This window comes from Panicum hallii, chromosome 9, assembly GCF_002211085.1.
Source record: "Panicum hallii strain FIL2 chromosome 9, PHallii_v3.1, whole genome shotgun sequence".
NCBI lineage: Eukaryota > Viridiplantae > Streptophyta > Magnoliopsida > Poales > Poaceae > Panicum > Panicum hallii.
In genome coordinates this window covers 67,026,378-67,147,693 of record NC_038050.1, presented here as the reverse complement: position 1 = coordinate 67,147,693, position 121,316 = coordinate 67,026,378, and the positions used below count along the sequence as shown (strand labels likewise).

Here is a 121,316-nt window from a genome sequence, read left to right as displayed (position 1 = left end):
TCGCTGATGGTATTGCACAGTTTGAAGGAGCTGAATGCTACAGGTCCAGAATTGGGCCCTCCCGATAAGCACCAGCGTGATGTTGCAGCTGCAGACTTGCAATGCAACCCTGGCGGAGCTCATGCCTTTCGCGTCGGAGCCTCAAAACCCACATAATCCAAGCTCCCTGTCGATCATGGATGTCCCCTTGTCCGGAGGTGGCGAGTGCATGCCTACACGGTGACGCAGCGCGGGGCCGGGCGGACGGACGGCATGAACCTGCCCGGTCTCTCTCGCGCGTCACAACACAACAAAGCCGCAGGATGGCATGACCTGGGCCTCTCCCTCTACCTTTGGTGGCGGCCATCGCTGTTTTGTTGTTCCCTCCATCGGAACTGACACCAATCAAGCAGGTCAGGTAAACCCCGCAGCCTCAAGCGTAAAACCCGCACGTTACAGCCCCCGTAAACGTGAAGGAATCCAAGCGAAAAACGAAACAAGCCACGTCACTGAAGGTCACTGAAGTACTCCACCCTCCAGCGCTCCTCACGTTCTCCGCCGACATGGACGCCTTCTGCACCGAGACTGCCAGGTCAGGTCCACAAGAACACACCTTAAACGTAAAAAAAGGGTGACTTTCTGAACTTTTTAAGGACTGCTTCTTCTGTGCCAACTACGCTGCACCGAATATTTCCTCTTTTTTTACCGATCGGGCACGCACGCATTTCATGAGGGAGGCCGAGCGAGGCGCCAGCTCCAACGAGGCGTAGACGTGTATATATACGCCGTGCCCGGTATGTACTGGGACACCAACAGAGCCAAGAGGTGTCGACACTCAGACACGCACGCGGCACGCCTACCGCGCGGCGAGGATTGAGTTGTGCGTTGGGGAAGGGGGCCATGAGCGCCGGCGCCGAGCGAGCCCCGTGCGGCCTGCCGCGGGTCGGCCTGGGCACGGCGGTGCAGGGGCCCCGGCCGGACCCCGTCCGCCGCGCGGTGCTCCGCGCCATGCAGCTCGGGTACCGCCACTTCGACACGGCGGCGCACTACGCCACCGAGGGGCCCATCGGGGAGGCCGCCGCCGAGGCCGTGCGCACGGGGGTCGTCGCCTCCCGCGGCGAGCTCTTCGTCACCTCCAAGGTCTGGTGCGCCGACGCCCACCCCGACAGGGTGCTCCCGGCCCTCCGCCGGACGCTCAGGTGCGCTGACTTGACTGTTGCCTCTCCTTCCTGGCCTGGCTGGGCCTTCAACAACTGGCGTTTGAGTTTGACTGCCACGCTTGGCACTATTTTTTTTTTCCTTTTTTGTGGGCGAGAATTATTTTGCTGCTATGAAGCGTACCTGTGCCGTGATTAGTAGCTAGTACCTGTGAGATTTACAAGCTCTTTGATGCGCACACAGACGAACAGGGATGGTATGCTTGGTTTCATTTGGATTTTGGCTCCGTTATTGGGCTTGGTGTTGAGCGCCGCCATTGCTGTTGCAAACAAGAATGGCATGACACAAACGCAAAGCAAAACAACCGTTGATCGATAGCCATCATGGCATGGAAACGATATTGCTCCATTGTTTCTGTTCTTGTGGTATTAGAGAATTTTGCTGCTTGGTGCGAAATTGGGATCCAAGCCAAGGCATGAGAGGTCAGATTTTTTTTGTTTTGTTTTGGACATTTACGCCGTGGCCATGGAACAAACACGAGAGCTGGAATGCGCCGCCGAGGGAACAACGGAGTTTGGGTGGCGGGCGGATCGAACCCACGACGGCCTTCCCCACTGCCGTGATCCATCTCGCGGAGCGGAGGGCACACGGTTGCTCATCGTCGCCGGAGCCAGCGGGGGCGGGGGCAGCGGCCCGGCGCGTGCGCTCGACAGAGGAGAGCGCGGGCCGCAGCGGCGGCGGCGCGACCTCGCTGGAAGCAGAGAATTTTCAAAATAGCCCCCGATAATTTATACATAGCCCCCTAATTTGGATCGCGACTATTAATCGCGATCCGATTGTTTGGAAACAGCCCCCTGGTATTTACGTATAGACCCCTGATTTGGATCGCGACTATTAATCGCGATCCGTATTTTTTGCATAATACCCCGGGTATTTACATACAGGCCCCGTGCGCACCCGTGCATAATACTGATTAATCACGGTTTGGTGCGCACCCGTGCAGCAACCTCCAGATGGAGTACGTGGACCTGTACATGGTCCACTGGCCGGTGACCATGAAGGCCGGGCGGTTCACGGCCCCCTTCACGCCCGAGGACTTCGAGCCGTTCGACATGCGCGGCGTGTGGGAGGCCATGGAGGAGTGCCACCGCCTGGGCCTCGCCAGGGCCATCGGCGTCTGCAACTTCTCCTGCAAGAAGCTCGAGGCCCTGCTCTCCTTCGCCACCATCCCGCCCGCAGTCAACCAGGTCCTCCATCAATCTGCAGCTAACTCGCCATGACGCTGGATTGATAGAGGCTTTCCTTTCCTTTCCTGTTCTGTTCTTTTATTCTGACATGGAGAGCGTTGGTTGCCTTTTTGGATAATGCAGGTGGAGATCAACCCGGTGTGGCAGCAGAGGAAGCTGAGGGAGTTCTGCAGGGGGAAGGGCATCCAGCTGTGCGCCTACTCGCCGCTGGGCGCCAAGGGCACCCACTGGGGCAGCGACTCGGTGTTGGACTCCGGCGTCCTGCACGAGATCGCCCGGTCCAAGGGCAAGACCGTCGCCCAGGCACGTTCCACCGACGCCATGATCGATCTCGCCTCCAGCTACCGATGAAGGGTTTGATGATCGTTCTTGTTTGTTGCTGGATGCCAATTGCCCAGGTGTGCCTGCGGTGGGTGTACGAGCAGGGCGACTGCCTGATCGTGAAGAGCTTCGACGAGGCGCGGATGAGGGAGAACCTGGACATCGTGGGGTGGGAGCTGACCGAGGAGGAGAGGCAGCGGATCAGCAAGATCCCCCAGCGGAAGATCAACCAGGGCCGCCGCTACATCACCGAGCACGGGCAGTACAAGTCCCTCGAGGAGCTCTGGGACGGCGAGATATAGCCGCCGCCCCGCACATGCCTGCCTGCCTGCCTGCCTGATCGGCCAGCTGCCAAAGAGATGTTGCGTCAAATTAAATAAGGAGGATTTTCCGGTGAGTAACCAAATGCAATAAACGAGTAGATGCTGAATTGCTGGATGATGTGCGATACATGCTTGCGGCGGCGCGGCAGAAGCACCGGGCGGAGAGCGCCGCGAGACCGACCGAACTGGCAAGCAGATCACACGGAAACGGCGAGTGCGCGCGCGGGCACGCGGCCGCCCTCCCCGTCGCCGGCCAGTCTCTCCGGCGTAGCCACATGCGACCTCCCATGGTTGTTTCGGGCCCACTTGTCGCACTCCTCCGTTCTCGCTTCTCAGAAAGCGTTGTGGTGACTTGGGCCGACACAGTCGTGGCCCCGGCCAAAATGCCGCTTCTTTGGTTGCCTAGCCATGCAAATAGCAGAAGCCCAGCATCCGGTCCTCACGCACGGCCGGCCGGCCGGGCAGAGGCGGCAGCCGTCTTGCCAGCCTGCCGCCGAGAGAACCAGCCGGCGTGCTGGGCACAGGTCTAGCTAGCTTTGGCTCGGCAGGCAACAAACCGGCCGGATGCTTGCAGGACCATGTGTCTGTACGTGCTGCAGACTTGCAATGCTTGCTTACGTTGTTGGCACTACGACCGAAGCAACAGCATCGAAATCTGAGAAAAACAAAAGCAAGTTCGCGAGGGCATCATTGCGTTTGCGCCATCACAGCTTTATGAAACTGGTGCCATATCGCCGAGCCCGAGCATCGCCAGGCTTGTAGGGAATATTTGCTTTTGTAGCTTGGTCAAACAGCATCGTCAATCTCATCCGAGCAACATCATTCTTCCTGGTTTATTAGTACTAGCAAGAAAAAGAGCTGTACTACTGCTGACGTTTTATTTTCAAGAAAAAAAAAGATTTACTATATAGGCAAGTTTTTGAACTGACCGTGCTGGGAAAAGCCTGGGCGCACGTCCCCAGGCGAGAGAGCATACTCTCTGCAGTGAAAAGGGTCACGGCTAGTGTTTTTTTACAGCAGCTCCGGGTGAAACGGATTGCTCTGGCACTGAATGGCGTGCCCGTGCGGTAAAAAGCTGTGCACGTGAAGAACGCAGGCCAGGGGTAAAGGCGTTTTTTGGTTCCTTTTGCTAAAGACCGGCCATCCTGATGCGTTCCTGCTGTTGCAATGCCCACCACTTTTGTTCGCAGGGACGCACGCACTGATGCCAAGCCGACGAGTAGTAGCAAGCAACCCGGTCCAGTAGCGCATCGGAGGCCCACGTATTCATCCAGGCCTTTTTTATTTCTCGTGTTTTTTTTCCAACTTATATTTTCCTTAACATAGTATGCCACAAAGTTTAGATTATTCTCTGAGATAATCTGACCAATACGCCAGATCAACGCAGTAACGGAGTGGTGCGGTGGAAGCTTGAGGCAAGATCCTCTAACCAAACTCTTTTCGCGTGGAATCTCATACCCCCTCACAAGAAAGTAGGAACAACTCATATATGGGAGCGAGATTGACGTGCATGCATCCCGTAACTTTTACCCAGGCCAAAGTAACAAGTTGTAGAACCCTAAAAAGTAATAAAAACCAACGGGTTGCTCGGCTGCATGCAGTTCAAATCTGAGCATCATCATCGCTGCCTTCATCGCCAGACGGCACGATCGACACGGCCTACCAATTAAGCTACGTACACAAACTCGACCCGTGCTGGTGCATGCCATGCATGGCGCTCTAGATGCCTGCCCCTACGCCTCCTCCCCTCACGGGGTCGCAGGCCACCGCGGGACCGCCGTGGCCGTGGCCCTCGCCGACGGCGGCGGCCACGGACATGGCGAGGAGCGACCGCTGCCGGCACGCGTGGCAGGTGACCTGCGCGAGCAGGCGCGCGGCGTGGTCCCGCAGCGCGCACGCCTTCTCGAGGTCGGCCCGCGCCCGCTGCCGCGCGCGGCGGGCCTCCTCCAGCGCGCGCTCCGCCGCCGCGGCCTCCGCGCGCGCCCGCTCCCGCGCCGCGTCCGCCTCGGCCTTCTCCTCCACCGCGCGACTCAGCTCCTCGGCGTCCTCCTCGCCGCCGCCGACGGCAGCGGCGGCGGCGCCGTCGGAGGCCGCGGTGGTGACGGTTGGGCCGATGGAGAGCTGCAGCTTCGTCGCCGCCGCCGCGTGGGGTTCAGCTTGGGACGCGGTAGTTGTGGCGGCGGTGATGGTGGACAGAGCGGTCGCTGTGGTAACCGGCGCCGCCGTGGACGACGCCGGGAGGAGCTGGAGCTCCGGCCGCGCCGCCACCGCCGGCGGATGCGGCCGCGGGACGGCGGGGCGGATGACCGGGAGCGTGGACGTCACCGCCACCTCGCCGCGCATCCGGCTGGAGTTGCACGCGTCCTGGTGCTCGATGAAGCTCTCCACCCTGCAGCAAAGCACACGCATTCACCATCATCACTAACCACCACGCTAACCACTTACACAATCCGCAGCGCAGACGCTAATCGATAGCCCCGTATACGTCGCCGTCGCGAGCAGGGATCGCCGCCACATTTGCGCGAGACGGCAAAGCCCCTTCGCCCCCTCGATGGGTAGGTGCCATCTTCCTGGGCGCTGGCGGGCGGGCGAGGAAAAAAGAGACCGCGCTGGGCCGGCGTGCGTACGTGCACGATTGGCCGGCCGGCATCCGCGCTGGCCGAGAGCAACGCGTCGGCCACGGCTACTAGCGACACGGCGCGTCCCGATCCGGATCGATCGACGACAATCTTAGTAGCAAGCTTCGCGGCAGCATAATTGGGTCCGGCTCGACGCGTCACCTTCGGTTCAGGGGACCGACAGCTGCAACACATGCCTAGGCGCTCCGTGCATTATTATTATATTCATCGGCTGACACGTGCCATGCACACCAGGTGATCGAGCAAGAAACAAGTGATCAGCATAATCCAAGTACCACTACTAAGACACATGCTTAAGTGGATAATGTCCTAGCCATCAGCTCATTGGGAACACGCACGGAACGATACAGCAAGGAGACCGATCGATGGAGACACGGGCACCATCTATCCTAGATCGAAAAGGAAGCGTTGTGCATGCCCGGGCCGGGCGGCATACCTGTGCGGTGGTGAGTGACAAAGGAGTGTGGCTGCCGTGCCAATTATTAAAGGGGCTAGGCGGCCATGCCGGGGCGCTGTTGTTCTGGGGGGAAAGGCGGTGGGAGCACATGGGCGCAGGCGCATCGGCCGTGGTGGTGGTGGTGGTGGTGGTGCGTGTGTGGCTGCGGCTGGAGTGGCGCCTGTACTTTGGTGGATCAGGCCAGGGGGTCCGAGGAATGGAGCACCTTGTCTCTACCCAGAGAGATCAGACCCCTGTGGCGACCACTAGCTAGCTGCTCCATCCGGTGATCTGGTCAGCCACCCAACACGATCACAAGCTCACATGCATGTGTATTCACCTGATCGTGGTCACAGTTTCTGATCCTAGGCTAGCTAGTACTACATGCATACACATGCCAAGTTTGCCGCTGCAAGAAAATATATTGGGGTTTTTTTGGTTTGTTTGCACAAGTAGCAACAGTGATTACTTATTAGTCAGTTAAGGAAAACTGTGCGATTAGCATATGTGAATGGACATATAAATGTCAGATTCTGTGAAGGAATTTCCATGAGCAGCTTTATTTAAAAAAAAATCCATGAGCAGCACAGCAGTGGGGGGAGCCAACAGCCAAGACAGTTTGTGGTCGATGCGCCGTCGCTGTCGCCCCGTCGCGTTGGAACTTTCGGTCCTACCGCAACCCGCCACCGGAACGATCATATCCCGGTGCGCCCTGCCACCCTCGATCGGCTTCTGCTTTTTTTTTCTTTCTTTTTTCCTTGTTCGCAAAAAGATGGAGTGTTTTTTTCAGAGGATATTTGGATACTATGGAACCCACTCCGTCGTCATCAAGCTACTCCTACTCGCTAAGCTAGCAGCTCTCCGCCGATAGATATCATCATCAGATCACCACCATGCTGCGCCAAATGCAAGCAAAGCGAAGGGCCAAGGCATAGCTAGCCCCACCGATCGACCAATGTCCGTACGAAACGATTACTAATACTTATACGCCCGGTGGTCAGCTTGCTAAGCACCGGATCAAACCCTAATTAATTGGTGTCGGCTGCCCAGGCAAGCAAGCACTCACAGGTCCTACTTGAGAGGCGGCCAGCACCATAGCTTTTGTCTCATCTCCATGCAAGCCTGTCCATCTCGCTCGCTCCCACCGGAGACAAATCGGGCTGGGCCACCGGCCACCGGCTGGCCGGGCCTCGCTCATCAGCTCGCCCGATCGAACGCCGGGCGCGTGCGCATGCACACGTACGCGCGCGAGTGCGTACGTCGAAGGATGCAAGGATCGGAGCGGAGCATCAGCGAGATCGAGCACGTACCGCGAGAAGACGCGGCCGCAGTCGCAGGAGTGGCCGCGGGTGCCGCAGGTCTTGAGGTGGGCCTTGTAGTCGGACTGCACGGCGTAGCCCTTGGCGCAGCGGGCGCACACCCACTGCCGCCGCCCGCCGTGCTTGCGCCGGAAGTGCTTCTTGATGCCCACCAGGTCGCCCAGCGCGTGGGCGGGGTCGTGATGGAGGCAGCTCGGCTCGGGGCACACGAACACGCGCTTCCGCGGCGCGCCGCCGCCGGTAGTAGCGCTGCCGTTTGCGCCGCCGTCCTCGCCGCCTCCGGGCGGCGCCCGCTTCACGAGCCGCCACGGCACCTTGTGCCGCCGCCGGTGCATCTGCAGGTTCTGCTCCCGCTGGAAGCCCTGCCCGCAGATCTCGCACACGTACCGGTCCGACTCCAGCAGCGTCCGCGGCGACAGCGCCACCACCTCCGCATCGGGGTCTGCATCATCATGCACACCCGATCGATCTCATCACCCATGCATCTTTTTATAAAGTTTGTAAACTGCGTAACGTGCATATATATAGTCCAAGCACACGGTGCACACATTAAGCAGCAAAAATGCTCAGTATACTATGATACATGCAGGGTCAATGAACTCGATCGATCGTACCCGGTGTGCCGGGCGGGCGCCTCTTGCGCTTGGCCGGGGACGGCTGCTGGTCGGTGAGGCAGGAGGAGGAGGGAGGTTGAGGAGGCGCCGCCGCCGCCGGCGGCGGCGGCTGCCGTGACGCTGACGGGGAGGACGAGGAGGTGGACGAGGAGGCCAACATTTGGTGGTGGCTCTTGACCAGTAGTGCCATAAGCGTTAGGGATCGAGTTGCTTCTTTTTAAGGACCAGGCTAGCTAGCTGAATGCCCTCGCCAAGCAAGCTAAGGCAGCCACACTACTAGCACTTGGGGCTTGGCTCCTTTCCCTCTTCTCTTTTTGCTCCTTAGTGGGATAGAGGTGCCAAGGGAGGCTTTATGGGGTGGAAAGCTCAAGGTGCGTATATCGTTGTGTTTGTGTGGAAAGGCTTTGGGGGCATGGGGTGATCATATATAGCTCTATCTTAGGGAGAGGGGGGGGGGGGGGAGAGAGAGAGAGGGTGGTGAAAGAGAGAGGGAAAGAAAGGGCTTTGTCTATATCTCTTTGCTTTTGTGCCTGCATCGGTGTGTGGGTGTGCCCCCCTTTTCTGAAGGGGGAATGTGTCTCATATACTCATTGGATGGGCAGCTTTTATCAAGCCTTTGTTTGCTTGTTTTAAATTATATTAGGGCTTCTTTGCTAAGATCATATCGACGATGGGATCATGCATGAGACGACTATTCTCCCCAATCTCGATTGTCACCCCTGTTGATTATATATGGTGGTTAGCTTAATCTGTACATATCCTTTGCATCCATGCATGTGTCCGTGATAACTGCTCCCGCCTGCTACTAGAAGAGAACATTTTCTTCTCCCCTTTCCAATATCCTCCTCTTTTTTTTCTTGGCCAGACATGAGTTAGGCAGTGAGATGGAAACTTCAGTTCGTACCGGCATGCATGTACGTAGTCTTCATTTCGTGCTACTTATCATTGCATACAAATACTAAAAGGTTTTGACTGAAATCTGGACGCAAAATACTAATAGCTAGGAAAAAAACGGTTACACATACACACACCCTTTGGTTGCCTTGACCAAATGATCGAAAGGTACTTTTGCCTGTCTCACATATATATAAACTATGCACACGAACAGCTCACCCTTATGACTTGTAGTGATTGCTTTGCTGAAGAACCATGACATTCTATATATTACCGGTAGTGGTGAGCAATGGGAGGGAGGGTGATGGGAGGAAGATTCTTCACACATGCATGCGATCATTTCGCCCCAAGTGCCGGACCTTTGGCTTGATCCCAATTCCCAACCCTTTTTCTCTCCACGACTAAACTAAGGCACAATGAGATGGCATTGACATCTTTCTCCTCCATCGCACAACCCAACAAGGTATTGTTTGCCGATCTCTTGGCTTTTGCCTCCCTCCCTCCCCCTTTCGACTTTCTGCTAAGATGGCCGCATGTGTAGCTCATTAATCAAACAGTTTTGGGTAAGTTGCTCACACATGTCTTTTCTAACCGATCCGGCTAGCTAGCTGGGTCTTTACAATACTCGTAATAAGCAGATGCCCTTTTGGCGAAGCTGTGTATAGTGCACATAGATTCGAAGGGGGAGAAAAGCGAGAGCTTCTTTTCCCGGGGGAACTAAACCAAGGGGCGCCGGCGAACAGTCCATCTTCTTTTGAGCAGAATTTTACTTGCTTTTGGACTTTGAACTGATCCCAGCCTCCCATCACAAAAAAGATCGACATTTTGGACATCATTGAGACGATTCCTCAAAACACGAGTTTGACTACTAACTTTGTCAACAGTATTTGGCAAACCCATACATTTATCCGTAAATGTTCGATCTCGATCAATGTGTGCAAAGTATATGATGGTCAGAGTTTTAATATGTTGCAAAAAACAACGTTCCTTTCTGAAAAGTATAGTGTCAGCGCTGCATGCCGTAGCTCATAGCAGTTGTTGAATTCCATCATGAACACTTACTAATTGTTGGTACTGTATCGTCAAATCTACTCGCCAAGAGAGATTTTTTAAGGTCAATTGTAAGACGCGATATAGGATGAAATTTTTCTTCTTCTAAAAGTAGATATGATCTTTTTAAGTGTTGCCCAGGGCATCTACACTATTATTTCTCTTGCATGCAAAACAGGATTATTATTGGAAGAACGAAACGAAGACAAATTTCATGAATAGGCAGCTGCCTTTACATTTTGTTTCCCTTTTTTCATCTCATGAACACATGACTAGAAAAGAAATCAACTAGTATAGGTGACGATGGCATCTTGTTCTTGTCAATGTCTAATCATCACTACATATGAAGCGATTAAGCATCATATCATCATCTTAGTACTTAATAAAGGTACCCTATATTTAACAGCTACTTCCTCATGCCGTACACCGGAAGAAGGTGCAGCGCACTTCACCGTTTGCCAGCCAAAAAAAAAGGGAAAGCTACTTGACATATATGCAAATATATATATGTGTGTGCCCGTGCGTTGCTACGGATAAAGTTGTTATAAGTATCGGATACGTATAATTTGTAGGGATCTATGTGATCAAGTTGTGGACGGAGAGCTGGTCCTGTTAGTTATGATCTCGATCGGTCAGGGAGACCGATTCCTCCGCCTATCATGTGCCCTGATCGAGGGGGGGGGGGGCTAGCCGTTCATTGGCTGTGGGCCTCCTCTCGTGCAGCGCTATACAAAGAGAAGGGGAGCCGCCGGGGCACGTTGTCCAGATATTGCCGTGCCACTGGCCTCCCACAAACCCTAGCTCTACCGATCTGGAGAGGCGCTGAAGCGAGGCATCGCCGACCACGTCACCGTAGCAACTGTGACCTCTTCCCTGACTTGTCATTCACCTTGTCACTGACTCGCACCCTCGTCATCGTCAACCTCACCTCACCGACACGACGGTTGTCTACCCTACCTCTCTCTTCCTATCTCTCTGTTCATGTATACTCTCAATGTAAAACCCTGTTGTTTATTCAAAAGCAAGTGATTCACCCTCTGATTTGCTCCTAGAAGATTCAAGAAGTCTATCAGTTCTCACTTGCATACGGGATGGACTAAGATCCACCTATCAAGGACCAATCAAAAATTTAGATCAAAATCTTACGTGCTTTTAAAAAGAGTATAGATATAGATTTCGGATGGAGCAGCCCCTTCAATTTCTCCCTCCTCGTCCGCCTGTTTCATCATTTGGGTCTTTGGCGGACGCAGCACGCACGCCAAACCAAAGTATGCAAAGGTAGGAGGGCTACTTTTATCTCTGGGTACGTTGCTCCCAGCAGTTCTCTCTTCTCGCGCCATCATCATGCCATGTATCCGAAGCGAGATGCATGGGTGTATGTACATGCAAGCATGCCCTCGTGCTCTCGAATCCCAACCAGCTCAGGCTGCCATATCCAACATGAACTAGTGCCTACGCCCATGTGTGTCGACCTATTATTACTCTTCTTGCTTGCTCGTGTGCTTTACGGCGTCCATTTGCAGTTGTCAAGCAGCTAGCAGATATGCAGGGAGGAATGATTTGCAAAAAGATGAGTGGATTTCACTGTATTTGCTGGAGGAGCGGCCTGCAAATAAAGCACAGTACTGGCATGTGTGTAGAGATGTGATGTTACATATAGTGCACAAATAAAGAACACTTGACTGTACAAATATTTTCTTAGCTAGATGATCAAGGAGTTTCTATTATTTTCCGTTGAGCTATCATTTCAGTGTATCTTTCGGCCAGGCACCTTGTGATGACGATGCTTACGTGGAAAGCCGGAAGACAAGCTTACTAATTGAGGAATGCGCTAGCTAGGACGTTTCATAGGCCGCTCGCGTGAGAACACTCATATAAAACGGAGCGATTGCCTGTTGTCTGAATAACAACACCATGGCCAGCTTAACAACCGACGCTCCTGGCGACGGTCTATCCTCTTGGAAAGGGATCTTTCTCGAGCCTGAAAAGGATTATTTTTTATTTCCATCTGGCTACACACTGCTACTGGTTGTAGGAACGTTCAGGTTACGAGTTCAGGAGCTGTTTACCGTGGTCAGCGGCAAGATCATTCGTTGAAATCAAATCAGGAGCCGGCCATCAAGCACAGTTTTGAACCTCTGCTACGTACTCCATGCCATGGCCATGGCATGCCAGTAGCAGGGAGTAGTATCTTTCCATCATCTGCTGCCGCTGTAACTTTTTTCTGCTGCGCGTATTCAGACCAGAGAATTAGAGACCCTCTCTCCATCTTTCATTCTTTCTCCCGGCGACTTCCAGCCACGCACGCACATTTCACCCGGTCTGTCACTCGCCTGCTTTCACTCTGGCCGATGCAATCATGCAGCCCTCCCTGAAGGCCTGAATGAAGTGACCCATCAGCAAGCCCGGCGCGGCGCGCGACGCTCCACAGGGAAAAACATCAGGCCTGCTCCCCCTCTGAAAAACATTCTCCACTCTGCTGCCGCTGCCGCCGCGCTCGGAATCCTTTCCCTGCACATTTCTCGGGCGCCGGAGCCAATTGAGACCTCTAGCTTAATTGGCCATGGTCATGGAGATCGACGCCGAAAGGGAGCCCGTGGACAAGAAAGAAAAGCCGGCTGGATTACTGAAACAGCACCGCGATGCAATGCGGTTGCAATCAGGCTTACACCGCCTCTGCGCCGAGCAAGGCTGCCTGCATTTGCAGTCTGCTTGCGTGCCTGCGGCCTGCGGGCGGGAGGAGGAAGAAGAAAGACGACGCCTGCCTGCGTGTCCAGTCCAAGGTAACCGCCGCTGGCGATGCCGAGACGAATCCCAGCTTTTGGTCAGAGGACGGAAATGCGGGAGGAAAGGAGGGCGAGGTCGCCACGCTCGTGATCATTAGACCTGCAGCTCGCCCTGGCGCAGCGGAGCAAAAAGAGAGAGACGGGCTGCTGCTGCTGCTCATTTCATCAGAATCGGTGCCGGCCGGGGCCAGCGATCGAGCTCGACACTACACGCTACATTACGATCCAGCGGCTCTGGTACTCCATGATTCTGCCTTTCGGATCTTTTCCATTGTAGTTGCTCTATCCGTGCTGTTCTCCTGCTTTTTTCAGGTGTGGAGTTGAGCACGGTCAAATGCACCCTTTGAGCGATGGTGGCTACTATTGGCAGGTAAAAGCCGGTAGAGGATAAAGAGGAGGGCAAATGGTATCTTTGTAGCTGGAAGCTGCAGGTCTATGGCGACGGACAGTCCCTGGTCACTGCAGCTCAGCAGCTGCATGGTTGCGTTGCGGCCGCTGTTGCCGCTGTCTTTTCCAAGGAGAAATGACGCCGCTCCACAGTGTCGCCGTCGCCACGCGACGGTCACCGCGCGTCAGTCGCCGCCGCATCACCTGACTGAACCCCATCATGCCACATCGACTATTCCAAAGCCACTCGTGTTCTCCGCCACCCCGCCCCCCCCCCCCCCCTCCTCTTTCTTCAGATTGGAGTAGCTCTTTCCTTTTCTTTTTCTTTTTTACTCGCCCTCGATGACAGGACTCCCCGCACTTCACATCTCCTGTCACGCATCCAGCATCAGCAGTAACTTTCCATGCCGCTGCTCTCACTAATCTTTGTTTGATTACGCTGAAACACAGTAGGTCAGTGGTTACTTCCCTGCAGTACCAGGAGTCCTATCAGGCAGGCATCAGCTGGGAGTGTGAGCAGTGGGATGGTGGCAGCATCAAGTATGCAGGCACTATTGGGCCTGGCCTACAGGGGCTGTCCTTTCGGCCCGTTTGAACTTGGAGAGAGGGGGCCCACGAATCCGATAGTTGAGATCTGGGGACAGTTGGACGGGCCCGCGCTGGCCGCGCTTCCGCTCCGTGGACACGTACATGGGCCCTCCCTTGCCGCGCTGCGTAATCCTCCTCCATGATGGCTACGCGGCAGGAATACGTGGCCCGCCAGGACATCATCGTGCTCCGCGGCTAATCATAGCGGTTCTCTTTCACCGCCTCTGCACACTCCATACTACTGGTACTAGTGCACTAAACAGGTCCGACCGTTTCCTATCAATTTTGTATCTGTACTTGCGTCTCTAACTTACCCGAACCTAGTAAGTAGTTGAGGTTTACATTCTTAATACAAAGGCTTGCTCTCCTGCATATTCTCGTAGAAAAAAAAATCAATAATTCAAGAAAAAATTTGAAAAAAATCCGACTTGTTCCCTGACCGTGGGATCGAGAACAAAGTGACGTGTGATGTCCGAGCGTAGGGGTGTGTATGCATACGTGGCACTTTTATAACCGTTAAAAGAACATCGCTTTACCCGTTTTATCGTGGAGCCCACAGGTGGCTGTGGCGTGTTAAACCCATCGCCACCCACAGTGGCAAACTACATCGTCCAGTGACAAGCACTTAAGCTAGTTTTCCAGCGAGCCCACGTCCCTGTCTGTCGGGCGGCCACTTTGCTTAGGGTCGATAATGCACCCAGCTTTGCTGCTGATCCGTATATATAGTTACACTCATATGCATGCATGACTGGTTGCACAAGAGCTGCGGCTAGCGATCGACCGCGCGTGTAGTTGTCACCTGCCGGTACAACTGACCAGAAGAATGTTGTAGATGTTCACCTGTCAAGACAAACAGCCGGGACGATAGCTACGTATCCACAGTCCCCTCCAGTCGCCGCACGCCGCGATCAGCTGGTGGTGGCCTGGTGGATTCGATAAGGAAATTATTATGAGCTCCGATCAGATCTTGGAGCTAGCTTTATTTTCCATCTTTCAGTCCTGTGGTCTCAGTATGTATTACCTGAAGAACTCGATCTGCTTCATCGATCGCACAGACCGGAATTAATCAATCTTGGGTTGAACTGCTGGCTAATTATAGTGACAATTTTTTTAAAAAAAATATGATTGCTGCAAGATCATTAGCTACTAGAGAAGCTGGTAGTGGACTAGTGTTGAAGAAGAAGAAGCAAGCGTCGCCATCGATCGAATCTTAGGTTGCTGGCATGGCATGCGTGGTCGGGTGTCGGTCCAGCTCCAAATGCGTACGTGTCTCCGGCGAGACGGGTAAAAGCGGAGCAGGCGAACGCAAGGACGGGGAGAGATGCCCGAGGCCCTGAACGTTGAAGAGAGTCCGCCAAACCAGAACACTAGACATGCATGCCCGAGAAGAACTAGTGTTCGTTATGTAGTCGGCAGGTCTATTTAGATGCATGCACGCTGTGATCGACTCACTCGCAACTTGCTTTACCGTTCGTTGCACCGCTTTAATCTGGCAGCGTGGAAGCCTTTGATTCATGGACGCGCCTTTGATTGAATTCCTATCAAGTTGTATGTACCAGCACTGTCGGGCCGGGACGCCTCCCAATCGGCGAACCCGTCACTTCATGGAGGCGCACACGAACGACGACGATCCAGTCGGATCGGAAAGGCCAGCTAGATAGCTAGCTCCCGTGGAGAGATCGGAGGCGGCGGCACGCAGCATTCGTCGTCGGGTAGCACCGCATGTGAGCCCGATCCGGCCGCGGCCCGGCAGGCCGGGGGAATAAGGCGGTGGCCGGTGGCGTACAAACGCAACGGAACGCGGCGCTCGACCCCTCCGCTGCCGGCGACAAGGGGATGCGCCCCCGCCGACGACGATCCCCCCCTGTGGAAAGCAACCCAGGGCTGTAGCCTGTAGCCGTCGCCGCACCCACATGGCCGCGTACGTGGTCGCCGGCGCGTCGCGCAGCCGGTTTTGATCGGTCGACGCGTTGCTGTTTGTTTGGATTTTGGATGCATAAAAACTGGCGTAGAGAAGGACAGATGGACAGACGGATCGCGACGGTACGGAGGACTTGGCGTCGTCGTACTGTGCTTTCCGCGGATAGGAACGGCCGTTGGAGTCGATCGATCGACGACGCGCATGCACCTGCCTGTTCCATCCCATCCGTGCGACGAGCACTGCCGACTCCGATCGACGACGACTCCACAGCCAGACAGACAGGGGATCGAGACGTGTGTGTACACACGAAAACGACGACGCGATAGCTACGACGACACCTGGCCCGCAGCATCGACCACGCACGCCGAGGCGCCGTGATACTTCCACGAGGGCATGGCATGGCCTTGTGGCCAAGGCGTAGGAAGAATGCATGCCACCTCGCCGATGGAACTTAGAAGGATTGATGATGCATGGATGGATCGTTGTCACGGTGTCACGGCACAGGGGCGCGCGCGCATCATTGCGCACGAGAGAGAGACCAAAGGTGCGCGGACAAAAAGGCGGGGATGGAGGCCAACAGCACGAGTCACACCCAGCCGGACGGAGGGTTTGGATGAGAGGCCTTGTCAGGTAGCCAGAGTGCCAGAGCCGGGAGCCGCGAGGCGTGCAGCTCCGGGGGGTGGATGACAGGGACAAACTGAGTTCGCACCCGCCAGCGCGCGCCTTCCAGCACGGGCCGGGCGCCATCGCCCTTATCCTTGCCCTCCGATATCCGGACATGGCCGGCCCGAATCATTGAGGCGCCCTGGCGCTCAATAGAGGAGTAAGAACAGTGAACACCCCCAGTTTGCGCTGAAGCTATGCGTGAATACTGCGCGCGAACATGCCATGTGGAAGGAATTGGCATTTGTGTATGGTCGTGTAACGTAGCTTGTTAATAGGAGTATCTCGTGCAACTTAGGAGCTGAGGATAGCCAGTAGCTATGGCATAGGCTATTTTTAAAAATAAAAACAAAATGGACCGATGGGTTTGAAACTTTGGCCAGCACAAGATGGGCTCTGATTTACTTCCTCTATTCTAAATTATCATTTTAATTTTTCTAAATACTAAACGACTAATAATTTGGATCGGAGGAGTACCACCAGTTAGGCTTCATCAATTAAGTTCCCTGCGAGAGATCGATCGATCGTTGTGCTTCGTCTACCCTCGATTATTGCAAAAAAAATCATGCATTAAATTCCATCGCCGTTTCACCATCGCTGGTGGTCGTCCCTCTCCCTGGATGCTCAACTCAAACATCGGTTCCCCCTGAGGCCCTGACAGACGGAGATGGCCCTCGAAACCTTTCGAGAGGAAACGAGGAGAAAAGGGGGAGTCCGGATACGGGAGACGTGGTCATGACAAGGATGCCCCCTTATTACGAGGTTCCCTGTTCCTCGGCTCCTCGCTCATCACACACTGCGTGCTTCCTCTCCTCTCCTTTCCCCCGATTTCCTCGCGCTTCGGTCGCTGATCAGGCGAGGGCTTGATGGGCTGCAGGGGATGAAATGAAGCGAGGTCCAATCTTGAGGTCTGGCCATCCACCAACTCTAAACTCGCCGGGGGACACAAACGGATTCCTGGCGGTGCAGATGTGAATCCCATCCCCCGCTGACAGCTGCAGGTTTCCCAGCGAGGAGCGCGTGGTGTGGCCTTTGACGAACAAACGTGGCCGGAGGCCGGGGGGCTTTTCCTTGGGCACCGCCGGCCACCGCGCCGTGCCAAGTCCAATTCCGCTGCTGACTCGCAGAGGCCGCGGTTTTCTGCTCAAACAAGCGCCCGACCGAGCCGGCGGCAGATTCGTCGTCCACAGAAAACCCGGTCCATACACGATCTGCTCGTGTAGCGGCTAGCGCAACTTGTTGGTAGACTTGGGACTTCCGCCTCGCCGCCCCCGGGATCGACCGGGCAGGCAGGAAGGCTACCGACTTCTAACACGGCCTCACTCAGGTTCGGTTACACGTTGATTTATTTCCGAGTCAGAGATATTGGGTACAACTAGAAATTTATGATATTTACGATAAGTACAATAAAAGATCGAGATTTATTTCGGACCGAAAATTAAGTGTAATAAAATAGACTCATAATTAGTACAACAAAATACCAGAATTAATTCCACACCTCTCGACTCATGGATTAATTCCCGATATCTTATTATACCTATCATGGTTTATTTTGTTGCAGCTAGTTTCCAGCGTAACCGAACAAAGCCTCAGTTGGAACGGATCCTGTCTCTCCCGTGGGTGGGTGGTGATTAGTAGTGTTTTTTTTTCAGGGAAAATAGTGTTTGGTGGGCATGACAGGAGCAATGCTGGGCCGAGAGCTGAACGGGCCCAGGAGCACTAATGATCAGCCACTCGTGTCACACTAATGATCAGCCACAGGCAGGAACCAGAATTGCCAACTCGGCATTGCTGGAAAAATGCAGTACATATTCAACACACACAAGAGAAAACACAGCAAACAGCCAAACAGTCGGAACGCATGTCTTTCCGAACATAGATGCCGTCCAGAATCAAGATAAATCGCGAGCGAATCGGAGGGACCTTCTCTGAACAATGGGTCAAATCCATATCAGGCAGAAATCATAGTCAGGACTCACGAGTGAATGCTCAGACTAAAACATGGCAGGTGCCACAGGCCAGCACAAGATGGACTCGGCACATCGCACATGCCAGATTCAGTACACATGACTGAATTCTACCAGCTCTAGGTTGGTGATTCAGTCCTCAGCTGGCCAAAAGCAGAATTGCCATACACACAATATACATCCCAGATGAAAATAAGTGCCTAGTAGTAGTAAGTCAAACACATGTATTGTGCACAGCAGACAGCCAATAGTATAGCAAGTATCAATTATTCAATTCAACAATTAGTTTGGGAAGACTGCTTTGCCTGGATACTCAACGCATGTCTTTCCGAAGCTAAATACCGTTCAGAAAATTGCTTATCTGAATAATGGGCCCAAACCAGATCGGGCAGCAATCAAAATCAAGTCTCAACAATGAATGCCAAGGCAAGCAATTGCCCAGAATAGAAGATGACAAGTGCCTAATGGAAAAAACACAGGCTAGCACGAGATGTACTCGATACATGCCAGATTCAGTACAAATGACAGGAAAAGGCAACTGGATTCAATTAACTCTAGGTTGGTGCTTCAGTCCTAGGCCAAAAGCAAAATTGGCATATACCCAATCTACATCCAGCTGAAGACAGGTCCCTTGCTTGTAAGTCATAAACATTATATTGTGCCTAGCTCCACATTATTACGACCATACACATTCAGAGGAAAACAGTGGTCCACTCACTATACAAAGAAGCATAACACTTTATACTACAGAATGTGCAGTTGCCCAACAACCGCATATCAGAGGCCCCATAACTTTGACTAGAATAGAAAGTTTCCTCAGTAAAGACCACTGGGTTTGGCAATCAATAATATGAAATGCTAAAAATACAGCATTCTGAGGAAGCAATTAATTTGAGATCACCAGTGTTGCCCATAAGTTAATCACCCTCCGCAAACCAAATAATCAGATGTTACTTAGTTTTGCTACACCCCCACATATATATGCAAAGAAATTGGCATAAAAAATGAAAATGTTGAATTAAACTAGCCCTGTTTGTTAGCTACAGATAGTGTCTCCGCACACTAGCTCAATAGTTCAAGTGCAGCACCTAGACCAAAATTCTACTTTGACATGCTGCTGCAGACCTGCTACCTAATTAAATTTTCTTTTATGCTTTCAAGAACAAATTTAAATACCTTAATGCCGTTACCTAAAGTTTCTAAAAGCAAACTTCCACTTCAACATATGTTAATGGTGACAATATCATGACCATCAATCATGACATACTACAATTATATTCTACAAACTTCAGGATTTGGTACTCAATCTCTGCGACATGAAAGTCAGAGGGCCGATGCAAGACACAATCAGTAGCAAGTCCTGAGAAGACAATTGGAGTGGTAAAAATCCTAAAATTTCCCCGCAATGAAATGGTCCAGATTTTGATGATCACCCTCTTTATTTTAATCAGTCACTAGGGCACCGGAACACAATAAATGAAGTTACGAGCAAACTTTAATTCACACTACATTATCACATGCTCTCCTTTGGCACAGAAGGAAAAAAAAATACTAGTCAACTTGATAGCATATGTTGAGTGCATGGTGTTAAAATAGTTTCAAGATGGCAAGCAAGGCTGCACAAACAATAAGACTCAATTCAGGGTACATCTTAAAACCGGACATTAACAAGGATTTGCACTATCAAGGATTCTACTTTCTGAACACCATGGAGAGCGTCTGGTGAACAAGGCAAATATGGTAAACATTACATATACTATGGACATTTTGTAAACAACCTTAAGCATGTAAACATGTAGCAAACAGAACAACCTTGAAGCATGTAAACATGTAGCAAACAAAGTATCTCCTAGCCCGCGATTTGCTGCAATATTCTTTCCCCCCAGAGAAAAACTACAAATAATGCCATTAACATTTGGGAACAACAGCACTGGAAGCACCAAATTTCATGACATCTAAATTAGAGACTGTTGTCGTTATGCTACAATTTGTGAACTGATACAAACCGGCTTCCATAAAGTCGGTGTCTAAAGCTCTGAGATGGGCATGTAAATTAAGTCCACGAAACTGAACATAGCTACAAAGCTACACCTAAAAACTTCTGCAGATTGGCACATAGAGTACATACAGACAATAAATCAGGGCAAGCTGCAGCACTGGAACCTACAAGGCGACAAACATAGCATGCCATTTACCTGATTACTACAAACTTGTTTGTCCCATGCTTGGCCCAAAAGGTCTTCAAGTCAATTGGATTAGAAAGGTTGTACCCCTCACCAGCTAGCTTCTCGAGCACCTTTTTGAATGCACCCTGGCTCATCTTCCTTCCAGCAATTCGTGCACCTCGGCGCTTCGTGCTCATTGGCAGCGGATATGTTGAAATAGAAGTTGTGCAGCATGCAGACTGCCAGCCACCTGCACCCCACCGGTAGCATTGCTGGGGTGCTCCAGTGCATGAGCATACAGGTGTCGGTATCCTTGAAAGGTCCAAATCAATGCCGTTAATCACCATTCCCACGGTCTTCCTTGGCCCCCTCGGTCGGGGCGCAGGCTTATTGGGTGCCCCATTCTCCTGTGGAGCAGCGACTTTCTTTGGCTTCTTTGGTTTTGGTGACTTAGGTTGCCGACCCTGCTGCCTCTTCTTCACAGGTGGCTCGTTCTTTAGAACCGGGTGGTCCTCAATTGGTGGCTGCGGCATGCTCTCCTCCTTGGTTGGAGGAGGATCCTGTGGCTGTTGAGGCGGCTGTGGCTGTGGCTGTGGTTGCATCATGTGCAGAGTGTGCACACCATGTGCATCCGCCATCATACCATAGCCCGAAGGGTGGTGATGCACAGCATGTCCACCATGTCCAGGATGACCAACATGTCCAACTGGTCCGACAGGAAGGTGATGGAGGACCTTCTGTTGACGAGAATGCTGGTGCTGATGGTGGTGCTGTGAGGGGTGCAGCCAAGCTTCATTGCGCACGAAGTCCATGTGAACAGCAGGCGGCTCAGTGGGCATGCCGCCAGGGGCACCGCTGCTACCACCACCGCCACCACCACCACCACGGGGATGGTGCGAGTGTTGTGGATGCTGCTGATGCTGGTGCTGGTGCTGGGCATTGTGATGCCCATGGTGCTGCAAGAAGTTGCCGCCGTTGGGAAGCAGCGGCTTAGTGTCCCGGTCAGGGGGCACGGACGACATGAGCTGCAGGCCGAGGTTGCCTTTCACCGTCTCGTAGAAGCCCCAATTCCGGATGCCGAGGCTGCCGTCGTCGTCCATATCGGCGGCACCAGCGATCCAATCCAATTCCAGGAACCGAAATTGGCCGGAAAAAATTGAATCTTTCTGCAGCCCCGGTCAGCCCATCTCCACCATTGTCCTCCAATCGCCAAATCCCTAAATATCCGCTGGGGCACACAAACACAAAATCAAGAATCCATAAGAGACAAGCTTAAAAATTCAAAATTCCACCGCATTCCGACCAAACCCTAGACATCCAGACCCGTCCGAGCCAGCGCCCAATCCGGACCGGACTCGCCCGAGCCCGCGCTCGACAGATCGAGCGAGATCTCCATTGCAAGACGGGCGCGTCGCCACCCGAATCTCGCGACGGGTGATCTACGGAAACGCGCGGCGGATTCGGGCCGGCATGGCCGAGAACGAAAATGGCAACAACAAACAGGCGGAGCAAAAACGATGCAACCCACCCACATGGCAAGAAATAAAAATCCATCCGTGGCCTCCCCTTGGAACATGGAGCGGTCGCTACCAACAAGCTTCCGGGCAATTAAAAACGGGGAGCTTTGGGGGCGGGCGGGCTTACCTTGAAGAGGACTGCTGCCTCTAGGGTTCTTTCACTTCCCTTGTGGGTGTGATGGGGAGAGAGAAAGCGCCGATGAGAGAGAGAGAGAGAGGAGGGAGGAAAGAGAAAGAGAGAGGTGGAGAAAGAGGGGGGCAGGAAAAGATAGGCTCACGACGCCTATTGTGCTTGCCTTTTTTTTCTATTCTCATCAAAACAAGGTTTCAGAGGAGGACCCCTATCCTATACAAGGGGTAGGAGGGGAAATAAGGAAATGTCCGGGGGTCGATCTAAAAGTTACATCGCTGGTGAAGAAGAGGACGGATTTGACAGCACCACAGTTTCAGACTTTCGGTGCGATGGCATCGGTGTTAACAGTAATTCGTTTTTACAGTTTCGGTTTCAGTGCTAGTTTATTCCGCTCAAGCGTTTTAACCCTCTGTGTCACAGTGTGTGCACTGCACTGCATATGCTGCATATGTCCTATTTAGTTTTAAAAGGCTAAACTTTACCTCCGTGACATCATATTTAAGAGAATCTTATTATTTATAAATATTAAATAAATCAAGCACCTTTAAAGTAGAGTAGATGTGATTGATCAAGTAGGCAGAAGATCCGTAGAGAAAGTGACGACTCATGCTGCGCCTCTGCTCACCTTGTTTAAATTAGCTGTGCTTTATCTCCTCTTCAGCCTGAAGACGCCGGCCGTCCTCTGCTCCTCCGGCCTATCTTTCTACCTTTACAGTCTTACAGAGGTGATGTATAATAGTACTCGTTTCCTTTTTTTCTTTTTGACTTGTTGCATGGCTTCCTTTTGCCTTGGTTAAGTCATACTCCAAAGACAGTAGACAGCTTCAGATTCATCGCTGTTAAAGTGTGACAGAAATACAAGACTCCTACGTTGTAAATCATATTGTCCGTGAACCTGAACTATTACTACGTCAAGCGCTTTCGATCCCAACTGTTCAGCGCTCATGTTGTTTGCAATCCATCACCATCCGTTTCCCTGTTTCGGAAGCCGTTCTGGTTTTGGAGGTGGAACTGCTTTTTGGTCTGCAGCCATGCGAAGAACCAGGGAAGGAAGAAGAGACAAAGCTCGCAAGCCGAGCAACAGCAGCATCAAAAGACGGAAGGAAGGGTCCAACTTGGGTACGCGCATGCCAGCCCGGCCGGCGCCACCGCCGTTCACAGCAATTGCGGCCCGGGCGTTCCCATGAGAACACCTTTAGAAACTCCTTTTGCTTTCAAAAGGTAGAATGTGTATGAGGACTGAATTGCAAAAAAAACAGAGATGTCCTCGTGTCCCGCACGAGAACGGGAAAGGAGAGGGTTGAGGGTTGACGTTCAAGCCACGGAGCGTGAGAACGAAGGGAAAGAAAGGGACGCCCAAACTCATTGGGACTGAACACCTAAGTAGCCTCCTGAGAAGAAACATGAAATTGAGTTCAACTACAAAGTTTTATTTTTGTTCTGTAGGCAAAAAGAACACGAGGTAGATTAAAATTACTCCAAACCAAATGACGGGCGGGACCGGTAAGAGGACCCACACCTCTGCATAGTCGTTGAGCTTGGTTAGGAAAAAAGTTGAGCAGCTATCCTTCGTTACAATAAGAATGTACAAAAGCTGAAGCAAAACTCAAATGCAGATTTTGAATTAGATTTTGTATCTTAATCATCATATTCGGGCCTGAGCTTACTTAGGCTTGCGAGCATGGGTCCAAGCTCGAGTAGCTTGCAAGCATTAAGCTCTTTTAACAACGAATACTATCGTACGGGCTCTCTAGCGCGGATCATGGCCACGAGCATTGGAGATGAGCACAGAGAAGGGTTGCCCTACATGGAGGAGGGTTGCTGGTATCAGGAAAGTCGCTGGTGGAGGAGGAATTGCTAGTGTTGGAGCGCGTATACATGATATGGTGATGATGTACTTAGCGTATGCGCATCTATACTATGTTTCACAAATTTTTTTCCTGAATAAGAGGTGCTGCGGAGAATGAAAAGAAAAGGAAGAAAGTGAGCTAGTTCTCTACGTTCATCAAAAGTTTCTTATTTCTCTTAACCATAACTACCTATTATTAGTCCTATGCAATGTAAAAGGAAAGAAAAGGTAAAAGCGAGCTTTCTTCTATACCAGCAAAACCATGAAAACAAACAAGTTCTAAACATGTGTACAGTTCCAAATGACAAAAAAGAAAGAGCTCATGTCCTATGTGTTCATCGGTCACCCATGCGAATTACTGATGCTACATATTGAATCGCTAAAGTTGTGGTCAATCTCTTCATTATAGCCGGCATAAAACATATGTCACCCTTTTTTTTTGGCTATTGAGGCTATATAGATTTTCGTGGTTAGTCATGTATAGACATTTTCACTCGTTTGAAAGTTGGATCATCTATAAGGACATTATTATTCCTTTTGTATCTATTGGTTTACATATTTTCCTTCTTCATTTGTCTTCCTCCACCATATGCTCTCCTGCATGGCTTTGCTGGCACATCGAGTTACCTGCGCGGGGATTTCTATTCATCGCACACGCGAACCCGCGCGGACGCAAAGGCTTGCCGGGTTGGTAGAGATCACATGCCTCGACTTGCGTGCACACACATCTTCAAACAAAAAACGCTCTATCTCACAAAGTGGTTATCCAAATTGATTTTTAATTCCACCGTTATATTTCTTATGACAAGATCTTCAAAACTAGACCATACTTGATTATATTTAAATAATACTTTTTTAAAAATATTTTTATTTGTTCTGGAACAATTTCTATCTTTGGAATATTTTTTATCTTATATCATAATATTTTATTTTATTCTAGAATAATTTCTATCTTTGAAATAATTTTTATCTCCAACGGACTTGTGCGATGATACAGCTGCTAGTCGCACGTGATATGAATATAGGTGCGGTTCTCACTTGTGTGCATTACCGCTAGTGCAGTTCACATTCCCTTTCATGCCACATCCACTTACCATCGGTATTTAACTCAAGCTTCGATGTGCTTGCCAAAATGAGAAAACAAAAATAAAAATAGAACCTTAACGTATGACTACCATAAAGTTAGATTTATTCCTTTTTCCAATTTACTCAGCAACCCGAAGTTTTTTTAATATACAAATGCCCGGGAAAGGCATCTAGGTTAATGCCTCAATAAAATAGATAAACTCTATCGGTCTCTATGTTTAATCAAGAGTTGAGGAATATAAGAATAATTTACTGGCACCATAAGTGAATAGCTCTTACAAGTAGGGATGCAAGATTATAATAGTATATCATTTTAGTTTATTTCTCCTCCTAAATTAATTATGCTTCTAGTTCATTTTATTAAATTTTTAGATCAATCCACTAAACCAAAATAAATATAACTTGCACCACTACCTACAGTAGACCAGCTGGAACTTGGGTTATTCGCCAAAAGAAACTAAGGCTAAGTTTTAGCAGATTCAGGCCACAATTTCCGTGTAATGGAAATGTGTCCTCGATTAAAAAAAGCCACAATTTCATATGTATGACGAGCGGGACCCAACTGTTGACATGTCAAATCCCAATCGACCTTGCAAACATCAGCAACCTTCTAGAAGTCTCTATTCTTCCCCAGAACCCAACCGAAGGTACCCCTCCCCTTCCATGCCCGATGCCCCGCATCGCCGGACAAAGAGCTCCCCGGTGCCACGCCGCCGCCCCACGGCACTAGCGCGAGCACCTTAGCGGCATCCAAGAATCTGCAAGCCCACCCGTCGCCTGCCGCCATGTTCGGCGTCGTCTTCCCGGACCACACCTTCCCCCTCGACGCCACCGCCTTCGCGCAGGTGGCGCCCAACTCCTGGCTCCTCGACCTCTCCACGCTCGCGCTCGCCGCCGTGCCGCGTTCCGCGGTCGTATTCCTGCTCCCGGCCGCCGCGGCCGCGCTGCCGCCCGGCAAGGCCGTCGCCGTCTACTTCCAGGCCGCCGCCAATCGCCCCTTCGCGTTCCTGGGGGCGCTCGGCGCAACGCGTCCCTCGGCTAGCTTCTCGCTCCCGGAGGCCGGCGACGAGCCGGAGCCTGCTGTAGGCCCCGCTAAGCTGGGCGTCGCAGTAGAGGATGCGGCAGCGCTGCCGCCGCCCCCCGACGAGCAGCGCGCCGAGCGCGTCGCGCTCCGCGTCGGCGAGAACTTGTTCAACTTCATGCAGTCGTTCTGCGGCGCCGACGGCGGCAAGCTGGTGGTGCCCACGGACATCCTGGACCGGTGGTTCCGCAAGTTCCAGGAGCGGGCCAAGAAGGATCCCACGTACCTCAAAAGCTTCGACTTTTGAGAGCAAAGGTATTGCATCCCTGTAATTCATTGTGATCCACGGTCTTGGGTTCCGGTTGGTGCGAATTGCTTCCCTTAGAAGGTGAATCATGTTATGTGATCTCGATAGATTGTGCCTGTTCGGCTGTTCCATTGCAGTAGGATATTGAATGGTGTCACCTAGTAGTTTCAGATAGTGATCTAACAGGTTTTGAAAAAGGGAATATGTATACTTTTATGTCATTGGTTTTATATCATTGGGAACATGGTTTTCCTGTATCAGCAACAAGTTCAACCTGGTCTATTATTATTAAATGGCCTTCTATATTGGTAGCCTGCTGGCGTGTGCAGTCATCTTAATGTTAGAATCAATGTGACTTCTTGATATTGTTTCGATGTAGCAATACCTGTTGTATTGACAGCAAGCTCACACGCCCTAAATAATCATTTAATGAGGATATGTATTTAAGTTAGATCTACCATTGCTTAGAGCCCTGAGTAATCATTGTGAAGTTACTTGGAGTAATATCTATTGGAAGAAAATGTGTAATGAGTCCATGCATTTGCAGATTTCTGGAACTATGCGGTTTCAGGAACTATGCACTTTCTACGATTCTACTTGGTTATGTAATAGTAGTGATTTGGTGTTCAGATATGACTCCCTTCATCACCTTAGCCTTACCAGTCGGTTTTGCTCACCTATCCATTGCCGCTTGCTTGTTAGTAAGGCGTTATTTGTTGGATTCTTGTTAGAATTTGGCCTAAGAATCAACAACAACTGCACCATTTCAGTTCAACTTCTGTGAAGTGGACTAGTAGTGGTGATCAAGCATCTCCATTTATCTAAATAAAATTAAAGGTATCTAGTTTTAATAAAAAGCAACTGGTTGCCGAGCTTTCGCCTATTGACAAGCTGGATTGTACAATTCCAGTTTGGTGGATTATCATGGCACATACCGCATAGCATATATCCCCCTTTTCTCCTTCATTGATTATGAAACTATTTGTTTTAGTATTGCTTACTGAATGATTAACTTCTTTATCATTTTGTTGCATGCTATTTTGCAGGTACCATGCGCATGTGGGAAGAACGTATTCAATAGCAGAGTTTTATTCCTTATCTAGGCCCTCCTATATGTTTGTACACAAGGTTAGGCTGTGTTTTAGGGGCTACACTGAATCAAGGTGCATATGCAGCTTCTCTCTTGTAGTCGAGAAGGGCAACGACACCAAAAGCAACTAATAGGTTGGATGGTGGTGCTATAAGTGCTTCCACCTGAACGAGAAGTCTTGCCGGCAACTTGTACAAAAACACTTCTGATGATTCTGCTTGGAATATCAGTAATTTGGATAATTTTTGGGAAACCCAAGGCCAAGGCGGATGTGATAAACCATCTTTCCCTCGTTTCTCTTTGCGTTTCCATGTTTTTTTACTCGGTTTCATTTGCCGTGAGCTATTAATTTCTTTTGCCTTTGCCGTGAGCTATTAATTTCTTTTGCCGTCGGTACTAGCCGATGTTGATCATGACAAAATTTGGATGTCAAAAAGTCTAGGGATAGTAATCACCTTTGAACTATCAACCCATCCTGCTACTGAAGATCTGGGTACCTTAGAATCAAATGAAGGGTAACATGGAGATCCATGTGCTCGATTTGCTGCCTATGTGAACTGAGATCCAACAGGCAAGACACTTCTTTCTCTGACAAAAAGATGGGCGTTGGATTCCCTCATTCCCATAAAGCACACCAGCTGTGATCCAATAGATAAGAGCACACATGCTGCAGTCTGTCAGGCTGAAATGCAACATTCTTTTCGACAAAAAATCAAGCCTTTCTTCACATGCAAAACAAAATATCTGAGCTGTAGTACAGAACTCCAAGAGGGGGATGAGGGGGAGGGGAAAGAGAACACACAGCACGAAACAATTACATTGCACAGCTTATCCCATTCACACGTTTCCTAACCAAACGACTTGCCTAAATTTGGAGATAGAGCAAAACCATGAACGTTAGAAATTATATCTACAATCAATTTCACCTAAATTTTGTCACAACCTGTCGTCACTCATCAGCAATGTTAACAGCTACCACACACTGGTCCAATCTTGAGGCTACCCATCCTTGTCACCAAGAAATCTCTTCCCTAACCAACCTGAAACCAATTGAAAACCAGGATCAGCATTCAGCAAAGCTTCTAGCCATGAAACATCATGGAGACCACTGCAAAAAAACTCTCAGAGGTCTCACACTTAATGCAAATACAATGGCGAATCAGGCTCCGAGCCGCTAATGGAGGCGAAGGATGACATGCTATCCTCCTTGGAAACCGCTGAGAAGTTCAGTGGTGCTGCTGTCAGACGCCTATTCTCCTTGAAGTAGTTGTTGTACCGCCCAGAATATGAGCGTGGGGTTAGAAGCTCCGGTGTCGCACTGCCAGCTGAAACTCGGCGGGGCACTGGGGTCATGAATCCAGTGCCATTTCCATTTGAATGGTGGTTGCTCATCCTTCTATTGAAGCTGTTTGTCTTTCTTGGACTAGGTTTAGACCCGAAAATCAACTCCTTCTCCCTAAGCAATAAACTCTGCAGCTTCTTCTGGTCCTGTAATAAAGATTTAGTCAGTAATTATATATGCAAGAGTTCTTGGGGTTGCAGTGGCAAAAGGAGGGATATTAATTTTTACCCGACAGCGTCTCTTGTCTTCCTCCCTTTGTGCCCTTCTGAGTTTTTGCTCTTCCAAAATGGCAACCAAACGAACCTTCACACACAAATTCAATATCCCCTTACTATATAGAACAGAACTACCCAACCGGATTCATCATAGTGGTTAATTAGATCTGCAACTTACTCCGTCATATAAAAATGGCACATTTCTTTCATCCTCCCATGCGAAAGTTTTGGCTATCAAGTTGTCAATCATAGCTGCAGAAAAAAGAGCAGTTTATGATCATTCTACATACCAAGTAAGCAGATTTATATAGGAAAAGTCAAGTAGTTTGAGTTAGCAGTACATCAGCAGAGTTACACCGACAATTTTGTATCTCAAATTCCTAGATTAGATCCCACTGATACTTCCAGGATGCACCAGCATGTCCAACTGAAGTTAATAGTATTAGTAGCTGGGGAAAAGAAGACTCACTTGGAATTTTTTGGACAAGTATCCTTGCCTTTTCTGCACGCTTGAGATTCAAGTGGGCACCCCTGCCAGCACTATACCTATTATCATCCTGCAGAAGGACACAGGTAAACATGGAAAATGTCATTAAGAAAGTAAATTATACTGAGATGCAAATTATATTTTGTTAAGCCAATCTGAATGTCCAATATTAACATGTCAACAGAGGGAAAAGGCTGAAACCGAATTCAATGGATGCACCCTAATCTTTTAACGAAGAAAAGAATCTTACTTGGTTATATTCCTCAAGCCAAGTCTCTTCATCACAAGCCGATAGCCATTTATCCACTCTCTCCATGATATCTTTCCTTGTTAAGGACTCTTCATTTGCTTTTGCTATTTGTACTTCAATGCTGGAAAGGAGTTCGCAAGGATCTACTAAACCTGAATGTGGAATGTTCTTAGATTATTCAAAAATTGACCATCAGCAAGTTCCAGTTTTGTGTCAGCACACATACCAGAATCTATCAATGCAATGATCTTCTCTGGTGCTGTGTTCATATCAGGCTCCATATGTGCATTTCTGCAGACGTCTTCTAGTTCTAACCTCTTCTTGAGAACAAGCTCCTTCATTCTACTAGCTTTTTGTTTAGTTAGCCTTTCGACTTCCTCTTCTGTCTAAAGAATCCAATAATAGTAATATTGAGAATTGAATCATCTTGTAAATAAATAATTATCTCACAGATGGTTACCTCCTGAATTGTCTCCAATGACAGAATGCCAGGAGAAGTTATCTCTTCCTCAGAAGATCCAAGAACAGCAGTTACTTTGGCAAATTGTCTCCTCTCTTGTTCAGCTGACTCCATGAGATTCCATAATTTGTGAAGTTTTTCCACAATCTCTTGCAACTGAACAATTGACCAAATAGTTAGAGAAGCTAACAAAACAAAAAAGAGCAACCAACCCCAGTTCTACGCCAAGGAATCACCTTCAAAACTCTAGTCTTCTTTTCTGCTTTGAGCTTCAGGATAGTCTGAGTAAGACCTTCAAGGGTGCTATCACTGATATTTGTTGAATTTTCTGAGTTGGTCCCATGCAAACTTGGATGCACCTCTTTTACAGTCTCTGAAAAATCCATCCCAAGCACCGCACATAGGCCGTGTACTTCATCCACATATACGAAGACTTTCTGAAGGCGATCAGACTGAACAAAAAAAAAGGAAAGGAGAGAATTAATTTTCTTTGACTTATATAGCATAACCAAGAAAGAGATTAGTTACTGTTAAAGAATTTCGATGGGTCAACCTATATATATATAAAATATTGAACCAAAGAAAGTTCCACAAATAAACATTTCAAGCTAAGATCACTCCTACCTTTTCCTTCTGTAGATTTCGCAATTGCATTTGAAGATCAGAAATTCTTCTGGTCGATAAGTCATGATCATCACTAAGTTGTTTGACACAAGCATCATAGTTCTGATAACCGTGATCAGAAATTTGTGCTTTTATCTTCTCAATTTGAGATTGCACATTTGAGATCTGTTTGATTCTTTCTTCTTTCTTTGCCCTAAGCTCTTCCAACAGAGGTGTCACTGCAGCAAGTTGATCTTTCAATGATGTGCGCTTTTCATCCACCTACAAATGAATATCTCACATGACCAAAAAAAAGAGAAAAATACATGCTGGTTTACTTTGGATTATACAATGATGTCAGCCACAAGTTTTGTTTCCTATGGAAAGTAAACATGAATGTTCATGATTCTCAAACATATGTCATTTAGTATCTAGGATACATAAAAACACAACACTATAGCTTTGTTGGGAATTGGGATGCTTTTATTTTATCCTAACATTCAACAAGTACTTCTTTTGGCTGTGTCTGATGCATGTAGAAGCTGTGGGTCAGAAGATCCCAAGGCATTGGCACTAAACAAGTATGTTCCATACTACACCTTATGTAGCCAAAAGAAAAATCCTACATGTACCATCCCAGTAGGATTAAATTATAAGAAAGAACCATATTCAATAATTCTTCAACTGACTACATGGTTCACAGTTACAAATATTCTATTAAAAAAATGGGTTCCACAATCTAACTGTACCCATCTGACATGACTATGCAACAACCGAATGACTCAGCTGCCCATGTCACTATGCTATGTTTTCATCATTAACTGAAAAAAGACAGCCGACCCGTATAATACCATCTATTCCACACAAGGTGCTGCATGACGTCGACAATGATTTCATTACTTGTTCTAAACAATGGACCTTTTGCAGCTTGATAGGCAAACCAAAACTGAGAATTACATGAAAAGCGACAGCATATGAAGGTCAATAGGCTAAACACTTGAGAAAGAGGCGAAAATATAAACTATGACAAAATATACCTTAAATCGTGTGGTGTTTTCCCCTATAGAAGCAACTAGAGCTTTAAGCTCTGCTTCTTTGGCCATCAATGACTGACGGAGCTGAGCTCTCTCGGCACTGGCACTATCTACCTTTCGACGGTACACATGCATGCACTCTGTTTCAAGTTCAAGGAACATTCGATCTTTATCTTGTTCACGCTCCCCAATCTCTGTCCATATTTGCTAAAACAAATTTCATCTGTCAGATGATCAAACAAGATGGAAAAATATATAAAAAATAAACATCATTTATTGAATGTGGAAAAATGTATAAAAACAAACATCATTTATTGAATATATTCGAACTCTATTAATAAGAATAAGAAAATATCTGCAAGCCCCCGAACACCATTTAAGATCACTACATGCAACTTAAAACAAAAAAATATGATGAATGCCTCTAAGCTCATTTGAATGTATTTATTTGATAAGTAAAGGAATGTTTTCTTAAGCAGGATGAATGGAGTTATTTTTCATAGACATCATGGCATATCTCTATTAACAATGTTGCCACGGAACGGAACTTATGAAATGGGACATAGGAACCAACAAAAGATGTGCCCGGTGGTGACTCAATGAACAAACAGCCTGGTTACATGCACCCAAAATAAAATAAAAGACATGTTTAGAACTATGGAGCATACAAATAAACTTCCATGAGATAACATGGAAATGCGATTTGGCATTCTCTAACAGGTCCCTCTTCTCTGGATAGCATTGCTGTCATAAAACTAGTTTTGTTATAGAAAAAGTTAATTCAGTTACGCAGAACTTCTGAAAAAGTGGGAACATCACATTAGTTTTCCCTAGTTGCACGACATCAGAGAGTTCTATAATAAGAAGTACTGACCCATGAATTACAAATCCAATTTTGAGCGCAGCTGTTGCTATTATATTAGTAATAAAATGAATGATTTAAGAATCCGAATGAATACCAGCGTAACAGTATATTCCTCTTTCTCATTATATGTCAGCCAGTGGCATACTACGAACGCTCCTAATTACCATCGAAAATTACAGCATTGATGCCATATTGCTATTTCAAGCATTCTTTGTTCTCCAAATCCATACGTCCTTCGAACAATTATAATCAGCGGAAAGAAGTACATATATGTATTCCCTTTGCTTCTTAATAAGAAACACAGAAAGCGAGACGAAGACTTGACAATCAATCGAAGGTTGCGCCTTCAAAGCTCAAATGAAGAAAGCTGCAAGCAGCTGAAGCAACAAATTTCCAACTGTTTCTCTCAAAATCGTGGCATCTCTTCAAAGGAAAGCCACCTTTTTGGGGAGGGGAAGAGAGGGGAAGAGGACAGAGGGTGACAGAAGCAGTAGGGCTGACGAAAGAATTCAACCTCTGCGCAAAATTTGCACTTGTTTTGAAGAACGGTGGCAATATCAGAATCTCAAAATGGCTAAAAATCTGCAACTTTTGTTCCTTCAAAAGAAAAATAAAATCGGTAACTTTCTCTGAAACAAGGAAGCATTTCATTCGGTCGTTCCCGAATCATCATACATACGATTGCCAAATGATTCGAAGGACCAAAACAAACTAAAGCACACCTCCTTCTCGGGGAGAAACGCACCTCGAGCTCGCGCAGAAGCGCGCCGCACGGCGTGTCGAAGCTGCCGCTGGCCCGCACCGCCTTGTCCAGGCCATAACCGGCCATGACCATCTCGCCCATCTCCTCTCCCGCTTCCCTCTCCCCCGCGCAAGGAGAGAGAAGAAGCAACTGGAAGCAAAGGAGGCACCTTTCTAGTGCCCCTCACTCTCCCTCCTCTTCCCTCCTTGTCCTTGCTTCTTGCTCTTGTACCAATGGCAAGGACTCCCAACTCCAATGCCGCTTGACAACCACCCTGGTTCCAGGGAGAGAAGGGAAGAGAGAGGCGGAGAGATGGGCAGCGGTGGTTGCCTGGTTATATATGGATCTCACTCGAAAGTTGGCAACGGAAAGGGAAGAAAACGGGGGGTGAAAAGGGCGAGAGGTAGGAGAAGGGGAGGGGAGTTCCTTGTGAATAGCCAAAAGTTACTGGCTTGTTTTTTGGCTGTAATAGGAGCTGGCCAACAAAAACTGCTGCTTTTCTTGATGCGGTTTGGGAACTGGTTGCCGCAAGGTTTGCTCTTTTCTGCTTGGTTTTTCAGAAGTCTTATGTCAGCAGGATGTGGTGACAAGATCTGAATTTTTGTGAAGTAAATAGCCAGGGTTATCTCTACTACTACTTACCGCTCATTGTTCTATTGTCCACCTAATTAAAGATTTACAAATCTTAAATTAATTTGAGTTACAGATAAAAGACTTATGCTTCATCAATTACTCGTCCAGAACAAAAAACCCTATTGGAATGAGGGAGTTTCTCCCGGTTCCTGCTAGCATTGAATTGCTTCTGTAAAATTACCACGTTTTAAATGGACAAAAATAAATTCCAAAATTTATGTACAAATGAATTTATGCTTTCGGAAGAAAATTTGTAGGTAGCTAAGTAAATACTAACATTATTGTTCAGTTTTAAATGAGACTATGACTTGCGTATGGATTTGGTGAGACAAAAATGCGCACATAATTGGTGTAGGGGGGAAAGAGAATCTACAGACAGGTTACATACCAGCAATTCCATGGAGCCATGGAGGCAAGACATCATCTACCTCTGGCTGAGATCAGTGAAATTTTCGTGTGCCTTCAAATTTTGCCAAGTAGTCCAACCAAACACAGCATTATGTGAGATGGACCACTTTGCTGCATCTTACACTTCAAGCTACGCTAAGAGTGATACCAGTGGTCCAGCATTTTGCATCTCGTGTGTGCGATCTGAACCGTCCAGCATCACGCTTGATCGTAAACTAGATCTGCAATGTGCATAGGAACAACCCCAATGAGTACTAAATGATGGCCACGCTTGTTTTTTTCCAGTCGGTTTGACAGTTTCTGCCGACCGTTAGGCAATAATCACAATACAAGGAGTATAACATATACTACGTAGATAAGAGTTGACCCAAATATTCTCTGATCTTGAAAGTTTACTAGTCCCTGTAACTTCTGAGAATGATTCTGAACCTACAAATTCCACATGCACAGTATGAAGATTAAGGAGCCATGCCCTGATGCCCATGTGATGCTGAGGTCAACCTCTCAATAGATTAGGAAAGGCCACTGAGCTCAGAAAGTTTAAAGGTAGCTAGCTTAAATAATGCAGTACTGGATCTAGATTCCAGGAGCATTGGTGTTCTTTTCAGGCTCCTCACAGCGAGGTGCACACAAACTGCCAAGTGTTACTTGCAATATTCTCCAATATGTGCAGTTTCTGCACTACACACATTCAACCATGCAATGAAGTTTGAAGCATCTGTGATTTTTTTTCCCTCTCTTGCAAGTTTCTCAAAAAAAAATTCGCATGCCTGTTTTCTTCATCAGATAGCATCAAAACAAGCACTGGTCATGTGTAGCTACAGCGGAAAGGTGAGGTGTCTGTGTTTCTGCCAAAAGGACAATCTCATGAGTGCGATGCCAAGATTGCTATTAACTGCGTCATAGTGACATCTCTGGGGCAGTGCTACATTGCTACGCCATGGCCTCCTTGTTTGGTCAAACGCACGCAACCTGATGTATGCTAGTACTGAACACTGAAGTAGGAGCACATGTTTATTTCATGCATATCATGTCCTATCTTTTCTTCTTCTTTTTTTCTTTATTAGGAGTTTTAGTGTTTTTTTAACATTGTTGTCTTTACATGCAACCAGTCACTACAAATTTTAAGTCAGTAGTTGGTACTGCAATTTGTGGTGTATGTGTTCACGGAATCTTGAGTCTTTTGGCGAACTAAAATCTGATATGCACTGATGACTGTTATGATTTGTGTAATCTTCACGGTAGTTGCACTGGGGAACAAGGAATGAAAGGACAAACGTATGTGCTGATGTGCACGCTTCCATGCTTTGGTTGCCTGGACAGTACTTTCAGGAAAGAAAACTAATTGTACTCCAATGATGAATTAATAGATCTATGGGTTGTTAGAACAATTCTTGTTGATCACAATGTTCCCACATATCTTTTTATATATATATATATATATATTATTGAGTTATGTTGCGTACGTACCTCTTTCTGTTCACATCTAAGTTATTAGAACTGATCTACTACTAGTAGTACAAAAGAAGCGACTTTCAGGTACTATCATGTCAGTGCATGTATAACGATTTCAAATTTATGTCATGATTCAAATAATATTTTCTACATATCAGCTCCACCTAATCTCAAATTTGCGAGGTTAGCAGTTTAGGTTTCAGCAACTTAATTTGTGTGCATATTGCCAAATTGATCATTGTGCATGCCCACCACCTGCATATATAAGATAATTTATAAAATCTGATAAAGTCGTAAGATTGTGCCTGAAGACAAATCTACACGGCGACTTCTCCATTTCCAAACTAAGCAATCTAAAATTTATTATCGATTAAATTTTTAAAAAAATCGCAAAAAAATAATAAACATGTTTTCCCTTCTACCAAATGCCTGTGGGTTTACAAATACACATCCACTGCCAGTCTCCCTACCTTTTCTTCCATGTCGGGCCAAGACTGCCAACACCTAAATCGGTTGCTGCAAAAGGAAGAAGAAACAAATGGCGTGTATGTTCCCTATCCGAAGTATGGCTCCGTGCTGCAGATGAAGTGTAGGGCAAGGCAACGTCGACCTCGAAAGGATCCTGCACCAAATCCCCATCATTGGGAGGTTGGCCTGGCTAAAAATTTGGGCTCAACTACTCGCCTTTGTATTCTGCCCAAATTCTCCCCCTGTTCCATCCATGATAAGCTCAAGGAAAGCCATCATTATTGGTGTCATTGGGACCCCTCCAAAGCAATCAACCGCAATTCAGAGGCCCCAACCATTTGATTTGCTTGCTTAACAAATGATCCTTCCGTTGTCTTTTCAAAGGGGCCCTGTGTCTTGTCCGTAATTCAAACCTAATTTGCTCAAAAGCCTTTTCCTCTCGATTGGGGAAAACTTTCTTGCAGATTTCAAATCGAATATCTTTAGACTGTACCTGTCATTTTTGGGCTACTGGTACCTCACTAGCAGAAGCAGATCTTGTGTCACTGTCAGCCACTTGCCACACTGCTACTATCACACTACTGGTAGCTAGGTCTGTAGTTGTATATACATACATGTATATGCATGGAATTTGCACTTGGGATACAGGGAGAATGAAAGTACAGGTCAAAAGAGAAAATGAAAGAAATGTGACTGCCTAACTGCTTCGATAAACCTTTAAAAAAAATTCAGATAAACCTCCATGTCGCCAGCTGTAGGTGGTTCGTGTAATTATCAGCCTGACAACGAGAAAGCTCTGAAAAAAAAAACCATGCATATGTATCTATCTGCTCCCTTTTGCAATGATTAGTACATAATTCAGACAGTTCAGAGCTTGAGATCAATTCGTTGGATATTGTAGTTATTACATTTCTTCTGCAGCGATCAATCATTAGACGATCATCCATTCGTGGATGGGAGGTGAGTTTTTTTTTTAGTTTGCTTGTTTGCAGTAGGTTCAAAGTATGAGCCTGCAGCCAGCTAACACATGCAGAGGCAGTTCAGATAAACCAGTAGAGGCCTTTTCTTTTATCACACACAACACAAGCATGCAATGGGAGGTTAGTTACAGGCTACACCTGTCAGCTAAGTTTCTTGCATTGTAATACATGCAGGAAGTGAAGCATCTCAACACCTTACTTCTACCACAATATACTTGCAGGCTTTAAGTTGCAATCACTTTGCTTAACAATTAAAATTGCGTTTCCTTGTAAGAAATTCTTTTATTAAAAAAGCTCATAAATTCTAAATTATATACACTTATTAGATCTCCTAATTGAAGATAACAGAAGACTGCAATACCACCAATAAGAAATCAGCGCTCACAGTCCAAGGAATTCTACAGTACCATACCGAATCGTTTCTATCGACATTCAGAGAATGGGAAGGATATAAACATGAAAAGGAGCTAGCAAGCAAGCCGGGCAAATGGGCAATCATATGTCTCTGCTCAAAGGCAAACCATACAGAAACTATAGTACTCTTAACAGAATCCATCAAAGTCATGGCCTCAACACACTGCTAACCTAATAATATTGGTTATTATTTTTTTAAAAAAAAGGCACACTCGTCAACGCTTCCGAGGTTAAACAACCCATCAACATAAGGATGGGATTATCCTGGGTTTTACTTTACTTCACTGCTACCTTCCAAGCTAACATGAACACATTTCGGATGTCATTGAGCCTACAAAAGACCAAATCCTAAGGTTGGATTAGGGAGCATTAGGCATTAGGCACTAGGCCATGATGGTTTATTCCTTCTGTAAACACAAAGCATATGCTACAGATCAGAGAATCTAGGGCATGGACTGGGCCAGGCAAAGATTACACAAGACGAAATCGTTTTATTTGACTGAAAACCTAAGATTAGGCCCAGGCCAGTAAGTTATGATGGTTTATTTGACTAAAACCGAGCTCGTTTAGCATGAAAATCTCATGCCCGAAGCTGCTCGGCTCAAGCTCTTCACCCTGTAAAATAAGAAGGAAAAAAAGCAGAAAGCATGAGATCGACGCACGAGCTGCAGAGGCGTACACGTGTGGCCCTTGCTGCCGGTCTGCCGGCTTCAGCTTCAGGTGCTCCGTCCCGATCGCGCAACGAGAATGATCGCTTTGGAAGCTGCTTTTGCGCTTTCCCTTTCTCCTCTGCGAACCAAGTGCTCTGGTTGGTGGCTCCGATTTAAGGATGGTGATGCGGAGGCCAATCGCGGGAGCTCCTGCGCAGCGATCGGACTGCGCGAATGTGAAATTCTGAAGAAAACCCAGGGGATATTGGTTGGTTCAAGATTTTTAAATCACTTCAGTTTGATAGCTATTTTTAAGTTCTTTCTTAGGTTCAGACTGCACTTGGAATTCTGGATCAAAAGCTACAAGCATGGCATCAGCGTAAACAAACTGCAAGTTGCATGCGTGGACAGCGACTTGGCACCAGAAGTTCATCAGCTCAAGGATAGCCGTCAGCCTGTCGCCCGTCACGACCTATAGTTGGTTAGGGAACTTGAGGTTCGGGTTGCACTGGTCAATAAACTCGAAGACATGTTTGCTTGTGGTGTTCATTTGCTTGAACGTATTTGACGCTTCATTCAGTGCCCCGTTGTACACTGTGGCGATACTCTGAACCACACTCATCAACCAATCCCCGGACTCCCCATGTATGGTCTTTGTTGGATGATTCAGCAGGCCTTGACTCTTGTGCACCAGTCTTTCCATTCGATTAGGAAAACAGACAGATATTTTGAGTGTCACAGCCGATCTCAGTGAGAGCTGATGGACCATCTGTATATTGATATGCGATCTACTTTAGAAACTTGCATCAATACATTCCATCAGCATATTCCATTACTTTGACGTGTCATCACTGTATCCAATACAGAGTTCCATTGCGAAATGCTTGTGTGTGTATTCCTTTAATCATCATATAGTTCAGTTCACACACTTCACAGGGCTATTAAGGACATCTTAATCTTTTTTTTTAGCGGCAGGACATCTTGAACCGCTGGACAAAATGAGGCTGAAGTGTCTTCTACAGGAATGTATCTTCTGTGCTCAGTCTGAGGGTGTTACTACTTCACAACTCAAAGGCAAAACTGGGGCACATTCTGCACATATTCACAATAAACATCTGACATCGAAATCTCCCTCGTACTTCTCTCTGATCCCATCAGGTTTGAGCACATGCAGGAGAATTGTCAGAACAATCTTCATGATTTCCTCCTCATCATACGATGTAGCAAACCTGACTGCAAAATGCAGTTGTTTTAATGGGTCACCTCATACGCCTATCCATTAAATACGCCTTGTTAAAATTACTACTACATGAACAGCTGGTCTTGATTGAGGTAGCAATAAATTAATACTCTTTAACGCACTAGAAACAAAAATAATCTAAACCTAAGCTACTATTAATGTTATTCATTTTCTTCCAAATGGATAGAAAATATTAAATCATATTAAATAAACTGGAGTTGCTTACCCCAAGGAAGGATTGGAAACTCCCATGTCTGCTTAGGAACTGATATAGCATATGCAGCAACCTGAAAAGGAATGAAACAATTTTGTGTCAGGCATTAATTTGGTGGCAGCTCTTTCCAAAATATGTGTAATAGGAATGCAGCATACATACAAGAGTTGAAGCAGCAAGTGAGCAAGGAGAGTTAAAAAGTAAAGAGGTATCTTCATTCTCATACAGAACATCCAATATTTCCATGCACACATCCAGATCCAAAAGATCACCTAATTTTGATATTTCCCTGGCAGTGAAAGAAAAAATAATCAATGAATTAATTGCAAGTATAAATTTATGTTTATTTAAACCAAGTCAACAACAAGCAAATAGTAGCAGTATTATATTTTATCCTATAACACAGCTGTCCAAGTCCAGTTATGGTCCTATAAAAAAAAGTCCAGTTATGGTGATATACTACTACTATAATTAGTAGTAGTAATACAGATTATATGATCACTTCTTACTGATAATTCCTGTGACATTTAGTTTGTAGGATTAGTAAAACTGTAAAGATATGGCGAAGATAAGTCATCCAATACAGGGGTTTAGGGGAATTTTCTGATTATCCAACAAAACCCTTCTTTAGTTTTCATATTGTCATTTTCACTTGTGAAAACAAGTCAAAGGATATTTTCCAGATAAGATATATGACATGAGATTATTTCCGCTACTGTGTCCCATTTCAGCACAACACAGGCGCACTAAGAACTGCTATAAAGAGCTACACAGGCTGCTCCCTGGGGGTGAGAAGACTAAATCTGACATGTCTTCACCTGTCTGATGTGTAATGTTACATGCATGAATATTGACAGTACAAAACGGTGGATTTAGACACGAGACATTTCATCACTGTAATGGTGATGCACAACCAAAAAAAGTTTTCGCATACACTTCAATTATTCACATTTTGAGGTTTCATGGCTTTGCCTTTAACAAAGTCAACAATTGGATATGGATGAGAAACAATCCAAATAACCTGAAATGGATGAGAAGCTCCTCCAGGTATATGAAAGCTATTCTTGTAGATCCAATATTATGCTCCACTACCTGAAAACCGCACAACAAATATAAAGAATATAGCATTGTTGGTCAAATCAATTTAATTAACTACTCTCCATTAATAATCTTAGCCAGGCTTTACCTCCATGAACACCAATTCCTGTGGCATTACAGCAAACACCTTCAGTCACGACACGTAAGCAGTCATAAGAAGGAAGAAATAGTTTATCATGAACTCACAGCATTTGCGAAGTCTCGGCACGTGAAATGCTGGTCGGCGATGATGCGATCGCCCAACGCTTTGAGGCTCTTCACTGACAGCGGCCTCAGATCGTGGATCTTAACGAAGAATTGTACGGATCGGAGAAAAGCAAGGTGATACTACCGCCCACGACAAGCAAGCATTCGATCAAGGAAAGACTCGCAATGTCTCACCTTGCTGGCGATCCAAACTGCGACGAGCGCGAAGAGCTCGAGGTTGCTATCCCTCAAAGGCTCGAGAAGCCAGGACCTCACGGCTCGTCCGCTTCGCGCGCCGCAGAAGCCCATCTTCCTGACGTAGCCAGGCCTAGAAATAAGAACAACCGTCCCCCAGACCCAGAGAAAAAAAATCGGAGAATGATGGGTCACCTCGAGAGCGCGGGGAGGAAGCGGCCGGCGAAGAACGCGAGCGCGGAGTACTTGACGATGGGCTGGAGGTCGAGCCGCTGCGTGGAAATCACGGGAGGTAGCAGCTAGCTGAGGTCTAGCTCCGTCGGGGAGTCCAGTTGTTGGGTTGGGGGGCGGAGGGCATGGAACAGTGCGCACCTTGGAGGCGTGGAGGAGGAACTGAAGGAGGTGGAAGCGCCTGGTTGAACCCGGCCACGCGCTCGCCGCCGCCGCCACTGCGTCGTCGTCCTCGACTTCCATTCTGACGCGCGAGACAGGCAAGGTGAGTAACTGCCAGCAGAGCGGCTTGAGAAAGAGAGAGAGAGAGAGAGAGAGAGAGAGAGAGAGAGGCGACGAGGCCGATCAGGCCGTGGCGTGAAGCGGCCCAGGTGGAAGATGGTGCGGCCCACTCGTCCATCGGGGCGGATTTTTCATGCCGCACTACAGCGCAGTGAACGTTTCCTAAAGAAACGAGGTGAAAACTATTTTTTTATTTCTTTCATGAATTTATAAGTAAATAAATAAACATATATCAAATGATTTTCTTTTGGGCTGGGACTTCGGAATTTCTCATGCTATGGGGTGAAATAATTGAAGTTCCAGATTGGCTTGGATTTTTTTCCTCTTTCTGCTGAATGATTTTCTATACGCCTGTGATAACCTTTTTCATTCAAACGGAGCTCGAAATCCATCTATCAAGTTGCTACATCCCGGAAACATATGGGGATCCGCCATGACATGCACCACGGTCTCGCCCTTGACAATCTCGACGCACCAGAGTCTAGAGTTGTGTAGCAAGTAAACGATTAAGCGATGCTAGTATTTGCAAACATATTGTTTTTTTGGAGAATTTGCGAATGCATCGTGCATTTTCTCGCAAATTCCACTTCGGAACAAAGAAACAAACGCAGAAGCAGAGCCGTGTCCGATGACTCGATCAACCGTCAGATCCCACCGCGAACGAGCGCTCGAACTCGGCGTCCATGAGGACGCCCGCCACGACGTGCACCACGGTCTCGCCCCTCACCATGTCGGCGCACTCGCAAGTAGGTAAACGGATTATAATTCTAATATTTTCTTTAGAATTCAATTTGCCATCTAGTATTTAAATTATTTAGTCTAAAATTTAAATTTTTTTACCACCCCCCATCGCATGTTGTTGACGATAAGCATCCCGCACGGCTGTCTCTGGAGGCGTGGATCCTAAGCCCCGACACGGAGTCCAGGAGGCGCGCCGCAGCAGTAAGAGAATAACAGAATAAGTTTATACTCCGGCCATGGACTCTATTATTTAAAAAAGATAAAATTTTCTATTTGACACTGAGCCTTTCCTTTCTCGGCTTTAAAAAATTGTTCATTTCCTATTTGACATCGAGCTCAACTTTCATTCCTTATTTGACATTCTGTTGGATTTTCCATCTAAAAATTTGTGAAAAAACGGTTTTACCTATGTGGATCCTACCACCTTCTCCCTCCTCTGCTCCACACCGTCGGGGCCTGGGTGCGCCTCCTCTGGCCACACCTCCCCCGGCCGACCGTCTTATCGGACCTTGCACTCCGGCCTCAGTTCATGCTGGTAGGCCGCCGCTGCCGCCCATGCTCTACGCCTCGCCGCCTCCCTAGGCCGCGCTGCCGCTGGGCGCCGGTGCCACGCCGCGCTGCGCCGTACTGTCGCATCACGTACCCAGCCCGAGCGCGCCACCCCGCCGCCAACCCGACGCGCCGCCCGGCTGCCGACCCGACGCGGCCGAAATCCCAGCTGCCGCGCCGTAGGGGTCCGACACCTACAGAGGCTGCGTGCCCGCCCGACGGGGCCACGAGCCCTGCTGTCACCCCGCCCCACTAACGGACCGCGAGCTTGCCCAACTGTTGTGCCGCCGAGCCGCTGGGGCTAACGTGGACCGCAGCGCCGCGGCGGCGGAGGTGGAAGCTAGCTGGTGAAGTGCGCAGGCGGCGACAGGCATGACGAGGGTGCGCCGGCGGGGATGGCAATGGCGGCGTGCTTGGGCATGGGAGAGTGGGAGGAGAGAAAGAGAGAGGAAGGAGAAAGGAAGAAGCGGTGAGGCCCACGTTTAGGAAGGGCAAAACCGTCTTTTCACAAAGCGTTTAAAATAGAAAATTAAATGGAGTGTCAATTTGAAAATAAAAGTTGAGCTCGGTATCAAATAGGAAGAAGATTTTTTCAGATCCAAGGAAGGAACTACTCATTTGACACTTCTCCGTGTCAAGTAGGAAATTTTGTCTTAAAAAATCCAGGTGCTAAGTATTACACAAACTCATCCGGTTCCACCGTCAGTCTCTGCATCCGCTGGGTTCCCTGGTGTCAGTCGCTTTAGAACCTGTTTGGGATAGCTGGAACTTGTTCAGAAGCCAGCTGGTAGCCAGCTGGCCAGAGAAGCAGCTGGTTGAAGAAGCAGCTGGTCACAGAAGTTAGATGTTTGGCAGATTGCTTAACAAATGGGCTGAAACCCTGTCAGAAGTGGGAAATGACTGAAATACTCTCCCTGTTGTCTGAATACATGTATTTAGTATGTATAGATGTATATTTATATATTTATAATAACAAACTAATAATAAAATAATTAACAACACAAAGTAAATAATTATATATTAGATAATTCATGATTGTTACATAAGTTATTTTGGCAAATATTACATATCTAGTAACCTCCCATCAATGCTTGCGCAATGGCATCACGTACACCTTCCATATCTTCTTCATCCACAAATTGACTTGTACTAGCTCCCATGTCCCCATCCTCATCGATATACGTCTCATCTGCTGCCATTCTATCAAAATCCACATCACTCAAATTACTATCTCTAATAAAGTTATGTAACGCCATACAAGCAATTATGATCATTGTTTGCTTCTCCATTGGGTAGCTTGGCACATTTCGAAGAATGCGCCATTTCATTTTCAAGACTTCAAATGAACGTTCAATAACATTTCTAAGTGATGAGTAAGCATGGTTGAACACCTCTTTCAATCCAATCGGTTGCCCTGCATTTTGAAATTCTGGAATGTGGTACCTTTGACCTTTGTACGGTGCTAGATAACCCTTTCGATTTGGATAACCTGAATCAACAAGATAGAACTTTCCTTGAGGAGGATGTGGAAATTTATCCTTGTACTTGCCATACAAAGTGTCCCTCCATATACGTGTATCATGAGCAGATCCAGGCCATCCCGCCACCACAAATGTGAATCTCATGTCAAAATCACAAACAGCCATAATATTTTGACTACAATATCCATGTCTATTCATATGTACTGCCTGCTCTGATGCTGGTACAGTGACTTCAATATGGGTTCCATCTATCGCGCCAATGCAATTTTTGAAATGAGGCCAAGATCTATGCTCTCTAATTTTTGGATGTACCACAGCAAAAGAAGGATCTTTAGGTTTAATGTTATCAGCAGCCAAAATGTTAACACTTTCCAAAACATCATTGAACCTCCTACTAATAGTTTCTAAGGAATGCGTAAAAATATGCTTTGCTTGGCGAACTGACTGAGGGGCACCAAACATCCATAGAAACATGCCAAGAGCTTCTATTGCGCACATCTCATCCGAAGATGTTAAGCCATAATTATTCACCAAGACCTCATGCAAGCTGAAGAACACTGACCTTCTCATTCTAAACATGTCATAGCAACTTTCTGGATCACTTAGCTGCCTTTGAACCCACTGAAAACCTGTCTCCTTCGGCACTTTCCTTGGCTTCTTTGCAGATGAAGGTGTCCCACAATCAACCATTGCATAAGCTGCAATTGCAGCAGCTTCATACATCCAATCACTTGATTCACTTGAATTACTTGCTATCCCAGTTTCATTAGACTCACTTGAAGTGAATGCCATCTGTATAAATGAGCACAACTCAGCCATAGAAAATATTTAATAACAACACACAGATTTCAGAACTGATTACAACCATACAAGATATTTCGTATCAGCCATAAAATATTGATATCAGGTTCAACATTCAAAACCAAGTTCATCATACAACAAGATAAAATCAAAGTACGATACTAATGGTACAATGCAAAGCTAGCCATGTCTAGCGTGTCTTCCTCTCCTCCCAAGTTCTCTTCAGCCATGCAAGCTTCCCAGCTGGGGTCTTAAGAGCGGTAAACACATCACGGTACTCCTTCTTGACGAGGAGTTGTGTGGCATAGAAATGTTCATCACTTCCTTCACATGCTCCAGCCTCAATAACTGATTCCAACATTTCTGCTATCTCTTGTCTAACATAATCATTAGGAGATGAAGTTGCGGAAGACTTGCTTGAACTAGCTTTTTCCACAAATGAATCCACAAACCGTTTAAACTGCAAGTCTCTAAAATTCTTCTTTGTTTTCTTCATTGGGGATTTGTGAGCAGCACCTCTTTTCTTAGCATTTGCTCCTGGCGGGGAAAATGGAAGCACCTCCTCAACCTCATCGTCAGTACCATCTGATCTCTCATTTGCTCCTGATGTTCCCTCCTTTGCTCCTGCTATTCCCTCCTTTGCTCCTGGAATAGCAGCATATACATTGGTGCAAGACGCACCACTAAACATTATTTCAAGATCTTCTTCATTCTCCAATGGAGCAAGTCTAAATTTTTTGCATGCGGGCATGGCCTGAAACACAATTAGTTATAATATTTAAAATCAAGCCATGCAACTAATATAATATAACAGAACCTAGCACAAGATTGCATACCTCTATTTTTTCTTTCCACCATTCAACATCAGCTGCAATAGAACCAGTCTTTGGATCTCTCCCTAAACCAGATGCGGCCAGGAGTAGTGTCTTCCATGTTGTATAGTCATTTTTCAGTGCATCCCAACGATTTTTCATTTGAGAACGGTTGTAATTTCTGCCAGTCCGTTCATTAAACTGGGCAATAAGATTGGCATACCCTTTGTTGTTCAAACAATCTTGTGGTCTATTATTTGCCAACACTTGTTCCACACATATCTCATTAAAAATTTTAGCAGCAGTTGGATCCCATTGTGCATTTGGTTTCCTGCTCTTTGACATGTTCTCCATCAGTGACTAAATTACAGCTACTCTAATTGTTTAAATTAGCACAAAGTAGATCACAGAAGCTAGTTGCGTTGCCTTACCTTGCTGGTGTTGATCTTGAAGAAGTGGCAGCAGGGGCGGGACGGGGCGGTCCTGGCCTACCTTCAAAGAAAGGTATGATAATTCCTGCAACTCAGTACCTGCAAAACTATATAAGATCATCGTAAATATTTACATCAATAATGCAATTTGGGTTAAGAGTAAGTGTGAATCGGTCCAGCAGTATTGCTGTCAGAAGGATATCGTCTTATTGAGTGAGTAAATGGCAAATTTCTCAATCCAAAGAGTAAGATAAAGTTGAATTTGTTCGCCGTACAGCACCCCCGGTTCAAATAGGATGCTAGAGAGTGTGAACAACAGATAGCTTTGGTGATATGACGAAACAGACCAGGCACGATTAAGCAGCTGTTTCACAAATCTAGGGTTGCAATCTTGGGGTAAAGAACAGTAGCAACAGCACCGAACCCTCATATATGGAGAAAACCCTTTGATCAATGCAAGTAAAACGTGATTACCTTTGAGAGAAGAAAACAGTGTTCTCACATAAAACAGGCGGGGCGGCGCGGCGGAGGCGGGGCGGCGCGGGCCCCGGGGCGGGGCTGGGCGGCGGAGGCCGCAGCGGGGCGGCGCCGCGCGGCCGCGGGCGGGGCAGGGCGGCGCGGCTTGGTGGAGCAGGGGGCGGGGCAGAACCCTAGCTCTCCATGGAGCAGAGAGGGGGGCGCAAGAGGGAGGAACGGGATGAGAGAGGGGCGCAGCGCCGTGGGGAGTCGGGAGAGGGGCGTTGAGACCGCATAAGCGGTGGGAAGCGGGGTGGCCTCAGCTTTTCCTCTACGCTGCTTTTACGAAGGCACAGAGTAGCGCTGGTTTCTGAAGCGCGGATAGAAGCGTGGTGTTTGACTGTCTAAGCGCTTAAAGATGTTGAAAAGCTGGTTGAGAAGCTGCACCAAACACCCCCTAAATACTGACGACGTCGCCGCTTGTTCCCTGCCATGGCTTGCGTGGCCATCCACCGTCTCCTTGAAAGGCCTAAAGCGCACGGAACCGTTCGATCTCCTGACCCCAATCCGAGCGGGAAGCTCCTCCCGCTTCCCGCTTTTCAACTCAACTGAAATCATTCTCCTCTGCCCCTCCAACCCTCCCTGCCTCGTTCCCCCCAAATCCCGCGGGTTAGGGTTTCTCGGCTCGGCAATGGCGGGGATGGGAGGAGAGGGAAGGGTTGATCTCCTCGTCGAGATCATCATCCGCGATGGCGCCGCCGCCGGGCCGTACCGCCTTATCCATCGGTGGGAGTCGTGCGCCCCGCAACCTGCGGGCGGGCGGGCGGGCGGGCGCTAGTGGCTTCGAGCGGCGCCACGGCCTCGCTGCCGGCGCGGGAAGACCCGGGGCTTCCCTCCACCTCGTCCCCTCCGGAGGTGGAAAAGCTACTGCTCCATTTTGTGAAGGGTGGTGAGTCTATCCGCTCGATCCCGCTCGTCCGCTGCAGCCCTCAGCAGGGAAGCGGAGATCTCAAGTCAACTGATGGAAATCTGTATGTAAATCTCGAGATCTATCCAGAAGAAGCTGGCACAAATCTTCGCCTGTACGAGCTCGGCAAAGGTATGGACATTGCTACAGTGCTTAAATTCTAGAAATGTATCTGACACACTGAATTCTTCTATTAGAAGCACCTCATCATCTATTTCATTAATAACATTGCGTTCAAATCCGTGGTTTTCGTATATGTTCAGGTCAATGAGTATTAGGAATTCCACATGGTTGCTTTTGTGGCTTGATTGTTGGCCTCACCGCCTGATTTCAATGCCCATGATTTCGGTGATGTGGCGTTTATTGATCAAGTGGTGTCTCTCAAAACTATTTGATGTTTCGTTCGCACTGAATTTTCCTATTAGCAGCACCCGACGTTTATGTGACTCATAATATTGTGATAGCCTGGTTTACATCTAGGAATTTCACATGTTTTCATTGTTATGTGGCTTGGATGTTTGCCTCACCGCCTGATTTCAGTGCCCATGATTATGGTGATGTGTCATTTGTCAAATTAACTAGTGCCCATTTTGTTGTTTATGAACCTCTATATATGATTCAGTTGTCATTCACAAAATCCGTTAGAGGTTTTGATTTCTCCATACCATATGCATAGGTAGGCTTCGTCGAATAAAATTAAGCATAAGCTAGCATATTCATGGATCCGCTGGTTTGTGTGTGTTGCACTCTGAACTAATTTGTAATGTCAGGATGACTACCGGTTTTTTCCCGGTGTTCCTTTTCCTAGTTACATGCTGTTTTACCTAAACCATGTAGGTTCAGAAATCACTTGGAAATCTACAGGATTTTACTTCATGGGTTCAATCTCTATTGGTCTTGGTTCAGAAAAAGATTCCTCAATGGTGGATCGCATGTGTAACTCTCCTGAACAGCTGTTTGGGAAAGAACCAGCTTACTTTCATGGCAAGTATTGTGATGAAATACAATTTGCGCCTCTGAAAATAAATTTCGAGGAGGACTTTGCTCATGACAAGGAGCTTGGTAAGATTTCTTCACACTATAGCCCTTCTGTGCTGTTTATAACTTATGGACATGTTTACCACAATATATTTCAGGCAAAGGAGCAGAGGGGAAGGTTTTATGGTGTTTGTCAAACATCATCCTTTACTATTCAGCTGTAAAGAAAACTTATGTTTTTTTTATTGCAGGATGATGTAAATGAAAAAATAAACAGTGCTTTCTGCCCTCAGAGAGTAACAGCATTCAACCCATTTTTCGAGTACATAAAGTCTGTTGCCTTCCCCTGGTTTGGAAACTTGGAGGTTGTTCGGAAGGAAGGGAATGATAGTAACAAGTAAAGTTCTCTCACTCTATCTACTCAAAGTTACTTTGACCTGTTTCTTTTCCTCTCGGATACGCAGTATAGCTGTGTGCTTTGTATTAGAAGTAGAGAGGACGTAGTACAGATGGTATGTTAGAGAAGACCCATTCCAACATATCATATATTCCCTCTATTCCAATTTGTTGGTTGTTTTAGCTTTCTAGATACATAATGTATATCTAAATGCATAGCAAAAGCTATGTATCTAAAAAAGCTAAAACGATCTATAACTTGGAACGGAGGGAGTATTAAACATACATTTATGCCATACATGAGATACAGACGATCTACTCCAGAGTTAAGGGTGTCAGCTGATCCATATGGCACCAACACAGGGGTCACGGGTTACTCCCATGAGGGGAGACACCATTGAAAACACAATCATTGCAATGTTTCCATAACCTCCAGGCTCCAAGAATTACAAGGGAATTTAAAAACCTTTCCTCTGCTCTGCTTTTCTTCAACGTGTTTGTGAAAGGTCTATTTTGTAAATCACCTTAGCTAAAGAGTTGTTTGGTAACATGGTCTTACAGTACTGCAAATATAAGTGCTATAATTCAATGCGATATTAATTATTTGCTTTGTAACCTTTGTACAGGATATTTTCAAGCATGGAGGAACTTATTGTTGATTGTGAAAGTGGATATCTTGATTCTACTGATGTTAAGCTGGCTCTCCAAAAAGCAATAAACGGCATATTAGAGGTAATTATTGCTTTCTTAGAGTTATTATTGATTGTTGAAACAATATCCAAACTCCAAAGGCATACGATGAATTGATGTTAGTGTATGCTAGGATCACTAGATACATATAATTCAGCTTAAGAGCACCCTTCATTTTGTACATAGTTATTTTTATCTGAATGCATTTTGAATGTTTACATTGAAAAAATTGTGCTGGATAAATGATCTCTTGTCAGTAAATAGTAAAAATTATTGATTCCTGGGAAATATATGAGATCAGGGCAACTTTTACATCTGTAAAATATGGCTGATTTATGCAATGCTAACATATGTGTTGTTGCATTAATAAGGATAATGTTTATAGGTTCAAAGTATCTTACGGGAACAAGAATGAGAAAATTTAATCAAGTTTCTTTTCCAAAAAAAACAATTGTCTGATATACTTTTTTGCTCACCTGGAAAGTTCAGTAGATTCTTCACTGTTAAGTTAATCAAGTCATCCATCTCTTGTCCTTGAACATCAGCAACCGCAGGCACCTTCTTACGCCCCTATACAAATATGCCTATTCAATTATGTGAACATGCTAACCAACATAATTATGGCAACGATTGTTGAGCAATGTGCTCCTTTTCAAATTTGCTACCTGCCTTAATTCCCTTTGTTTCTTAGTAAGTCTAGAAGGACATGTTTAAAATCGAAGGGATTAAGTTTGTTCATTATGTTTTCTCCTGGGATTTATTTTAAATTATTCATCATATTTGAACTAACATTATATTCTAATCTCTCTCTCTCTTTTTTTCATCAATGTCCCCTTCTTCAAGCTTGTGGGAGAGTTTTTCCGTAGCAGCACTGATGCTCAAGCTGTAATAACTTCCCACAAGGTACAGTTATTTCTTAATCTATAGTTACTGTTTACCATAATTATGCATTTTAAAGTTGGTACATGCATTTATGCTGCTGCTGCTTAAATTGACTTGTCGTATTCAAGTTCAGAATAATGAGTTTCCGAATCATTTTCTGCGTATTCTCGAAAAAACAACTGAATCAATTGTTTACACTCTCATATTCGACTTGTACAATACAACTTTGGCTCAAGGTTTGTACTATTTATGGCTAAAAAATAATGAAATGAAACCGCAGTCCTCGTTACTTGTATTATGACTAGGAAACAGCAAACCAATTTGGTGAACAATTATTTTTTTCATAGAGTTGTCATGTCCAGAGAATTACAAGAGAGGCAGGTAAATAAATTGTTGTATTGGGTTAGAAAATGTTGCCATGTCCCAAAGAAATATAAGATGAAATCATGATGAACTAAAATCTACCTAACATTTTACGCATTCCTGGAACCTAACGTGCCAAAAAGGGTCAGATTGAATATCTTAGAATGAAAATTAGTCTTAGAAGAGCTGCAGCCCATTAATTAGTTATTTTTTTTTATTATGATATGATTTTTACCACCTTTTAATTTCAGTTTCAGGATGAAATTACTGCAGACATGCAGAAAATTCTGATGCAGAACAAAGACTTGGTCAATCTTGTAAGTTTACTAGTCCTTAACTATTTCACATCTATTGGGAACACGCTAGTGCATGTATACCAATTTTGTAACTTGGTCAATCTTGTAAGTTTACTCGTCCTTAACCATATACCAATTTCAAGATTGACACTGTTAGACTGAAGAAAAAAATAAAAATTATGACATAGAATTATCATAGGTTTTGTTCTATTTTTCTTCAGTGAGACTACTACTGGACAAGGAGGAAAAGTGATGTGTTCCTGTTGGCGAAATAAATGGAGATTTATTATGCTAGTGAAAGCATCTTGAACTCTTTGGTATTACTGTAAATTATTTGCTATGTTATTAGGCTGATGGATTTCTGGTTTTGTGGATTTGAATCTGTAAATTAGATTGAGTAGTTCGCTGTTATCTTTTCTGGTTGTACTTATTAGCTCCTATCTGTTGCAAACTGAACTTTACGTCTCTCACTGTCGTGTGTACATTATTAAAGACCTGCAAACTATTACTCATGCGTTGGCCAGTAAACAATAACTTTCTTAAGTCATTTGTGTTTGGATCATAACACTACATCACAATGTTTATGCAGCCAGCTCGCGCTAAGAGTGGGGACGTGATCTCAAAAGTTCCAAATTTTTTTTTTTCACACTGAATTGGCACGCCTTGCGTCTTTGAACTCTTGATTCGCAAGTCTTTTAAAAACTTTCCGAACGTGAATTTTTCTGATTTGAAAGATTTCTTCTATTTTTCTTTTTCGTTTTCATTTTACAGGCTGAGTGAATGGACCCATTTGTCTCTCACCTTTATCTTTTTGCACCGATTGGATCCGATGGATACCAATCGATTGAATCGCATAATGCTCTTGCTCGTGTCTCCATCTCTAGCCATCTCACCTTTATCTTTTTGCACCGATTGGATCCAATCGATTGAATCGCATCATGCTCTTGCTCGTCTCTCCATCTCTATCCATTTGAGGGCAACTTCAGCAGGCCTCTAAGCAGCCTCTTATATTGAGTTTAGCTGGTTAAATCAAAAGGATACACTCTAGTATATCGTTTACTAGGCTCTCTATTTTGAGGAGATTTAGCCGAGCAACTCCAACAAATCCTCTAAACAACCTCCAATCTCAAAGTCTAGAGGGTGAAATAAAAAAAGATGCTGGACAGCAGACCCTCTACTGAGCTCTCTATTTTAAGGAGATTTAGCCGAGCAACTCTAACAAATCCTCTAAACAACCTCCAATCTCAAAGTCTAGAGGGTGAAATAAAAAAAGATGCTGGACAGCAGACCCTCTACTGAGCTCTCCATTGTTAGTTATAATTGAGGACTATTGTTGGAGTTGAATTAATTTAGAAACCTCTAAAAATAAAAAAATAATAAAGACAACCTCTATTTAGTATTTGGAGGGTCTGATTTAGGGCTACTGTTAAAGTTGCTCTTGAGCATATCCAAAAGACTCTATATATTTAGGAATAGAGATTTTGGTTAAAAATTAACCTTCAACAGCTTCTTCGATTGGATATCTAAATATAAATCTACTCTTTCAGATTTCTCGCTAGCGATAGCGAAAGATGGAGATCGAGAATTACTCTCTAGACTACCACAAGATATAGAAAATGACTTTTACTCAAATGACTCTCTAAATGATGATTTAGTAAGTAGATTTTAGAAAAGCTCTTGGAGATGCTCTTATAAGTTAGAATTGAGATCTATTGCTGAAATTGAAGCAAATTTGGAAGCCTGTACCCCATTTAGCATTCGTAGGGTCTAATTTAGAAATCATTGCTGAAGTTGCTCTAACGCTCCCCTGCTAACATGGGTCATCCCTTGTCGGCTTTAATTTCTAGATCTTGCTTGGATTTTTTTTTCCTTTCTGTTGAATGATTTTTCTACTCTCTCCATTTTTATTTACATATCACATTAGGTTTGTCTTAGTCAAATTTAACTTTGATCAAATCTATAGAAAAATATCCAACTTATACGCTATCGACATATATTTCATGGATTCAATAAAATAAATTGTTTATTGTAAATATTATTATTTTTTTTCTATAAATTTGGTCAAAGTTGACCAAATTTGACTTAAGACAAACCTAATACGACGTGTAAATAAAAATAGAGGAAGTATACAAATGTGATAACTTTTTTCATTGAAAAGGAGTTCGAAATCCATCTATCAAGTTGCTACATCCCAGAAACAGATGGGAATCCGCCATGACATGGCACATGCACCATGGTCTCGCATTTGCAAATATATCGTTTTTTAGAGAATTTGGGAATGTATTGTGCATTGTCGCGCAAATTCCGCTTTGGAACAAAGAAAGAAACGCAGAAGCGGAAACCGTGTCTGATGACACGATCAGCCGTCAGATTCCACCGTGAACGAGCGCTCAAACTCAGCGTCCATGAGGACGCCCGCCACGACGTGCACCACGGTCTCGCCCCTGACGATGTCGGCGCACACGGACCGCACGCCGTTGACGAAGACCGCCCCGCGCGCGGCGTCCCGGGAGGCGCGGATCCTCAGCCCGGACACGGAGTCCAGGAGGCGCGCCGGCCCGCGCGGCGGCACGTCCGCGGCGAGCAGGCGCCGGGGCACCGCGGAGAAGCCCAGCACGCGGGAGAGGACGGCGGAGGTGTTGTCGTCGCCCTCGGCGGCGGCGCTGGCGTTGGACCCCTGCAGCTTCAGGACGCGGCGGAACGAGGCCGGCGACGGCACGAAGACGGTGAACGGGAGGTCCTTGGGGAGCATGGACACCATCGCGTCGCCGAGCTCCCCGAGGCCCGCGTCGCCGCAGCGTGGCAGCGCCGTGGAGGGGGAGGATCTTCTGCCCCTGGCGAGGCGGGACGACGGCGCCGGGGGAGGTGAGGTGGAGAGGAGCACGAGGAAGAGGACGAGGAAGAGGAGCGTGGACCCGACAGCGATGGCCACGGCGAGGAGGCGCGGCTGCGTGCTGGCCGGGGAGAGCCTCCGCTTCCTCCTCGTTGGCGTCCTGTTCATCTGCTGCGATCAGGATAGGCGGCAGCAGATCGAGGGAGCCGAGACTCTGAAAGAGCGCGTGGTGCCAGCGTTGCTGCCTGTTGCTTGCCGGGGTGGTTACTGGTTGCCATTGACGGCTGCATCAGCACGTTCCGCTGTTGCAGGCGCGCGCATCGATCACGGCGTTGTTTAGAGTTTTCGTACGCTTTAGACTTCCAAGCAAGAGAGACGCGACATCAAGGCAGCTGGGCGTGAGGAGAGGATGCAAACGGCTTGGGGAATGGGCACGGCGCGAACGGACACGCCGGATCCGGCTACCTGCCCGTGCGCGTTCCCGAGGTCAGACGGGCGGCCAGCAACGTGCTTACTTGGGCCGTCAGGGTGTGTGACTCAACCTGACTGAGTGGGCAGTGGCCGGGAGCCCGGAAGGCCGGACAGGTCATTGAAAGCGCTTGCTTCTGGGTCGCTCGGGTGCTGCTGGACAGGCCCGCGTTTCTCGCCGCCGGAGTGCGAGCCGGGAAGGCGCGAGGCCATCCTTCTTCCTTAGTTCCTTGCCCGGCGGCGTCGTCGCCCTCGCCCACACGGCCGCGCCGTGCGTGCGGACGACGATAGCGGACTGGCTCCGGCGCCCGGGGCCCAGGCTGACGGCGCATGACGAGATCCGGCGACGGGCCGGAGCAGCAAATCTCCGGCACGTCTCGACTGCGTTCATGCTCTTCCTTCGCTCGCTCCCAGTCCTCGACACTTGTCCCGGATCCATTGGAGTTTGGAAAGCGATTTCTTGTGCTCGTCACTAGCTGACTCTGTGAATTGTGATCGTGCTGTGCTCCGGCAGTTTTGGGGTGCGTTGCTCACCACCAATCATACAGTATACAAGGACACGGATGCTGATTCGCTGAAAGCCAGCAGCAGCCCCTCTTTTCAGAAGATGTTGATAGGTAAGGCCACTATTGCTGCAGCCTTGTTCCAAGTGTCCTGATCAGCACATTCTGGAACCCATCCGATGGGATTATGGGAAGATATCAGTGCCACACTAGGTCAGTAGCTGACCCAGAGAGACGCGGATGTCAGCGCAGAACCGATGGCTGAAGGCTAGCTTGAAGGTATCCATCTACCGGTTACCAGAACATGCATCTTCGATGCCACATAGAAAAGCTCTGCAGCTAGCAGTGTGATGGCCAGACAAAGTAACCTAACCTATGCAGTGCATGATTGCCGGAGTAGGACCGCGACATGCATGCAGATGGCAGTAAGGAAACGACCTGCAGCCGCCACATGTTCATGCCATTTGTGGTGATGCCCACAGTTGCATGTCTCCCAATCTATCAGGCCAGTAGTCCCCAGAGCTGCCCTTCCGAGCTACAGTGGCGCCCAAAGTCCTGAACCCAAATTCGGAAACTCTGCCACTTAGCGTGAGCACTTAGCACTTTCTGTTTGGAGCATGCAGCCAGTGGTCCAGTTGCGGCAAAGATATTTCTCCAGCAAGCAGGCGACGAAGGACACAGATCACTCTAGACCATTTCCTGTCTCACCAGAAGTGTTCTTCCTCCCCTTGCTACCTCAGCATGGTAAGTGGCTGTGGAGGGGTTGACCTGCGAGCCCATTTGAGGATAGCCAGGGCCTACCAACAACTTGCCATTCTTGAGACCAGCAAGCAACTTGCATCATCATCTGATAGAAGTGCTGTTGTCTCCTGCGAAATCTTTGCCCTATGTCATGGATGAAAGATGGTATTTCTTCTGCAACGCTCTGCCACGCGATACCAGCTAAAACATGGATTAATGGAGCTTTCAGACAGATAAAAAAAGGAGGCAACTTGCTCATGAGCTGGTGTGCTGATGTGATTGTTGAGGGGGGTTAGAGACGCAATTTTCATCACTGGGAAAGCCTTTCTGAACTGAATGAACTTTAAGTATGATAATGATCAGCGCAACTTGGAAATGTTATCTGTTTACTAGTTCTTCTAGACGCCGTCGGCGATGATCCGGTGCACTGTTGTTACGGATCCAATGATTTCGCTATTTCTCTCGAGGAAGGTTGGACCCATTTGAGTATGATCTAGCAAGTGTTAGGTGATCCATGATGTAATATGATTGGTCATTTCTTTTTGCCGCTCTCTAAGAACTAACTTCGTGTGGTTATCGAGTGGAAACGCCACAATGGTCCAACGCAATTAGTTTTGCTGTTCCTTAAAGAAACACCCTTTGTGCATATATGTTTACTCTTGTGGTGGGGGAGAATCTTTGGGGATCCCTTGTTTAGGACCAGTACGTGCCATACATTAATCAGACTCTGGAATATCTGAAAGAGTGTACGACAACAGGAGACCTGAGATGGTTCAGGGTTCACACAATGTCTACCTTCTAGTTCAAATTCAGAATCAGTATAAATAATGCGCATAATGAACTATTTCTGAATAAACAAGGGTGATTTTCATTTCAAATACTGGGTACTGTGAGTCAAGTGCATAGATACAGTACAATATTTGGAGGCATAAATTTGAACTAGCCATTCGCACAGAGCTTGTTACAGTCATGAATACCAGCATGCTTAAATGATAAGCAGAGGCTATAGACAAAACTGCTGTCTCGCACCACATGCAGGGCAGCATCCTTGTCTTGGATCAAGCGATTTGTTCTGGGGAATCCTGACAAACAGAAGGAACAAGCAGCAGGAAACAAGACGGGGGACAATCTTAACAGAGCCCTTGAATTTAGGGGATGGATTGCGAGTTTCAGACCACCAGTTGTGCCGCGTATCGCCCAATTGCTATGGCCCACGCCACGCCACAATAGTTTTGAAATCCCCTGGAGAACACTTGCCACAGTGCCCACATTAGTTTTCATTTTTGAGGGGTCACCGTAGACACACGCGAAGAAAGGTAACATACTGAAATAGTTCACAAATCATCCAAGATCTGCTGAAAACTGTAATAGTATGTGGTTCTGAATACACCTCAATTCAGAAGTGATAACCTCTCTCCCTCCCCCCCCCCCCCTGTGTGTGCGTGTGTGTGTGTTTGTGGCAACCACACTTTTGCTTAAGCTACCCGCTGCAGCAGGCACTAGCAATGCCCCCCAATACAAAATTGCCGTCCATAGCCTGTTTTTTTACACCTGTTGATGTATAAAAGAAGAGAATTGATTGCACTCGTTTAGGGCCACAAATTTCTCTTGGCATGCTTGTCCATGGTACAAATTCGAGACAACTGAATACTCATTGGATCAATAAGAGTACAGATGCAGTTACAGAAAGTCAGGAACAGGGTGGAAAAAAAACATCTCTGTATCCTAGCTACCTGTAGATACGATCATATGAACACTCACTCAGAACTGAACAATCATATATACTCTCTGTCTCCGCTTTTGCCTGTGTACAATTGGAGAATTGGAGTGACGATTCCACCCTCTCCTCGAAGTAAGGCAGACCGGCGCTGCCTGGCGTCGTCCGTGTCAGAGAGTCTCGGCGAACCTGGCGCTGTTGACGTCGTCCTTCCGGAGCATCCGGTCGGCGGCGGGGCTCCTGGCCCTGTCGAACCTCTCGGACATGAAGAAGCTCCTGAGCGAGTTGAGGTTCCTGGGCGCGTCCACCTCCACGGTGAAGACGGCGCGGACGGGGCGGTGGTCCGACAGCCGCGACTCGAAGCGGTCGTAGCGCGTCTGGCTGAGCCCGGCCCCGTGCCACAGGATGCGGTCGCACCACGCCGGCGCGCGGCGCTTCTCGCCCTTCCTGCCGCCTCCGGCGGCCGCGCGGCCGCCGTAGTAGTTGTCGGAGTTGGGGTGGTACTTGTAGGTGGGGCAGAAGGCGATGTCGCCCTCGCTCCAGCCCCGGAACGCGCCGCCGCCGCGCGACACCTCGGCGCGCAGCTGGTCGTTCTCCAGCAGCGTCCTCCAGTCCCGCCGCTCCACCAGCAGCCGGGTCTTGGCCTCCGGCAGCGAGATCCTGTAGTTGAGGTCCCCCAGCAGGATCACCCGGCTGCACGCACGAACACACACAGAGAGCGCGTAAACAAACCCCGGTCAGAGCCTGCCTCATCATTGGTTGATCTTGGCTCTGTCTCTGTCTTGACTACGTGCTTTACTATTACAGTAGCACAAGCTGATGTGTGTGTTTTATACTTTGTAAGCATATCATCAGTATATAAAACAGGCAGTTGGGCGGTCGACCGGACCTGCCACGATCGGCTAAATTACTTTTGAACCTTGTGAGCTACCACTTACGCCAACACGATCGATGAGTATGCTTACTGGTAGTGGCATTATATTTATCTTCGCACATCTTGTACCGAGATCTATCCCAGATACGGCGATATCTACGTAGACCTACCCTTTGGTTTACCCGTCCCGTGGACGGTTCAGCTACCGGGTTGGTTGAATACGATTCATCAAGTCAATGGTGGTAAAAAAGAGAGAGAGAGAGAAACGGCCGCTGCAACGTTCATACGTGCGCGCGGTGCGTGTCAGCGTCAGCGCCTACTGTGCTGCGGTCGTGGCCAGGGAAAGCAAGCGCACAGTTTCCTGGCCGGCATGGCACTAGTGGATGGATGGACATGGACACTGATACTGATACGATGCAGCAGGTATAGTAGTAGTAATAATAGTATAGTGGGTGACTTACTCGTGGTCTAGAATCTTGTGCGGCAAGTTGAGGGCGTGCCCCCGCGGGAAGGACGTCCGGGCGAGGATCTCCGTGGCGTCGGCGTTGCGGTGCGCCTCGTCGCCGTCGCGCCCGCCCGACGCGAGGTGGCAGCACACGAAGCAGAAGCTCGTGTCGTGGAGCCAGAACCGGACGGACACGGCGCCCTTGTTGCCCAGGCAGCCCATGACGCCGCACCCCACGCACGAGACGCTGGCGCGCCGGACGAAGCGCCGGAGGTCGGCGCGCACCCACACCGTCAGAAGGATGCCCACCATCTGCTTGCTCACCACGCACCGGTACTCGCGCGCCAGCTCGCCGACGCCGCCGCCGTCGCGCACCGGGTGCACCTTCTGCCTGCCGCTATCTCCTCCGCCGCCGCCGCCGCCGGCCCCTCTCGGCGAGGACGACGACGCCGCGGACCGGTTCAGCGCGGCGCGGATGAGCTCGATCCACCGCATCCCGACGCGGCTCTTGTCCGCGCCCAGCACGTTGCGCGGCCGCAGCGGCACCACCTCCTGGAACCCGAGCACGTAGATGTCGTAGGGCCCGTCGCGGGCGTCCAGCCAGTCCGACAGGTCCAGGTCGTCCGGCGGCGCCACGCCGCCCACGTTCCACGTGCTCGCGAACAGCCTGCAGCAGTTGGATCAACGATCAGCTACCTGTATGCGAATAAACGAGACGAGAATGGCCGGCAGGTGACCGAGCCGGCGAACATGAATGCACACGTACTTGTACTTGAGGGTCTTGCTCCGCTCCTGCGGCCGCGCCCGCTTGACGCAGCGGCTGGCGTCCGCGTCGGGGCTGCACCCCCCGTCGTCGAAGGCGGCGTCGTCATCGGCGACCGGGAAGTCGGCGACGAAGGCGTGGCTGCCGGAGGTCTTCCGGAAGAGCTTGTTGGCCACAAGCCTGGGCCAGAGGACCTAGCAGCAAGCATGTGCGCACACCGCGGCGTCAGTTACATGTGGGAGAACGTAACCGTGCCATAGGCCGGTCGGATCGGAGCTGGAGCTAGCTAGAAAGAGCAGCCGGAGAATGGAATCGGGACCGGATAGGAGACAGGGAGAACGTTAGTGCGTGCGTGCGTGCGTCCGGGTGGCCTACCTCCGCTTGCTTTTGGTTCTCTAGCATGATGATGATGAATTGATGATAGGTAGCAGCACGATGGATGGAGCCGCAGCCCTGGTAGGCCCTCGATCGCGGTCGTCTAGGGTGGCCGCGAGCTGACCGGTGATGACTGCCGGGAGCTGAGCTGACAGGCGAGAGAGGAGAGAGAGGGCGAAGGCGCGCGAGCGAGCGGTGGTGTCAGAGCGAGGCCGGGGGGGACGGAAACGTTAGACGGGGAAGGGAAAGGCGGCTTAAATAGGCGCCGCGGAGCTACGCGCCAAGGCGCGAGGCGACAAAGCCTACGGAGCGGAGGCCGGAGGCGGAGCAGGCGCCTCCCGCGGCCCGCCCGTGTTCATGCACGGCCGCGCAGCCGGCCGGCGAACTGTGCGAGTGGATATGGATGTCGATCGGCGCGCGCGTGCGGTGCATGGTGGCGCCCGTCGTTGTGGCGAGCCAGGGAAATGGGAAAAAAGGGGGGCGGGTGGCAGTGACAGTGGGGGAAAAGGGTACCCCGCCCAACCCAAGTCGGCTCTCAACTTTCGAACGCTACCTGCAGGCGGTCAAAGGGTGGGGGATTACGGCGTTGATGGGGTGACTTGTCTGAGGGGGATCGGGTGATTCCAATCCTTGGCCACTTTATGGTTGGCTACTAGCTGGGCGCCAGCAGATGCATTGTCATCTCACCCCCTATTCCCCTGAAATGTGAATCCTCCGATTCTGATCGAGCTGTGTGTTCATTGAGGAGCGAACGATCAGGTGGATATGGGCCGGTTTAGCAAGCAGTTAGATTGCGTCTTGCGTGGACGGCTGCGAACACGTTGTTGTCTTTTGTATGTCCAACTGGCTGGCTGCTGTATTATTGTACTTTCTGAGAAACACACAACTATTTTTCTTGCACGTGGTTTAAGTATTGGAGCCTAGTATACACAGACTCGGGATAGGGAGGTTGAGGCCTGCATGTCGCCCAGGTTCCACTTGACCAACTTGTCTCTATTGGGCGCCACATCTTCCATGCTTGATAGAAAGAATATATTACATCATGCATCTCGTCAGAGAGTAGTCGGACAATCTTTTTTTTTTTGCTTCCTATAATGCTCAAGTTTAACTTGACCGTGTTAGTTTTCTTTTATCAACTAATACGTCACTTACGTGCATACATATACCGTAATTTAGCATGCAAAAAAAGATTCCTTTTACTTGTGTACACCTGCCGAGATTAGCTTCACATACAGTGTACTGATGAAAAAGATAGGATATATGATTCCCAGATGATGAGCTAGACTTTGCAGGTCAAAACAAAGTGTATGTATGTGCAGATAGGATGCAATGCAGATTCAATGTACAGGGTCTACAAAAATATCGATCTAGATATGATTCTGAGATACTGTTCCGATGTTGCATTCCAGCTAACTCCCGCAGGATTTTGGGTGCATATTGCCAAAAGGCCTAATGATGCTTACTAATAAGACCCTTTTTTTAGCGTTGTTCTCCCTTTCAAAAATACCCATGGCACAGCCTACCTCCTTGCTTGTCGTCTTTCGAATTTGCTTATGCTTTTGTCTCTTGTCCTCCATTATATTATTTATTGTGTCTTGGTGGAAGCTCCTGCATTGCTATACCTGTGTGCACCAACACTGCACTCTGCAGCTTGTAATCGTTCCTATCTCTCAACGGCCCAGGAAAAAAAAAACTTGAACCAGTTATAGTCGTGGCTTTATTCAAAATTCCATGCGCCTCTTCAAAGATAATCATATAGCACCGAGGATATACATCATAGAACCGCAGCTCACTATAGAATTATCTGTCCCTTTTGTTTTAAAAAAAATCATCCTTTTAGATTCAATTGTTTGCATAGCAAGTTCCTGTCACATTTTGAACAAAGAAAGCAAAGTGAAATTAGACAAAGTATTTCCTCGACAATGACAATCAGAAAGGCTTCAGGCTGCAACTTATCTAAACATATAGAGAAGGTCCAGCCGTCCAGGCCAGAGGGGGAAACTTCTCAATAGATTGTATGGAACCTTCATGTGGATCAAAATATATTCCTTGCGTAACTAACTCATGGCTCATTCCCCAGTAGTAATCTGAACAGGGAATATACCTTCCATCCTTCCTCACTCATCTAAAGCTTGTGGAATGTTCGTCAATTTGAATTCTGCAATGCTAAATGTGTTGCATAATGGTACATTAGCCCCGGAGAAATATTGGAAAAGGCAAATGGCCAATGGAAGTTCAGACTTCACTTTTTTTTAGAAAAGGTATAGAAAATTCTGACCTGACATACTGCGGACACAAATTGAAGGGTGGTGGTTGAGTTTCCATCAGAGCAACGAGCAGCTACAGTTCAGACACGATGCATCGTCCATCTGATCCTGAGCTATCTTCATTTATCCCTTCTTGTCCATCTGTTCCATTGGTCCTGTTGAGCGTCGTTCAGCCGGCCAATCATTGTCTGAAACAGAAAAAGGTGCAAGCGCAGGTGGGAAAAGGGGAATGTATTCTTGACATGCAGCCAGAAGCTATACAATGATCACGCAGGATTATATAACTAACTTTGTAAACTAATACATAAAAGCTGAGTCATTAGTGGCCATAATGATCCCCATAGGTACGGCGATTCCTCGTTAATACCATTTTTATATATTTCAGCGAAAGCTCATTCCATTTTTCTAGAGCAAAGCACCCCAATACATCAATCTTCCCTTTCTGCAATTGTTTCATGCTTATGTCAGCTTCTGAACTATCATTGTACCCAAGACTGCGAGATACTCCTGTGTGTCTTTTGTGATAGCCATTTTGCAGCTTTTGAACAAATAATTAACCAAAAGAAATACACTTCAGTATTATGTAGCATAAAGTGTTGTTATCACATAAATAATTATTATATTCTTGTATTGCCAATAAAATTCTAGATTTGGTAGATAGATGATTAAGTCATGTTGCAGTTTAAGCAGGTAAGTGCATCCCTTATGCACAAATGAATTGGAAAGCCCATTTAACCGAATCAAGAATTAGGAGAATAAGGTTGTGCATTTCAGGTAATTACTTGCAGAAGCATCTCTAACCATTAAACAGAGAGTCATTTCAGGAGAAAGAAACTATTAAACAGGGACATACTATCTCTGGAAGCTGAAACATAGGTGGGTAAGTTAGAAACTTGTTTGCTTCATGACTCTTGAGTATTTTTGTTACTAGGATAGGTACCTGACCTTTCAGGTTTTCTCCCTGACTGAAGGACCATGGTATATGATTTTACAGTGAAATTGTCACAAAACCTTTCAATATTTTGCATGGTTAGGTGTGCAAAGGTTAGAATTAGGCTGCTCCACATTGTGCCAGGCACCATATCATCATAAGGTATAGAAACCTTACCAGAAAACATTCATGTAAGGCTTGCAAGATGCCCCTGACTTGTCTCTCAAAGTTCCTGTAAATTATTGATAATTGGACCCTGCATGCAAGAAATAGCAGAAGAAAGTTAAGTCAGGCAACAACTGTGTTTGCGTAATACATTGATCAGCAAAGACAGAGACAACTCAAGATTTGGAAAGCATATTTCTTCCATCACAAATAGTAACTCGACTCATAGAAACGGGGCTATTTCTTTTAGTTTTCTGAAAGAAAATTTCCTTTAGCTGTTACCGGAAATGCTGATGCACCTCTATTAAAAAAATGCTGCTACATTTGTTTCTTTCAAGAGAACGAGAATTCATCCAAAATGTAGTCGCACTGATGTACTGTATTAATCTTCCTGATCCAATCAAATCAAATAAAAACTGTCTCAAAGACTAGGCTTTCACTAATCCATTTTGAGCGGATCACAGAAAGCCAAAAATCCACGTCCGAGAAGGTCGAAGATATTTATGATAGTGACTCATGGAGTTGTGGAAGCCAGATATCCTCTCTATTACCAAATATTCTCACTGCAAGTTGCAAATAAACTTGTCATGTGTGATATCAAGAGACACAAAACTATTATGCTGTGTGTTTCAGCGGTCAATAAAAGAACCCACTGCCTGTTATCTTAACTAACCAGGTTTGGAATATGTATTTAGTCAGAAGAGATAGTAAGCAACATCGATTTAGAACCCAGCAAGTTGCCAGTGATGATGCCTACCATATCTGTTTTGATCTTCCCAGAGAGAAAATTATCGAAGGTTAAGTACCAACAACTTCTACTTGTACGTATACTAATGCCCAAGAAATACCACGGATTAACTAACCACCTCGTCCCCTAACTTATCCAAATTTTAGCCAGCACGGCACAAACTAGGCCAAAGCTATTGAGCGGGTTCACATTAATCCAAGAATCAATTCTCGATGAAGCTCAAATTGCTACCGGGTCAAAATGCGCTCCCAATAATGCCCCAACAACACGGTCGGCCATTCCAAAAAAACGAATTCGATCACAATCGCTGGCATGACTTGTTAGTCGTTACCACAACAGTATTTCTTATCTTGAAAATCGGTCATAGTCTAGCCTGTATAACCTAATGTTCAAGTACCTTAACTGATCAGCTAATTTTCGTTGGCCGTGTTTCAGTTTTTCACATCTTGGACTATTTCAATATACTATTTTCAGAATCATAAGGCCACAGCGTCTGATAGTCACATATGCGCATAATTGTTCTTGCAGTGGGCACCAGTCTCACTCTCTCAATATGTTCTGGAGAGCACAAAGCCACATAGGCTATGGCTTAGCTCACAGTTCTGATGGCCTGTGTTTCTTGAACCTTCTACTTGCTCAATCTGCCTGATTTTGTCATACGGATCTATCATGACTTTTCTGTACGTTCTTGTGGCCATCCCAACTTCCCTACGCTCACCGTGGGCCTGGGATGAGGTGTAGCTACTCCAGCGGTCAATGTCACTAGTCAAGTTGCATCACTAGCTTAGCATCTTGGGCAATAGTTTTGGCCGGAGCCAATTGCTTGTGTCATGCATGCCTGACAGAAGTTAGATACAAAGCATACAGATACTAAATTTATACTTCCTTTTGCGATCAATGCCAAATTTACCCCTGTTAGCCATCACATGATCTAACATTGTAAGTGACCACACTACTTTACCAAATCGTCAGCTTCCCCTTTCATTGATCGGTGCCGCCGGTCATAGCTCATAGGGCGAGGGTACGGTGGCGAAGACAAACCAAATTCAAGTTAGTTAACAACCGGAATTATTGCCGGCTTGGTTGGGCATCAGATGGATCATTGTGCTTGTCTGGTTGCACACGCCTAAGGTTTCGCCAGTAACGGACTTGGCACTTGCCGACCCTGGCCCATGCGACAGGAACAGCGATGTGGAGTATACAAAGTTGGGAAGATCATATCATAAACTACACGCTTAAGCTAACTTCATGTGAGGGGGTATGTTTTCGCACCGGTGGGATCATTTGTTGGTGGGCTGGCAGGAGGAACAGAGCAGAGTTAGTGAGTTCCCCCAACCTAATCATGCGGGTTAATTTAAGCCTGAAGCCTTGTCGGTTTTATGGATACGCTAACGACATATATCTATTAATCATTTTTCCCTGGTCTTGTCAGATTGGCTGTGATGTGCTTGTATAGATAGACTAACACAACTGACGGATCGTGTCAGGCAATGAGATTGGCAGACTGACCAGTAATCAGTCTGGACTCTGGTTTCTCGTGGTGGCAATGCAGATTGCGTACCAAGTTACCGACGACAGAGACATTGGGAGCATATAGTCCCACTACACCGGGAGCTCCTCCTTGCTGTTCTTCAAACGCAAACACGGGGGAGCTATGCAGGGTTCGATATATCATGGGGATAGTATTAGATGAAAATGGGGGGAAAGCCCGAGAAAGGAAAAATGCATTGGATAGCAGAAATGGCAAAAATTACCAGGCGAGGGGCGGGAAGATGGTTCGGTCTCGGCATCAGAGCACGCGATCTGACCTTGATTCCGTCGTTGGAGGACGGCGAAACGATCAGCAGAGTCGCATGGCGTGGCGCCTGGTTCCGGCGGCGCCCATGGAACGATTGAGGTTTTGGGGGGGTAGAGAGCGGCGCCACGGGCAGGCAGCGGAAGCCGGAACGCTACCCCCTCTCTACGCGGTTTTTCAGCACCGGCATCCCAACTCCCACGGCCGCGCGTCTCCCAGCGCCGCCCTCTCGCTCGGCGCTCGCCCTGCGCTGCCGCGCTGGACTTGGGCTGGTTGTCGCCTGTGTTTGTCTGTCTTCTTCTTCTTCCCGCCGCTGCCGCCGCAGGCTCCAAGGGCAGGCCGAGTTCGTAGAGCCCAGGAGAACTTGCGTGTTTACGGCCCAGTCAGTGAAGCCGTTAGACTCCTGAGCACCGGCCCGTTCGAGGCCCACTGGCTTTGAAAACGCTTCACTCTTTTTTTTTTTCGCACGCTCGACCGTGTTATTACCGTGCACTAGCCTCCATGATTTTAACATGTGCCGTGTACAAATAACTCGTCGCGTGTGACTCGCGTCCGCGTAGCGCTGAAGGCTGAACAATTATGCTCTGGAGAGTAGAAAGAAAGAAGACGCACGGCACGGTCCGGCACCGAGGAATATGCGACGCATCAAGCGATCCCCCTCCGAAAATGTACCTCGAATATTCGCACCCAACCGCATGTCCGCACCACCATGCCAGCGACGAGCACGGAACCTGGCACGGCACAACGTTTCCTGAAAAAGGCGAGAGGGAACAGACGTGGCAGCGGGCAGCTACGAGCTATTATTTACACCCACAACAGGGAGCGCGCGTCGCCTAGGCATCCCGGGGTGCACCGCTGACGCCGCACCCGCACGCACACGGAGGGCACGGACACGGTATTATTCCCACCAGCACCGGCTGGAGCTCGAACCACTTCTCTACCAAGCTACGTGCACGGTTCATCTATCGCCGCCGCCGATGCCTACCTGGCCGGAGAATATGCCGTTGTGTGCCGGCATGGGTTGGGGATCGGATGCGCCCAAACCCTACGATCACGCTCGCATGCTTGGGCGCAGTTCGCACATGGCGATCCATGTTCCTGCTCGCCCCCCAACAGCTCAACGACTGGTTGGTGATCCGGCTCCGATCCGAGCCCTGCCGTGCACACTTACCAGCTCGCTCAAATTAAATCTCATGTAGCACGAGCGGATCATCAGCTGGCATTCCATGTTCGTCGCCGTCCGTTCATATCAAAGTTTTTTTTTTCCAAAAAAAAGGTACGTTCATATCGAAGTTGATCCAGCCAGCCGAGTGCCATCCACTCCACGGCGCCGATGATGCAACGCGAATGCGATCGAGTCCCAAACTGAACACGTCAACGGCGCCGATAATGCAACGGGAACTCGATCAAGTCGCAGCCTAAACGCGTCGACTCAACGGCGCCGCGCGGGGCCCGCTGGACGGAGCGCGCCGCCGTCTGCCTGCCTCTGTGTCTGTGCTGGCGGCCTGGCGGTATATATCATCCGCCGGCGCGCCGGGCCCCCTCTCGTCTCAGCTTCCGGGTCGTCGTGCTTCGAGCGAGCGGCCTATCGAGCCCCCGGGGTACATGGCGAACGCCCGCGCTGGCATGGCCGCGGCGCTGGCGCTCCTGGCCGCGGCCGCGCTCTGCTGCGGCACGGCGGCGGCCGCGCTGCCCCGGCTGGAGCACCCGGCCAGGAACGACGGCACGCTCAGCCTGCTCGTCGTCGGCGACTGGGGGCGCGGGGGCACGCACAACCAGTCACTGGTCGCGGAGCAGGTAAGAGGCATTTTCACCTGCTTTATTTGTTCATGGCTTCCTGCCATGCATCTAGCTTGATCCCATTGTTGACTGTTCACTGTTCATATCATACCAGTTTCTTTGTTCATCCATAGAAAGAAACAAAAAAGATTGTAGTTAGCGTCAAGCCTAAGGTCGCTGCTGTTCATCACAGTAGTAGTTAGTAGAACCTTTAGTTTGCTGCTGTGCGCGCGGATGATGGTTGATTGGATTTGCGAGCGGAGGATCTGCCTCGCGTCTCCTACTTCGGTAGTTCCGATCGCCAGATGCGGCGGATTCAGCTTTGTTTAGTCGTACAAGTATTTATGCTTATAAAATTTGAAAAGGTCATCGGTGTTTACGGGTGCGCATCCCGAGACTGCTCCTAACTTGGTCTTCTGCGTGCGCCGTAACGGATGATGGATCAGACCTGCCAGGAACGAAGCAAAAATTTGTTAAGAACCACATGCCTCACCATTGGCATCAAATCTCATGCATTTTCTTGTCATCATTGGCACCAACTGGCAATGAAACCAAGTCTAACTTCTTCTTCTTCTTTTTGTGATAATAAAAAACGAGTCATACTTGATTGGCCAATTTGGTGAGAAATATTTTTCTTTTCTTTTGCATACTCGAAGGTATTCATTATTGATAACATTAGTACTTTGTTGACCGTAAACAATAATAGTCCCTGCAATGAAGAGGGAGAGTTGAAATTTTAGACATTTGCATAATTTTAACAAACAACTTTCACCTTTAATTTCTATCATGGTAACATACATGCTTAAATTTATTAGCCTACAAATATTACGATATTATTTTTGCGATGAATATACACAAATCATTTTACTATATCACATCCAAATATTTAAAGATGCCTGATTGTTTGTTTTTCAATAAAAAACTGAAATTTTGATCGTCACAATGCAAGTTAACCACGTACACTCCAAATATCGTTTGGTTCTTGAGAGTGGAGAAAATACTAATCAATCTTTTCATGTAGATGGGAAGGGTTGGCGAGAAGCTCGGCATCGACTTTGTTATATCCACCGGGGACAATTTCTACGACAACGGCCTGAAGGGCGTACATGACCAAGCATTTGAAGAATCGTTCACTGACATCTACACAGCACAAAGCTTACAGAAGCCATGGTACCTAGGTGATTAATCTTCCTTGTTCGTCCACTATTTGCGTTTGTTATTACCATTTTGGCATGAAGGGTGATGAAATTTGTGTGAACTGAGACTGCCTCATATTTTTTTTTCAGTTCTGGGAAATCACGATTACAGGGGCGATGCGCTGGCACAGCTTAGCCCTGTCTTGCGAAAGATCGATAGCAGATTCATTTGCATGAGATCCTTCATTGTTAACGCAGGTACGGAAAAAAGTAATTCATTTGAACCTAGAGAGGATCACAAATTTGCCAAAACTTTAGGCAGGTAAACGAGACTGCATGTTTGACGTTGTTCCTGATCTTTGTCAGAAATTGTGGATTTCTTCTTCGTTGACACCACTCCATTCCAAAAGAAGTACTGGACTCACCCTGGCAAACATCACTATGACTGGAGAGGAGTGGCACCTCGAGGAAAATACATAGCCAATTTGCTGAAGGTGTGCGCATTTGGAACGAAATCGTCATCAATGCTTGATGGGCTACCTTCTTTTTGCAAGCAAAATTGTTTTGAACTTTTTTGTTCTGCAATGCAGGACTTGGATGAGGCTATGCAGAAATCAACTGCAATGTGGAAGATTGTTGTTGGGCATCACACCATGAGGAGTGTCAGTGACCATGGGGACACCAAGGAGCTTCTAAAACTACTGCTTCCTGTCCTCAAGGTAATTCAGAAACTAGTTTCAAAAGGCTCATGGAAACAATCTTTTGACGAAAATTTCCATCCATTCAGGAAAACGGCGCCGACTTCTACATCAACGGGCATGATCACTGCCTCGAGCACATTAGCAGCAGAGACAGGTTTAGCATCATTTCAGCTGAAGTTCCCCATAAGTATTTTTGGGAGTAGAACCTGCATGGCAACATGATCATCAGGCTTTAACCCTTGCGGACCTTGCTCCCGCCGTTGCAGTCCGATCCAGTACTTCACGAGCGGCGGCGGTTCGAAAGCATGGAGAGGAGTGTTCCAGCCAAACAAGGACAAGCTCCGGTTCTTCTACGACGGGCAAGGGTTCATGTCCCTCCAGCTGAACCAGGAGCAGGCTCAGTTCACCTTTTACGATGTCTCCGGGAACAGCCTGTACCAGTGGAGCTCGCGCAAGACGGGCCATTCCCAGCCCTCCACCTATCTCGATGACGAAGAATGAAACCGTTGCGGACCGGATCAGTCGGAGGATTAGGCTGGTCAAGCTATCGATTTTTACAAAAATGCGATGTGAAATTGGGGAGATCCGGACCTTGCAAAAGGTGAGCAGGATGGAGGGAAGGGCGTCCGGTTTCAGTCATTCTCGATGTGGTGGTAGTAGGTGTTGTCGATGCTTCCCCTCTGCGTTGTCCAACGCCTGTGTAACTTTGTAAGCTTGTGCCGGCCTTGCGAGACTTTCTTGCTCCTCATGAGTTGGCAAGCGATTTGCTTTACATTTGCCTCCAGCAAGTCAGTCAGACCACGGTTAGCATTGCAAGCAAAAAAATAACTTTTTCTCCAAAAGCAAGAGAAAACTTCACGTAAAATACGACGCTGGCACTATCCAAAACTGCAGATTGTTCGTCGACGGCGAAACTCCTTTCTGTGTGTCTGTCTGTCTCATTTTTGGGGGGGAAAGATAATGCGATATCATCATTCGTTAGCACCATCTTGCATGCACATCTCGGCCCACAAGACTAAAAAACGAAATAATGTGCACATGCGAACGAGGCCAAATCGAGGCGATATGAGATATCCTGCCAGTTCACGTCCGTCGCCAGTTCTCACCTGTCCGGGCTGTGAGCTCTGGTCCGGCCAAGAAAACGCCGCCGGGATCCAACCACGAGGCCCCGTCTCGTCTCGTCGCCCCATGGAGCGCCAGGGTCCCATCGCTGGGCATCGACCGGCCGGAGATACGTACTGAAATGAACCGGATTCCCGTATCGAGGAATCCGACTCCCTGTATCGTCGTGATAGTACCTGGATCAAGCGCTATCACATACAGAACTCATTTCAGGCATAATATCACAGTCATACTCATTAAAAGGTCAATCACGGGTTTAATTATTACATAAATCCAGAGGATCTGTAGTACGGAATTTATTACAAGCCTTTCGGCTAAATCGAACAAACAGTAAGCGCATAGCGGTAGCTAGGTCTTCGGCCGTCCTCCATCTTCGGGTTCCACCTCCACAGGCGACTTGAGCGTAGCTCGGGCCTCAGTCGTACCATCCGTCGTCGTTGGGGTCGAATTCCGGGTCGGATCCTGCATCGTACCAGGCTATCCCCAAGGATTGGGATAGGTTCACGTCACCATCCGTATGTAAGCTTTATGTGGTCTATACTATGGGAATAACAGAGTTCAAGGGTAAAGCTGGAGGTTTCCCTATGCATGCAATAATATATATATATATATATAAATACACATCTCCTTCCATTCCCGACTCGGGCCCTTCCGGCATTCCGGACTCCCGGTCACACACACCTTCCACACCACCAAGTCGATGCGAGGACTCCCTCTCCTCGCATCTCAACTGCCCCCTGGCAGGACAATAATTTAGAGGGAGGTAGAGATCATGAGTATCACTAACTAATAAGAGCAACAGAAGAGTAGGGATGTCCATAACCGAGGACGCGGCTATACGTATAGTTTTCACCCTGCAGGGGTTGTACACCTGGTCCCACTCGAATCGACACTAGCCGGAGATCAGCCGACTAGTATACGAAACACCGGTCTACGAAACGGAAATAGGAGCCACGGCACCATCCGGCTTTCCCGGGTCTTGGGCGCATCCTCCCGCGAGAGGTCGCCCCGGGACTGTGAAGCCTCCCATGCGTCTCGGGGAACGTGAGGTCAGCACCTCCTTCCCCTGCACCGATACTCGATCCTCCTACCGGCTTGGTACCGCGCTTGCTAAGTCCGGACCGGGCCCACCCTCATAATGGGTAAGTGGTGTGCACGCTTACAAAGTCCCACAAGTCATGGTTACTCTCACCCGGTCCTTATCTGCCGGAGCGGGCATCTTCGTCACACGCGTATCCACCACGGTGGTCCGCAACTGCACCCTTAACGGGTGCCCCAAACACCTCAACACGTAAACAAAACTGTACCCGCCACAGGTACTCCGTAGGGTGTGCCAAGATACACACCCCAAGCCCTCGATCCATGATCGAGTTAGGTCGCCCACTCCCGGCTAAGCCCTAGTCACCAACTCCTGATAGGAACCTCTCCACACACGCCAAGACTATCCGTCCATATCCCACACATACACTTTCAAGGATTTACAAGGCATATCATATAATAAACATTTCAAAATGGGTTAACAAGGAGTATGGATCGTAAAGAGGCCATGCAGATTTATCTCGATATATATATATATATACACATACAGCAATAGCATATCTACAAGCAAATGCCTAATAGGAGTTCAATTCGTAGATGGGCGTGAACCTGGCGTCTCCGCGAAGTCCTCCTGAGCCTCCGGGTAGTCCTGGTCGTCGGTCAGCTCCTCGCGGACGGGTCCTATTCGTAAATACGAGTAAGAGTAGGGTCCAAAGTGCAAAAGTGCACAAAAAGGTTGCAAATAAGATCCAAATCACCACAATACCTATTCTAACAGGTGGTTCATGATTTTAGAAGAATTATGAAACTGGTTTCATAATTTTCGGAGGTCCGGATAATTTATTATAAATTTTCTAAGGAAAAACCTATTTCTGAAATTAATAAAAGATTTTCAGAAATGAGGGCCTGAAAACAGGGACACGTGGTAGCACCAGGGTATGCCACGTGGCATGCTGACGTCAGCATGACGTCAGCAGAGGGGGTCCGGGAAGATGACGTCAGCAGTGGGCCCTGCTGACGTCAGCGTTGACCGGTCAACGTTGACCGGTCAACGGTCAACGGTCAAGGGTCGGTCAGCGGTCGTCGGGCCCCACTGGTCAGCCTCAGCACGAGGCTGGCAGGTGGGCCCCTTGGGTCGGGCCGGAAAAGAAAAGACAAAGAAAGGGTCCGGTTTGGTTCTTGGGCCAAAAGAGGTGATGGGCCGGCTCGAAGCCCATCGGCTCGGCTTAGGTTCACAGGGGCAGCTCGGCCTGCGGCTCAGCAGGCCGGCTCGGGCGAACGGGCTGGCTACGCGTGAAAGAGTGGCTCGGCTGGATCCTCCCGTGGGCCGGCTCCTTCTCCTTCCTGGGCTGGGCCCTCTCTCTCTCCTTCTTCTCCTCTGGCTGGGCTGCGCTTCGCCTTCTCCACCTCGCGGCCCGGTGGCTTCTGTCTCCGTCTTCTCTGACAGGGCGGCCCCACTTGTCGGCCTCCGCGGGATCCCGTGTGGCGGGGCTCGGGTCCGGTGTGGCAGACGCGTGTGCGTGTGTGCGTGTGTGCGTGTGAGAGAGCGCCCGAAAGGTGCTCGGGGATATGCCGCAAAGGCTTGGCCGCGACGCGAACGCGACGTCGCGGTCGCGTCGCGGGGGTGATCGCGCACGGCGTGGCCGTGGCGTGGGCGTGGCTAGGCTGGACGTGGCTCGGCCTTGCGGTGTGGGTGCGCACGCACGCGCGCGGAGCCTGGCTGCCCAGGGCCGCGGCGTGGCCGTGCCGTGCGCGGAGCACCGGCGACCCGGGTCCGCGACGCGGCGCGGCGGCGAGTGGCGACGGCGGTAGCGGGACAGAGGGCGGCGCGTCGGGCTCCTGCAAGAAAGGACGGCACAGCGGCCGGAGGGGTGTGGGGAGTCCTACGGCCGGCTACGGATGGTTCATCGGCGGCGCATGGCCCACGCCGGCAGCAAGGAAGAAAGGAAAGGGGCGGCGGCAGCAGTGCTCACCGGCGGGGCTGAGGGAGATGGCGCTCGGTGCGGTGGCGGGTTGGAGCCGGTGGGTCGAGGCCGTGCAGGGAGATCCGCGGCGTTGGGGTCGTCGTACGGGGCGCCGGCCTGGTGAAGCTCCGGGGCGTCGGCCTTCTCCTCCTTGCGCAGCTCCGGCTCCTCCTCCTCCTCCTCTTCGTGTGGCGGCGGCGGAAGGGAGGCTGGGGCTTCTAGGGTTTGGGGCGAAGCGGCCTCGGACTTATAGGGAGCGCTAGGGTTCGGGAGCGGCTGCGGCCGGGGTTCTCGACGGCCGGGCCGGGACGCGTGGCGGCACCGCTGCGGCTGTGGCACGGGGCTAGGGTTAGGGTTCGCGGGTTGGTGGCTGACACGGGGGCGCGACGGTTTCGCTCCCGTGTCGCGAAGCGGAGACAGGCGGGGCGCGGCGCAGGCTGGTGACGCGAGCTAGCAGAGCCGCGGCGGAAGGGAAAAAGGGGCGATGCGGTTGGGGAAAGCAGGGCGCGGCGGTTTCGCTTGTCTGTCGGGGAGCGGGGCGAGCGGCGACGCGAGGCGGGGCGAAGCGCGCGGGGGCGAGCGGCGGCGGCAGAGCGGGCGGAGCGGCGAGGCGGGGCGCTGCGGCGGTCGGAGCAGGGCGACGGGGCGGAGCAGAGCGGAACCTTCTGGTCGCTGCGAGAGAAGGAAGGAGGGGAATGGCTGATGAGTGGGTCCCGTGCGTCGGCCGGTCAAGGGGAGCAGGCGAAGTGTCGCGCGGGCTGGGGCGACGGGGAGCTAGGCTGCGGTGGCTCGTGGGCTGGGCCGGTTTAGGCGTCTCGCGGGGGAGAAGGGAAAGGGCGCGCGAGCGGGTGAGGCCGACTGGGCTTGCTTGGGCTGTGGGCCAAAGGGGTGTTAGAGGTATTAGAGTTTGAGTTTTAATTTGAGTGGCCCATTCAAATTCAAACTCCACACAATTGGTGCACACAAAATTGAAAGCCAAACAAGAAAATCCAACAATCAATTATAACAAGGAGATTGCAATTAAATTCAAAAGGACTTCAAATATTCACACTAGCATCTAATAGTCCTTAATTTCAATTAAATTTACTAAGAGTTCGAGGGAGAGAGAAATTAACCTTATATTATGTTCTAACTAGGGCACAACACGATTTTTTTTTTTTTGAAATTCAGGATTTTTGCACTAAGATAACATTCCGGAAAATCCGGGATGTTACACGTGCACCCTGCCCTATCCTGCCTGCTACAATCAGCACATGGTTTGTCCACATTTTCAGTGGAGCAAAACACGGCAGCAAATCCAATCAAATCAAAGCGCCCGAATGATTGGGCTTTCGAGCGGAACCCTTGGATCGTAGCAGCCACTGCCAAAAATGCCAAGCTGCATGCAGTGAGCCTAGCTAGCTCTCTACCAGCAAATTGGTGGTCAGAACGAATCCAAGTCATCGGCTATCGCCGCGCCCATCACTCCACTTGGCTGCGTAGCTCACCCACTCCTCTGATCGCTCCAATAATGCGAGCACAGCCCACGGATCGCGTCATCATTGCCGACTCTCATTTCGGACGGCATCATCGCTCGCTGGGCGTGGATGACACGAAAGCAGAACGATCTGGACGCCTCCGAGCCACAAGCAATCGTCGGAAAGAAGGAATGGTTGGCAGGCGTGTGGGGGGCCTTGTTACGTTGTCAGTTTCTCGCCCGTTCACGCGCCCCCATTGGACGGACAGGGACAGCAGGAGCCTCCGCCAGTCGCCACCCCCTCTCCGCCTCGCATCCCTTCCCGCGCCGCGCCGCCAATGCTGGCAAGACACCCAACCTGACTGACCTGGCAGTGGTGAGTGGTGACTTGCCGTCGCGCCCAACTGCTGCTGTTATATATTGGCAGTCGGTGCCCCCGACCCGGTCGTGGCACCTCGTTTTTCAGTTCGCTTCGAGTGGCGGGGGCCGATGGCGAAGGGCAGCGACGCCATGGCCGCCGCCGCGGCCCTCACCCTGCTGGCCGCGGCCCTGTGCGCGCCGGCCGCCGCGGAGCTGACCCGGATGGAGCACCCGGCCAAGAACGACGGGTCGCTCAGCCTGCTCGTCGTCGGCGACTGGGGCCGCAAGGGCACGTACAACCAATCTAGGGTCGCCGAGCAGGTACGCCACATTCGAGTAATCGATCGAGAAGAACATGCAACTCTTTTACGATTCTGAGCAGTAGTAATCCTATCTCTAGATAGGATCGGATTGGATTGTAATCTTGGTGGTCAAGGTCATACTGTTCATCGAAGTAGGGGATCTATCGGACGATCCTGATCAAAGTACTCTATCAGGGTAACCGCCGATTGGCCGGCTGCTCTGATTGGGTGGAGGAGGAATGAGAATAGTGCAAGTCTCCATCACCGGTTGCCACTCCAGTTTTCTTTACTCAAAGAAAAAGTCGTGGATGCCCCAATGGCCGGCGCAGCGCATGCTCCGATCTACTTTCTTTTTAAGGAGCCAGCTGTTGTGCACTCAATAAAAGTTACCGCCAGTAGTACTCCATGATGAGTTGAGTGGTTTGCAATGTAGATGGGGAAGGTTGGGGAGCTGCTCGACATCGACTTCGTCATATCCACCGGCGACAACTTCTACGAGAACGGCCTGACGGGCACAGATGACGAGGCGTTCGAGCAATCCTTCACCAACATCTACACGGCGAAGAGCTTGCAGAAGCCGTGGTACCTCGGTAAGCTTTTGTTTTCGCTTTTGCTTTCCATCACTCATCTTGCTCGTGGGAATCAATCATGTTTCATTTTTCCTTTTCAGTTCTGGGAAATCATGACTACAGGGGTGATGTGCTTGCACAGCTGAGTCCAGTCCTGCAAAAGATCGACAACCGATTCATTTGCATGAGGTCGTTTATTGTTAACGCAGGTACAGAGTCGTATTTTTTTTCTGAAACAATGAACAAACAAGGTGTGAAAACTGTGATGAAAAAAAAGAAGGGACTAACTGCTAACATATCATTCTTTTTTTTACCAGAAATTGTGGATTTCTTCTTTGTTGACACCACTCCGTTTCAACTCAAGTACTGGACTCACCCTAAAGATGATCATTATGACTGGAGAGGAGTGGCGCCTCGAGAAAAATACTTAGCCAATTTGCTGAAGGTGCATATCCTGAATGAGCTCATCAATGATAAACAGGCCATCATGATGCTTCAAAGCAAAATTATTTCAAACCTCTTTCGTTGTGTGGGTGGACAGGATCTGGACGAGGCCATGAAGAAATCAACAGCAACGTGGAGGGTTGCCGTGGGCCATCATACCATGAGGAGTGTCAGTGATCATGGTGACACCAAGGAGCTTCTGCAGCTACTTCTTCCAGTCCTCCAGGTTACTTAGAACTATACCTATTATTAGCTTCAGAAGCTCTATGGAAAGGAATCTCTCGATGACAGTTTCATACCCTTTGCAGGCCAACGGCGTGGACTTCTACATCAACGGACACGACCACTGCCTGGAACATATTAGCAGCAAAAACAGGTTAGCATCGATTTGTTGGTACATACTCATCTTTAGCAGTAACTCATGACCAAATGCTAACGCTCAAGTTTCTGTTGTTCCAGCCCAATCCAATACTTCACGAGCGGAGGCGGTTCGAAAGCATGGAGAGGAGTGTTCCAGCCCAACGAAGACAACCTTGAGTTCTTCTATGATGGGCAAGGGTTCATGTCCCTCCAGCTCGATCACAACCAAGCTGAGTTCACCTTCTATGATGTCAATGGGAATGTGCTGTACCAATATACGCGGTCGAGCCTGAGGAAAACAGGCCACCTCCAGCCCTCCGGCTATGCCACCGAGGAATGAGGCAGATGCAGATCACCAACGGAGAATAGAGATCGGTTCAGGAATCCCACATCTGCGTGAAATTTGAATGTGATATTGTGGTAAGTAACGGAAGTGGTCTACAGAGGAGATGTACTGGCTCTTAACTACTCTGAAGTATGGTATGTGGTTCATCTATCCACAGAGAAGGAATATTTAGGTTTATGTTGTGGCTTCAATGCTACTTTCAACATTTGTCACTGCCTTTGAGATTATAATTGGCTCGTGCCATCATCTTCAAAGGTGAGCGTCCTACGCACACCCAACCTTTCCCTTTGAGATGGCAGCATTGCGCCCCACTACGGCATTCCATTGGCTGGCACAAAAGCAAGACGGCTTTGACGTTTCCAAACGCTACAAGCAAAAGCAATCAGAAATGAGGCCGGACCGGACCGGATGGACGTGGGGGCCACCCCGCTCACGCACGCCGCGCCCGTTTGCCCATTGCCACTGGGCAGGCAGCCTCGCCGCCCCCAGACCTCTCCCTGGGTTCCCTTCCCTTCCTTCCCTCCCCTGCTGCCTGACTGCCAAGACACCTGACCGAGGAGTGACTCGCATGGAGAGGATTCTTCCAGCCAAATCAAGATAGCCTCGAGTTCTTTTATGATGGGCAAGGGTTCATGTCCCTCCAGCTACACCAGGACCAAGCTGACTTCATCTTTTATGATGTTGATGGGAATATACTGTACCAGTATTCCCAGTGGAGCTTGAGAAAAGCATACCTCCCGTCCAGCTATATCGTTGAAGCATGAGGCAGATCCAAATCACGATTGGAGAACTAGATTGGTTCAGCTCTCTGTGTAAAATTTGAACAAGACATTGTAGTAAGTGGCATATGTGGTCTAGAAAGGAAAAACATGCTAGTATTTAACGGGGCGTGTTGTTCAACTGCAAAGAAACATGTTGTGGCCGCGAACTTCCTACTACAGTAGGAGCAGAGATGTAATGTGAATGTGCAAGCCTGCAAGGTCCATTTGTTTCTGGCATATCAGCTGCTGGGAACTACTTATGCTTATAAGTTATATAGGACTGGACTGTAGAATATTTTCTACAGAACCCACAAATTAAGAACCATGTGCTCTCTTGTGTTTCTATGAGCGAGCAAGACAGAGGTGCATGGTAGTTTTGGCAGCTGATATTATTTCCAGGAATAGGCAGCCAAATGACCTGCCAATGCTTCAGGTCATAGGGAAGTTCTTCCAAGTAAATTTGGGCCATCATCCATGCTAACTCCAATTTTGTTCTCAAATTAAAAAAGGGGGTCTACACTAAGCATGAAATTTATACAACAGAACAATTTCAAGACTAAACTTCTTTTATGTAAAAGAAAGCATAAGTCCAGATCACTGCTTAATTTCTTACATACCTGTAACTCAGAGGAATCAACGACGAAAATGGATTCATTGGACAACCAGAATGGCAAAAATGTCAACAACTGTTTCTTTAAATCTTCTGAATAATTTTCCCACATAGCAACACCTAATGCAAAATCATTCCACTTGAAAGCAATCTCTGCAGTGTTAACTGATCCAAATATGGTTTGTGCAAGTGTGTGATTGCATGGTAATGGTAGTTCTGTTCCTCTTGAGTGATGTATTATAACTGGATAGCGGACTGTTCTTGAACCAACGGCACTTTGTTCCCTCCTTGCTGCCAGCTCAGGTGCTTTCCAGTAGTAGAATTGCACCACCTATTTAAGAGATAAGACAGACAGATCTAATTGATGACAGAACAGAACGGAAATTAGACCATTTGAAATACTTTAAAACAATACCATTCGGTCTACATGGTTTTAAAAAGGATTGATTTATTTGGAATAATCTTATTCTCCAAGACAACCAGAGACATGTGAACATGTCACTTGTCATGGCATTATTGTGCATCTATGGTTACACCTCATTCCGAGAATAACATTAAAATAAGTGTATCCTAAACTTGCAGCATAGAGTTGGTCAATGTCTGATAGATTGATATGAATTGATACTGCTCGACAGCAGACTTTGAAGCCACTCAAAAAATTAAGGATACCTGAAGAGCATGCAGGCTGTTAGAAAATATTTTATCAAAGACATCATCTCCCCTCCCGAGCCGCAGTTGCTTCCCAAGCAACTCTACTGGGTCATCTTCTGTTGGCAGCACAGATGTACTGTATTCTCCACTGCTTGAGTGAAAACTAAATCCAAGGACATGCACTCTAGCACATCGTATGTCAAAGCCAGATTGATCACAGGGAAACCAATACATGTTATCAGAGGCTGGCATAGGAATATAAAACTTTTGCTTAGTTGGTTCACAGCTCAATGATGTCTGAGAGAGAAAAGTAAGGAGTTTTGGATCCTCATTATAAGCACGGTCTCTAGTGAACCAAAGAGTCAGGGTGAGTCTTTCCCCTTCAGTCACCTGTAAGGCAAAACTCGCTGTAATTTGTTGGTAAACATGAAAGGGCATGCAAAAAACTTCAAAAAGATCAGAAAAAAATAGTTGATAACAACATGGTTGCCAAGAATTGAGTTTTAACCAAAAAAAAGTACAAGGAAAAAAGCTTCAATAATTATAGATAATGAAATGCTGTAAGTTCACAATTGACAGTAGCTCATGAAAGAGTTGATATGCATCCATGTATACACTAAAAACAAAAAAAAGAAATATTTAAATAATGCAGACAACAAAAATGTACCTCGGTTACACAATGGACATTACGGTTATCAGCAGTGTAGATGACAACATCCTGGAAAAAAGAACTCATAAAACTTTACAAACTACCCAATGACAATTTACCAGTAAACAAATATGTGTCCTTCATAAGAAAAGTATTCTGCACAGGGATCAAAGTAAAAGTAGATTTGCTTACACCGGCAACTGGAACAATAGAGGAAGGATCACCATCCTGAAATTGCAGAATTCCACCCTTATAGTCCTCTCCATGATTGTTCAAGTAGCAAACTGCCTTTGAAATAAGACAAGAAAGAGCAAGTGATAGACAAGGTGAAACACTGACACACAAAGTAAACCAGACGGAAGTCTGAAGCATTGTGAAGAAGATCCAGACGACACAGACATTAATCGCTTTAGCAGAGTGTGCCATGATTATCGATAGGAACAGATTCAACATATAACAGGAAAAGGCCCACGCTGAACTGACGGAACTCCAAAGAGAAAAAAGATTGGTCCTTTGCGTTAAAAAAAAATTTTTGGTGCTTACTGTGAATGCCCTTTGCCTAAGATAAGGCTTATTATCATCACTGTGCCATCCAATAGAAGCTCCCTTACACCAACTGCATAGCAAAAAGACAGGGTTTCAATATCAGGAACATATAGTGCCAGCTACATGTACCCTTAATATGGTGAAACTATAGCATATATCTTATGCCATGCACGTGCAAACTATGCAATCTCATTAAAAATTAACCATCATGCGTTGAAAAATTTATCACAATAAGGCTCAAATGAATCAACGTAGCATCAAATCATTGTTGGCGCTGCCCAATGCCGCATACAATTCAGAACATATAAGACTATAAATCAACAGTGGTATTTCCACTTCATGATAGTAGGGACTTGGTACCGCCTGGATCACAGTCCACACATTTTCAGTGAACAGCAACGCCAATTTTGACCTAACTATGATAGCTGCAAATAAGCACCCAAATTTACATCGCTCAAGATCTTTCATCCCTATTAACTCAAATGCTGATGCTAAACTGATTGAACCAAGTAGGTAGTAAGAGACATGCACGTTACGCGAGAGTTGAGCACCTGATGAGCCCGGTGAACTCGATGAAGACATCGAAGAGGCAGTCGAAGAAGGACTCCACGGCGTCGCGGAGGCGCTCGCGGACGGGCACGAACGGGAGCAGGAGGTGGCCGCAGCCGGTGGCTGCCAGGTGCGGCAGCGACGTCGACACCACCGACGGGCGGTACCCGGCGGCGCCGCAGCTCCGGTGCACGAACTCCAGCTCCTGCCGCACGCACGCACGCACAGCGTCGGTCAAAACGACGGAGACCGAGCCGTGCAGCTAAGGTTTAGGGTTCTGAGAAGCTTTAGAGGAAGAGGGAGTTGGGGAGGAGGCAAGTACCTTGCAGGTCTCGCGGGAGAGCAAACCGCGGAGGAGAACGCGGGGGTGGTCCCCGGCGGCCGGCGGCGGCGAGGCGGTTGTGCTGGCCATGGCGGGGGGCGCGAGTGGACTTCGGAGGCCGACAGGTAGGACCCCCTGGGGAGGAGGGGATGACCAAGGCTGTTGCTGTCGGTTTGAGCTCGCTGATACTGGTGGAGTCAGAAGAGAAAGTAGAAGAAAAGGAAAGGGCCGAAGGGGGCAATATCTTGGGCCGTTATTCGGCCCAGTTAGGAGTGTGCTGGGTAACGAGGCTCCGCATTCATCAGAAAAAAAAAACATGAACTGGACCGGACCTGAATCTTCCAGAAGAAGAGGAATTGAGCATTTCCGTCGCAGCCCATGCTGGCTCTTGGCCTTGCTGGTCCAAGGCTAGGAAATGCACTAGAGCCGGCATGAGCTGAGGCATGGCAAGGGCCAAGGCCCAAGGGTCACCGCTCGGCACTCACCAGCCTCCACTCGGCACTCTAGCCCTCTTCGCTTAACTGTTGCCTGTGTCGGACGAGGACGACAGCTGTGTTGTGCCCACTGCACAGAGTCATGATTTTTCACTATTCATTACTCGTTCGGTTTCTCTGCTTAATCTTTCGCCCTTCCCGGCGTCAACTTGTCATCATGCCGTTGCAACACATAGAGTTAAAAATTGCGGTAAAAAGCTTGCAGAAAGGGAAATCGTTTGAATATGTGACTCCACGTCGCGTTCCATCCGCGTGCGTGTATCGCGGTCGTTCTCCTCGCAGCAATTCTCTCTAGAAAAACGTTTCCATCGAACGTGTGCAAGGCTGCAAAGCCTGCAAACTGCCAAAGCACATGTTTTTTTTAAATTCGATCCGTACCAGTAACAGCAGTGACGTTACTACTGGATTAGTAAAACCTTGGAACCCGTCCACGGCACCTGGCCAGTCCCCCGCACCTGTTGCACGGCGGTAATGGCAATGGCAGCCACTTAACTGACTTTGGTGGCCGCACCACAAAAAAGTTTGACTTGGATCGACCCCCGTCCCGTTCCACGCCTGTTGCCGACCGAACACAGAAAAGGTTCCCGCCCCGTTCCGTGCACTTTCAACAAACGAGGAAACAAGATTGCTCCGCAAGCAACCCCACGCCGCGCTTTCCCGTCCCGCCGCAACGTGCCAACCCATCGCATCGGCCATCCGCCGGCAGCACGGCGGCGGCGGCCCCGCCGCCCCAGCTGGCCACCTCACCCCGACGGCCCGACCTGCCAAATCTGCCATTTTACTCGCGCCGAAATCCCCCGCCACCGCACCGGCGTTTTCGCCATTAAAAGATGAGCACGGCCGCGTGAAACACACCTCGGCCGTCTGTTTGTGGCGTGGCGGCTGCCGCGCGGCAGTGAACCGGTGACACGAGCCGCCGCTGGGATCGGGGAGCGGTCGGATCGCTCTCCCCCATCGGATCGGAACGGAACGGACTGGGCGGGGCTCCCGCCTCGATGCCGTTACGGTTTTCCGCGGGGGCGCCGTGCCGTCGCAGAGCGCCCAACCGGGAACGCGCCAAGCCGAAACCCAGGAGCGGAAACCGACGCGGCCGGGGTTGCCCGAGTCAGCACGGGATCTCGGAAACGAACTCCGCTTTTACCTCCCCGCCCGCCCGAGGCTGACGCGCGGGCGCCGCTTCCTCGCGGCTGACGGGTGGGGGCGCCGGCCATGTGAGACGGTGCCCCCTGCCGTAAAGGCAGGGCCTGCCTCCCCTGCCGTCTCCTGTCCCGTGCCCGGTGCCCCATACCCCACCGCGCAACCACCCGCGTTGAATGTGGTCTCGGCGCGTCGGCCCGCCCCGCCACTGGCGAGTGGGGCCTCGGGCCGGCAGGCAGGCGTGAAGCCACCAGCATGGACATGGCCCACGTGTCGGGACTCGGGCGATGAGATTTGAGCAGCTACCACTACCAGTCACGGCTGCCGCCGCGTAGAAGAGTGTCACGGCAGGGGCTTTTCTGTTCCGCTTTTCCCTATCGGTCAATGCGAAATTGTCTCGCCAGGCTCTGGCGCGCGCTACCAGCCAGCCAGAACGCACCAGCGACTCTGACAAGCGGGTCCTCGGTCCACCAGCCGAGCATCCAGGGAGATAACGGCGAGCCAACAACCCGCCGGCTCCCCGTTAGCACCAACACCGGCGTCCGGCGGCATCAAGCAAGTCCGCAAATCCTAAAGCAAAACCCCTCACGGGCTCCAGCCGCCGCCTACCCGCCGCTTCCCGATCCCTGACGCCGACAGGCGGTCCCCGGACCCATCTGTCGGCGGCTCGGCTCCGGATAGTCGTTAGGTTTCTTCCACCGGCACCACCGCGTCGTCCTCCCGCCCGCCTCCAGTTTCGCGAATCTTCGGTGCCCCAGATCCGGCTATCCTCTCCGCTTCACATCTCCGCCCGGCCTCGGCTCCTCCTCCTCCTCCTCTCTCTCCTCACACTGTTACTTGTACTGCCGCCACTAGCCGAGCCTGCCATTCTCTCTCTCGCCTCCATTCCTACACCACCAGCACACCACCGGCACCAGAGACAAAAACAACTTTGGGAGGAAAAATATACAGCAAAACCCTAGATCTCCCTGCCCCCCTCGGCATTGCTGGTTGGGCGCGCCTTTCTATGAGCGCGGGCCACCGGTGCTGAGGGACGCACGGCGATGGCCAACGCCGCCACCGTCATCGCCTCCCCGGCGCCCGCCGCCGCCGCGGCCGAGCCTGCCGGCTGGCTCATGGACGAGCGCGACGGCTTCATCTCCTGGCTGCGCGGGGAGTTCGCGGCCGCCAACGCCATCATCGACCTCCTCGTCGTCCACCTCCGCGGCGTCGGCGACCCGGGCGAGTACGACCACGTCGCCGCCGCCGTGCAGCAGCGCCGCCACCACTGGGCGCCCGTGATCCACATGCAGCAGTTCTTCCCCGTCGCTGACGTTGCCTTCGCGCTCCAGCAGGCCGGCTGGCGCCGCCGCGCGCAGCCGGGGCAGGCGCTAGGGGCTGCCGCGTCGCAGAACACGCCGCCGCCGCCGCCCGCTCGCCGCCCAGCGTTCTCGCACTCCCACCACTCCCACCACCACCATCGCCACGGCGGCGGCCACTATCGCCCCGATCCGGCGCGCGGAGGCGGCGCGGTTGCGTCGGCTGGATCCGATAAAGATGGTGAGACGAGATCTCTTGGTGTGATATCGTGCTCTTCTTTTCTTTGTTTGGTGGCAGTGTAGTGTCTGTTCTGTTGTTACACAAAGAGGTCGCTTTTCCCCCTCTCGATTGGGCCTCAGTCCGGTACGATCCATCAGACGCATTTGTGGTGTTCATTTGATTTACTTATTTGCTAATTGGTCCTCACGTCTTCAAGGTATCGAGCAATGATATGCTTGTTGCTAAAATGCTGTTCCCAATTAGTACATGTTGGTGTGGTCATCTCAAGTTGCTGGAGCCTAGTTGCTTCTGACTTGTATCTGTTTTGATAAAAAAATGCAGAGATCTTAAAAGGGCAAGCTTTTAGCGTCCTTTATTGTGTGGTTCTGTACCAATTGCCAAGTGGGAGGCCCTAAAGATACTGATAATGTTATCCAGAAATAGCTTTTCAGTGTTACATATGTATGGGCACGTGCAAAATTATGTAGAGATGCTTCATGTGGAAACTGTTCTTTCTGAGCATTTCATAGTTCTGATGGTTCCGCAATGGGGTGAGCTTGTATATTCTTCTGCTGGCTTAGAGTTGCAATTTATGTAGTAGTGGCATATTTGAATCTTGCAATAAAGCATTTGCATGGGAAAGTCAAATTCTGCTTAAACTGTAACTGTAACTCATTTAATGCATTGTTATGTTCCCTATTTGCAAGTGTTGAATTCCTGAGTATTTAGTTTCTTAAAATACTCTCTCATGTGCCCTTGGCACCTTATAGGACGTGAAGCTCATAATCACAAGGAAGGGAAGGTGCTGAAAGAAGTGGAGAACATGGTTGACACTAAAAGCTTGCGGTTGGATTCTCCTAAAATTGATGGTACACAAGCACAGACTCATGCATACATGTGTGTTCTTTTGTGTTTTCATTTGTTTAAAACAGCATGTTGCATCATATTGTCTTCACCGATCCATTGGAAATGCTTTGTGCACTGAAAAACGAGATTCTCGTGTACCACTTATTGATATAAACACATGGCATTTTTTTTTCTCTTCCCACATTCCTTGATTCATTATTTTTTTCTGGTTGAAGTATATCCGTAAAATTATTTGAGAGGACATAAGATGCCTAGTTAGCTCAAAAAGTTCTGTGCCTTTAGGATAAATTATAGATAACTAAATACTGGCTTACAATGTACAAGCTCTAACCTGTTAGTAAATAAACAAAGCAGCTAGTCAGTATTGTGACAAAACAGCCAGGGGCAAAGCTTAGTCATGGGCTCGTGGCCAAAGGTGGCCATGGCTGCCCTTGCTACTAGAAAATTTCTATAGTCGGTATTGAACTTCACCATGTATTGACTGAATTTTGAGCAATTTTCATTAACTTGGTTCCCTTTGGATATCCTTCAAGCTCTGCTACTGGAAACAGCCTACACAGAATAACTAGTTGATGTGTCGTTCTTGTGAGCTTGTCTATCGTTCAGTTTTGCATTGGTTTCAATAATGTCATGCCCCACCTATTGCAATTTTGTACAGAAGTAAAGAATTAACTGATCAAACTGCACTGCCGTGCCATGACAGTTTTCTGTGGCTAGGTGTACAAGAATTATTATCCATCTTATGATTATCGTTCAAATGACCAATGGGCACATCTGGATCACGCTCATTTGTGTGGAAATTGCTCAATGTAACTATTCCATATTTGTAACCTCAGATTTTGGGTGTGAGGAGATTAATGTATGAAAAATATGGCCTGAACTTGTCCTCCTTTACTTTCTCTTGATTGGCATAAGCTAGTGTTGCTATGTTCCTGGTTATGCTCTGAATCAGTGGTGCCTTATGAAGTTTGGAAGATTGTGATTAAAAATTAAAGGGTTCAATAGGTTCCTATGGTTTCTAAACATGTCCTTGTATTATGTATTTTGTAGAAGGTGAGAAAAATTCAAAGCTGCAAGCTGTTTCCGATGGAAGCAGCAAAGGGGTTCAAACTCCTATAGAGTATTCAACCAATGAAACCATTGATGGCAAGACGGTATGTTAGTCAAACAAATCAGAATTTTGATTGGAATATTCAGCTTTCCGTTTCAAGTTCAGACATCTTAAAGAGTTTTTGAACTGCATTACTTATATTGAAGTATAATATTGTGTTCCTTTAGGTTAATTCTGTTGAAGGGCTCAAGGTTTATGAAGGGTTGGTAAATGTGACCGAGACAGACAAGATTCTTTCTTTAGTTAATGAAACAAAAGCTTCTTTCCGGCGAGGGGGTCTTGAAGGTAATCTTTAAATGTTTGTTGATCCTTTTGATGATCATGTTGCATTAGAAGTTATTTGGTTTTGTGCTTATTACTTTATATGCGTGCAGTATCCCTATTTGGAGTGTGTCTGTCTATTGTTTCACTTTCATTATATCCAATTTGAATCTATATGTATAGCACATTCCATGATAGAACCGAGAGATTTACCAATTACCAGTGTTGAGTTGACAATACAGAAAAAAATAGGTTAAGGATAATAGTTTCTTTTCGGCATTTCACATTTCTGTTAACTGAAAATGTCTAAATCTTTATGCACCAGAAAGTTAATTATCTGGGATTTTGTCAAATCATGTTATTTTATTTGATGAAACAGCTGGGCAGACCGTTATAATTGGTAAAAGACCAATGAAGGGTCATGGAAGGGAAGTTGTTCAGATGGGTGTTCCTATCATTGAAGGCCCTCCAGATGATGAGAATCAAAGAGGTAGATCAAGCTTGTACTGCAGTACCTTATGCTAGTGTGTCATATTTTCGATGACAACCTTTGTACCTTTAAATGCGAGTCCAGAGACAAGAGTGGAGGCGGTTCCTGGGCTGCTGCATGATCTGTTTGATCGCTTGTCTCAGCAGGAAATTATACCTTTCAAACCAGATTATTGTGTTATCGACTTCTTCAATGAGGTAATTTTCTTTCATAACTGTCTTGGCTTAAAATCGACCGTGGGTATGATTGAATGCTTTTTCTTCCAGGGAGACTATTCTCATCCTCACCACTCCCCTCCTTGGTATGGTAGACCTCTTTGTACGCTCTGCTTAACAGATTGTGATATGGTGTTTGGCCGAGCTATATCAGGAGAACGAGGTGATCATAGAGGTCCCCTGAAGCTCACGCTCACAACTGGGTAAAATTCCCCCTGTAATCTGTGCCTTCTGTTACATTTGACTCCTAAATAGTTCAAACTGTTTGACGAACTCTGGCTTGATTATTGATCCATCACTCTCTTTAACACATTATGAGCTTAGGTTTCTGGTAAGGAAAGCAACGATTTGGCTGGTTAGTACTTAAACTGGAGTTGGAAACTGTGGTGCATTTTATTAGTAGGTATATTGGGCGAATCCAAGCTATGTCAAGACTCATTTTCAGTTGATCAATTGGGAATTAAATACAAAAGTATAGGTAGCCATCTGAATTGTAACAAAACAACTTGTGGTATTTCTTAGCTGTTAGCTATCCATCTTTATTTTTGTATAAGGTAGTTTAATATGTAATTCAAGACATTATGCATGTTTGTTGTGTTTGCTTCCTAAATATTATCGTCTCTCAACTGCAGGTCCCTTCTACTCCTGGAAGGGAAAAGTGCTGACATTGCAAAACGAGCTATTCCTGGTACATGTAAGCAGCGAATCCTACTGAGTTTTGGAAAGTCTGTAGCAAGAAAGCACATTCCAGCTGAAAGTGCTCGGTTAACTCCCCCATTGACACCTCCTATGCTGTGGGGTCCATCATCAAAGCCGTCTAACATGGCACGCCATCCCCAAAGTCCTAAACACTTTGGATATGCTCCTGCTAGTGGTGTTCTTCCAGCTCCAGCTGTTGGGCCTCATCACGTCTCTCCATCTGATGGAATGCAGCCACTATTTGTAGCCCCTGGTCCTGTTTCTGCTGCAGCCATTCCTTTCACGCCAACTGTTCCGTTGCCAAACACAACAGCAGCTTGGATACCAGAAGCTACTCCAAGGCCTGCTCCACCGCGATTCCCTGGTCCTGGTACAGGGGTCTTCCTTCCTCCAGGATCGGGCCACCCACTGCCTCACCAGATGATGCCAGCTTCTCAAGGTCACGGTGAACCTAACTCTCCACAGGGTTCATCATCTGCTTACCTGCAGAACAAGATCGCCGGCAAGGAGATGTCTAACGGTCATGTTTCCCCAAAGAGCTCGCCAGCAAACAGATCTTACACAACTGAGGAGAAAGCAGAATGCAATGGGAGCTCAAATGGTGGCGGCAGCTTTGCAGAAGAAAAATCAGCTGTAGGCAAGGAGCAGCAGAATGGTAGTCTCAAGAATGTTGGGAGCAGCATGGTCCAGCCACATGGACATGCCTCTAAATAGAGGGTGAGTAACAGTACATAGACAAGAAACTGAAGAGATCGGGAGTCTTGGATTTTTCAGGCGGTGATATTGTGGGAGCATGCATGCAGAGCTTTGCAGAGGCCTTTCGCTGGCAACTCCCATAACCTTGACAACAAACCTTGGTGTCAAGTTCATAAGGATGAAAATGCTGTCTTAAATTTTGTAGCTGCTCTGTAGCAAACTGGATTTATCATGGCCTTAAGTTATCATCTGCTATCGTTACCCGAATGTGGGACTAGATATCAATATATGTTCTTTGGGCAGTGAAAACCATTTCTGATGTATTTTGTTGCTGGAGTCTTAAGCCAACACATCGGAAATGGAAAAAATGGGAGAGAAACTTATTGCATGAGGATGGTCCTTATTAACTTTGCACTGTGATCTACTACTGATCTTGGATGCATCTGTAGCCATGTTTGGCTCTGCTACAGATGTATGGGCGTGTGTAACCATGCAAGCTATACTTAAATATGGTGTGTTTTGTTATGTTGTTCTTAGGAATCTCAGCGCCGCGAGAAGGAAAGGAGAGAGTAGTGAAGTGATGAGGCTTATAATCAGTGGAACTCCGTTACTGTTACCCTACAATGGTGGTACACGTCAGGAATCAAGGGACCCTAATCATAGATCACATCACATCACAGTCGATACGGCACACTTGTGAACACTGACACCATCCGCGCCGCCGTTCAGAGAGCCGAGTCCGCGCCGCCGCGCGTCCGGTGGCGCCTGCCATGCCTACGCAATGCGGCCCTCGCGTCCCCCGACGGGAGGAACGCCGCGGCCTCCGGGCCGACGCTACACTCCGGCAGCGGCGCGGGGTACCGGAGGCGGTCGTAGCAGTAGCCGTACGTCATGTAGCGCGCCCGGAACGCCTCCATCGCCGACCGCTGCGCGGGCGACATCGGCGGTGCGGCGGCGTCGCCCGGCTCCTCGCACGCTCGACGGCCGACCGCGCAGCCGCGGAGCGCGAGGTCGGCGAACTCGGCGACGTAGGGCGCGTACTTGTAGTCCACCTTGTAGCGGCCGCCCGAGGTGGCCCAGCTGGAGCCGTCCCAGATGGTGGCGTACAGCGACATGGGCTTCGACGGGAACTGGGCGCCCATGGACTCCGTCCGCACCACCTCCCTGATCGGCGTTTCATCGACGTAGAATCTGCGGAACCGTCAGGTTACGTAAGATGCAAACACATCTTTGGAGTGTAGTACAGTAACTCTTTCTTTATTCCGTAAATGTGTCAAATTTATTGTAAAAAGGAAGTTCATCTGAGTTTTGAACTTTGAATTCCTACGTGCGCTCAAATCGTGCCATGTTTTAAGTCTCGTCAGTCAACTACTGACTGTCATCTACTTTCCTTCTCATCAGTCATCTACTGACTGTCATCTACTTTCCTTCTCATCAGTCATCTATTGACTGTCTGAATTTGAAGTCAAGAGATTGGCAGGAGTTGTCAAAGCTTCAGAGTTTGGGATTGCTCGACCTGTGATGTTAACAGTTGAGCCATGTTTCTTGGAAAAAAGGATGCATGAACCTGAAAAGGGAGCAGGCTCATGGGAAAACGCATGCTGAAACTGAAAAGCAGGAGATGGATTGTCTGATGGTGGAGGCCCTTTTTCCTTCTCCATGCCACCAAGAAATCAAAAGGGTTCCTTGTGAGTTCTTCAGGGTACAGGAGAAAAGCAGGTGCGGAATGCAATTATGCAGGGGGAGGCGGCATGCGGGTCTTGGTGGGGAGATCAGAGATAAGAAGCTCATGCACATGCTGTGATGGATTGATGTCCAGGCCTAGTGGGTACTGTAGCAGTAAATGGACCACTTTAGATGTTAACTTTATTCACGTGAAGATATATGTGCGAGCAGGATGCATTCGTGTTTTGCAGCATTTCGGTTGCTAGAACAAAACAATAGCCACATTTTTGGAGTCCAGTTTCAAGAATGCAGAATCTGAATCAAAACAGAGGGTTTGAAACGTCACCGTGAATGCAAAATTTCAGTGCGCAGACGAAATAATGCAACATCAGGTGAAAGGCTGAAGCTAGCAATGGGTATTGCCTAAGCAGAAGATTGAGCTTTGTGCATTTGGCAGTTTGAGATTTGAACCGGAGGTAATTATTTCGTTACAGTTTCCACTGTATAACTATTTGAGGAAACCCATTACGGTAATGCCATCTCTACTCAGTTTTACTTGGGGCCTCAGAACTTACATGATTAAAGTGGCAACAGGCAAAGGAATCTACGAGCTGTAAAGATGAAGAGGCCAATATCTCTCAATCATGATTCATGAGAGCCAGAAATGAAAAGAAAAGGGGGAAAAAAAGGCGACAAGGAAGAATCACACAGAAAGTACTTCAACCTAATAATGAAGATTGTAAGTTGCTCCAGTAAACCTTAGTAGAGATAGATAGAGCGCAATGATCAGACCAGCCATATGCAGCAATGTACAGTACTTCAAGCAGTCTTGCACCATGAAGAACATAACAGGTAGGTACCGAACTGACACCATACCATCAAGGGGCACACAAACCTTTGGACGGTTGTATCATCTAATCATCACAGTAGAACTTTTTTTGTTGATATATATACTCCTTTTAACGCCCAAATTTTAATATAGACACCCTTGAAATTTACTAATGTTCATGTGTTCCTCGAAACCAATCTTCCTTGCAAGTCTACTTGTCTACTAAGCACAGCTAGATCGCTTCAGAAATGTGCTTGAGATTTGCATCCATAGATACATGTTAGCAACAGTATCAAGGTTGATGAGCGAGGGTGAGGAGAGAAATAGGTTCGTGGTTCTTCTTACATGATCCTGTCGCGGCTCCAGAGGATGGCGTAGCGGTGGAAATCCTCCGTGGGGTCGAACCAGAGGCCGTAGCGCTCCTCCCGGCCGGCCGCCGTGCTGCCGTTGCCGTACACGTTGGTCTGCACCCGCCACTCCCTGCCCCGCACGTTCCCCAGGAACTCGAAGTCCAGCTCGTCGTGCGTCCGCTCGTACACGTCCCCGTTCGACATCTGCATCGCCGCGGCAGGCATACAGCATCAGTCGGCTTCCTCACACACAGACGGGCGGAAGGCGGCTCGGTTTGTTACGGATGGACGGATGCTCACGTAGAAGGCGACGACGACGCCGGCGGTGTGGTCGGCGGGGAGCTTGATGCGGGCGCTGAAGAGCCCGTGGAGGTACGCGCCCTGCGACGCGAACCCGGCGCCTGCGCGACGGAAAACAGAGCAACGGCAATGAGTTCACGAGCAGAGATCAGAACACGGGCGTCGATCGACCGGGCAAGAACAGCAGCAAGCGCCGAGACCTGTTCGCTCGTCGAGGGAGATGTGCACCCTCTTGCCGTCGCCGTGGAGCGCGAGGTTGGAGTCGCCGAACAGCTGCGTGTAGCCCTCCCGGAAGAAGAGGGGCGTTCCCGCCGGGGGTAGAGGCCCGCCCGCGGCGGCCACTGGCAGGCACGACCCCGCCGCCGCAAGGAAGACGGTCAAGAAAGCCATGGGTGAACAAGCCATTGAGCTGCACGACTACTGCTCTCTGCTCCGCAAGCTCCTCTGCTGCACTGAGCCGCGCGCTCCCTGTTCCTCGCGCTGTCTGTCTCTACCGCTACCTATAGCGAGCGAGCCAAACGGCTGGAAAGGAGGGTGGCTTTTTCATGCGCCGGGTGTGAACCGAGTTGGATGAGGAGGACATGGCTGAGCAGCTCCTCTTTATTGGGAGTTGCACTGGCAGTGGCAGTGGCGAGACAGCGTACGAGGGAGCACTGTGCCGTGGCAGCAGAGGTCTCCTCCTAGTCCCAGCCCTACGCCGGATGTGTATCGAAGAAATGCCGGGTATTTTCTCGTACCGCCCACATCCGAGCACTGTACCCAACTGCGCCGCTACTCGTCTCGCTGATTCGTCTATGAAATCTACCACCCTTGCCTATCCGGCAATAAGATCATGTTTGGAAGCATTCCACTCCACCAAAACCAGCTTCGCTCCACCAGCTCCACCTTTTGGCAGCTCCATTTCATCTTTTCTACGAAAATTTAGAGCTGACGTACGTGTTTGGGAGATTGTGGTGCTCCAGCTACAGAAATACGAGAACTTGGTAAGAATAGTTTATTTTACCCATGGTGGTTGGCTGAAGGGTTGGGTTATTTTTTCCGCTGCTACAATATGCTATAGTACCCATGCACTGTTCATTCCAAAAAAACTAGCCCAACAATAATATTCCAATGTCATTGTTCAACCAAATAATGTTAAAGATCGCAATAATTATGGTACAAAATCAATATTTTCATTACAAATTAATTCCAAACGATAGAGAGTGATGTGGCCAACTCATCACGAAAGGGCCCTTGGGGAGGGGAGCAGGGGCGGCGGCGGCGCTAGGGGGGGGGGCAGGGGGCGGCGGCGGCGTTTGGGGAGATGGGCAGGGGGTGGGGGCGGCGCTAGGGGATGGGGAGCAGTGGGCGGCGGCGGCGCTGGGGGAGGCGAGCAGTGGGCGGCGGCGGCGGCGCTAGGGGAGGAGGAGGAGGTTGGGCCGACGGCGGTGGCGCTAGGGAAGGGGAGGAGCGTCGGGAGGGAGGGAGGGGAGGGGGGCAGGAGGCGACGGGATGAGGGAAGGAGGAGAAGATCGAACCGGTACGTTGTAACGAGTGGTATGGTGGGTAATTATCTCGCAACTCCATAAGTTGGTACGAAACTAGTATTTTTGGAGCACCTCTTGAGGTACTCCATAAAAAAATGTGGATCTGGTCTTCAACTCCACTTTTTTTTCTGGAGCTGGTTGGTGGAGCTGTACATGTTTAGATGACAATTTTGTAAAGTTGGTAGAGTGGAGCAATTTTTATGGAGTGGAGTGCTCTTAAAGGTGCCCTGATTCACAGCACAGCTCCCACTCCTCCAATCTCCACTGCACAACTGGACAAGTGTAAATTTCACAGTTTTTTTTTTACCGTTGGGTCCAGGTAAAAATTTCCAATTCCCCTCGGCAGAAACTTCCCATTTCTTGACGCCAAACTCGCTCAGCGCAGACCACTGCCGGTTGCAACTTGCAAGCGCATCTAGCTCGCCTGTGTGAAGATTACGTCTGACCCTGCAGATTACCCGAATCCGGTCGCCAGTTCGTTCGGTTGCAAACAATGATAGCGGTAGCCTTTGGCATTTGGCACCGAGCGAGATCACTGCAGTGTCTCGCCTAAGAACTGTGAAAATCTGGTCCAGTCCATTTGCTTTGCACATGATCCCCTGAAGAAGACCAAAACGTGAGCGCTGCCAGGGCCAGTTGAGTAGATGACCATCAGGCCAGCGAGATGCATTCAGATCTGACGAGGCGGCAGCGTAACTGATAAGGTAGGTGCCCTAGTGTATCAAACGGCCGGGACAGCCATGTAGGAGTACCGCCACCACCAACTCCGCGAAGTTCAGGTATTCAGTTGGCCGCCATTGATTGCGCGACGCAGCGGCGCACGGGAGCGCCGCGCCGGCAATTTTGGGGGGTTCGCCGCAACGAACTGGAGAGCGCGGGGACCGAGGGGACTATTAGAGATAAAGAGATAAGAATAGTAAAGAGATAAGAATAGATCTTATTTGTTCCTGGTTCCTTGCGTAATCACCAAGGACTTTGTTCCTGGTTCTTAGGCTGGTTCGGTTACCGCCTATTGTACTCAATATGTATCTTCACATGTATTATATAAACAAACTACGGCGGCCCTGGTTGAGGCATCGCCTTCCTTCCAACTTACATGGTATCACAGCCAAGGTTTTTTTTTCCGGCGATCATGTCTGTCACCACCTTCTCTGCTCCTACTATCCCAATTCATCATGCCGTTACTATCCGGCTCACAAAGAAAAACTACCTATTGTGGCGTGCCCAGCTTCTTCCCTTCCTACGAAGCATGAAACTCATGGGCTATGTTGATGGCTCGACACCACCGCCGTCAATCTTGGTTCCGGCGTCTACTGCTCCTAATGCCGCGCTTGTTCCCAACCCAGAGTACGCCCGCTGGTATGATCAAGATCAGCAAGTTCTGAGCGGCTTGTTGTCCTCCATGTCCGAGGCCGTGCTGGGCGATGTAACATCAGCGACCTCGGCTAAGGAAGTTTGGGACATCCTGCAACGGCAATTCGCGTCGGCCTCACGCGCACGGATCGTTCAAATCCGTGTGGATCTTGCTACCGCCACCAAGAAGGATCAATCTGCTGCGGACTACTTCAGCAGAATCAAGAGTCTCGCAGCTGAACTTGCTGCGGCCGACGCACCTCTTCGCGATGACGAGATCATTGCGTACCTGCTGGCTGGTCTGGGCGCGGACTATGATCCGTTTGTCACGTCCATGACCACACGAAGCGAGGCGTTGTCATTAGATGACGTCTATGCTCATCTGTTATCGTATGAAGCGCGCCAGCAGAAGCATCTCTCGGAAGTTCGCCATCAAGTTGGAACGTCGGCTCATGTCGCTGGTCGCAGTGGCGCGCCTGGCAACCGCGGTCGTGGCCGAGGTCGCGGCCGTGGGCGTGGTGCGCCGCCGGCTGGTCGTGGCGCCGGCCCTTCGCGCCCTCGTCCCAAATGCCAAATCTGTGGCAAAGAGGGCCACACGGCTGTTCGGTGCTGGTACCGGATGGATGAATCATACAATGAAGAACAACCATCTGCAGCTGTTACGGCGACGAACTCCTACAACTTGGATCCAAACTGGTATAATGATACTGGTGCTACGGACCATATCACCAGTGATTTGGATCGTCTTACCCTACGAGAGAAGTACACCGGTGGCGACGCGGTCCAAGTGGGCAATGGAGCAGGTTTGCGTATTTTGCATACTGGTTCTTGTTCTCTTCATACTGATACTCGACCTCTGGCTCTCAACAATGTTCTTCATGTTCCAAATATATCTAAGCATCTCTTATCAGTTCATAAATTATCTCGTGACAATAATGTGTTTTTTGAATTTCATCCTTGGTCTTATTTTATCAAGGATCGAGCCACCAGGCAGCTTCTTCTTGAAGGAAAGTGCGAATCCGGCCTCTACCCTATTAAGCCATCTAATGCTGCGTCTCTACGACAAGCTTTTGTGTCTTCTTCCGAGCAGCCAGATCAGTGGCATGCATGCTTTGGTCATCCATCCCCGCAAGTTGTTAGGTCTATTCTTCGTCTTAATAATTTACCTTGTTCCAAGAAGTCTACCTTGTCATCAGTTTGTAATGCCTGTCAGTTAGGCAAGAGTCACCAGTTACCTTATAATATTTCAATTCATCATACTACCATGCCTCTTGAGCTTATACATTCTGATGTCTGGGGTCCAGCTCCACCTTCTGTTGGTGGTTTTCGCTATTATATTATTTTTATTGATGATTTCACAAAATTCACATGGATCTATCTCATGGTTGATAGGACTGATGTTCAGCGCATTTTTGTTCAGTTTAAAAATCATGTAGAACGCCTCCTTGATACTAAAATTAAATGTGTGCAGTCTGACTGGGGGGGCGAATATCAAAAGCTTCATAACACCTTTTTTAAGTCCTTAGGCATAGCACATCACATCTCTTGCCCTCACACCCACCAACAGAATGGTTCAGCCGAAAGAAAACATCGTCATATTGTCGAGACCGGTCTTACCTTACTAGCACACTCTAAAATGCCAATAAAATTCTGGGATGAAGCTTTTATGACTGCCACTTATCTTATAAACAGGCTTCCTACTCGTGTTCTTGATAATCTGTCACCTCTTGAGCGCCTCTTTAAAACCCCACCCAATTATTCTATGTTGCGCATCTTTGGGTGCGCATGCTGGCCTCATCTTCGTCCCTACAACAAGAACAAACTCGAATTTCGTTCAAAACCCTGTGTTTTTCTTGGGTATAGCTCCAATCATAAAGGGTACAAATGTCTTGATAAAGAAACCGGTCGTGTCTACATCTCGCGTGATGTCATCTTCGATGAGGCCGTTTTTCCTTTTTCCCACCCTTCATCAAACTTTGATCAACCAGAGGGCGATAACAGTATTAACGAGGATATTAACCGGTTGCAGAATTTGCTTCCTGCTAATTTGTCTTGTGCAGATTATCTTGCCACAGAGATTCCGGAGCGTACCAGTTCTGCGCCGACATCCGCCCCGGGATCGTCGCCCTGCGCAACTACCACCTTCGGCGTCCCGTCCTCAGGTCCAGCGCCAGATGTACCTGCATCGGCCCCAACCGCCGGGTCGCCCGCTGTACCACATGCAGGGGACACTGGCACACCCACCCAGCCGGTCGCGCCTGCGACCGCGGAAGAATCGACCTCTGAATCTCTGCCGCAGCTGCAGTCTGATCATTTGGTTTCCTCTGATTCAGATGAAGATTATGTGGGTCTCTCTACAGCAGCTGCTCCTGCTGATTTATCCGAGGCTTCCGTGCATCCGTACGGGACTAGGCTTAAGCACAATATCAGGCAACCAAAAAGGCGCACAGATGGTACAGTTACTTACTCGGTTTCTCGGGTTTCTCCATCTGAACCTACATCTCATGTTCTTGCTATGAAGCATCCACTCTGGAGACAGGCTATGCACGATGAGTTTGATGCACTGATTAAGAATGAAACATAGCATCTAATCCCTCCTCAAGATGGTCTCAACATCATCGATTCCAAATGGGTGTTCAGGTTGAAGCATAAAGCTGATGGAACTATTGATAGATACAAAGCTCGACTGGTGGCCAAAGGTTTTAAACAGCAGTATGGAGTTGATTATGATGACACGTTCAGTCCGGTGGTCAAACCAACTACTATTCGTTTATTGCTATCTCTTGCTGTCTTCAACAATTGGTGTCTTCGACAGATTGACATTCAAAATGCTTTTTTGCATGGGATTCTTGAAGAGGATGTCTATATGAAGCAGCCTCCGGGGTTTGAGGACTCAGCTCGGCCTCATTTCATCTGTAAGCTTGACAAGGCGTTGTATGGCCTTAAACAAGCTCCCCGGGCATGGTTTGCTCGCTTAAGTGGCGCACTTCTTGAGCTTGGTTTTCAAGCGTCCAAAGCAGATGTTTCCCTTTTTATATTGAATCAGAAGGGCATTCATATTTATATCTTAATCTATGTGGATGATATCATCATAGTAAGCTCTTCATCAGCAGCCACTGATCGGTTACTGCAGCAGCTATCAAGCATTTTTGCAGTCAAGGACTTGGGCAATCTCAACTATTTCCTTGGTATAGAGGTTCATCAATCATCCACGGGTCTGTTGTTGACTCAACGCAAGTATATACAGGACCTTCTAATGCGCACTAATATGGAGACGTCCAAGCCGGTATCAACACCCATGCTCCCTGCTGACAAGTTATCTCTAAGAGATGGTGACCCACTCTCTCCAGAAGATGCAACTAAGTATAGAAGTGTTGTTGGCACATTGCAATATCTATCATTTACCAGGCCGGACATATCATTCTCGGTAAACCGTGTAGCCAATTCATGTCTGCGCCGACTACTGCTCATTGGGCGGCGGTCAAAAGAATACTCAGGTATCTTCGTGGAACAACTGGCATGGGTCTTTCTATCACAAAAACTTCAGCGCCCCTCTTAAGTGCGTTTTCAGATGCTGATTGGGCGGGGAATCCGGATGATCGCCGGAGTACTGGTGGCTTCACTATCTTTTTTGGAGAAAATCTTATATCCTGGGGCTCTCGAAAACATCCTACTGTATCTCGGTCTAGCACAGAGGCTGAGTACAGGGAGATTGCTAATGCTACTGCAGAGTTAATTTGGCTTCAAGTATTGCTTCGAGAACTTGGTATTACTCTACCTAGGCCGCCCACTCTTTGGTGTGACAATCTTGGTGCCACCTATCTCACTGCAAATCCGATTTTTCATCGTCGAATGAAGCATGTTGAAGTTGACTATCATTTTGTTCGTGAACGTGTTGCTTCAGGACAGTTGGATGTCAGGATCATCTCTTCACAAGATCAGCTAGCCGACATTATGACGAAGGCATTGCCAGGACCTGCATTCACTAATATTTGTCGCAATCTGAATTTGCTTCCGCATAGTCCAGATTGAGGGGGGGTATTAGAGATAAAGAGATAAGAATAGTAAAGAGATAAGAATAGATCTTATTTGTTCCTGGTTCCTTGCGTAATCACCAAGGACTTTGTTCCTGGTTCCTAGGCTGGTTCGGTTACCGCCTATTGTACTCAATATGTATCTTCACATGTATTATATAAACAAACTACGGCGGCCCTGGTTGAGGTATCGCCTTCCTTCCAACTTACAGGGACCATGCGCCCAGCCGCGCGCCATGGAAAGGAGGGCGAGGAACACCCCGGCCGATGAGCTCTGGTGGCCGCCGTGCAGCGCCGTTCCGTGGCAGCTCAGCCGGGAAACCGAAGCGAGACATGTAACGTCCCAGCTTCAATGCGGGATTGATTGCCGAGCCGTCGAGGCAGCAGCGAGCGAGCGTCCGAGCGACCCTGTCTCTCTCTCACTCTGTCCCCCCTCCAACGGCTCAACGGCTGCCTAGCTTCTCTCGCCATGCATGGTCCATGGAGGATCACGGTGACAGAGCGGCAGTAAAAGCACGCCGCATGCGATTAACTAGACGTTGATGACGGCCGGCCGGCCAGCCGGTCATCAGCGAGGAGTGAATGCGGCGTCCGGGCGGCCTGCCCTGCAAGGCCGGGACAGCGACGCACAGCGGGAACGGCCGGCCGGCCGCGCGCGGGAAAAGGGTGGCGGACAGGGAGGAGACAGAGCGGGCCGCCGGACCCCAGCGGCGCCCAACCGCTCGTCCCCTTCCCCGCTTCTGGACCATCCGCGCCCCCGGCGCGCTGATCCCGGGGCAGCGGGGCTGTCGCGGCGACGGTGCACTGGCTGGTGGCTGGCCGCCCCCGCTGCAGGCCGATCCGTGGCCGCTTTCTCGGCGGGTCTGGGGACTGGGGTGCCGTTGCCCGTTGGATTAGTGCTCCCCGCTTTTCTGCTGCCCTCGTCTCGCGTTCGTCGCCGCTCTTGCATTGATCGCGCTGGGGAGGATGGAGGGCTTTTGCTGGCGTGCTGAGTTGGGGCCCTGTCCGCGCGTGGAGCGTTGCCCGTGGCCGTTTCTCCTTTCGAGTACTGCTCTGGTCAGGTTTTGTTGGCTAGCAGCTGCCGCTATCCAAGATACTCCAAAGTGCTAATCAGCATTTGACAGTGCAAAAAGGGATAAATAAATAAATAGATGTAATTTGATCAACAACAATAGTCCAATTTCTACAGTTTTTTATACAATATACAAAGTGGTCTATCCTCTTTGCATCAACCAATTAGCATCGTAAAATAAAGTTATTACATTGGCACATATCATACCATGTCGCAGTGGAGCGGGAACCAAAATTTTAAAAACAGGCACCATCATTTGCATAGCCTATGACAAATTCGCCACATTATCAGTGATAAATTCTATGTCCACCAAATTGATCAATTGCCTGGTTCGTCTGCTCTAAAAAATGCATGGTTCGTCACGTCCTTATAATTTCATCTCGTTCTAACTCTTTCAGCTGTAACGTACCACGTGCTCCCTCCGTCCCAAATTATTAGTCATTTTAAATATTTTTAGATTTATAATTTTTGCTATGCATCTATATATTATGTCTAGATGCATATAAAATCATATAAATTTAGAAAAGTTAAAATGACTAATAATTTTAAACGGAGGAAGTATTCACCGGTGCGTGCCTCCTGCATGGCAGTGCTTGTTGCCTTAAAAAGGGGCCGGGGGAGGTATGCTCACCCATCAAAACCGGCCAGAAAAAACTTGGACTTGGGCTGTGCTCGACGAAAGTACGGGCCGGGTTCGATTTTGGTTGGGCCCATGTGGGGGCAGCACGGGCGAAAAAAAGACATCCTGGGTTGGTTTGGCCCATCTGTTCGCTCCGTACAAATAACGGCCCAGCAGTACCTCGTACCATAGCGGCCCAGCAGCGTTTGGAAAGTGCGTAGGAGTTGGGAGCGAACGGCCGCCACTTGGCAAAAGTTGCGACGGAGGCAGCAGGTCTTGGCGCACCGAGCCGAGAGACACGCACACAACGACTGAGCTCTGGAAGTGGAGCCTGAGCTTTTACGGGAAAGATAGTAGAAGAGAAGTGGGGTGAAGAGAGACCTGCAGCTGCAGGACGGCAGCCAACTTTGAGCTCGAAAGCGTCGGCATCGCGGGGAAAATATCTCCCTTCCAAGTTGGGACACCGGTTCGGCGGTTCGGTTGCTGCAGCACGCGGCCACGCGGGCAAACAAAGCAAAGCATTTTGAGCTGACCAAGTGGTGATTCCTCCAACCACACCACACCACACCCCCCTGGGACACGCAGCACACGGATGGTATGGCGTGCTCCAGCAGCTGCCAGTCAGCGGATGGGCTGCCCGCGAGGAAATCGTAGCATCAGCGTCAGATGCTCCGGCGACGAAGCGCGGCGTCACCGCACGGGCGCGCGTCGAGAACACGAACAGCTTTTGTCCGCGGCACAACCGGCGGCAGTTGGGCGGCTCGTGGCGTTGACACTGCGCACACCAGGCAGCAGGGCGCAGGCAAATGCCGATCGCCTGTGACGACGCGATCGCCCACCGCCCCACCCGCCCGCGCGCCAGCCCGGCCTTGAATGCAGGCAGGAATTTCCTGGACGAGCAGCCGGCGCCTTCGCTGCGTGACCGCGTCCTCCTCCGGCGTGAGCCGTTGTCGGACGGACGCGCCGCGTTCCACGAAGTGGTTGGATCTTTGGACGGGGGCGCCGGCGCGGCACCTCATGCGAAGACCGGCGACGGCCTGGCCTGGCTTATCGTACCTAATCTTACTGACAAAGTGGCATGGCGTCAGCGCCGCACTTGACCTCTCCATCTCTCCCACGGGCGCGAGACGGATTAAGAAATCGGAGGCTTTCTGCCGGGATTGCTTCTGCGTCGGCACTCCACTCAGACCGGCGCCGCCCCTCGCCGTGCTCTTTCTGCCGACTCGCGTCGCGTGAGGTTCTCACCTATCGGATATCGCTTCCCTAGCCCCCCGAGAGGCCGAGAGAGACACCGGCACAAAGCGGCGGCGGTTCCTGTCCGAGATCACATGCGATCCAGCCTTTTTATCTCCCGTGCGCGGTGCACCGGTCGGCACCATGGATGGATGGAACCGGTCCGGTCCGGGCTTCGCGGCCACGACACGACCCGCGCTACCGCGCCGGCCTCTGGTCGCGAGCCGCGACTCCAGCTCGCTTCTTGAAGACGTTTGCGCGGAGCGCGGCATGCTCCAGTCGACGCCTCACACAAGGAGTTTGTCCCCGCGTTGTTTTGGTCAAAACGCCGGCGCCGTGCGCGTCGTCACGACTCCAACGGCGAACCGGCCTGGCGAGAACGCAGGCGACCAGCCGGCAAAACGGCCGAAGCCCACAAGAGTACAGCACCCGAGAGACGCCGGCCGCCGCGCCGCTTTGAACCCGACGGCCGCGCCAGGCGCCGCCTGCGGGCAGAGGCCTCCTGGTCCTAGAGATAGAGGGGACATCCCTAGCAGTCCAGAGCCCACCCCGGGGATATAAAACAATAAAAAAACACATCAGAAAAGCGGAGGGGGGAAATCCCATTTCATTTCGTCGTCACGCCCGTCAGTCCCCACCACGCCACTCCATTTCCGCGTGGGCGCTGCGGCCTGCGGAAGTCAACCGAGCCCAGCGCCCGCCGCCCGCCCCCCTCTCCCCCTCTCCTTCCTCCCCCGCCGGCCGGAACAACCACCGAGGAATCCCGCCCGGAATCGGGCCCGGATCCAGCGGCGATGTTCGGCGACTCCGACGGATCCAAGGACGCCAGCGCCGCGGCGCCCGGGTCCAGCGCGCCCGAGCCGCCCTTCCCCAACCGCGAGCTCACGCTCAGCAGCTACCTCTGCGACAAGCCGCCGCTCGCCTCGGCCGCCGCCGCAGCGGCGGGGCCGTCCTCGCCGCCGAACCCCGCGGCCGCCGCGGCCCCGGCGGCCGAGGATGCCGCCGCCAGCGCCAAGCTCTGCGTCGAGCGGGACTTTCTTCACCTCTCCGCGCCCAAGCGCGGGGATCCGCCCGGCGACGACTCCTCCGTGGTCGGGGGTAAGAAGCCCCGCCTCGACTCGCTCCAGCTCTCGCTCTCCCTCTCCAGCGACGCGCCAGCGCCGCCGCCCTCTTCCCAGCCGCCGTCCTCCTCCCAGCCGCCGGCGCAGCTTGCGTCCCTGCTCCCGGCCGATGGCGATCTGCGGGGCGGGAGCGCCACGACAGCCGCCGCCGCCGCGGTGCCTGCCGCGCCGCCCCCCAGGCGGACCTACAGCGCCAACACGGGGCGCACCCGGAGCATCAACTCCGACGACATGTCTTACTCCTACTCGGTGTTCTCGCACAACCCGAGCTGCTCCCTCACGCACAACTCCACCGACATCTACGCCGCCGGGGAGGGCACCAACGGCTCCGTCCACAGCCGCTTCAACTTCCGCCCCATGGGGGACGGCAGCGTCGCCTTCGCCACGGCGCCGCTCAAGGAAGGCACGTCCTCCTTCTTCCCCACCGAGCTCCCCGCGAGGATGGTAGCGCCGGCAGCGGCGCTCAGCGCGGGCGGCAGCTTCGACGGCAGCCGTGGTGGGATGCAGTCCTCGCGGCCTGATAGGATCCTCCGGGAGATCGTGTCCGACTCTGTGGCTACCATGGCACAGGTGCTGCAGGAGTTCCCGAGCGAAACGCTGGAGGTACTGCGGGAGACGGTGCGGAACATGATTGATGCTCCAGAGAGGAGGGATGAGCTGGCAAGCCTCCAGCGGAAGCTGGAGCGTCGATCAGACCTGACAGCCGAGACTCTGGGACGGGCTAACAAGACACTGCTGGAGATCCTGGTGGCCATCAAGACTGGCATGGCTGTGTTTGTGACTGGTAAGGGGCGTGTATCTAGCAGTGAGCTTGTGGAGATGTTCCTATTGACACGATGCCGGAACCTGAACTGCAAGAGTGTGCTCCCTGTGGACGACTGTGAGTGCAAGATTTGCTCCACCAAGAAAGGGTTCTGCAGTGCATGTATGTGCCCGGTGTGCCAGAAGTTTGATTGTGCTGCAAATACCTGCAGCTGGGTTGGGTGTGACGTCTGCTCCCATTGGTGCCATGCTGCATGCGCCCTGGAGAGGAACTTGATCAGGCCTGGGCCGACATTGAAGGGGGCTATGGGTACAACTGAGATGCAGTTCCAGTGCCTCGGGTGCAACCATGCTTCTGAGATGTTTGGGTTTGTTAAGGAGGTGTTCAATTGCTGCGCAGAGAACTGGAGTCCTGAGACTCAGATGAAAGAGCTGGACTTTGTTAGGAAGATATTTGCAGCTAGTGAGGATTTTGAGGGGAAGGGGCTCCATGCCAAGGCAGAAGAGGTCCTCAGCATGCTCGCAAAGAAACTTATTACCCCTTCTGAAGCCACAAGCAGCATGCTACAATTCTTTAAATGTGAGATCCTTTTTACTCCCTTACATTCTATCATGTCATATTATAAGCTCAAGTTGTCTAAATGCATCACTGCTTGCTTTGGTATTTCTACTAGCACAATCATTTAGGAACTAGACATTTTCGTTAACTTGTTAGGCATAGGTTCTTGATTAATTATATTAATTTGTTGAATGCTGACATTGATTTCATGAGCACTTGTTATGCAACTACCAATCATTTGCATATATATTTCTTTCTACGCACTGCTATGTCAGCCACATTCGTGTAATCATTTATCATTTGTTTGTCCAGTTAATTATCTTTCTGTGTGGCACTATTGCTGATAAAATTCTGATCTTATGATGGGATGTTTATCTTTTTCTTTTTTGTATGGCAACATTGCTGACAACATATTTACGTAAAGTACTGAATTCCTTCATGTAGAACATTTATCTTAATTGCAAAACTGAACAATGTTTTTCATGTGTGGCATGAATTTGGAGTGATCATAGCTCATATCACTAAGCTGGTAACTCTATGTTTACTAGCGATCTTTGATTTTTCTTGGTCAAAATGCTTTCATTTAAATCAATTGAGAACATGTGGACAAACTAAGCCATGGGCTAAGGGCTTGAGACCCTCCGATGCACTTTATTTTGTCAATGGTTTATTGTAAGCTCATTGTAGGATCATCCCTGACACAACTGGCACTTTTGCTTGAGTGTTTGACTGGATTTCTACTTTTCTAGTTCAGAGTAGCAAAATCTCTCTAGTGTTGAAATTACAAGTTAGTATTCAACTCGCTGTCTCTAGATATGGCCATCCTATGTAATCAGTTTTTGTGACACATCAGAAATCTGATGGCATTCTATATTACAATGCAATAGATGAGTTATTGGGTTCATAAAATTTATCAAGTGCAGTATCTCGAGCTAACTTTTCATTTCCACAGATGGAGTTACGGACTACTCTGTTACTGGCAGCAAATCGAAAGGAATACTAGCGGCTCAGACGAGTAAATCCACAGATATGCTTCATCTCCAAACCCCAACCATCACCCCACCAAAATCATCCTTCAACTTCAAGCCCAGCACCTCCATTCTCGATACACAGATCGAAGCACTTAAGGCCAGCCCAAAGGCACTTCCTATCGAGACTCATTTCAGCTCTGCATCAAAGGACGATGACGCCTCCAGCCTGGAGACCATCGTGAAGTGCAAGGAAGCCGAGGCAAAACTCTTCCAGAAACTTGCCGACGATGCCAGGAAGGAAGTGGACAGCTACCGCCACATTGTGCGCGCCAAGACCCAGAAGCTGGAGGAGGAGTATGCCACGAAGCTGGCGAAGCTTGGTTTCCAAGAGATAGAGGAGAAGCGGCGGAAGAAGGTCGAGGAGCTCAAGATGCTTGAGAACTCGCACTACGACTACCACAAGATGAAGCTACGGATGCAGACCGAAATCCAGGGCCTGCTCGAGCGGATGGAAGCTACAAAGAAGATGTGGGTATAGGCTCCGTTAACAGTTGTCTGCTGCTGCTGCTGAATACCTGTGGGTATAGACTCCAGTTAACAACTGTCTCCTGCTGCTGCTGAATACCTGAGATGTGTTGTTTCTCATTAGGACAGTTTGTCAACTGTTGTATTCCTTCACCATGTTGTGTCATAAACTTTGTTCTTGTTGTAACCTGTAAGTGGGTGCCTAACCTTGCGCTGGCAGATATAACTTGCCATCATATTCAATCAATGGTTTGCCAGTTTGTGTTGCATCGTTGCAGATATTGCTTTTCCATGTTCAGATTTGAGTTGTTGGGTCACACCTTGGACGTGTTGCCCCCATGCCTGTTGTCGGCATCTCCATCCATCAGAATGCCATCGGCGTCCTGCTCCGCGTCATTTTCCTTCTGTTATTTTCAGGGCAGTTTCCACGCTCTCTCTGTCTAGCTCCAGAAATAGAATTAGTCGATTCATTACTTGTCCCTTATAATTTAGTTATTTGGTTTGACGAATGGAATGGATTGACCCGTATTCATATCACTTGATTCTTGCAGTAAGGGAGTATGTAGGTAGGGCTAAAAAAAGAAAAAAGAGTCAAATCGCACCATCTCTATTATAATAAGTAAATTCCTTTTTTTCCCGAGATTGTCGGAATTATTTGCAATAAAATATTAGCTACAATCGAGGAGGTCTTATCAATGAAATTTTCATTTATACGAGATCTATATGGGATCCAGGCATTATTCCCAACCCATTCTATATAGAATTTTTTTCATTCTATCACAAAATAATATAAAAACAAAATATTTGATTCTTATAAATCGACATATGCTCTAAATGGAAATGGATAAGAGAGGGACAGAAGTACACCCTCCGTTTTTTAAATTATAAATTATAGATCATTTTAGTAAATCTAGATTCATATCTTTTAATATATATATATATATACAGTGTCTGAACCACCAATAGTTTGGAAAGGATGAAGTACCCATTAAGGAACAGTGTGATAAACTATTCAAGTGCATGATCAGACTTGAAGCAAAGGCAATGGTCCCGTGATGGACTATTCCACGACTAGACTACAGGCAGCCTGTGCAGCGCGTACAAAAACCGTAGCAGCACAATGAAACCTTATCAGCTGCCACTAGTGGAATGGAATCCTGCGTAGATTTGCCTGTTCAGTTGGCTCCCCCTTCATCATATCCTCATTCCGTCCATGGGGGGCCACCGGCCACCGCCACAAGTTGCCGTTCGCCTCGGACCTTGAGCGCATCGCTGACAGTCGACAGCCAGTGCAAGTTGCAACTCTGCTTGGCAGCTTGCAGCCGCAACTCCCTACTCCTGCTCCTGCCCGTTGAGGAATCATGGCCGATTGGCCGAGAAGAAGGGGGAGAAAAGAATATGTAACGATTCGCTCGCCGCCGGCAACGCCACCGCCGGTAGCCACGGCGGCCGGGCAGTATCCGTGCCTTTGCAGCCACGGTAAGCGTCACAGTTTAGACCATGGTAAACATGGTGTAGCATAGCAAAGATCACTGCACATATCCCCCTTGCATATCCAATTGCTGTACAAAAAATTCTTGCACGCATGAAACAATAGGAGGGATCTGGTCAAGCAAGAGAGACCGTGACGATCTGATCAACATCAAATAGGAACTGATCAATCCCGAAAGAAGAAGAAACAGCCTGACGAATTACACTGGGTCTAGTCGACGGATCAGTTCAGAGCCTGAGCGTGAGGTCGGGCTCCTCGCCGGCAAACATGGCGCTGCCGCCGGCCGAGTTGAGAGCAGCGCCCCCCGCCGGCGCGCCGGCCGCGGTCGGCCTGAAACTGCCGGGCCAGCCGAAGCTGACCTCGTCGTCGCCCACGAAGAACGGCATCGGGCCGAGCAGCCCCCGCGCCGGCTTCAGCTCGTCGGCGCGCGCGGCGGCGGCGGCGTCGTGCCGCTGCTGCTGCTGCTCCGGCCTCGCCGCCGGCGACGCGTGCGCCTGGATGCCGATGGGGTACAGGCCGGAGCCGTACAGCGGCAGGGACGCCACGTCGGCGTAGTAGCCGTAGGGGGCGGCCGCGTCGAGCCGCAGCGCGCGCCGGGCCAGCGTGCGCTCCCGCCGGTGCGCGTTCTGGTGCCCGCCCAGCGCCTGCGAGCTGAAGAACTTGCGCTGGCAGTAGTTGCACGTGAACACGCGCGACGGCTCGCGGGCAGCCACCGTCGCAGCAGCGTCCACCTGGGCGCCTCCGCCGCCGCTGTTGCCATTGCTGTTGTCGGTGGTGCTCGACTCGGCTGCTGCGGCGGCGGCGACGGTGAGCGAGAGGTCGAGGCTCACCCGGCCGGAGGAGTTGGACGCCTCGGTGTTGGACGCCGCCTGGCTGCTGATCTCAGACAGCTCGTCGCACGGTTCTTGGCACATCTCCTTGCTGTTCATCTTTGGCTGATCGCAACAATCTTTTCACTCGTCACTTGGTTTCTTGTCTCACCTGCACACATCAGCCCATATCAGCAAGGATGTGTGTGTGTGGCTCTAATAAGATGCTCTGATCGAATCACGATTCTTCTGTGAACATGGAACGTTAGGTAAATGCAGGAACACAAATGCATGGATCCATGATGAAGGCATAAAACATGCTTTGTCCTGAAGGGTAGCGAAAGCAACTTTGTCGAGATGCATAAATTGGGAAAAATCCCAGCGTTCTCAGTCCGAGTTGCGCTCATGGGCTTGCCTACCAGTGTGCAGATAATGAATGGCATGTGCTGTTCTTGACAGTATGGTGAAAATTGGTGATGATGAGTTCATGACAAAATTCTGCTAAACCAATGACAAACTGATTAGTTAAAGATGGAGTGTCTATCAGACAGCCTTGTGGATAAAAGGATGGAGTCTCAAATGATTTCTTTTGGCTGAAATTGCTTGCAGCTTAAGTGATACTCAAGATAGCCCTTGTTTATCCATATAGACTAGAGGCTGCCCATTTACTACTAATTAGTAGGGAAATAAAATTTCTGGTTCCTGAATTACCAAGCTAAATCACATTTTCAGTTTAAAGGAATTACTTCTAAAAAGTAAATAACAGTGAAAAAAGAGCAAAAGACCAGAAGGGAAACCTTAGCCTATTTCCAGATTGCTCAATTTTCTGCTCAGCAATCATGACAAGCATCTGATTCGTTGTTAGGCCTGGATATGCTAGTTTCAAATTCCGAGTTTGAAGACAAACATATGAAAAGCATGCCATCTTTTCTGGTCTAAGAATCTCTAAAATGGAACCTTATCTATGGTAAAGGCCAAGAATAGCATATTCAGTAGTTGTCAGAAAAGATGGGAGCTCTGTTGTTCCTATCTAAACCCCATTCAGTTAAATTATGTTGTTCTTTAGATAAATCCACCGGCTCAGAATGCACCACCTAGCCATTCCAGTTATATTTTGGTGTTCTACAGATAAATTCGCCGGCTCATTGTTAAACTGTAAACAGTGAATAACTAAGACAGATTCACTGTCAGGGAGTTTCACTGGTGTTTTCCACATCATATAGATTTTATTTGACGTACTCACGGAATTACTAGTTAAAAATTCGAGCATGTTGAAACACAACTTACTCTCTTAGATGGAGTGCTGCAAGATAATCTCAGCTAAATTATATTGTTCTGGCTTGATACATTAGCAAAGCATCTGGATCAGAGTTTAAGCTGATGTCGCGAAGCATAGCAAGGAGACAGAAATATCTAGACACGATATTACCTAACTCATCTGCTGCATCTGGTACCACTACACCCAAACTACTATCGCGACAAAAACATGATGGAACTTGGACAAGACTAACATGGAAGTATTTTTTTTAAGCATAGACACCAGCGAACTAAGTGATTTCATACCAGAATTCCACTACCATCTCTACTAACTTGAAGAAACAACCTCAGGCTTGAACGATTTTAATCAAAGCAAAAGTTCTTGGAAGAGCCTAACTAGTCCAAGATCAGAAGGATCAAAGCTCATCAGAACCCAAATTCTTCTCAAGTATGTTCTAGCCCAAGCCAAGTGACCATGCCCAGAGACACAACTATATTCAGAGAACCGAGAACACTACGATGAACTGCATGAGCCAAGAACACACGAACAGCAGCCAAGCAACAAGCGAATCACAGGTTTGTCAAGGAAAACGCACATCAACGGAAGCAGAACTACCTCAACCACCCAGGAGCAGAATTCCACACACCGCTTCGCTCCAGCGGACGCCGAAAGCCTGAAGACGATGCTGCCAAGGAAGGAACCAGCAAGCTCAGGCCATGGCTCCTCCTGAGCAATTGCCCTTTGTCCTCACCGAAGGGGGGAGGGTGAGAGAGAGACTAGAGAGGGCCCAAGTGAGGAGGAAGGAGGAGAGGGTGAAGTGGTGTGGGGTGGTGTTTCAGTTAAAGTGGCACCCCCATTGTGGTGTTTGATTATGGAAAGCAGCAGAGGTTTGGTAAATTACTGGTAGGGGATGGATGGATGGATGCAGGACAGTGATGCCCTTCCCGGCCCTGCTGCTGCATCTCACAAGTGGTGGTGCTGCAAGCCAAAAGGGATGTCGTATGCGCCTGTGCTGCGCTGCACTAAAGGCGCGCCAGGATATTATTGGTGTGTGTACAAGGCTACAAGTATGCATACACTTCAGTTCAGCTTTCCTTTCCATTCCACCCCTTTTGCTGTCTTTGTACCATCACCACCACCACCCACCCACCCATCCATCCATCCATCCATCCATCCATCCATCCAAGAAAAGGGCCACAACAGAAAGTGCCCCACAGCTTGGAGTAAACAAGCAACTGGGATGGCTGGGCTGCTCATTCCTGGTACTGGCACTTGTTTAGTTTACTCCCTGGCTTTGGATTAAGTGTGCTTCCACCCATCTAAACACTCAAGTTCAGATGGCCATTCAGCATAGTATTTTAGGGAAGGGATAGGAGCATGAGCATGGAAAAGAGATGAAAGGGATTCAACTCAAGGGACGTGTGTCAGGGTGCGCGAGTTGGAGCGGGCTGGGGACCAGAGAGGTAGTAGAGGTAGCGCCATCCGCCATAAGATTTTTGTCAGAACTGTGCCTTTTCCATGGCAGCTGTTCTTGCGTAACATGCCTCCTGGCGATTCCACCGCGTACTTGGTTGCGGTGGTGGTGGCCAGCAGTGCAGTGGCCGCATGGCCATGACCAGTGTGTGGTTTTATTTCCGCTGTCAGAAAGCAGTTCGGGGTGGTGGCGGTAGCTTTTGCAGGTTTCTTTGCAGCTGCTGCTGCCTCCTGCTGCTCGCTCTGCACAACATGCCTGCCTCTGCCTGCGAGTACCTCCGCTGGCCTGGGCCGCCTCCTCGCCTCGTGCTCTGCTGACGGCTGTCGTGTGCTCGGCTGCTGATCTGATGGACGGAGGGAAGGGATGGATGGATCCGATGAGCCACGCATTGCGATGGTTGGTTGCTCTGCTCTGCTGCAGGCAGCAGCTGCCATCCCCTTTGGATGGTTGGAAGGGGGACAGGGCAGGGCCGGGGAAGAAAAGAAAAGAAGGAAAAGCTCGTACGGCGACGGCTTTCGGGCTTTGGGCAAAGTTGAGATGAGTTTTGTGGTACTGTGTGCGCTCCTGCAAAGCTTGATTGCCGACTGCGAATCTGCAGCGGCGAGATCTGGAAGTTATTCCTCAATCAATCGTGTAGACTGGAGAGAGAGATGGTAGTGTTCTGTTCTGCGGAAGCAAGAGGTCGAGGACAAGAGGTGTTGACGCGACGGTTTCTCGAGCTGCCGAGCCACCTGTGTTTTGGATCCGGGACAGATGTTAAGAACTGCAGCTGGAAAACATGCAGATTTTTATTTTCTCAAATCTTTTCGTGATCAGAGATCAGACGCGAGCAAAATTGCAAGTGCTCCTTGTGCAGATGACGAGCGAGTGTCCTGCGGTTATTGCGTCAGCCAGTCAGTCACGACATCCAAATGCTCTACCAGCTACGACGAGAGCCGCCCATGTGCTTGACGAAAGCACGAGATCGGTGACGCGAGTGAAAAGAAAAAAAAAAGAGATAGGTTGATTACCTTTGAACAGCATCATGGCCTTTCGTTCGAAGGCTATACACGGGGGAAAAGAGTGGCGTTGGACATGGAGAACAAAAAGGGTAAAAAGACTAGAAAAGGGGAGGGCAAAAAAGGGATCGGGTAGAGCGATGGAATAGCGATACATATGTGCATCATGAATGCGAGCTGAAAAAACTCTTTTGGTCTAATCGGCGGAGCACGTGATCTGAACACAAGATCAATCACAAGTAATAATGCGAACCCTTGAATTTTATTTCTTGGAGATTCACAAAAAGTCTTCAGCTGGAGTTTTAACTAAAATTTGCACGAGTCACCGCTTAAAGATGTGAATAATGTGTTTCGAACTGCCAACATATGAAGAACAGCAACAGCATACTTTCACAACTTCTCAAGCCCATTCCCCATAGAACGATGAAATCAAGATGGCAAGTAAAAGTGTGGTCCGTAGATACTATTAATCAGTGCAGTACTATAGTATACAAATTAGTCCATCTGAATCGATAAATCGCAAATGATAACTTTAACACGCTTCAGTTTATGTTAATAAGCCCAATGAGCAGCTCTACAACAGCTACAACATACGCTAATCCCCAGGTTTGAAACATCACCTGGGGATTTCTACAGTGGTACTTCTGTGGCATCTAGCACAAGGAAGAAGAAAGCCATAGCACAACAGCTGATGCAACTGGAAAAAGAAGAATCTGTAGCCATCCGCCATGTCAAATCCTATGATACAATGTTATCCCTCAGCCAAAAATCTAATACCTTACACGAATACCTCCTAACTGTCCGACCTATTATGTCACCACCAAATTATCTGAAAAGTTGATAACATCGCAGAAGAAATCAGAGTCGGTATTCTGTGAAAGGCAATGGCAACTGACAAATAAATTGTTCCTTACATCAGCAGTCAGAAAGAGAGAAGTTTCAGCCCTTAATCTTTGTACCAATTTCCATTTGATTTCTCATCTTCAAGCGCTTTAAGCTTCTCCTGCAAGCAATAGTAACGTCTCGCATAAGTTTCCCGAAGTCAGGAGAGCAAAATTAACTCGAACCTGTTATTGCGCACAACCTCCCAACCTCCAGCATTAAAAAAAAGGAACCTACTTCAACATGTTATTGCGCACATATAACAGCGTCCATGCTGCCAGCACCAGTGTGCTTCCGGAGGTATATCCGTTTTGGAACTCAACAACGATGCTGCGCTATTTTAGGGGTAAATGCGACTAATCTGCTTCTATCCGCATGGCCCAAACACAGCTTTGGATGGTTCAATAGTTAGTAGACCCTAGTTTCAGTTGTTATTTGCAGCAAAACAAACACTAAGAATCTAATGTACAAGAATACTCAAGAACTTCTGGAAACTACAGGACAAAAACAAAAGATAAAGCTTACATGTAGAGATGTATTTTCTGAGGTCAAGCTATCACATTTCTCCTGAAGTTGCTTCAATTCTTCTTTGAGTGAACTGTTTTCCTGCTTTAGCAAATCTGCACGGTTGGCTACTTCCTCCCATTCAGCCTGTAGTATGCCATCCAAATATATAATACATCAAAGGGAAAATAACTAAAAGTTATACTAAGCTAAAGCCACAGTGCCAATTTGATTTTTGATTACGCGTCCATCCCTGGCATAACTAAGTATAATCCCAGCAGTTTCACATATTCATATCAGTAACAGAGATAAAGTTGGCATTCGTTATACTACATTTATATCAGACTACCCTCAACAGCAAATATAAAACACTTAACAGACCATAAATCCTTGAATTACCACTATCATAGCTAGCAAGAACCAAAGAACACGACTTTGTATGAATTGACCATGAAGGTGGCAACATCTACCCTTGCTATGCATTACAGCTAGAAATAACCAAACAAATATGTTGCTCGTGCTATCAGTTATGTGCATGAGCTCAGAAACAAATATGCAGCCATTGAATGTGCCTCCACAAATTTTTCTTTGGCCTTATCAAAAAAAGTAGATGAAAAAAATTACAATCTATTATTCCTAGGATGCTATCTGCATTCTAAGATCCTGGTTCAACAACCATCATCTTCTAAGCATAAATATGTTGTTCTCATACTTATTCTGCTAAAATGTTGGTTGTCGTCTGTGAAAGAGTACTTATCAGTAGAGTAACACCATGACTATTCTTTATTCCTAGAAAATTGCGCAGGAACATATTCATGCTCATGGTCATGCATATTTACTTATTTGGCCATTATTCTCATCATCTACTGAAATCAATTCAAGTAGGTCCAACCATATACTAATTTACTGTGGCTTAGGTTAGATATAGGTAGAGTTCATATTGTCCAGAATTCTACAGCGACTGCACACATGATGCCATGATCCAATATATTTCATGGCCTTATACAGGAGAATATGTAAAACCTTATAGGTATAACCAATTGTGTTTTATGGTGGCGGAAAATCCTGAGTTACCTTCCCCCTTAACTAAGATTTATCACTAACAAGCTGATTGCTCTTGCTCCAAGATAAGCAGTTGGCAGAAATGCAAACCATCTACAAGATATTCTAAAGAATAATATCCACTGAGTCATGTGAAATGCTGCAGACGTTACAGACCTGTTTGCGCAATCTTGAGCGGCGAGCTGATTCCCTATTTGATTGCTTCCGCTTTTGTTTCTTCAATTCTCGCTCATCCTATGTTAACAAAAAAAGGAAAAGAAAAAAAAAACTAAGTGAGAAAAATGCAAAGTAGGGTACTGTAATAAAATAAATACAAGGAGAACAAAACCTACACCGTGACAGACCTGTATAGCTGGATCACTGAGAACAATATCACGCGAATTTGATGAAGGAGCTGATGCTGGTGCTGCAATAACTTTACCATGCACAGGTACAGATGCAGGAGCACCCCAGTAATCCACTCCCATATTCAGAGTAGTTGCTGGGCCACCCATGGGAGGGGGGACAGGCCAAAATGGCATCATAGGGTTGAGCACAGCTGGACCAGAAGATGGTTGTGTGGGCTCAACTGCAGAGCTTTGAGTACCTTTACTCCTAGAGTCTGGCAAGAAAGAAGTATTTAGACTAATCATTTCCTAACAGAAGAAGTAACCTAACTAATGTATCTATTGTTTTGCACTAATAAAAACACAAAGTTTGCTTCTCAGTACCTATTCCCCAATGGGGATAAAAGTAGTTGGTTACAAGTTATATATTAAAGCTTCAAGTCTTACCATTACCCTGCCCACGCTCAGAACTATCCTTTACCCTTGAATCCTGCAGGCACATTTTTTTTTGTGCCAGTTAGCATTAATAGCATGAGAATGGTCAAATCCAGCATATAAAGCAAGAAAAATGCAGAGGGTAGTGTGCATCCTTCTAGTTTATCAATGGGACAGCAGGCTAACCATGTGTTTTGAAAGTGTGGCAAACATATACATCTAACATATAAGTCAGTACAGCAACCAACAAGAAGATAGATGAAACAGAAGACTAGGTTTGCAAATATTTTTAGTATCTCATGAAAGTTATGAACTGTAAAAGAATGGGTCCATACTTAACATCAATTAAGATGAAATGCAACATAAGGATGGCCAGTAAATTTGTTAAGCACTAGGCAATAAAGAAAATTATACAAGGCTACAGTTTAATTTTTTTCGGAACTTATTTCCACAAAAAAAATGAACTCGGTACTCATTACTTGGCATCCACTTATACCATGTACACAGATAGAACCCGTGCAAAACTGTACCAAATTGCACCTCTCATGCACTTGATCTGCATACAGCAGGTGCCGTCCAGAGGGTTTGAAATTAGAACACTCTGAAATTACTCATACAAACTAGGCCTTCGATAATGAGATGGAAAATAGACACTGTTTTGGAATTTGTAAACCATTATGAGGTCAAATGTGAAGAAGTTATATAGTGCAATGGCATACACTTTTTGAATTTGCACTGCTTCCTTCAGAAGAACTCCCACTTCCACTCTCACTGCATATCAGATCGATAGTGGGCTCAGTAATTTAATTGTTGGTATCACACAAAGAAAAATAAGTAAAGAGATTACCTTTGTGAAGAACCTTCATTGGAGGAAGAAGCTGAAGGTTTTGCAGGTGATTTATTATTTTTGGCTGCAACTACATCCAGACTACCTAAACTTCCCTTGGATCTCTTCAGGGGAGTCTTCCGCTTATTTTTGCTTGATTTATCTGTCTCTGTACGGCCAGCACCAGATGTCTAGCAACATGATCCAATCACAAATTCACAGTCATAAGACAAATGGCGCAAACAGGACAATTTGAACAAGTGAATTCCTAAATTATAAATATAAGACAGAACAGTTGAGACAGCAAGATTTAGAAAGGGATGGGTGAAATTCGCCGTGCGTTCTGCAACAACAAACATTCAAATAAAAGGTGTCCATTAACTTACTGGAGTTTGAACTGTCCCATTTGGTGACTGCATAGGATAAGGACTGTATGGGTGTGAACCCTGACACAGAAACAAAAACATTGTAATTAGTATATATGAGCCATGCATAAGCACGATAAGATCATGCTCTCAAGTAAAAAGTGAAGGATTACCGGTGGCATGGGTGCTTGCTGATATGGTGTGCCTTGTGCATACATAGCTGCATATGGTGGTGGTGTCCCATAAGGAGGCATCATCTATCACCAGTTGAGTAATCAATGTTAGTAGACTGATTATCCCCCGCTTCAGTGGTTGTAATAGCTGATAGTATCATTCAAATAAATAAATGGCTAGCAAATCCTGTGACCACAACGCTCACAAATCTGCCAAACTCGTCTTTGATAAACAGGTTCATCCTAACATCTGCTCACTAACACTCATGCTTACAGACTTACACCAGCTACTAGACTTATTGTTGCAAGAAAGATGATGGGGAGAGAGAGAGAGAGAGAGAGAGAGTAGAGTGGAGACAATATACCTGTGGGCCCCACATGTATGGGTGCCCCTGTGGACTTGGAGCTACAGATGAATGAAAAAAAGCCGGAGGGGTCACTGGAGCTGTCCCAGCAGCATTATAGTATGCCTACATATGTATACTAACAGTTACACAAATCAATCTACTAGATCAATAAAAAAACAATGCAGCGCATTTTCATTCTACATTACCTGGAACTGAGACCAGTCAGGATATGCTGTGGGAGGATTAGTAGGTGTACTCTGCTCATTCTGAAACAAGTAAGATAAGGTAAGAGGGTGCCACTAGTTACTCTTGTAATTTCAGGTTTATCGTACAAACCTGTATTGCTGACGATTTTTGAGATTTGGACCTAGTGGCCACATCTCCCTTTCCCATTGTTTATTCTTCTCCTAGCCCTATGTTCTTTTTGCCTCTGTAGCTCCCAAAAAGGACAGAGCTTTCACTCTAAAGCAAGAGGCAACATCTTTGGGTTGATGTACAAAAGAAACAAAAACAAATTACATGAGATATTTTCAGGTAATTAGAATCCTGAGGGCCTTGAAACATGCCCAGCATAATGTCCTTTCTTTGGGTAAGGATTTAGGAACAGTGGAGAATCACACTAACCAGAGAACGCATGACACTGAGAATATGAAGGGTCAGACCTGTGGGAAAAAGGTGAACCGCCATTACAAAATGAAAAATCCTAAACTTTACATAACAATCAAGGTCACATGAGTGTCGGCGCCATATAATTATATAAAAATCTGGTAGGAACATATCTCATTTACTATTAGTCTATCAACACTTTATGCCACAGGGATGTGACCAGGTGAGGTTTCAGGTAAAGAAATCAAAATCCATTTTGCTGTGGAAGCAAATTAACTGTCACACAACGAATCCATTCCTTTCCATGATAGTTTCATCTCCAGTTGTATTTTTCAAAGTACTTATACAAGACCAACTATAACTTTAATGAATGTAAGAAACATATTTTGGCAGGCAAGCATGTCGGAACATGATGAGAAAACTATTCTAGAAGGATGAATTACTTTTATTCATTACAGAAACATAGGGCAATTCAGAAGTGCACCGGAACTCCCCATTACCAGAAACCAAGACGAAGTCCATCAAGAGAAACATTGAAACAGAGAACATACCAAGAAAAAGTGTGGTCACCTGCCCCCAGTGCAGAGTTTCTTTATTCTATTTGCTTGGCCAAGGAATAAGTGCAGTTTCCACACAGTCTCGAATGATGCACGGAATTCACTTATTTACTAGCTCTGTGAAACAAACAAAAAAGGAAAGAAAGATGGAAGAATGTATTAATGGGTTTTGCTCAAAAACAGAAGGAAATAAACATTAACCGTAATATTTTGTACAACAAGCATACAGCAGGGGAAATCGGGATTCATGAAAGGTATTTATATAGGGACTACAAGGATCCAATCAGATAGCAGCATAATGAGCATATCACTTTTAGTGTTGCATGATTGTTAGTCTGTCACCACTGTCAAATGTTTTACATTGACAGGGTGTTTGACAGGTAACCAACATGAAAGCCCAAGTTTGATGTTCTTTTAAAAAATTAGACCTTTTGGCAATTAGAATAACAAAATTCATACTTAATTTCAAGTTTCCAATGCATGGCAGGGAAATACAGGTACAGCTACTAGCAAAGGTTAATCTAGGTAATAACTTACAGTGCCACCGTTATCCATATCCAGCACAACCAGCAATCTACATCTAGAATAAGATGTTTATCATTAAAATGTTAACGGTAGGAACCGTCAACCTGAGGATCCTAATGATGTTTTTGCTGCTGATTATTCTAAAGTCCAAAAAGGAGGGGGGGGGGGATACTGTGCACATGATCCAACCAGGACAAGGGGAATACTTATGGTGTTCGCATACAAAATATTTAAATCCCAAATCATCTCTTAGAACTCTAGGTCTCTATTGACTTTGACTCTACAGAGCCCTGTGAAATTCTGACCAAAGTGGGATTGCTATCCTAGTCGTGAATTCGAACTCTATCCAGACTCCAATTCTATTCTATCTATTCTAGACAACAGTATATAATTTATCTTCTCACGCCTTAGCCCTTTCAGTATAAATGCTGATTTCAGATATTCATTTATGAAACTCAACATGGTGTCGAAACTCATAAGTTCTTCCGTGTGAGATGTCTTCCGACTTCCGTGTCCAAAATAAGGGTGCGAATTCTTGTAACAGAATTTAGTTTCTTATTTAAAAGGTTGCTTTCCGAATGTAGAAATTAAGACAAATTCATCTCATAATATTTCAGAATCCACGATTCTACTATTAAATATAGCAATTCAAATCTGCAAGGCAAGATTTATTTATTAGATAGGTGCCATGGGCATATCCACAGTACTTCAATGAGGATGCCTGTCTCAGACCCTAAAAAAAAGCTAGCTAAGGAATGAATGTAGCTTTGATGTTGGCATCTCTTATGAAATGGCAAGAAATAAACGCCTCATGAAAACCAGGCATTTAAATCATCATCAATCAGGAGTCAGGAGTAGATCTTTCGGTCCTGATCTGTTTATCGAATATATTTGTCAATACCAACATGAAGGAGGGGTCTCTTATTGGTAGGACCATGGGAGCACATAGCTCATAACCTGACAGGAGGGGTGAGGCAGTTGTTTATATTTGAAAAGTATTGCTCATATGTTTGCAAATAAATAAAAAAATTATGTTATTAGCATGATCTTGAATATGAAAACCATTAGCTTCCTAAGTAACATGACAGCTAAACTTTATGTTACCATCTATTTTGAAACAGGACAAGTATAAGTTTACTAAAAGTCTCACTTCTCAGACATAATAGCCACCTTGACTCGTTAAGAAAAGGACTAACTGGAGAAAATTAAAAAATACGGGCAGTTAAGCTGTTAGTATTTAAAAATACAGGAAGTTAAGCTCTTAAAAATTCTCTCAAGATAGCATATTTAAATTGAGAGTAATGTAATGGCGACCATTCCTCAAGTGATATGACACTAAACAACATTGGGTGACATGTGCCTCTCTAAAATTGCCCTACAGGGCAAAGCAAAACAAAAAAGTCAAAGGAGCAACATAAAAAAAGAAAAATTACGAATCCTCACAGCAGTTCTACATTAGAATTCACAGATTGCTCTTGGAAACCAAATAGATCTATCTAACACCCTCGGCGACCCTGATCAGGCAGGGGGTTCAGTTAACCCCAAACAGTTCCGAATACATAGTACACACGCACCTAATCGTCCTATGGCGTCAACTACTGTCGATCCAGGCTCGCTGAAGAACCACCAAATCCGACCATGGTCCATGGGTGGATAACTTGGATCAGCGGGGCACCGCGCAGCACACAAATCCACGACTAACTAAATGGCGGTGGGAGGTAAGATTTGGATTTGATTGAGCTCTTAGAAGACGGAATTCCGTCCAAGTAAAGCTAGGATCACTTACCAGCAGCAGGAGAGACCAATCCACGTGCAGGTGGATCTCCACTCCACGCCAGCCCGGCGGAGGGGATGAGGAAGACGAGTCCCGGAGGGATTCCTCCGGCGTGTTAAGCGGAGAGGATTTGACGAGCGGGGTTGGGGCGGAGGCAGCAGCGCAGGATTTGGGAAATTCGGGGCGGGGGCGGGGGCGGGGGCGTGGAGCGCTGATGTGAATGGACAGACGAGAGGAAATGGTGTGAGCACTCCCCACTCCCCAATCACAATGCAGGGTCGGAGAGAGAGGGTTGAGGGGCAATGCGTGGATTTCCTGTATTTCATTTTCTTCTTTTCCAATCGGACGGCAAATAGCCCTAGCAATGGCCAGCTCTCTGAGCTTATTTTAAGGGAAAGCTTTTGCTATGCCCAACTTGAAGGTTTTAGATTACATTTATTTTGTCTAGTGA

The 121,316-nt window shown here is 48.3% G+C and overlaps 18 protein-coding genes, 1 long non-coding RNA gene, 1 other non-coding gene and 1 pseudogene across 29 annotated transcripts; 8 read left to right on the top strand and 13 right to left on the bottom strand.

The window, feature by feature from the left end:
- Nucleotides 1–787: 787 nt before the first annotated feature.
- Nucleotides 788–3,143, top strand: LOC112874332 (deoxymugineic acid synthase 1). The gene is made up of 4 exons (XM_025937601.1): nt 788–1,178; nt 2,141–2,384; nt 2,508–2,687; nt 2,783–3,143. The coding sequence occupies exons 1-4, from the start codon at nt 880–882 to the stop codon at nt 3,005–3,007; spliced, it is 948 nt and encodes a 315-aa protein (XP_025793386.1). The 5' UTR covers nt 788–879; the 3' UTR covers nt 3,008–3,143.
- Nucleotides 3,144–4,529: 1,386 nt separating this feature from the next.
- Nucleotides 4,530–8,416, bottom strand: LOC112876141 (protein indeterminate-domain 16-like). The gene is made up of 3 exons (XM_025940189.1): nt 8,037–8,416; nt 7,414–7,864; nt 4,530–5,417 (listed from the first exon to the last, which is right to left on the bottom strand). Exons 1-3 carry the CDS (start codon nt 8,224–8,226, stop codon nt 4,748–4,750), a joined length of 1,311 nt encoding a protein of 436 aa, XP_025795974.1. The 5' UTR covers nt 8,227–8,416; the 3' UTR covers nt 4,530–4,747.
- An 11,807-nt stretch (nt 8,417–20,223) lies between these two features.
- Nucleotides 20,224–22,246, bottom strand: LOC112878063 (protein Barley B recombinant-like). 2 transcript variants are annotated; one of them, XM_025942459.1, is made up of 2 exons: nt 22,102–22,246; nt 20,224–21,685 (listed from the first exon to the last, which is right to left on the bottom strand). In XM_025942459.1, exon 2 carries the CDS (start codon nt 21,555–21,557, stop codon nt 20,484–20,486), a length of 1,074 nt encoding a protein of 357 aa, XP_025798244.1. In that variant the 5' UTR covers nt 21,558–21,685; nt 22,102–22,246; the 3' UTR covers nt 20,224–20,483. The 2 variants fall into 2 exon arrangements, with proteins under 2 accessions (XP_025798244.1, XP_025798245.1); XM_025942460.1 differs by lacking the exon at nt 22,102–22,246 and adding an exon at nt 21,990–22,100.
- Nucleotides 22,247–25,658: 3,412 nt separating this feature from the next.
- On the top strand, nt 25,659–27,742 carry LOC112876096. Its single transcript, XM_025940137.1, has 2 exons — nt 25,659–26,378; nt 27,417–27,742. The coding sequence occupies exon 1, from the start codon at nt 25,828–25,830 to the stop codon at nt 26,368–26,370; it is 543 nt and encodes a 180-aa protein (XP_025795922.1). The 5' UTR covers nt 25,659–25,827; the 3' UTR covers nt 26,371–26,378; nt 27,417–27,742.
- A 397-nt stretch (nt 27,743–28,139) lies between these two features.
- LOC112878078 (65-kDa microtubule-associated protein 6-like) lies at nt 28,140–33,816 on the bottom strand. Its single transcript, XM_025942478.1, has 12 exons — nt 33,462–33,816; nt 31,855–32,058; nt 30,839–31,099; nt 30,451–30,666; nt 30,215–30,370; nt 29,981–30,140; nt 29,755–29,906; nt 29,487–29,574; nt 29,196–29,269; nt 29,031–29,105; nt 28,596–28,948; nt 28,140–28,500 (listed from the first exon to the last, which is right to left on the bottom strand). The coding sequence occupies exons 1-11, from the start codon at nt 33,558–33,560 to the stop codon at nt 28,598–28,600; spliced, it is 1,836 nt and encodes a 611-aa protein (XP_025798263.1). The 5' UTR covers nt 33,561–33,816; the 3' UTR covers nt 28,140–28,500; nt 28,596–28,597.
- A 5,521-nt stretch (nt 33,817–39,337) lies between these two features.
- Nucleotides 39,338–41,905, bottom strand: LOC112877432 (cyclin-J18-like). Of its 3 annotated transcripts, none has more exons than XM_025941743.1 (9): nt 41,772–41,905; nt 41,595–41,671; nt 41,400–41,532; nt 41,205–41,303; nt 41,107–41,124; nt 40,942–41,012; nt 40,083–40,209; nt 39,933–39,993; nt 39,338–39,699 (listed from the first exon to the last, which is right to left on the bottom strand). In XM_025941743.1, exons 1-9 carry the CDS (start codon nt 41,871–41,873, stop codon nt 39,569–39,571), a joined length of 819 nt encoding a protein of 272 aa, XP_025797528.1. In that variant the 5' UTR covers nt 41,874–41,905; the 3' UTR covers nt 39,338–39,568. The 3 variants fall into 3 exon arrangements, with proteins under 3 accessions (XP_025797528.1, XP_025797529.1, XP_025797530.1); XM_025941744.1 differs by having other exon boundaries at nt 41,400–41,517; XM_025941745.1 differs by having other exon boundaries at nt 39,614–39,738.
- A 644-nt stretch (nt 41,906–42,549) lies between these two features.
- Nucleotides 42,550–46,458, bottom strand: LOC112873365 (annotated as a pseudogene).
- A 1,339-nt stretch (nt 46,459–47,797) lies between these two features.
- On the top strand, nt 47,798–52,220 carry LOC112873972 (tyrosine--tRNA ligase 1, cytoplasmic-like). 3 transcript variants are annotated; one of them, XM_025937093.1, is made up of 7 exons: nt 47,798–48,282; nt 48,988–49,212; nt 49,380–49,525; nt 50,151–50,256; nt 51,058–51,117; nt 51,711–51,776; nt 51,977–52,220. In XM_025937093.1, the coding sequence occupies exons 2-7, from the start codon at nt 49,198–49,200 to the stop codon at nt 51,977–51,979; spliced, it is 396 nt and encodes a 131-aa protein (XP_025792878.1). In that variant the 5' UTR covers nt 47,798–48,282; nt 48,988–49,197; the 3' UTR covers nt 51,980–52,220. The 3 variants fall into 3 exon arrangements, with proteins under 3 accessions (XP_025792878.1, XP_025792876.1, XP_025792877.1); XM_025937091.1 differs by having other exon boundaries at nt 49,287–49,525; XM_025937092.1 differs by having other exon boundaries at nt 48,414–49,212; nt 49,287–49,525.
- A 1,669-nt stretch (nt 52,221–53,889) lies between these two features.
- On the bottom strand, nt 53,890–55,149 carry LOC112872947. The gene has a single exon (XM_025935984.1). It carries the CDS (start codon nt 54,754–54,756, stop codon nt 54,115–54,117), a length of 642 nt encoding a protein of 213 aa, XP_025791769.1. The 5' UTR covers nt 54,757–55,149; the 3' UTR covers nt 53,890–54,114.
- Nucleotides 55,150–58,050: 2,901 nt separating this feature from the next.
- On the bottom strand, nt 58,051–60,687 carry LOC112872946 (type IV inositol polyphosphate 5-phosphatase 9). The gene is made up of 4 exons (XM_025935983.1): nt 60,475–60,687; nt 60,103–60,293; nt 59,353–60,003; nt 58,051–58,710 (listed from the first exon to the last, which is right to left on the bottom strand). Exons 1-4 carry the CDS (start codon nt 60,499–60,501, stop codon nt 58,188–58,190), a joined length of 1,392 nt encoding a protein of 463 aa, XP_025791768.1. The 5' UTR covers nt 60,502–60,687; the 3' UTR covers nt 58,051–58,187.
- Nucleotides 60,688–62,475: 1,788 nt separating this feature from the next.
- Nucleotides 62,476–63,929, bottom strand: LOC112872948. Its single transcript, XR_003224736.1, has 3 exons — nt 63,850–63,929; nt 62,753–62,929; nt 62,476–62,632 (listed from the first exon to the last, which is right to left on the bottom strand). It is a non-coding gene; the product is annotated as an uncharacterized LOC112872948 (long non-coding RNA).
- Nucleotides 63,930–67,958: 4,029 nt separating this feature from the next.
- Nucleotides 67,959–70,803, top strand: LOC112875469 (purple acid phosphatase 17-like). The gene is made up of 7 exons (XM_025939334.1): nt 67,959–68,177; nt 69,181–69,337; nt 69,446–69,553; nt 69,662–69,789; nt 69,886–70,014; nt 70,083–70,150; nt 70,263–70,803. Exons 1-7 carry the CDS (start codon nt 67,986–67,988, stop codon nt 70,495–70,497), a joined length of 1,017 nt encoding a protein of 338 aa, XP_025795119.1. The 5' UTR covers nt 67,959–67,985; the 3' UTR covers nt 70,498–70,803.
- Nucleotides 70,804–72,791: 1,988 nt separating this feature from the next.
- On the bottom strand, nt 72,792–75,504 carry LOC112873364 (predicted GPI-anchored protein 58). The gene is made up of 3 exons (XM_025936334.1): nt 75,463–75,504; nt 74,130–74,570; nt 72,792–72,837 (listed from the first exon to the last, which is right to left on the bottom strand). The coding sequence occupies exons 1-3, from the start codon at nt 75,502–75,504 to the stop codon at nt 72,817–72,819; spliced, it is 504 nt and encodes a 167-aa protein (XP_025792119.1). The 3' UTR covers nt 72,792–72,816.
- A 528-nt stretch (nt 75,505–76,032) lies between these two features.
- On the top strand, nt 76,033–77,977 carry LOC112874621 (purple acid phosphatase 4-like). Its single transcript, XM_025938053.1, has 7 exons — nt 76,033–76,257; nt 76,672–76,828; nt 76,909–77,016; nt 77,125–77,252; nt 77,349–77,477; nt 77,560–77,627; nt 77,711–77,977. The coding sequence occupies exons 1-7, from the start codon at nt 76,066–76,068 to the stop codon at nt 77,949–77,951; spliced, it is 1,023 nt and encodes a 340-aa protein (XP_025793838.1). The 5' UTR covers nt 76,033–76,065; the 3' UTR covers nt 77,952–77,977.
- A 568-nt stretch (nt 77,978–78,545) lies between these two features.
- Nucleotides 78,546–82,649, bottom strand: LOC112874620. Its single transcript, XM_025938052.1, has 9 exons — nt 82,610–82,649; nt 82,046–82,310; nt 81,726–81,928; nt 81,172–81,244; nt 80,821–80,916; nt 80,647–80,697; nt 79,998–80,369; nt 79,336–79,659; nt 78,546–78,765 (listed from the first exon to the last, which is right to left on the bottom strand). Exons 1-9 carry the CDS (start codon nt 82,621–82,623, stop codon nt 78,748–78,750), a joined length of 1,416 nt encoding a protein of 471 aa, XP_025793837.1. The 5' UTR covers nt 82,624–82,649; the 3' UTR covers nt 78,546–78,747.
- A 1,741-nt stretch (nt 82,650–84,390) lies between these two features.
- LOC112875376 lies at nt 84,391–89,921 on the top strand. Its single transcript, XM_025939205.1, has 8 exons — nt 84,391–85,215; nt 85,965–86,063; nt 87,112–87,215; nt 87,340–87,457; nt 87,813–87,923; nt 88,008–88,120; nt 88,190–88,341; nt 88,771–89,921. The coding sequence occupies exons 1-8, from the start codon at nt 84,720–84,722 to the stop codon at nt 89,549–89,551; spliced, it is 1,974 nt and encodes a 657-aa protein (XP_025794990.1). The 5' UTR covers nt 84,391–84,719; the 3' UTR covers nt 89,552–89,921.
- A 130-nt stretch (nt 89,922–90,051) lies between these two features.
- LOC112875378 (probable xyloglucan endotransglucosylase/hydrolase protein 28) lies at nt 90,052–93,236 on the bottom strand. 2 transcript variants are annotated; one of them, XM_025939206.1, is made up of 4 exons: nt 92,878–93,236; nt 92,660–92,778; nt 92,373–92,581; nt 90,052–90,724 (listed from the first exon to the last, which is right to left on the bottom strand). In XM_025939206.1, the coding sequence occupies exons 1-4, from the start codon at nt 93,080–93,082 to the stop codon at nt 90,259–90,261; spliced, it is 999 nt and encodes a 332-aa protein (XP_025794991.1). In that variant the 5' UTR covers nt 93,083–93,236; the 3' UTR covers nt 90,052–90,258. The 2 variants fall into 2 exon arrangements, with proteins under 2 accessions (XP_025794991.1, XP_025794992.1); XM_025939207.1 differs by having other exon boundaries at nt 92,678–92,778.
- Nucleotides 93,237–95,815: 2,579 nt separating this feature from the next.
- On the top strand, nt 95,816–95,955 carry LOC112878359. Its single transcript, XR_003225692.1, has one exon. It is a non-coding gene; the product is annotated as a small nucleolar RNA Z247 (small nucleolar RNA).
- Nucleotides 95,956–103,169: 7,214 nt separating this feature from the next.
- LOC112875126 (protein OBERON 3) lies at nt 103,170–106,722 on the top strand. Its single transcript, XM_025938846.1, has 2 exons — nt 103,170–104,977; nt 105,909–106,722. The coding sequence occupies exons 1-2, from the start codon at nt 103,309–103,311 to the stop codon at nt 106,463–106,465; spliced, it is 2,226 nt and encodes a 741-aa protein (XP_025794631.1). The 5' UTR covers nt 103,170–103,308; the 3' UTR covers nt 106,466–106,722.
- Nucleotides 106,723–107,972: 1,250 nt separating this feature from the next.
- LOC112877645 (zinc finger protein 4-like) lies at nt 107,973–111,060 on the bottom strand. 2 transcript variants are annotated; one of them, XM_025941994.1, is made up of 2 exons: nt 110,607–111,060; nt 107,973–108,925 (listed from the first exon to the last, which is right to left on the bottom strand). In XM_025941994.1, exon 2 carries the CDS (start codon nt 108,871–108,873, stop codon nt 108,172–108,174), a length of 702 nt encoding a protein of 233 aa, XP_025797779.1. In that variant the 5' UTR covers nt 108,874–108,925; nt 110,607–111,060; the 3' UTR covers nt 107,973–108,171. The 2 variants fall into 2 exon arrangements, with proteins under 2 accessions (XP_025797779.1, XP_025797778.1); XM_025941993.1 differs by having other exon boundaries at nt 110,627–111,050.
- Nucleotides 111,061–112,918: 1,858 nt separating this feature from the next.
- On the bottom strand, nt 112,919–121,103 carry LOC112875765 (bZIP transcription factor 16-like). 3 transcript variants are annotated; one of them, XM_025939735.1, is made up of 16 exons: nt 120,878–121,103; nt 118,561–118,683; nt 118,028–118,065; nt 117,740–117,884; nt 117,610–117,669; nt 117,422–117,526; nt 117,057–117,140; nt 116,905–116,964; nt 116,540–116,709; nt 116,412–116,463; nt 115,705–115,747; nt 115,276–115,532; nt 115,088–115,165; nt 113,891–114,016; nt 113,398–113,486; nt 112,919–113,312 (listed from the first exon to the last, which is right to left on the bottom strand). In XM_025939735.1, exons 4-15 carry the CDS (start codon nt 117,794–117,796, stop codon nt 113,430–113,432), a joined length of 1,149 nt encoding a protein of 382 aa, XP_025795520.1. In that variant the 5' UTR covers nt 117,797–117,884; nt 118,028–118,065; nt 118,561–118,683; nt 120,878–121,103; the 3' UTR covers nt 112,919–113,312; nt 113,398–113,429. The 3 variants fall into 3 exon arrangements, with proteins under 3 accessions (XP_025795520.1, XP_025795521.1, XP_025795522.1); XM_025939736.1 differs by having other exon boundaries at nt 118,580–118,683; XM_025939737.1 differs by lacking the exons at nt 118,028–118,065; nt 118,561–118,683; nt 120,878–121,103 and having other exon boundaries at nt 117,422–117,539; nt 117,740–117,805.
- Between the last annotated feature and the right edge of the window lie 213 nt (nt 121,104–121,316).

Coding starts and splice junctions, on each gene's coding strand:
- LOC112875376 (XM_025939205.1), top strand. CDS start 84,720: ATGGCCAACGCCGCCACCGTCATCGCCTCCCCGGCGCCCGCCGCCGCC. Junction 87,458..87,812: donor CCGGCGAGGGGGTCTTGAAG/GTAATCTTTAAA, acceptor TTGATGAAACAG/CTGGGCAGACCGTTATAATT. Junction 87,924..88,007: donor AGATGATGAGAATCAAAGAG/GTAGATCAAGCT, acceptor ATGCGAGTCCAG/AGACAAGAGTGGAGGCGGTT.
- LOC112878063 (XM_025942459.1), bottom strand. CDS start 21,557: ATGGACGACGACGGCAGCCTCGGCATCCGGAATTGGGGCTTCTACGAG.
- LOC112876141 (XM_025940189.1), bottom strand. CDS start 8,226: ATGGCACTACTGGTCAAGAGCCACCACCAAATGTTGGCCTCCTCGTCC. Junction 7,865..8,036: donor GCGCCCGCCCGGCACACCGG/GTACGATCGATC, acceptor ATGATGATGCAG/ACCCCGATGCGGAGGTGGTG. Junction 5,418..7,413: donor TGCGGCCGCGTCTTCTCGCG/GTACGTGCTCGA, acceptor GCTTTGCTGCAG/GGTGGAGAGCTTCATCGAGC.
- LOC112877432 (XM_025941743.1), bottom strand. CDS start 41,873: ATGGAAGTCGAGGACGACGACGCAGTGGCGGCGGCGGCGAGCGCGTGG. Junction 41,533..41,594: donor TTCCTCCCCGCGCTCTCGAG/GTGACCCATCAT, acceptor TCTTATTTCTAG/GCCTGGCTACGTCAGGAAGA. Junction 41,304..41,399: donor CAGTTTGGATCGCCAGCAAG/GTGAGACATTGC, acceptor TTCTTCGTTAAG/ATCCACGATCTGAGGCCGCT.
- LOC112877645 (XM_025941994.1), bottom strand. CDS start 108,873: ATGAACAGCAAGGAGATGTGCCAAGAACCGTGCGACGAGCTGTCTGAG.
- LOC112878078 (XM_025942478.1), bottom strand. CDS start 33,560: ATGGGCGAGATGGTCATGGCCGGTTATGGCCTGGACAAGGCGGTGCGG. Junction 29,907..29,980: donor CATTGCATTGATAGATTCTG/GTATGTGTGCTG, acceptor TTCCACATTCAG/GTTTAGTAGATCCTTGCGAA. Junction 29,575..29,754: donor GGCTTGAGGAATATAACCAA/GTAAGATTCTTT, acceptor GTCCTTCTGCAG/GATGATAATAGGTATAGTGC.
- LOC112875765 (XM_025939735.1), bottom strand. CDS start 117,796: ATGGGAAAGGGAGATGTGGCCACTAGGTCCAAATCTCAAAAATCGTCA. Junction 117,527..117,609: donor CTGACTGGTCTCAGTTCCAG/GTAATGTAGAAT, acceptor ATACATATGTAG/GCATACTATAATGCTGCTGG. Junction 115,166..115,275: donor TCAGTGATCCAGCTATACAG/GTCTGTCACGGT, acceptor TTGTTAACATAG/GATGAGCGAGAATTGAAGAA.
- LOC112873364 (XM_025936334.1), bottom strand. CDS start 75,504: ATGCAGCTTGGCATTTTTGGCAGTGGCTGCTACGATCCAAGG. Junction 74,571..75,462: donor GTGGCTGCTACGATCCAAGG/GTTCCGCTCGAA, acceptor CGGCTCTGCTAG/CTCGCGTCACCAGCCTGCGC. Junction 72,838..74,129: donor CATCTCCCTCAGCCCCGCCG/GTGAGCACTGCT, acceptor ATTTACGAATAG/GACCCGTCCGCGAGGAGCTG.
- LOC112874620 (XM_025938052.1), bottom strand. Junction 80,917..81,171: donor TTAGGCAAAGGGCATTCACA/GTAAGCACCAAA, acceptor CTTATTTCAAAG/GCAGTTTGCTACTTGAACAA. Junction 79,660..79,997: donor ACAGCCTGCATGCTCTTCAG/GTATCCTTAATT, acceptor TCTCTTAAATAG/GTGGTGCAATTCTACTACTG.
- LOC112875126 (XM_025938846.1), top strand. CDS start 103,309: ATGTTCGGCGACTCCGACGGATCCAAGGACGCCAGCGCCGCGGCGCCC. Junction 104,978..105,908: donor CATGCTACAATTCTTTAAAT/GTGAGATCCTTT, acceptor TCATTTCCACAG/ATGGAGTTACGGACTACTCT.
- LOC112874621 (XM_025938053.1), top strand. CDS start 76,066: ATGGCGAAGGGCAGCGACGCCATGGCCGCCGCCGCGGCCCTCACCCTG. Junction 76,829..76,908: donor GCAGAAGCCGTGGTACCTCG/GTAAGCTTTTGT, acceptor TTTCCTTTTCAG/TTCTGGGAAATCATGACTAC. Junction 77,628..77,710: donor CATATTAGCAGCAAAAACAG/GTTAGCATCGAT, acceptor CTGTTGTTCCAG/CCCAATCCAATACTTCACGA.
- LOC112872947 (XM_025935984.1), bottom strand. CDS start 54,756: ATGAACAGGACGCCAACGAGGAGGAAGCGGAGGCTCTCCCCGGCCAGC.
- LOC112875469 (XM_025939334.1), top strand. CDS start 67,986: ATGGCGAACGCCCGCGCTGGCATGGCCGCGGCGCTGGCGCTCCTGGCC. Junction 68,178..69,180: donor AGTCACTGGTCGCGGAGCAG/GTAAGAGGCATT, acceptor CTTTTCATGTAG/ATGGGAAGGGTTGGCGAGAA. Junction 69,338..69,445: donor ACAGAAGCCATGGTACCTAG/GTGATTAATCTT, acceptor TTTTTTTTTCAG/TTCTGGGAAATCACGATTAC.
- LOC112875378 (XM_025939206.1), bottom strand. CDS start 93,082: ATGGCTTGTTCACCCATGGCTTTCTTGACCGTCTTCCTTGCGGCGGCG. Junction 92,779..92,877: donor CTCCCTCGACGAGCGAACAG/GTCTCGGCGCTT, acceptor TCCGTCGCGCAG/GCGCCGGGTTCGCGTCGCAG. Junction 92,582..92,659: donor ACGTGAGCATCCGTCCATCC/GTAACAAACCGA, acceptor GCGGCGATGCAG/ATGTCGAACGGGGACGTGTA.
- LOC112874332 (XM_025937601.1), top strand. CDS start 880: ATGAGCGCCGGCGCCGAGCGAGCCCCGTGCGGCCTGCCGCGGGTCGGC. Junction 1,179..2,140: donor GCCCTCCGCCGGACGCTCAG/GTGCGCTGACTT, acceptor GCACCCGTGCAG/CAACCTCCAGATGGAGTACG. Junction 2,688..2,782: donor AGGGCAAGACCGTCGCCCAG/GCACGTTCCACC, acceptor CCAATTGCCCAG/GTGTGCCTGCGGTGGGTGTA.
- LOC112876096 (XM_025940137.1), top strand. CDS start 25,828: ATGTTCGGCGTCGTCTTCCCGGACCACACCTTCCCCCTCGACGCCACC.
- LOC112872946 (XM_025935983.1), bottom strand. CDS start 60,501: ATGCTAGAGAACCAAAAGCAAGCGGAG. Junction 60,294..60,474: donor AGAACCAAAAGCAAGCGGAG/GTAGGCCACCCG, acceptor GCTTGCTGCTAG/GTCCTCTGGCCCAGGCTTGT. Junction 60,004..60,102: donor AGCAAGACCCTCAAGTACAA/GTACGTGTGCAT, acceptor CAACTGCTGCAG/GCTGTTCGCGAGCACGTGGA.
- LOC112873972 (XM_025937091.1), top strand. CDS start 49,362: ATGTTTTTTTTATTGCAGGATGATGTAAATGAAAAAATAAACAGTGCT. Junction 50,257..51,057: donor CAATAAACGGCATATTAGAG/GTAATTATTGCT, acceptor CCCTTCTTCAAG/CTTGTGGGAGAGTTTTTCCG. Junction 51,118..51,710: donor CTGTAATAACTTCCCACAAG/GTACAGTTATTT, acceptor TTTTAATTTCAG/TTTCAGGATGAAATTACTGC.